The sequence below is a fragment of the Indicator indicator genome, chromosome 12 (assembly GCF_027791375.1).
Source record: "Indicator indicator isolate 239-I01 chromosome 12, UM_Iind_1.1, whole genome shotgun sequence".
NCBI lineage: Eukaryota > Metazoa > Chordata > Aves > Piciformes > Indicatoridae > Indicator > Indicator indicator.
Window position 1 is genome coordinate 29220102 of NC_072021.1, and position 144179 is coordinate 29364280.

The window sequence follows — 144179 nt, forward strand, 5'->3', positions numbered from 1 at the left end:
AAGCTAGGCTACTTAATGATAGGTTAATTGTTGCAGCTCATCTTCTCTGCAATATATTAGGGATGGATCCTTCAGCTCAGTGGTCTGATCTGAGGGAAGTTTACCCTTTGTAACTACTTGTGAGACAGAAGTGCTGTAACTGATCTAGCAGGAGCTGAAAGGGGAAATTCCTGATTTCTCACTGCTGGTCTGTATTTCTGCCCTGACATGCGTGAGTCCTTGTACAATGAATATGTTGCTGTTATTCTAGACATAACCCAGGTAAAGCATGATGATTAGTAATAACCGACTGCCTTAAATTGCCTTTAGATTAAAGAAAAAGTCCCAGTCGGTGGATATTAGTGGGCCAGGATGCAACCCAGTGGCAGCTGAAGCTCAGACACCTCAGCCCAGTACACCTTTGCCTGCCACTAAGACAGCTGCTGCTGAGGAGGAGCAGAACAACACTGCAAACACCCAAAGGCGCAATCCCCGGAGGAGTGAGTTGAAGAGATACTACACCATTGGTGAGTTTTCTGTCACAGCAAAAAGCAAATATCCTCACTAAAAAGGCAAGGTCTTCCTCTTTACTTGTGGTTTATTTCTTTTGCTTAATTGCAGTTGCCTGCTAAGATTATAAATGCCAACAGTGAGCATTAAGGTGTTGTGTGTTAATGCTGATGTCGAGCTACCCTGAAGAATTAACCTGCTTTATTTATTTTTCGCTGTTTACAGAAATTCTTTCCTCCTTGCCTATTTTTTTCCCTTAAAAGCAAATACTGAAGACAGTATAAAAGCAATACTGGCAGGAATGCTGTAGGAAGAATGTAATTGCCTTTGACAGTGGATTGCATCAGAGGTTTAGCAGGAATTGCTCAGAAGGCTTCTAGTTAGAAAGAATTTCCAGTTTGGAGAGGGAGGAGGCCTGCTGAGTGTGAAGGATTAATTAGGGAGGTTTCTGGGTATCTTTCAGAACCTACATCATTCTTACAAGATGAGCCTAGGCACCTTAGAAGATGCTTCATAACTTGCTTCCCCATAAATCATTTTGGGACTGAGCCTGACTAGATTCCTGTGGCAGCATTTTGCTTCTTACCTGGCTAAGACTGCATGGAGAGTGGCCTTGCAGTGTTTGTGCCAGGTTCATTAGCGCTTGTGAGAGGCAAATGTGCTAATGGGAGTGATACAAACAAGAGGAATGGATGCTAATGCTGTGCTTTGAAGAGACAAATTGTCAATACATTTAAGAAAATGAAATTAAATATTTTAACTGCGGGTCTGTGTGCTCTTGACCTGTTGCAGTATAATGTGATGATTTCTTGTGTTCCGAGGTAACCCTTTGCGTGTCTTTATTTTGTCTGAAAGGCAAGGAAAAATGTGTTGCCTTAAGCATCTTTTACTGAATTGTGTCTGCTCCCTTGAAGCTGGCTGTCATCAGAAGTTCCTTTGTTTCTAAAGAGGGGAAACTATGTTAGCAGTCTACACATTTCCATAGAGGGCTGTATTCTAAGTGGTAAATGGTTGTATGCATTCACAAACTGGGTGGCACCATTGCCTTCTGATCACTCATAGAAGTTTCCGTTATCATTTAATCCTTTCTACCCCCAAATAAAGATGGAGCAAAGTGAAGGCATTGATGGCTTCATTAGCATCTTTGACAATAGGTCTAAAACTGTACTTTAAAAATTCCAAATTGCATAATCTTTCTTTAAAGAAGATTCTTTTGTGCCATGTGTGCGAGTAGCATCCTAAAATAAATACTTTATAGTCAAGTGTCGGATGTGTTTTCTGACAAAGGATATTAAATCAGCACATTTGAGTGGCTCTTTGCATTTAAATACTCCTCTGTGGCTTTTTTTTTTTTCCTCCTTCTTCCTCTGAATAACCTTAAAAGAATATCAAAGATAAGCCAAGATTAATTCATATCTAAAGCGGGGGATGGAGTGAGGGAGTTTTGCATAAGAATAATAATGAACCTAGAAATTCATGAAAATGTATTCTTTATCTAACTCAGGATTAAAAATTAGTATTGGTAAATTGAGCACAGCTGATTGTCTTCCATGATCACCCAAAATATCATCTGCATGTGGAAACACAGACTCAGGTCTGCATTCATCTATTTGTTAAATTCGACTCACCTGCATTTTCTTTTGGGGACCTTTACAAAACCGTTACAATGTGAATCCATCAGTGTTAGAAACCTAGATGTGCTTGTAGTGACCACACTGTCTTAGCCCTAGCTGCTCACCTCAGAAGGTTGTTCAGACCTGTCATCACTTTGCTTGAATATTGGGCAGCACTTATCTGCCAGACTTACTGACTGGAAAATATTTCTGAAGGTTATGTAGTCTAGTGTCCAGTGTGAAGTAGGGCTTTAAATGACACTAGATCAGAACAGCCAAAGCTTTGCCTTGCTGAATCTTGATTATCTCCAGGGGGGACAGTCCACAGCCTTTCTGCATATCTTGCTGGAACAGGGACAGTATGTCCATAGCCAACAGCAATCATGAGCAGCTTCCACATAAACAAGATGCTCACATCCCTGAACAGAAGTTACAGACCCTGGAGAAGTATGAGGGGAGCAGACCACAGAAAGCGACCAAGCTCACAGGTCATCTTGTACAGAGTATGAGTGACTCCATATGGAAGATACGTTGGTTTTATGTTCTTATGCACACAGCCTCGTCTATGTGAGTTACCTACATCAGGAGTAAGTTGCTTGTGCCAATATTACTGCACACTTCATAATGTTTGAATTTTGATGCCAGGCAAATTGGGAAATTATTTTCTCTTATCTTCACAAATGTTTAATGGCACAGGTTCCTAAAGGGATGGAAAACAAAATGTTTAATCTTGGAACAGCACAGTAGTGGTAGAAAATGAGCATTTATTCTGCTGGCTGAGTCGTTGTGATAGTTGGTCTGTGGATGGGATAACCTGAGAAAAACAATAAATATCTTCTTAGAGCTCACATCAACTTCAGCATACATTAAGTTATGATCTATATTTTCCCCTTGATTTAAAAGTCATTTTCTGTGACTTGTCTCAAAAAATTATTTCTAATAGTCAAAGTCTAATCAAATACTTTGTTACTTTCTGAGGATGAATGTACCCATACCATTGGCACACCTGTAATGGGCTGAGATCTAAACTAGAAAAAGATCAGATTCTACTGATGTTTTGTGTGCAGTTGGCTGTTAAATAGCTTAAGTAAGCACATTATACCTGTTGCTGACCCATACAATTAGAGAGTGATTTACTTTGTTTTGCCCTTGTTTCACATTGTTCTCTTCTAAAAGCAATCTATGTCCAAGATTGAACAGCAGGAACTAATCATTGCTGTGATAAATGGATTAAAAAATGTGTTAGAAAACTAATGCACCATGCATCGGTACAGATGAGGGGTTGACCTGCTGGAAAGCAGCTCTGTGGAGAGGGATCTTGGAGTGCTGGTGGACAATATGTTACCCAGGAGCCAGCAGCAACGTGCCCTTGTGGCCAAGAAGGCCATTGGTCTCTGGGGGTCCATTCAGAAGACTGTGGCCAGCAGGTCAAGGGAGGTTCTCCTCTCCCTCTACTCTGTCCTTGTGACACTACACCTGGAGTACTGTCTCCAGTTCTGGGCTCCCCAGTTCAAGAGGAACTCCTGGAGAGAGTCCAACAGAGGCTATGAGGACGGTGAAGGGACTGGAACAGCTGTGTGATGAAGAAAGGCTGAGAACCCTGGGACTGTTTAGCCTGGAGAAGAGAAGGCTGAGAGGGGATCTTACTAATGTTTACAAATACCTGAAGAGTGGGTGTCAAGAAGGGGCCAGGCTCTTTTCAGTGGTGTCCTGTGATAGGACAAGAGGCAGTGGATACAAACTGGAACCCAGGAAGTTCCACCTCAACGTGAGAAGGAACTTTGGTGTGAGGATGCTGGAGCCATGGAGCAGGCTGGCCAGAGATGGTGTAGCGTCTCCTTCTGTGGAACCATTCACACAAGATGCCTACTTTGCATTTCATCTTTTCTCACAGGCTGTTATGTCTATGAGACTGATGCATCCCAAACTTAATGAGGGCACTTGAACTTTTTTAAAGTGGAGGGGAAAGTAGGTAAGAAAAAAAATGTGAAAGTAAAAGGCAATGGAGAACAAGTTGTGTGCTTGGCTGAAATGAAACAAAAAATGGAAAGTCAGTGAGGGGGAGAAATAACTCTTCCATATGGCAGGCTGAGCAGGCAGGAAGGCTCCTGATCCTCCAGTGCCAAAATGGTGTGAAGAAATTGAGTGGGAACTCCTAGATTAATAAGGCAAGTGTAGGAAAAACAGTCTGCATGGTGGGTTGGATGAAGTTTTTTGGAGGACTGTAGAAACAGCACCCAAGATGTTTAAAAATAAAAACCTAAAATTAGTCTTTTTAGATGCCTCAAGCACTTAAAAATTCAGGCCACTTATTTCTGAAGTGCTTATTGTTGAGCAGCTGCCTCAAAAGAGAAAAAGAAGGTATCTGGGTCTTCAGCACTGTGGAAGTGGGCTGGGATATTATACAATAGAGAAGTATGTGGGTAACCTGAATTCACAGCAGGAAGGCTCCATCAGCTCACTGCTGTGTCCAGGCTACAACTGGCACTTCTTAGCCCAAGTGCAGCACCACAGCTGTGCTGCTTGCAGGACCCAGCTGAAGGGTTGTAGGACTCTACTTTATGGTGGGATGCCTCAGGATATATGTTTAGTAATTTGTTAAGCTGCTGGTGTTCTCCTATAAATGCATGAACTCTGATTCTCATGAAGCCATGCAAGCCTGGTGAATAGTGCCTAGGTACCTCTAAGAGGACATTCCCAGTAGACTATCTACCTAGTAGCTCTGGGTTTGTAGATGCAAAAGGCCTGCTTTTGTTCTGTGTGCCATGAAAATTTTAAAAAAATGGTGGCTATTTCTTTTTTACTGGTGAAATTCCTTCTTGCTCTGCAAGACTTTATTTGGGGTACTCTTTTATGATACATTATCCGATAATAATTAGTGTATTTACTGTAGGGAGGTATTTCTTGCCAAGAATACCCCACTTTCTTTCCAGACATGTCTCTGAAAGTTTCTTCTTATCATTTTGCAGTTAAATATATCTGTTGCTTCTCCCCTGCAAAATTGAATGTGGTCCTTTTTGTAGCAGTTCCAAAATAATCCAACTGTTCTCCCATTTGCACAATTGTCTCTCTTGTTAATTGCTCATTCTAGCAAAGCATGAAGCATAGGTAAGTACAGTAGAAATTGCTAGATAAGTGGTGGAGTTTGGTGCAGTAGATGCTGCAAATTTGGGCTGCATCTTCTCCCTTTTATAGGACAGATGGAAGATGAAGCTGCCAATTCTCTCTCAGAGGATCCAGATGCTATTCTCATACATTCACAGAATCTGACTCTGCAAATCTGACCCAATGCACTTACAGTTTTCTTATTGAACACTCACTGCTCTTTGAGGAACATCATTCTCACTGCTACCTTTCAAATATGACCTCAGAAAGTTTTAAAGGTGCAGGCCATTTTCCTAGCACCTCATTACCTGTTTGTGGGTGATAAGGAATGGGAAATAATTTATGGAAGTTGTGGATAATAATGAAGGAGGCTTTCATAGCAACAGTAACTATGCAAAGTTCTTGTTCGTTCACCTTTCCAGAACATTTTCTGTTAGTGATTCAGATCACATAGCTACTCTGGATGAGCAAGCAAGCATTTGCTCATGTCTTTGTTTCTCTTTTTTAGGGAATTTAAAACTTGGAGCCATTAAAAGCCAGTTTTTAATGTTGTATCCTTCTTTTGTCCTTTACAGATACTCTGTGTATCCTTTGAATGTAAATGAGTTCAGAGCTATAGAGACAGCATCCACCAGAAGAGTGATGCTCATTAATGTCCTTTCATCTCAGCATGCCCTTTTTTTCCGTAGCATCTGGTTTTGGTTTTAATCATATAGATTGTTATCATGTCATCTGCAGAGTCATTATGGGCAAGAAGTATTTCAGGATTTTATCATTTCCTTGCTTTGCATCAGGACAAGCTTAAATACTTTACAGTTCTACAGGCAAACCACTCAGCTTGCAAGATTAGTTAATAATGTGTAATCATGGCATACTACAATGTAAATCTCTGGAGGAGAAAAACAGAGAAACTGATTGGACCTAGGCTGATAGAGTGGGTTGCCATCAGCCTCTCTCTTATTGGAGGCCTTCTGTATAAGGGGAAATGACTGACAAAAAGGACATGATTTCTAACACCTCAGATGTTCTCTGAGCATCAATCTCATGAGTGTTGTGAAACAATGGAGTCTTCCTTTTAACGCTAAAAGAACAAATAAGGGAAATGTGGATTCCCTGTGGAACTAACTGGGTGATGTAATGATAACAGATGCAGATGAGGCTGAAGGCTTTGAGCCTGGAGACAGAGTTCAAGGGGGACAGTAATCACAGGTAGTAGGGAAGGGCTAACTTGGAGATTGCTTGAGAAAAATCTTGATCCTTAGAAGTTCAGGGGCCTCAATAGGATACATATGAAGAAGGCTGAAGGAGTTGGCTGAGATCATCTTTGAATGGTCATAGAATCATGGGAGGTGTGTGATGAGAGGCAAATGCTGCACCCCTTTTCAAAACAAGCACTTACAGGGAATTATAGGCTCTTCAGCCTCACTGTTAGTCCCTTTCTGAACAAGTGAAAGAGAAGATGATTTTTAGCAGCCAATGTGGCTTAACCCTGGGTAAATAACCCAATGCAATCTGTGTGAATCTGTGAAAACCTCCAACCCTACCCAATGCCTGGTGCAAGAGGCATGGCCAGTCTCTGTCATCGTGGGCACTGTTTTGAATACCACAGTTGTGTCGAGGCAAGGGGGGCTATGCTGATGGGGTGGGACTGTCTCCCTCTGCTGCAAGCAGGTTGCTTGCCTGAGAGTCTGGCAACAATCTGATTGAAGCACTCTTACTGCCCTGGGGCAGACCCAACCCACTGTTCAGCATTTCTCAGTCCTGAACATGAGCGGCTACCAAATAGCTCCTGGCACATACTGGGCTACAAAGAAGCTGTTTGGAAAGCTTCCTCCTCTGCTGTTCTGCTGACAATTTACCCCCCCCCCCCTTTTTTTTTTTCCAACTAATGTCTACCTTTTCCTGTATTCAACCTTTTTCTTTATATTGCTAGATAAATAAGAATGAGATGCAGTTTTCAAGGGATAGAGTTGCTAGGTTAGGTTCACTGCTAGGGCAGCTCGCTTTGAAGCTCCTTTTGAATTTTAACAAACTGGCTTGTTGTGCTATTCCCCTCCAAAACCTATGGGAACTGAGTGTTGTTGCTAATCCCTGATTTATCTTGGACTGGGAAGAACAATTGTATTCTATCATGGAGTTGTTGTTCTGTTGAGCATTCTACAATTAGAGAGCATTAGTATGCACATAGGAGTATGCAAAGACTTCACAGGCATAAAATATTCAACACTTATGAAAGAAGCCTTTTTATAAATGTAGATACTAATTGGCTGGATACATTCATGAGAACTAAATAGTAGCAGCATGCCACTATTTTTTGCAATGATTCTCACTAATTTGTATGCTTGAGAGATTCTTCTATTCTTTCAATGTGCAGAAGATATAGAAGGACAGTCTCTTTCCTGTGCCAGAGGACATGTGGTGAGCATGATTTGTTGTAAGAGCTGTTGACTTGCAGTTTCTCAGACACCTTAGCCATACATTTCAGAACACGTGTGAGCCCTTGGGTAAATAATTAGGAGCCTTTGTGGTCTACCTACAGTTTAAATTATGTTGTTCTCTGTTCACTTGCATGTAGCATAGTGCTGAGATTTGTTGTTTGATAGTTTGCCAAGATTCTGGTATTCTTGCTCTGGGTGACAGAGCACTGGAACAGGTTGTGGAGTGTCCTTCTCTGGAGACTTTCAAAGCCAACTTGCTTGTGTTCCTGTGTGGCCTGCCCTAGGTGATCCTGCTTTGGCAGGGAGTCTTGGACTAGATGATCTCCAGAGGTCCCTTCTAGCCCTCAACATTCTGTGATTCTGTGAGTAAGTCTGAAAGAAAATAGGTCCTCCATATAGTAATTTTTGAAAACATACAACTATAATGTACTAATAAATAGTGTTTAGAGAGATTGCCTTACATTCATCCTAACAATAATACAGGAGATGCTGATGGGTCACGAGTCAAGACTTCCCAAGACATCTGGGTACTGAAAATGGCTGGCATCTTGGAGAGAAACTGCTGTGAATGCTGAGAAACACGTGTGAACACTGAGAAAGTGCTGGGCACCACCAAAAAGAGCCTGGCACCCTCATCTTGACACCCACCCCTCAGCTATTTATAGATGTTGGTAAGATCACCTCACAGCCTTCTCTTCTCCAGACGAAACATCCCCAGGGCTCTCAGCCTCTCTTCACAGGAGAGATGTTCAAGTCCCCCAGTCATCCTCATAGCTTTTCATTGAACCTTCTCCAGCAGATCCCTGTGCCTCCTGAACTGGGAAGCCCAGAACTGGACACAGTATTCCAGGTGTGCTCTCAGCAGGGCACAGCAGAGGTCCTTAGACCTGCTGGACACACTGCTGGATGCCATTGGCCCTCTTGGCCACAAGGGCACATTGCTGTCTACTAGGGCTCCAAGGTCTTTCTCCATGGAGCTGCTTTCCAGCAGGATGAGCCCTAGTCCATACTGGTGCCTGGTGTTGTTCCTCTCCAGAGAAGAGTAGAGTCCATACTTGCCCTTATTGAACCTCATGAAGTTTGCTTTCACCCAGCTCTCCAGCCTGCCCAGATCTGGTTGGATGGCAGCATGAACTAAATTTCTCTTTAAGGGTTACAGATGGGATTGTAACTCATCACAATTAAAAAGTATGAGAGGCTAGATTGGTAGATTGAGAAGTAAATGGTTCACTTCAAACCCTACAGCAGCATCTTGCAAGAGAGGAGGAATCTGTTTTTCCATGGCATGGCTGTTCTCAAGGATCAGCTCTTTTAATGAGAATACATCTGGTGGCATAACACCTTCTTAGGAACAGCATGTCCTTACACTTGACTGTAACTAACCTGCCAGAAAGCACTTTTCCCAATAAGCTCCATTAATAAAGGTGGATTGGGTTCAGCTCTGCCTCTCAATATTCGCTGAACAGGGCATTTGATGGCAATTTAGAAGCCCCATCTCCTTCACTATTTTTTTTTTTTGCCATAAACACAATTAAATTGATTTTGGTATTTCATTTCCCAGAGTCAGAAAAATCATAACTTCATTTTCTTTTGGATGGTTTGCCAATTTCTTCTTCAGGGCCATAAAAATTTTTCTCTGGACTGACAAGAACAACATGCTACAAGTACATTGTTTTGTGATGATTTCATTTTTGTGTTTTTTTCTAGGAGGGAGATGCTGTTAAATTGCAGGGACAACTTGAAAACGGGATGTTTAATTTTGTTTTTTAAACATGAATAATGAAGCTGTCTTACACTGGGAGAGAACAAAAATGGTTTATTACAGCTTGTATGTATATTACTTAGCATGTAATTAGGCTGAGACATGATTTCATGTGGTTGAAATTGTATGTCTAAAGGGTGTAGAAGTCATCTGAATAAACCACCAAGTGTAATAAGCTCTGCTTGAGTACAGGAAGAGCTACCTGATCACAGAGGTAAAGGTATGGAGACAAGGAGGGGGCAGCACTGTAGTATGAAGAGGGAAGGGTCAGTGAAATACTCGAGCAAGAAGGCAGCAAAAAAGTAGAAGTGCAAGCAAATGAGAAAGGAGCCCAGTGAGTGGGGAAGAGAGCAGCTACCAAAAGGTTGACCTGAGAAGAGCTTGAATAATGATGCAGTATGTCAGAAAAGCCCTGTCTCATGCCATAAGTCAATGTTCTGTTAGTAGAAGCAGCCAATGTACTTCTGATCCTTGTTCTGCTTACGACATTCCTGTCTTTCACATTTAGTATTAAGACATTTTTAATTCTAAAGAACAGGGAGAGAATCTCTAGCTAATTTGTTAGTAAAAATATAGACATCTAATTTCAAATGCACTGATAAGAAGTGTTCTCCTTCAGTTGTATTCATGTTGGAGGGGAAAAGGTGAAAACATTTAACATATTTTAGGTACCCACCCACTCATAGATTTGATACATACCCCTGTGCTGCTGTCAGATGACTTCTGTGGGAATACGATATAAAAATAGTGGGGGGGGAACAACTAAATGTAATTTGATTTTTAGTTGCTAGAGATTTCAGTGGGCAATGCACATAGTATGTATGAATACAACACTATGTATAGTGGTATACAACCTTATACCTGTTGCTTATCAGCACAGCTGGTGTTTCAGCTTTGAGTGCTTATAAGCTACCTGTAAATTTGTTTACTGTCTCTGTGCTCCGGAAGATGGGAGATACACAGTATGGTGGGTTTGTGTTGGGCATGGTTTTTAGCACAATGTATATAGATTATTCTGTCTTTGATAAAAGAAATGGTGAGAAGATTCTATTTCTACAGAGAGGACAGATTGTTAGCATTTGCAATCATTCTTATTTTCTTGGGGCTATATTCCATGATCTTCATGTTCATCTGCTCAATGAAACGAGTTCTCTTCAAACCATCTGCAATGATACCACAGCTTTCTTCTGGTATTTATGCCATTGAAACTGCCCAGGTCTTCCATTAGTTGCTATTTTTATTCCTTAAGGCAGAAATATCAGAGACATGAAATGTGTGAGTGAATTACTACTGTTTATACCAACACCACCCTTGAGATGGAATCTAGATATGTGTTCTTCCCAAATGTCAAGCCAGCAACAGATCTGTTTGGGGAGGGCAGCAGTATTTTTAAGTCCAAAGCAAAAAAACAACCTCCAGGCCAAGTCCTGCAGAGGCCTTGTGTACCCCCAGGGTAACAAAAGCACTTTGTGCCTTCCTGGGAGCCCAGCGTTGAAAACAGATTTTTAGAAGGCTGTGTAACAGTGCCACCAGGTGATAGCATAAAATGTGGAGTTTGCTGCCAGAGTGAATCAGTTGAACAGCTACTTGCAGATCACGTCTGTTGTAAAGCATAAAGCAGCATTTTCCTTCCCAGGGTAGCATATGAAAATCTTCAGACAAATGTAACCTTTGCTTCGAGACCCATCACTAAGTCAGTGTCTGTGATGGGGAGTTTGCTGGGGGGGCGGTTCTGGAGGGAGAGTGGCTTGCTTTGGGCAGTCTGCAGTTCTGGTGGGATTCAGGAAGCAATGCTCTGGTTACAGCAGAAGGATCCATCTCTCTGTGATGGGGAGTTTGCTGGGGGGGTTTCTGGAGGGAGAGTGGCTTGCTTTGGGCACTCTTTGCAGTTCTGGTGGGTTTCAGGAAGCAATGCTCTGGTTACAGCAGAAGGATCCATCTCTCTGAGATTGTTTACACAGACAGGAGAAGAATCTTAACGCTAACAAACATAAGTCTCCTGTTACTCATGGGAAACCCCCAGGCATACAGGGATCAATGCATTAATTGTTATTGATGACAGTCTGAATCTAGGTTATTTAGCATTAAGTAATGTTATTTGAAAGCAAATTTAATTTACGTAGGACATCTGTGATGATCCTGCTGGAGTGATTTATGGTGAAAAGTTGCTAGGAATGCGATCCCATCCTATGGGGAAATTCCTATTAATAAAAGAAGATATTTGTAGCTCTGAGGAGTTTCTTAGTTAGCTAGTGTTAATTGTTTGCTAACACTCTAGACAGATTAGCATAATGGGAAAGCTGTTGTCACGCAGTCCGCTATCAGAGGGAGAGAAATGAAACAACTAGGAGTCCCTTACAGCACAGTACCTTCAGGAAGCAGTGATCAAAATACAGAGAATGACTAAAGGTTTAAAGGATCTTTGCTATTAGGTATGTTCTTGCTTGTTAATAAAAACAGGGCCTTCAATTGCAAAGTTCAGTTGGATTTCCTTGTTTGAAGGAACCTGCCTGCAATGCATATCCTGCTCAGCCAAATGTTACAAGGTGCTGAATTAATGAGTGGTTGGAGAACCAATGTGTTTCCAGTTTAGTATTTGAATGTCCTCTACCAGAGCTTGTTCTTTCCTAGGGTGTGAGGATGTGAAGAAACAGAGAATATGTTTTCCCACTTTTGGAAGTTACATTTATTGTTCCAGGAGAGAGAGAGAAGATGACGTTTGCCTTTTTTGTTGTATTGTTTTGTTTTGTTGTGGGTTGTTTTTTTTTCCATCAGCTGTAAATTCTCAGCAAACAGCTGGTAGAGAATTACACTTTCATTTGGTAATGAAATATATATATATATAAACTCTGTCATTTGTGCTACATGTCTTAAAGTTTCTGAGAGCCCTTACCTGGCATTTTGTTATTTTCTGTGATTTTGAAGTGGATCCTTTTTCACTTGAAGAAATGGGATTGTGTGCAGGATAGAGATATTCAAAAGCTTCTTCTTTTCTTTAGTAAGCACTACTTGATAAAAGCATACTTTGTAAACAGCTCAATATTTGTGATGGGTAGAGATTTTAAATGTAATTCTATCTTGTGTGTTTACTCAAAGCCACCTTCATGAGAACGGTTTTGGTCTGAGATGTAATCCAGCAAACAATTGAAATCCTGCTGCCATCAATGCTGCATGAACAGGTTCTGCACAAACTATTCAATACAGATAATTTCTATTCATCCTGGTATGCTGTAAAATTTTGTTTCAGAAGATTTTGTTTCACAGGTGCAAGCAGGATCAAGCAATTTACCACCACCTTTTTTTTTTTTTGTAGCAGAACCCTACCAAACCCACTGTTGAAATCAATGAGATAATTTCATTTCTTTAGAAACCAAGCATCTGTCTTCCAGTTCTGCAATGCTCTTAAGTTTTCTGTTGAAACAAGTTCCTGTTCAAGTGAACTGAACTACTCCCATGGAATTCACAGTCACTGTGACCAGCTTCCCTCTGTCACAGACATTCCAATACCCTTCACTTTCATAATGCTGACAGTACCTGCAGGTAAATTAGTTTCTTTGCGAGGCAGATTATCTGCTCTGCTGTTTTATAAGATTACTCGTTCCTGATTCTGGCTCATTTCTGATTATTACCTGTGAACAACTGTACAGTTGTGTGGTGACAGACTGTCCTAATCAGAGAAGTGACATTTCCTGCTAAATGGCAGTGCTGGAAGCCTGGTAGATTTACAAAGTGGAAATCCTAGCAGAAGCCACTGAAGATGAGTAGAAACCCCAGCAGTTTTAGAGATGACAGACATGCTCTCACCCAGGTTACAGCAGTCTCTTCAAAATAAATGATGTGCAACACCAATCAAGTCATTAGAGTTTCTTAATGATTAGTGATTTAAGAGTTTCCTGGGTATTTGTATGTGGGGTGCTCCCCACCTTCCAGGCGGGACATGTGTGTGTGTAGTGCGCTCTCAAGCAGAGGTTTGCAGAAGAGAAGGGGATGCAACTTACTTGTTTCTTCCTCCACTTCTTGTCCTAACAGATTTGCACCGATGGTGGAATAGTAAATTAGCCCCACTGAGTTCACAGCTTCAGTCCAAGAACTGCAATTCCTCTTACAATCTGAATCATTTGCTAACTTAAGCGGAAATGTTTCCTTCTGCTTCTCTAGCTGTTTACCACTGTGGTGCCCAAACAATATTCACATCTGCTTTTGGGCCCTCTAAATGATGATGATTTTTAGCACACAGGTGCTTTTTAATAATTATTTACTTTGTGTATTGTGTTAATTTTTCCTTTAAAACCCATTAACCTGGAATGACACTCAGGAAAGAATTCAGCCAAAGTACTTTGCAGGATTAAAGATGGTCTTGGTAGGAGGAGTTACTAGTGTCTTTAAGAGCTAAAATATGGTTCTACTGGAGATTACCAGCCTCCTTTCAACTAAAAATGTCCAGTGAAATCACCATGTGTGTGTGAAGTTCTAATAGCTTTCTGAATGAGGATCTATCACTGAAGTAAAACTTTTTGAGGTACAAACTGTGAAAATTAGGCGTGGAAATTAGGTTCTGGTTGCTGTGCTAAGCAGCAGCAGCAGCAGCAATAAAGGAAACAAACCACTTCCTTCCAGGTCATTCTTGCATATGGTTGCACACGTGTTACAATCTCAAGCCATCCACCCAAAACCATCTGTAGACATCTACCCTGTGCCTATATGTAACTAAATCAAAGAGTTTTTAACTTCTGCTGTAACATTAATGTGGCAGCAAAAATACATTTTCAAGATGTAGGTCTTCTGTTACAGCTCCTGCTTTAGGTTGTCAGTATGAAAGTCTGAGAAACGAGATTAGAAAAGGGATGAAAATGTGGGAAAATGGCTCATTCCATGAATTAAAAATACTTCTGTATGTTCTGTTCTCAATCCTTAGAACATTTTGATTAAGAACATTTTTATGTCTGAACACTTTCCTAATGAGCACAGAATGAATTAATTGCTTCCTTCATCATGCAAAGTTTCTCAACACTTTGAGACACTTACTGAAATTTGGTAGTGGGGGCACCCTGACACCCTTAAAGCACGTGATTTAAATCTTGAGGTAAAAGTTATGATTAAAAATAATTATAAGATTACTTTATTAAGCAATGACAGTATCTTGAATAAACAGTGTCTTCCCAATAGCTATCTCATTTACTAGTTGATGAGTCATAGGAAGTGATCAAACTCTCAATTCCTGTGACATCCGGGAGCCCCATTTGTGAACCTCTGGTGCTTGGTGCAGTGCAAACAGTGCAAAAGACATAGTCCTTGCTTCAGAGGATTTCCAGTCTGAGAGGGTGCTGGGGAAGGCATGGGGACAAGCCCATGCATTGCTGGAGCTGGCCCTTTGGGAGCAACAACAGCCTGCGCCCATCGGTAGATAGCTAGGTTTGTGCAGAAGGTGATAAACTGAGCCGAGGGCATCCAACCATAGACTGCTAGGTGCAAATTGTGCCTGTGCAGAACTATGTCTCCTCAGCTTCTGCATCACCCTTTGCTCCTCTGCACAGAGCTTTGCTGTAGCATAGACATTTGTACCAAACCACATTGCCACCAGCTTGCAGACCAGGGCACAGAGCTGCCTTACCCGCTAGGCAAGTGACAACCACAGCTTCTCTTACTGCTTTCAGTGTTGTTGTAGGCAGTACCACAAGAGACCTAAGCAGCAGCTTGGTGGAGACTTGGAAGTGTTCTTAAGAAAGTCCTTCCAAAGAGTAGTCTTGGAAGATGATCAGAAGTACTGGGGAATTAAAAGCAGTGAACTGAAGCTGGCCTAATTGGCATAACCAGAGCAGAAGCCAGTTTCTTCCGTTATGGCCATATGAGAGTCAGGAGAAAATAACTTTAAGGTATTATACTGTATTCAGGACTAAGAGGAATGGCCTGTAACAGATGGGTACAAGTTTTTTAGGATGTCATTTTTCTCATTTCAGTTTATTGATGTTCTTAAATGTCCATTAAATAAACAGAACAGATTTTGTCTACTTAAAATATGAACTTATGAAGCACAGAGGGCATTGCTAAATAGGCTCCTTGGATAAGACAAGAGCTTGAACTGCCATTTTTTTATGTTCTGAAGTTGTAGATGTTCTTAGTGTTTGTTTATTATACATTTAATTATTTGTACTTGTCAGAAGAGTATTGAAAAATCTGCTGTTTGTGTTTTATGTTCTATACAACAGTATTATATTTTATAAGAGGTCACCTTACTGGCACAGCCAAGGGACTATAATAGGAAAATGTTCCAGGTCTCTCCTCCCTTGTGACAACACGAGCAGCAACCCACCTTACAATCTTATATATTATCAACATGCATGTTCTTTAGCAAAACTCTTCCTCTTCTGAAATATTAAGCTGCAGGACCCTCATGTTATGATATTTTGTGTCTACAGAAGTACTTCTTGTTTATTCTTGATAGGTCAGATATTTTCCCGTGATCCTATAGAGATTATAAGGAAGCTTTTCGTTCTGGTTTTGCCCTGTGAATGAGATCATTTCTATTAGTCTGTGGAGTTCATGTAGGACAGGCAATTGCAGTAATGAAGTGTGGAGCCAACTTGTGTGGTAACTGATTCTTCCTGGAATAGCATTTTTAAGGGCACAATGTGTTCAGTAAGCTTCGTACTTGACATACTATGTGGGTGACTTTCTCAGACGTAGGTCAGACACAAATCCTTCTTTTTTGATGTGGCACAGCTCCCAAATAGCATTAATGTCATGTCTGCAAATACAATGGGGCCAATTAGCTAATAAAAATTGAAAGCAACATCTACTGACTTGATTGGATTAATTAGATCATTGCCACTGTAGCAGAGAATCTAATTGCTCCTTGATGTGAACTCTGGACCTCCAGTTACACAACCAAGTGGCACTTTCCCACCCAGATGTCTTCAGATGGCATTTGCACACCTACATCCCTAGCACTGCCTCATTTCCCTCCTTCCTTAGCAGGGCTGCATGAATTGTGTGTCAAGTGTAGTTTTGGCACTTCCAGTATATTTTGGGGAGAGTTCATAAATACCATGTTGTGCCTAAAATATAATGTTGTGGCAGAGCATTTCTTTTGCTAAGTAAGTTTAGTTTACCAGGTTAATCATTCAGGTTTATGAGACATCAGCTGTATAATAATTCTGAGGAAACAATCATGTTACAGTGTATGTTGAATAAATCTATGCCTTAGGCTCCTAGAAAAATAATAAATAACATATTGCCTCTTTTTTTTCTTTTAAAATCTGTCTACAGTAGTAGCCTTTTACAATATAAAATGAATTGCTGGTGATACTTGTACGGCTTGAGACTCTCACAGTTTCACTATGTAGAACTAGAATTATTTAATTTTTTAAAAATTTTTGACAGGGAAACAGACAATCAGGAAGAAATATGACTTTATTTGATTTCTCTCAATAGCTATTTTTGTGTGTGTAGGTTTTTTGTTGTTGTTTGTTGATGTATCTTCTCTTGCATGTATAGACAGGGATGATTTTGAGCTTTCAGAGGACTGGTGAGTATTTTACTGCTTCATGTTAGTGTCCTTCTGATATTTTGTTTATGAAATAGTATTAACAAAAACAGCAGGCCCTGAAAGAACAAGGAGAAAAACCTAACTGGACCTCACAAAAAAACCAAGCAGCCAGTTCTGTCCATGGCCAAGAGGCTGCTTGAAGAGTTGGCTCCAGCAGCCTACTTCTATCTCCTGGGGAATGGGAGGGGAAAGAGAGGGATCTGTGGCTAGTGGATAAAGGAAGAGTTGAATGGAAACTATGATGTTTCTGATAAGACCTCACCTGGAGTACTGTGTCCAGCTCTGGAGCCCTCAACACAGGAAGGATGTGGACCTGATGGAACAGGTACAGTGGAGGGCCATGAAGATGACTGGGAGCTGGAGCACCTCTGCTATGAGGACAGGCTGAGGGAGCTTGGGGTGTTCAGCTTGGAAGAGCCTAATAGCAGCCTGCCAGTACCTGAATGGGGCCACTAAGAAGGGTGCAGAGGGACTGTTTACAAAGGCCTGTAGTGATAGGATGAGGGGCAATGGCTTGGAATTAGAGAACAGGAGATTTAGATTGGATGCTGTGCACCATGAGGGTGGTGGAACATTGGAACAGGATTCCCAAGGAGGTATTCAAGGCCCCATCCCTGGAGATATTCAAGGTCAGGTTCAACAAAGCCCTGAGCAACCTGATCTAGTGGAGGATGTCCCTGCTCACTGCAGAAGGTTGGACTGGATGACCTTTGAAGGTCCCTTGCAACCCAAACCATTCTATGATTCTGTGTAAAGGCATAAGAGCAGCATTGAGTGGAGCTGCTTACGCTGCAGCAGGATCTGCCTGCCATGCATGCCAAGGACAGCTGGCTCAGACCCAGCAAGAGAAGGCTGATGAAGCCATGTATGCTAAGAAAATTGGTGCAAAACAGCAATTCTGCTAGGCGTAGCAGAGCTGAGAAAATCCCACTGGATTTAGCTGACTGTGCAGAGCCATTTTTATGTCCATGTTAAACAGTTGCCTGGTGCCTGTGAGCTGCTTTGGGTTTGCAGGATGCTAAGTGGCTATGTTGTGCACAGCTTCTGGAGGCAAGAGAAGCAGCATTGCCTTCGAGTTAAAAAGCTGTGCTGGCGCTTCTGGGACTTTTTTTTTCCTAGGCAATTTCAGATACAGTAGAAGCTAATGGATATGCTGACTGCCATTCTTTCTGGATAAATGGAGAACAAATTAAGCATTTTTTCAAATAAGATACCTGAGGATATTAAAAGCATTGCCTTACTTAGGTTTTATCGTGTGCAGGATTGCCTTGGGCAGTAGCTTCTGTTGTCTCCTTATCTCAGTCCATTGAAGTATTCAGTGAAAGCTGCAGCTTTCAGGTAACATCAATGAAGGCTGTTAGCATGGCCATTAAACATAGCCTAGAGACAAGATCTAATCTTGTCTAGAGATCACAGTCTTGATTGATGACAGCCATTAACACCATCTGTGTTAAGATATCTTCCTGTCCACCTAGTCCATCCAGAACAACAGGTTTCCTGTCTTTTTGGTTAACCTGTGTGATGCTGCCTCTGCTCAGGGGGACAGCTGCACTGTTTCCCCAGGCTGCTGACAGGCTTACACCAGGACCCTCACCTGGGGCTTCCCCAGCTGTGCCAATGCACTTGAGTAGACTGCACTATCCAGGGGCTAAGATGTCTGGCATGAACTGAACTCCACAACTTAGTGCCAGAGCAGGTTTGTATCTATTCATACTCACAGTTCTGGGCGTGCTTGGCCAAATAAGAGCCTAAGTGCTTTGTTGTGCATACACAGGGGCATGTCTTAAACGTCCGGTCCATAAGGACAAGGCCTTGATGACAGTCCCTTCAGGAGAGAAGCAGGTTTTGCCAGTGGGGCTGGAGAGGAGGAGGAGTGCTGAGGGAGGCCAGGTCATGCAGCTCAGAGAGGTTTCTGAGGACTGGAACAAGTGTCACTCCCACCCTCAGGAAGGAGGATGGAGGCCAGTCAGACTTGTCTTAGTCCTTGGGATGGAGGAGATACAAACCATGTGCAGGCCCACAAACGCCAAGGTAATGACTGGGAACATTTAGCGTGGATTTACCAAGGGCAAAGAGTGTCTGAGGAAATGGAATTCGTGCTCTGCCAGGATGACTGACTTGCTAGATGGACAGCAGGGAATGTTTTGGAGTGACCTCCAGAGGCTAGATCTGACCTAAATTACTCTGTTTTTCAGCTTGTTGTGGATCCAATAGGGGGTAGGGGGTATGGATCCACAATCCATACAGGAGTAAAAGCTTAAACTGTATACAACCTGAGACTTCCCCGTGAGGGTGGTGAGACACTGGAACAGGTTGCCCAGGGAGGAAGTGGAAACCTCAGGCCAGGCTGGATGTGGCTCTGAGCAACCTGATCTAGTGTGAGGTGTCCCTGGAACTAGATGATTCTTGAGGTCCCTTCCAACCCTAACAATTCTATGATTCTATGACTTGATCTTCACACAGATAATTGACCCTGGTGCACAAACCCCACAACAACTATTGTGCTTTGTTTTCAGTTAAAAAGAAACAAAATTTGCTGTGAACTGGCGATTTCTAACACCTCACTCTTTTGTTATGTTCCCATGCCACTGCTGTGGCTAGGGAAAACCTTGTTGTGAAAAAGCTATTTGAGTCACCCTGCATACTGCTGGTGAAGATGTAAAATTGCATTGAGTCTGCTGAACTCAAGGGTAGGGAATGCAGGGTGCTGTGGCTTGTGAACTGAGGATCCCCACATCTCTTGTCCTTAAGGGTGACTGCTCATGGGAGACATATGTAAAGCAGCTTGAAGTCCTTCTGGCCACGTAGCTGGCCACCATGAAGCCTGATGCCTGCAGGAAAGCACGGCCAAGAGGCCACTGATGCTGCTGGGCCTCTGCAAAGGAGTTAGTAACTTCTGCTCTCTGCAAAGCTTCAGGTTGACTTTCTGAACTCAGTTAAATTGATAGAAGAGTTCTGTTGATTTCAGGAAATTAGGATTTTAACTTAAGAGTTTCATCTTGTGCCTGTCAAAGTGAATGAGTAATGCCATTGATTAGGGTGAGATCAGGAATGAGTCACTAACCCTCTGTAGTCACTAACGGGAAAATATAGATCTCCTTTTAGGACATTTTAGGACCTCTTTCACATGAACTTCAAAGAAATTATAAAGGTCTGCATAAATAACCTTAGTAACATCAGAAGAGAACAGTTTTCTGTCCTTTGGAAATTCCAGTCTGTGGCAGATACAACAGATCTATTGCTAAGCAGGGAATAATATACTTTGGGGAACTGTTTGTTTTTGTTGTTTCTTGGTTTTGTTTTTCTCTTTTTTTTAATGAGGCATCAGCTGGTTACTAATTAGAAGAAATTTGTCAGCATTTGTGGATTTGTTCCTTTCATGATTCAAGAGATAAGCCCTCTTTGTTCTTTGTCTTTTCCACTCTAATGAAGTACTTCTTACTAAAGTACTAATTAAAATTTTCTGCACCCATATTTGATGACAGTTAATTTGGGACAGAGAGCCCTTCTTGCTGTATCTGTTTTCCATCTTGAGTCCCTCTTGCAAACAGATTTGCCCAAAAGTATGTTTAGATCCGAAGTGTGTCTTTGCACACCAATGCACATGTGGGTACCAGGTCAGGCTGAAACAAAAGGTCAGTGCCCAACAGCCGGGAGGCTCCTGATGCTTGCAGCCTCGGGAGGTTCTCCACACTGTCGTGATCCTCAAGAGTCTGAAAGTCCCTGCTCCAGGAGTTGAGACCCTGTTGGCCTGACAGTTAAGTGCAGAAAGGTATTTATATGATCACACCAGTGCTTGGAGTTGCCTCAGTGTATTTGCACTGCCACTGGAATAATGTATTTCTGCAAGGACAAACAAGTAAGGGAGGGAGCAGCACTGGATCTTGTTTTGGTATCCAGTTCCTGTGGCTGGGTTTCCTTACAGCCAGTGTGACTTACACTTAGATATTCAAAGACAAATAATGTGTTTAATATAGAAAAAAAAAATTCTAGGCTTGATTTCATGAGGTGAACCATTACTTGGATTTGGAGTGTTTACTTGTTGAAGATCTTGGGTTTTCATTACTCCTGACTTCATCCAGGACTAAACCCAGTAGTGTCAGAGAGATATGGCTCAATTAAACAACTGAGCCTGCAGGGCATGACTTACACACACATGCTGATCACCCCGAAGTGTTCGTATCACAGGCAGAGCGTGTGCCCATGACAAGCCCTGTACTTGAAGGCACATCAAGTTTCCCCTGTTTTGTGCTGGAAGGCCTGATGCAGTGCTGGCAGTGCAGGAGACCACAGGGGTTGTCCACCCTTTGGTCACTGCTCAGATGAAAGGTGAGAGGAGCCTGCCCTTCACGCTGGATGTGGATACGCTGTGGCTGCCAACCCAAAGGCAGGAGGGGAGGTGCCTTCTCTACATTTTCTTTTGTCTCCGCTCCCAGAGTCTCCGGTCTTGTTCTGGTCCCTCCTCAGGGCAAACAAGTGAGTCAGCCTGGTACAGCTTTCCTGCCAGGTGCCTTTCTGTGTGGCTTAAGTTGATCACTGTTTATAAATATTACTCAGAGTGTCATGAGGGTTGTCTTCAGTACAGATTTAACTTTAGGGAAGTGTGACTGGAAGGAAAAAGTTTGGTGTCCACCAGCTGAGTGCAGACAAAATACTGTGATTGCTATAAAAATATAACACTATTCCCTGTAAAACCAGGGAAACTTCCTTCTGCAGAGGGCACCTTAGGAAAGCAGGAAGAAATATGCTGGGCTGCTCAGCTGTAAACCCCACTGCTTTCAGGCATGCTGATTTCTACAAACCTTGTATGGATGAGTTTGGGATTTGCCTTTGGTGGCAGGTGGATGTATTAGTGATGGCTTGTGACATTTCAGTGGTTTAATGGAAGAAAAGCTGGGAAAGTCTGCGTTAGTGTCATGCTGATCTTCTCTGCCTCCTCAGCTTACAGAGGGTAGATATTTCTACAGCAAGTTGTCTGTAAATACAGTTGGCAATCGGGTGGAGTCCTGGCAGGCAGAATATGTGGCTCTTGGAGGTGCAAGGCGGCACTCAGAGCAGGGTAACACCACCAGGGGATCTGCTTCAACCAGGGTGCTGGTTGCCATCAGCTGTAGCTGTTCCCTGTTACAAGTCACCAATGGGGATAGACTTCTGCCTTGTGTAGATGATACCAGCTCATTTTAAAATTATGTTTGCAGTTGTTCTTTTGTTAATAATTGACTTAGATTAGACTGTTTTGATTTCTCCCCCTAAATTGTTGTAGAAACAGCAGTAGAATTGATTGCTGTGGTTCAAACCCAGAGGTGAATGCTGAGTAAGAATGACTTCCCTTCAGAATTGCAGGGGTTGAAGTATCTGCCCACTCACAGCATGCTTGCTTCGGTGGAACACTGGAACAGGTTTCCCAGGCAGGTAGTTGAGGCCCCATCCCTGGAGATATTCGAGGTCAGGTTGGGGATGTCCCTGCTCATTCCAGAGGGTTTGGACTAGATGATCTTTGGAGGTCCCTTCCAAGCTAAACCAAACCATTCTATGATTTTGCTCCATTTCAGCATGTGAAAGATTCCTTTAAAATGAGTGTGAGATATTGTGTACGTTATGGTTATCGGACATTTTCAATCTGCGATCATCTTGGACAGATGATCTAAGAATGACAGAATTATAGAATAGTTTGGGTTGGAAGAGATCTTCAAAGATTATCTAGTACAACCCCTTTCATCTAGGGGCATTTGGGATCTCTTTGGCATTTGACACCAGGTCTGAGTTTGGTACCATCTATTAGAAAGAATCTTTGCAACAGCAGCGCTTTCAAATGTGAAATCTATCTGTATGGAAGTATTGTCTTAAAACTCTCTTAGCAAGATAGCAAGAGCAAAAAAAAAAAAATAACCTAATTCTAAGAGTTCAGGCAGGTCCAGCTTTCTAACATACAGTTTCAACTGGAATTTTCTGCTTCTCATTCCTCTCCACATCAAGGTAATAAATTTTCACTGCAGAATTATTCAATTTAGCTTCAAAGGATTAAAATATATCTTAAGATTTATTGAGATAGTTTTTATTAAAAAAAAAAAAACCAAACAAACAACCAAAAAAACCCCAAACCACTTTTGCAGCCTACTCAATCCCCAGGAATGAGGATGTAAGGATGTCAGGTTTATAAATATGAATTAAGTATTCCATTGCTACTGGTAATGCCAAAAATAGCTGCAAGCATATAATTTCTTCAGAAAATGTAGCTTTATTGCAATGTATAATTAGAAAAATAGTATTTGTGGCTATGAATTCCTCACCTCTATACAGATACATTCCTAAAAGTCTTTTTTTTTTTTATAATTTGCGTTTTACATTCCTAGAAGGTTTGGGTTGAATCAGAAGGTCAGCAGTGTCACAGGCTGCCACAGAAGGAAGACTGGAGTTGAGTTTTAATATTGGACACTTGAATCGTGAATGAAATTGATGTTTGCTGGAACATACACTTGAGAGTCCCTTGAAAGTGAGCCCAGATATAAAATTTCCAAGAGAAGTTGTGGTACTTTCAGCCAGAAGACCAAACCTGCCACCTGTGAAGCTGAAATGTAGTTTTGCTGTGGTTTGCAATCAACAGACCAAGGTCATGTGAAATATCTGCATGTTGGCAAAAGTCTGATGAGAGGCATCTGAGGCTGAGGATGATGCTGCTCTCCTCAGTGATGGGAGATGCTCATGCAGTTCCTTCCTCCATTGCCTGCAGCTTTTGGTTTGTATCTTCATATAGCTTCAAGGTCTGAACACCTTAGGAGATTAAAATGTGCTTTGCTTCACCTGGCTTTGTCCTTATGGGCATCTCTTCTAGCATCAATATAAAGTCCAAAGATGGAGCTTTCACCCAGAGTATTCAGAAGTCACCATTAGAACCAAAGTTACACAAGCATCACAGTCAGGCTGTTCTGGCTGCTTGAGTAACTGTATAGAGCAGAGATGATCTTCAGTTCTGTGGCATTATAGGAGAAGGATTCAATTGCCTTTGAATTACCTCTAACAAAAAGTCAGTTAAAATGAATGCAGTATTTTCCTTCAATCCTAACTTAAATTCAGGGATTTGAAAGTTATCAGAAATGTTGCTGTTGCTTTTATTTAAGTTCATAATTGATAGAGAGGAACCTATTTTTAAATGTGCTTTCCTCATGTAGGCCTTTCTTATTGCTAGGAAATATTTGGTTATCTAATATTTTAAGGGAAAAGAGAGTTTTGTCATAGAGAAAGAAACTGCATTCTGTTAAACATCCTTCCTGAGAACTCAGTTTATTAAGTGCTTTTCATCCTGGCAATGCAATTTAGCCAAGATTTGAAAAACTCCAAGTGAAGAGCAGCTCTGGACAGTTTCCATGGTCTCCTGAATGTCATTTTCAGCTACTGGCAAATGCAGCCCCTCTGTAGCCATAGCTGTGCAATGCAGAAACTGAAGGGAAATAACAACAGAATGATCATCTGCAAGATTCAAAATGCACTGAAGACTCTCTGAAAGGTAAAAGGGACTGGAGGAGAGCAGGACAAAATTGCTGTTCTTGTCCAAAGCCCCTTTGACAGCTTGTCTTTACTTCCCGACTAAGCCTTTGCAGAGCAGGTGTAGCTTGTGATTCCTGTGTCTTTACACACATCTGTAATTGTCATGGGATACAGCTTGGAAGACTCTCAAGTTCTCAGTGCAGTGTCTTCCCTGGAGGCTCTGCCTCTGCTGCACCGATAATTTCTACAGGAACAGAAAGAAGCCAGAATTTTTAGGGTTCAGAGTGTTGAATCCAAGTTGAGCCAGAGATGATCTTCAGCCTGCCTGCCTGTTGTCAGGAATATTTATCTGCACCCTTTTTGAAGGAAATTACAGAGCACTCTTTCAGAAGCATAGTAAATGAGAACATTATGTCCCTAGAATACACTTACACTGTGATAAGTGATTGCTACCTTAAAGCCAAGTGGAGAACAAATACACAACTCCTGCTTTACAAGATGTGTTGCTTTGTTGTTTGGCTGGTTTTGTTTTTCTTTTCTAAGATATTGCTGTCATATACAAACAGCTTTCATGTTTTACCCTCATTTATGTCTGATTTTGGGACAGACAGCTCATGTAGGGCTTTAGCTTTCGTTTTCTCATTTTCTTCAGAAGATAGGAGATATAAATCTAAAGATTTTCTTCTTTTTGAAGTTCATTGCAAGCAATATAATTTACGAGTCTTTGAGGAGGAAAAAAAGAGAAAAAAACAAAATCAAAGGAGGAAAAGAGGGACCAGTGGGGAATGCATATTGAAGAAAACTGAGAGGACACTGTGTAGGCCTGCATTGCATATGTGTCCTTGAATAAAATCATAAACATTCAAAGTCTTTGTGAGCCATGCAGTAGGACAGGGAGTGGACCTATCTCCAGAAAAATGGGATTTGTTTCACTTTGCCTGTTATGCAGCCCAACATGAGCAAAAACCTACTGCAAAGAATATGTAGCTTTAAAAGTAGATCAGAAAACAGAGAGGGGGGAAAATGAAGTATTTTCTAGGTACTCAGATGAGGCACAATAAATGTCTGTGGTCAAAGAGGAGGAGTGAAAGGTTGAACTTGGAGTAAAGTATGAAAAATCACACTTAGGCTTCCTGCAGTAGGTGGTGTTGTTTATGAGGAGATCCTGACCTGCTTGTTCTCCCTGCCTGCAGTTTCCCAGAGGTCACCTTCTGCTCAGAGAACTCCATCAAAAACAGAAGTAGGAGAGAGAATGAAAGGCTGTCTGTGACTCCTTCATTTGCACTATGAAAAACCTTTCAAGAGAGCAATAAAAAGGGAATGGACATGCTTTCTCCTTCTCTTCCAGCAAGTGTGCCCATGCCTCTGCTAGCCCCTCACAGGATTATGCATGAAATGTGCTGTCGTGCTGCAATGTCATGTCTAATGAAGGAACTCCAATGCTGGAAGCAGAGGTGGCTGGAGAAAGGAGGCATTTTACTAGGTCTACTCTTTTCCCTTAAAACTCTTTGTCTCTGATGTTTGTGATTTCAGTGCTGTGTGGATTTTCAGATACTGCCTCAAAGACTTGTTATAGTCTCCTTATTTTTGCCTGCTCACTGCTGGTTTTTCCTTAGTCCATATAAACAAAAATTTGTGAGCTATGGCGTCGAATCCATCGTGGAAAGAAACGCTCTGGAAATAAAGCAGCTAACTATGTTGTTTATACCTTCCAGGCACATAGTTTTTTATGTGACAGAGCAGACGAATCAGTGAATGAACAAAAAGGAAGAATCAAAAAATTAAGACCTCTTGCACTCCTGACTATGGCAAAGTTAAATGTGAACCTAAGGTACATCATATGGGCTGAACACTTGCCAAAACAATCAGCCCCTTCTATGGCCACATACTGGTATGAATCCCCACTAAGAAGGGGGTTTGCCTAGGAACCAATAGCAAGGAACATTCTTTTAAACAAAGTTTGACAAAATGTACTATATTTAGACTTGTACTTTTCCACTGTCAAAACGTGGCATCTCAAAACTCTGCAGAATGCCCTCCGGGAGACACACATTCTGTATTCAGTAAGGAGGCAAGAAAAGGTGTGTCTGGCATGAGCAAATCTTTCTCAGATGCTTTAATTCCTCTACTGCATGCTGGGTTTACTCTGAAAATCATTAACAAGTCGAGAATGTTCCCCGTTCACTTTCCTCTCGATTAACCCTCTTCTGCCCAGGGTACTAGGCATTTTATTAACATTTGGAAATCAGATTTTGTAGTGGAATAACAGAAGCAAAGTGCAGGACTTGCAGCAACACCACAGGAGTTCTTTTGAAAACTCTTATAGATCCCTAGTCTGTATTCCTCAACTAGCTTCCCTCTTGACCCAAAACCAAAGCTGAGCTGAGTGTTACCCAAGAAGCCAGGAGCAGCATTCTTGACTGTGTCCATTCACTAGATTCGGGTGCCTTGGAGCTAAGCCATGACACCAGGGCCATCCCCAGTCAAGTACTTCTGCAGCAGAGGAATATACCAGGCATGAGACCACCCTTGGAATATGATTTGTAAAGCTAGCACCAGAGATTGTAGCTTCCTAGAGGTCAGCAATGCAAGATTTATTCCTGTAGGAGCAAAGGAATTCATTCAGAGTATGTGAATCATGATACTGTGTCCTTTCTCTGGAAAATCAGATCAGTTGTGGTCAATAATTGCTTTCTTCACTTTTACATCCTGTCTTGGAGAACAGTAGCCATGGCTTGTAGTGGAAGATATGACCTTAAATGTTCACAGTCTTTGGCAAACCTTCTTAACAGTAAAAATAAAAATTAAAAAAAAAGAAAGGAAAAAAAGCCACGGAACTCCTTTTTTTATGACCAAAACTGTTCTTAGCTTCTTCCCCCCGAGTATTCCCACTGACCAGTCTAGTACACACTCTACACACTCCATCATATTAAGAGGGATGGAGTGACGCCAGGTGTTTAAGAAAAGCAGCCTTTAAAGGTGCTATTTGATATTAAGCTAATATATTCTTTGGTATCTCCTCAATGAAGCTTCAGGCACTTTATTTGTATCTATAGCATCAGCTACATAAAACTATTATTATTAGTTCAGTGGTTATGTGGAAAACAGACTGTTCTCAGCAACACAGATATCAAAGACAAGGGAAAGGGAAAAAATTGAAGCATTAAGCATTGTAACTGTGCACAACAGCTGCACTGTGTTCATGGCAGGTAACATGATGTCTCCTTGAGAAAACTAGGATTTAGGTAGTTTATTTCATTCAAGCTGTTTTAATTGGCAGCAGGATTTTGAATGGGAAAATGTGTTCTTTTGGCCTTGTACACTTTCTTTGTAATAGTTAACTGGTTATGTAAAGAATAAGATTGCTAAGTAGGCACTCTGCAATTTGTTTATTGTCATATGTGAAAACACTTTGACACTTAGAGTTTTCTGCTGACTCCGTGCTGTGGTAGTTTGATCACCTATCAGAGAAATCAAGTGTTCCCTCCCCAGCACTGCAACAGCTCATTCTCAACTTGCATAATGCTCTCTTTTCACTGAAAGCTCCATTACAGAGTCAGCCCATTGAACATCTGAAAGCTTAATTTAGAGAGGTACAATGACATTAGTTAAAATATTTCATGTTAGATAAAAGTGAAACCGTGAAAGAGGGAAAAAACCCAGACTTGTGAGGAATGTAAATTACAAAAGTACAACAGAATCAATTGCTTGCTACTTTGCTTAAGTAATGAAGTGGCTCACAGGATCATTCAGCTGTTCACTAATGGATGGAGATTTTATTTAACTTACTAATAACTGTTTGCTGAAGTTCACTTCTTCTCCTACTACAAACATTATTACTACCTGTAGCAGGGAGCAAATGTAAATGGCTGAATCTCAGGTAAATTTGGGTGTGGTTTAGTGTCTGACAATATGAAAGAGAGGAAGAGCAGCATTATCTGAAAATGATTTGGAGATCATCCCTATGGATCCATTTGTTCTTAACCTTAGACTAATATTTTGTTTTTCCTTCTTGAGGCATGGAAAACAAAAGGCATAAGATCTTTCAGTCTGGAGAAGAGAGGGTTCTGAGGAGAGCTTACTCTGGCCTTCCAGTATCTGAAGCTCCTGATGTCATGTAGGGATAGGACCAGGGAAAATGGATCCAAGCTGGAAGAGGGAAGATTTAGATTAGATGTCAGGAATAAATTCTTCACCATGAGGGTGGTGAGAAACTGGCATAGGTTGCCCAGGGAGGTGGTGGAAGCCTCATCCCTGGAATTCTTTAAGGCCAGGCTGGATGTGGCTCTGAGCAACCTGATCTAGTGTGAGATGTCCCTGCCCATGACAGGGGGGTTGGAACCAGATGATCCTTGAGGTCCCTTCCAACTCTGACAGTTCTCTGATTCCTATGCGCTTACAAACAAAGGAGCTTCAAACACGGGAGATCGTTCTGAAGATGATGATGTTAAAGAAATCCAACTCTCCGCATTATAAATGTAGATAGGAATATTTTTTTTATGGACTGCTTTTTGACTCCCAGCAGGACTGACTAGCCAGCACAATTATATCTTTATTGCCTTGAAACTTCTGCAAGTTTCTGCTTGACAGTAAGTCTAAAGTGTTAGACAATCAGTTAATGTAAAGGGAAGTTACAGCAAATTATAGTGGTACTACCATCTGCTTGTTTGAATGTTTTTCTTAAGAAAAGGGGAAATTAATTTTGAGGGAGGAAAGGACAATAGTGCTTTGCAGTAAAACAAACTATAGCTGCTTTCTAATATCTCTGGGAATTTTTACCCTCAAATGATGCAAAATGTCCTTGTAAAATGCAAGAGGCATGGCAGACCACAAAATTGAGCAAGATTTTCTTCTCTGCAATATGCCAAGGCAATCTGCCCTCTGAAGTCTAATTACCTCTTTCAAAAGGCTTGTGTGATTGTGCAAGCTGCATGCAATTTCTCTTCCCAATCATTTTTATTTAGTAATAATGCTGCTACTTGAAGAAATACTTTGCTACCAAAACAAAGGTGAAAAAAAAAAAGTTGAGGAGTGAAAGCACTGCTGTGGCTATCAGATGTAATAAACGGTGTTTCCTGGCCCAGAACATCCTCTAGGCTAGCCACCCAGTGATGCTGGTTTGTTGACTGAGACACCATTATCCCGAGTCAGAACACCTTACAAAATGGAAACATAGTTTCCACGTCCAGACTGTTTTGGCCATAGTGTGTCATGCTAGCACTTAGTTATGCTGAACACAGATCATTACACTGCTCCTCAAATCCCTGTTTATATCACCACTAGAGGCTTACACCCCTCTGCTGTTTCATTCAGCAAAAATCCCTCCTGTGCATCTGCCAAACCACTCATCCAGTGCTGGGCAGCACTTGCAAGTTTGTTTTGCAGGCTTACATGCAGGTCATGTAGGAGGAGTACCAGCAAGTCCTTGTGTGACCCAGTCTGAATCACATTGAAAAGTGAATGGCATATCTTGTGCTCCCTGTCATCACACTTATTAAAAGTAATATTAAATGTTAAGTTTGCTGAGAAATAGTGAATTGTAATGTGCTGTCCATAGGTTCTAACTGACCTCACCAGATATTTGCCGTAAGATTTGGTTCCCAAAACAATCTTTGCTCTCTCTTCTCGCTTCCTCGGGCTGGGAGATACTAACTTGCTTCTGCTGGCTTCTGCTTGACCTTGGCTGCATTGTTTTGGTTGGTATTAACTTCTCTGCTTCTGTCTCTTGTCCCTTGTGTACAGGGGGGTAGGGGAGGAGGCAGGGAATGGAGAAGCTGTTAGCTTCCCCTGGTCTTTGGCCAGAGGGGGCCTTGTGCTGTTTATAAATTGTAAATATCTATAAATATTTTAAGTACTGTATATTTGTACATAGTCATTGCATTCCATTGTAGATTGTAGTTTTGGCTGTAAATACAGCTTTCATTTGCTTCCAACTGAGCTGATCTGGCAAAATTAATGTTGGGGGGGGGAATTTTCAACCCACCACAGTCAGTCAGATAAGGAAGTACATAGAAAACAAAATAGTCATATAGAATATTCTTAATCCAGAGGAAATGGGAAGCATGGAGGATACTAAACATTTAAAATATTGGTAGGTGAGTGGATGTTATGTATCTACTAAATCACACCTACAATGTCGTGGTTGAAGCAAAATAATTTCATCAGAAAGGATTTCAGCATCAGGAAGCCAGAATGACTTCAGTTTGCAGGAATCTGTTTAGATTATGAATTGTTTGGGTCACTGGTTTGGTTTAGATCTGTGCGTTTGAAAGAGCTGAGTACAAGCTCACTGAGAAACAAATCCAAATTCTCTGCCACCATTCACTTTTCCTGGAAGTGCTGAAAAGAGAAATCAGAATAATTATTTAAATATTTAAATAAGAGGGGTGAGGCATTGGAACAGGCTGCCCAGGGAAGTGGTGGAGTCACCACCCCTGGAGATGTGAAAAAAACAAGTAGATGAGGCACTTCAGGACATGGTCCAGAGGTCAAGGAGGTGTCTGGTACGAGGTTGGACTTGATGATCTTAGAGGTCTTTTCCAACCTTAAGGATTCTATGATTTCATTCTGATAATTCAGTATCCGATTCCTGTGGCCTCCTGTAGGATCTGCAAGGGCCGTTCCTGTGCTGCTGCTCCAGCTGCACTATGCTGCTATTAGAAAGATGCTCTAAAAGCACAGCCATGCTCTCCACATTACTATATGCTGTTCCATCACCAGCAGGTGTGTCAAGAGAGAACCTGCAGTAGCAGTAAGAGAGGTGGGGTAAAATGTAGCCTTCTACACACAATCACACAGAATCACAGAATGTTAGGGTTTGGAAGGAACCTTGAAAGATTATCCAGTCCAACCCCCCTGCCAGAGCAGGATCACCTAGAGTAGGTCTCACAGGAATGCATCCAGGTGGGCTTTGAATGTCTGCAGTGAAGGAGACTCCATAACCTCTCTGGGCAGCCCCTTCCACTGCTCTGTCACCCTCACAGTGAAAACCTTTTCCTTCTGTCCACAGGGAACCTTCTCTGCTCCAGCTTGCAGCCGTTGCCCCCTTGTGCTGTCACTGGACACCACTGAGCAGAACCTGGCAATGTTGAGCAATCAGAATACAGGAATGTTGGAAGCTTAAGTCAGAAGTGATTATAGCTGTTTGGCACAGTCCTCATCTTTCTCCTCATTTGGGCACAGAACACAGTTTTTGAGGAAAAATATTGTGGTCATGCTCTGTGTTTGGCCAAAAAAAGCAAAGTAACAGCTCCTAGTTTGTGCTGTGCATCAACAGTAAGAGTATCTTCCCTGTGGTTTACAACTATGTTAGCAGTTTTGTACTAGGTTTTGCTAAAATTCCTAACTTTTCAATTAGGAATTTTGTAGTGTCCTTATTAGAGGACTGACTGTGACGCAATTGTAAGACTTTGGTGAGCAAATCTTTGGTATTGCTGCTGCTGTCTTTTGGTAAAGTATCATATTCTGTTTGCTAAGTCATACCTGAGTAGACTTTTATACTTAATGATAGACTGTTTTCAGGTTCAGTTTTTTGAACAGATGAAATATTCAAACTGAGTTACAGACTGTTCTCAGTACCACTCTCTTCTAGGCCACCTAGTCTCTCAGTTGTAAGGGTCCTTCCATTCCTGACAACAGTTTTGCATGGCAGTGAAGTATTATTTAGGATTACAAAAAAAAAATTACAATATTATCTCTTTTCATAGAAGTCCTGAGTTCTAAAGAGTCCCTTCTTTTCTGAAAACTAAAGAATCACTTATCTTATGTTTGCACGTGGAGGAACAGTGCTGTGAAACTCCTGTGCCAACTATTTGTATTAGAGTGTGAAGCAGCATCTGTGGAGTCAGGGTATGCACAGGCTCCTCTCCCTGCCTGCCAGCAAGCTTGGCATGCAGCTGTGCCAGCACAGAGGGATGTTTGTTGTGCTAAAGCTAAAGCTGCTGTAGGATACATTCTCTGCCCTTTTGGAGTCACCATTTGCTTCTCAGGCCAGTCTACAGCCTAAAAAGTCCCTCTCCAGCTTTCTTGTAGGCCCCCTTCAGATACTGGAAGGCCACAATAAGGTCTCCTCATAGACTTCTCTTTCTCCAGACTGAACAATCCCAACTTTCTCAGCCTGTCCTCATAGGAGAGGTGCTCCATCCCTCTTAGCCTAATAATCCAGTAAACTGAAAGGCATTGATCTGTGTTGGGGTGCACCAATGAATTTTATTCCTCTCTTGTGAAATCCTACCTCTTGCTTGCTGTACTTTATATTACATGATGAGTCCTCTCATCTGACAACAACTTCATTCCCTTGGTGAGGGACTTGGTAAAAATCTTTCTGAAAATATAAGTACACTGCTCTCAGCTGATTATTCTTCCACATGCTTATTTAGTCCTTCAAAGAAAAACTCTAGATTTACAGACAAACAATTTGGTTGATACTTCACTGTTCTACTTATCCAGATGTCTCCTTATTCTATTATTACAATTTAATTTCTTCCTGAGGTCTTGAATTACACTGGAGGTCCTTTACTACCACAGAGTCAATCAAAGCTTTCTATGAAAAAAAAAAAAAAAGAGAGAGAGAGAGAAAGAAAAAGAAGTTACTGGGGATCTAAAACAAGACAAAAATATTAAAGTTTTGGTTCTTCTTCAGAATTGCTTTCAGGCTGTTAATACAGATGATACTTAATTACAGCCATTAAAAATCTGTCAGCACTACTGAACTTCAAAATTAACAGATGTAATTTTGGTGCTTGAAGAGACAAAGCCCACAACAGCATATTTAGGGAGAACTGAGGCAGTATTATGGAGGGTTAGTAATGACAATGAAGCAAGTGCATTGTATGGAGCGTGTTTTATTTGTGTGTCCCTGGTCTCCTGAAATAGCATCAACATCTCAGCACTCAGCATCAACATCTCAGCACTCAGCACCACTACCATAGAGCTGCACCAGTGCATTGTGCCCCAGCCTAGCTGATGAGCTGGACTAGTCCTTCAGACTTGAGGAACAGAAGTGAGAGAGTTGCCTTGCACTCCAGTGAGGGTGCTGTGCTACTAGAGAGCACAGCTCTCGTCAGTAACCTCCAGCTGTGAGCCATACCCATTGCAGGACTTCAACATCAGATTCACAGGAACCTGAGAGCCAGGTTCCATCATTATCCCAGTATCTGATTTTTGCTTTTATATTTATTAAGACAACAGATCAGGGCTAGAAAGTATTTGTTCTTATCACTTCTATTCTCAGTATCACCTTTCCACCTTTCACTGAGGTCTGTTGACCTTATTAAGGTTCCCAGAATGCTCTAGAAGTTTCCAACTGGGAATGTTCATTAACATAATTCATTAACATTAGGAGCTATAGTTGGGAGAAATAAGCTTTTGATTCTTCAAAACACAGCAACCTGTTTTCTTGATGAGAAGCATGTTACTAGTGCTTTACACAACCACTGCCAGCCAAATCAGCCTGGAGGAGAGAATGGTCCAGGAAGACCTTATTGCAGCCTTTCAGCACTTTGAAAGGGGCCTGTAAGAAAGGTAGGTCAGTCTTTGTAGCAGGGCCTATTGCAACAGGACAAAAGGTAATGGCTTTAAACTAAGAGACTAGATTCAGACGAGATATGAGGAGGAAGCTTTTACAATGAGGGTGGTGAAACACTGGAACAGGTCTACCAGAGAGGTGGTAGAAGCACCATCCCTGGAAACATTCAAAGTCTGGTTGGATGGGGCTCCAAGGAACCTGATCTAGTTAAAGATGTCCCCACTCACTGAAGAGGGAGTTGGATTAGATGACCTTCAAAGGTCCCTTCCAATGCAAAGCATTCTATGGTTCTATGAAATCATTTACCAATACTGAGTCTTGATCCTGAGGCACTGGCAGATAATCATTAGTAACCTATCAAAAAAAATTGTGTTTCTTGGGGATTTTGTACACTATATATGTACACAATATTTCATCCTCAGATGAGGAACACAGTGAGATATGCCATTAGGCATTCTAAATGAAGCTTACAGAGAGACCATCTAAACAAATGGAAAGAAATTAATCAGAGGCAAAGAGGACCTGTAAAGCTCTGTGCATGCATAGGCTCTCAATTGTGCGCACAGCATTGCAGCTAAATGCAGCTGAATACAAGAGAGACCACATGCTACAAATAATTTCTGGGGAAAGCTGTGACAGTAATACAAGACAAGATACGAAAAGGGCAGTTCAGCTGCTAAATCTTAGAAAAACTAGAGTATATATAGAATACAATCTCTTAATTCTGAGATAATAAAGTAATGGATAGCCTTCAAATTATTTAGCTAGCTAGAAGCCCTGAATTTTATTTTTGAGGATAAATTGTAGTAATTATCCCTAAAAGGACAGAATGAGTAACCATCCACAGGCTTTCTACATGGGAGCAAATGAAGCAGGCATGTGCTTGTGATGTGGTACCAGTGGGGGAGGGAAGGAGAGAGAGACACCAGATGTTACTTAAGAAGCAAGATTTAACAAGGGACAAAAAAAAAGCAGAACTTCCCCCTAATAAGATCAACATACTCCTCCTTGGTTTTCATTCAAAAGAAAATTTCAGGAATGTCCTGCACAGATGTAGATGGATCTGGAAAAGGTATGTACAAAAGGCTTTCATGACCTTACTCTGCATAAGGAAAATGACCACAAAAACAATTAGGAGAGAATGAAACAGAATTCAACTCTTTTTTAAAAGTAATCCTTAATCCTAGAATGCACTGCCTAAGCTGGAGCAAGTAAAATAGAAAAGCAGTAATTCTTATTACAAGAATAAAATCACAACTGTAAGGCTCAGCTGTTGCCATTACCCTTTGCGGGCTTCCAGTAAATCCAAGGGTATTTTTGCCCCATTGTCTAAAAAATACCACTTCAGACAGCATTCCTATTTAGAACTGGCATTATGTGGCTGCTCTTCAGCTCTCCTTTAATCTTCTTTTTTTGCCAGGTGTCTGAGAAGAATAATTTTGTTCAGATCCATTAAAAGGATCCTTGTATCTTAGATGTGTTCTTGTCTAAAGGTTGCAACTAAAACTGATAACCTGTAACTAAAAGAGTTGATGTTTTCTGAATTGGAAACTGGTTCTGGTGCCAAGTGAATATAATGGGAGCATGTGACAAGCAGTCAATTATCTCTTCAAACAGACAGAACCTGTTGGTTATATAAAGTCACTTTGGTGATTATTAAGACAAGCTTTTCACCCCAAGGCAGGACTATGGCATTCTGAAGTATGTGGATCTTGGTATAAATATGAGGAATACAGATGGTTGTGAAGTGGCAAGATACTGATCACAAAGCAGACTTTTTTGTGTTAATTACACCAATCAAAGTTTTTATTTGAATCTCAGCTTTATTGCTCAGTCTTCAGAAATGGTGTACAACAGAACTGAACTTTAATAACTCTCTCTTACCTGAGGTATTTTCCACGTTATTATTACCTGTCAGTGTAAAAATGTCTATTGTGAGTTGGAATGTGGTTCTCTTGTTTCTAAACAACTATCAGCAGCCTTCTTACATGGGCATAGTACATTAACAACATGATAAGCATTTCATGAGTGCTAAGGAAAGAATAGTTACAGTTCCACAAAAAAAAATGAAAACAAAGGATTAAGTCAAGATTGCCTAAGATTCAATTACTTGATGAATAATCAATTTTCTGATCACCTTTTGTAAGCGAATATTCATCATTTGCATAATGTATGCCTCCATGGAGGATGGGATTAGCTAGTAAATACTAGGGAGTCCCCAGTTATATTCTCAGTATTTTCCACGTTCAGTTTCAAAACACATGATGAAAGAACAAACTGTCAGTGAGATGATCGCATGTAGACAGGGAGACATCTGTGTCTACTGAAAATTAACTGTGTTCAGGTGGTGTTATACCTAGTGACAATCCTTAAACTGCATGGGTGTCTGTGCATGCACATGCATTCATACCCCCCAGGGGTCAAATGAATTCTCATAAAATTCCCTGAACACAACAGAATGTGCTGTTTTATAAGCCACTATTGACCAAATAAGTATGAACTGAAGATCTGGAGGTAATTTCTTGTTTATTTGATCAGATAAGTCTATATATAGAGCTGTGTAACTGCAGCTGAAAGTCAAGTTCTGCCATAAACACGGACAAGTCCCACTATGGTATGCATTTGTCATCAAGGCCACATTTGAAAAGTTCTGGGTTGATATCCTTGATATTCAAACAAATCACAGAATGTTAGGTCTTGGAAGGGACCTTGAAAGATCATCCAGACCAACCCCCCTGCCAGAGTAGGACCACTAAGAGTAGATCACAGAGGAACACATCCAGGCAGGTTTTGAATGTCTCCATTGAAAGAGACTCCACAACTTCTAGGCAGCCTGTTCTGGCACCCTCACAGTGAATTTTTTTTTTTTGTTATGTTCACATGGAACCTCCTCTGCTCCAGCTTGCACCCATTGTTCCTTGTGCTATCATTGGACATCACTGAGCAGAGCCTGGCTCCATCCTCCTAAAACTTGCCCTTCACATATTTATAAACATGAATGAAGTCATACCTCGGTTTCCTCTTCTCCAAGCTGAAGAGCCCCAGCTCCCTCAGCCTTTCCTCATAAGGGAGGTGTTTCATTCCATTTATCATCTTTGTGGCTCTGCACTGGACTCTTTCAAGCAGTTCCCTGAAGTCTTTCTTGAACTGAAGGGCCCAGAACTGGACACAATATTCCAGATGTGGCCTTAGCAGGATCCTGATGTGTTACTGTAGAATGGACGATTCAGATATCTGAGCATAAATATTATACTTTAGGGAAATAAGAAAAACACACAGAAGATACGTTTTTGTCATGCTAATTCTGCCGCTGCTTTTTGAGAGAAACTTCTAACATTGGTGAGAGCTGGATAGTTACTGTGACAGAATTTTTTCAGAGAAGCTATGTAGCTGCAGGCAACAAAGGTTGTTATTTAGCTGAATCACTGAAAATCCAGACTACATGCAGATGAAATTTGATGCTTCCACAAGTGTCAAAAAATTCTGGCATGCTTTTGAAAGCTGATAAATTATTTTGCCAGAGGAAGTTAAACCTATTTTATGGAGTAAAATATATTTAACTCACTCACTTTACACTTATTTCCATTGAGTTTCATATGCTTAATACCCATTTTTGTAACTCTGCTATGTATGCCAATACAGCACAGTCCTGCATCAATTAACCTTGCTTTTGTTTCAGTAATGTCCTAGCTTTGATTGTATGTTTTATTTGTACAGTGTTTCTACCTCTACTATCTATTTTAAATTATGGCTAGAAAAGCAGAAATTGCTTTTTCCTGAAAAGGACTTGTTGAGCTGCTATAACTGTAAACAGTCTGACTTTGATGAGGGTAGATACCAGCCTGACAAACCAACCCCATCACATTGATGTGATTACAACCTGTGTCAGAACAGAGAGAGCACGGGCAGGTCAGAGCTGGCATCTGGAGGAAAGACTTGAAACGTTTGAGATCTGAAAGGGCAAAAACTATAGCCAGCAAATGTTATGGTACTTAAATATTCTTAAATTAAACCTAAGGAGCAGTGCTTAAGACTACATGGTTTGATGCTTAAATGCATTGTAGAGAGAGACTGCAGTGCCCAAAGCCCATATGTTCTCCTTCAGTGTCCCAGACTAGAATCAAGGACTACCGAATTCCCTTTTTGCCTGTGTTTACTCTGCTTTGCCCTTCCATTGTCACACTTCCTGCTGAACAGTGAACAGCATCAATGGTCAAGGTGGAAACTGGCCCCCATTTCATTCTAATCTTACAGAGAGCTGGTTAGTAAAACCAGAACTTTATTCCTACCTCCCGAAGTCTGAAATTCCAGGTGTGCCATTTCTGAGGGCAGTATGCAGATGGTAGCTTCCTTCTGGCTGAGTGTCTAAGGTGAAAACAGGATGTGGTACTATGAAACCTCACTCGTCTCTGTAAAGAACCTCTTTGAAACACACCCACCTGCTGTTTGTCTCTCTTCAACTTCTCCCAAATGTATAGTGACATTTAATTGCTGAATTGCCCTTTGGAACTATCTGGACCTTCTTAACCATAAAAAAAATAGACTTGTGCAACCATTCTTGCATTTAGAACTGTGTGCTTCTGTGCTTCATCATTCAAATTAGTGGATAAACAGGGAACGATTCCTGAGAATGTGGGAGTTTTGCATGCCTCAGTTCTGGTCCCTCCTTCAGGTACTGCACTGTATTTAAATTTTGCTGAAAGAGCATAGGAAACAGATTGCAGTCTGTTTTTCTGTATCTTAAGAGTTTAGCTTTTTCACTAGGAAAAAAACCACAAAACCCACAAAACAATTCCTGAATTATTTCACATTGCTAAATGCAGGTTTCATTCAAAATTAAGAGAGAGGTTAGGCTTTTATGCATGTTCTAGTTAAAATCCCTATTTTAGCCACTCATTATAGGTTTTGAAACATAAATGGTAGGGTCTTGACCAAAGATGGTAATTTAGAATACTTAACAAAGGCATGAAGCATCCTCATAGCATCATGTGAGAGTCAGTGCCTCCAGAATACATAAGGAAGCTTAAATGAGGCATTTGGTTGAGGCTGTCACAATTATACACTTGTGTATATGTTGCTTATATACAAATGAACACTGACCAATTGCCAAATGACATTGGTATTTTCACCTCAGGAGGCATGTGCAAGCCTTGTTTCTCACAAAGTAAAAGAGGGGCTGTGTGTTAGTGCCTGCAGTTACTTTGCCTGCAGCTTGCTAGCACTGGAAGTTTGGCAAGATGACTTGCAGGAGGTCCATGGCCTGTACACCAGGCATGTGAACTGGCCATGACCTAAGGCAGCTTCCACAGCATCTACTGCTGTTTTGCCTGGATTAGTTGCTGCAATTTCTGCTTATTTTCACAACCAATAAATCTGTCCCCAAACAAATCATAGGTCACTACCACTTGCTTTGGTTTTGTATATTTTTTTCCCCTTTGAAATACTTGCATACATAATTCTATATTCAGACCTTGGAAATATCCTTTCCTTATTGCGTCCTTTGCTATTTGACCAAAACTGACCCATGTCCACACTTCCCTCTATCACCAGTTCTTTTAGGATGCAGCCCAAGCAGCAGTCTGTTTGTTCTGATTTGGGACTTTGGGATCTAGCTGTGTGAGCAGGTTGTGCCCTTATTTACAGCCACGGATTAGCATAATGTGTTATTAATTGTTGCATGTGCACAAATGCAAACATACTCTGTCAGCCATTTCTGTAGCTACCGAAGGTGTTTTGTGTGTAACACTGATATGAAGGAATCTCCACCTGAGCCTCAGTTTCACAATCACACTTTGAGCTAACACACAGTGGCACTGAAGACAAAGAGGTTGGCCTGTAACTTCCTCTTTCGCTCCCAACCACTTCTACCCTTCGGTCGCTTTTCAACTTGTGCCTCCACAAGTGTTTGCACACAACTTGACCAGGTCTGGAGATCTAAGTGGGGATACTATAACTCCACAGAAAGAGAAGTGTGTCTAGTTAGTTCTGACTAAACTAAAAGATACTTTAAATGGATCAGCTTTACTGCACAGTTCATACACCTGCTAAATGAATGCTCATGCTCACACTGGTAACACAAGCAACTAAGAGCTGGTGGAACCAGCTCCTTCTTTTGGAGGACCAGTTTTAAGTGATTGGGTTACAGATGACACAGGTTCTGCACTGATACCACAGGCCAGAAAGTAAACCCAGAAGAGATCCTTGTTGAATTCAGAGATCAAACACAAACTTATTAGCCTCCTTGTTGTTTCTAGACACTGAAGATGTAAAGGCAGTATGATCAAGTTTCTGTAAGGGTGTTCAAGATCAATGTAAGTGTAAAAAATCAGTATATACATTACAGAACATATTTTGTTTTCAGTTATTGTCAAAAGGGACACACATTGGTTATGTCATAGTGTTTATATTGTTCCTACCAATTAAAAAGTCCAGGAATGCTGCAAAGCTTTTCAGATGGACATGGCTGTAATCTTAAGTCCCTCTATGTTAGATTTTATAAATACAGACTGGAGATGTTTGTCAAAAATCTTGCTGTCAGAGTAGGAACAGCATCTTAAAGCTCATGTTAGTAGTGCTGGATGCTTGGGTTGCAGATGCCTACTGAAGTAGTATAGTTCTGACTATATTCTTCACAATGTAATAATAATACTTGCATTTCCTAATGCCTTAAAAATTTTATCAGTAGTCAATGAGTGTCATGTACCTCAGAGTACCTTTTACAAGCACAGATACCTAAATCTTGGTTATATATATTTAAGAGGGTTTAACTCAAGAATTTGTTGTTCCTAAGTAAAAATATTGCTAAAAAGATGCTTTTGAGTAAGGGCAGTGATTTTCAGTATTATGAAAACAGCATTGCAGTAATAGGTGATCATTTTATACTTCAGTCAGACTGTGTGTGAACAAAGCAGATGAAAGCAGCTAAAATGTAACAAATTCATAGTTATCAAAACATTTACCTTGAATACTTCATTAAAATGTTGGCTGAAACTGAATCTGCAGTCTCTGTCACTGCAATATAATGATAAACACTGCAAAATATGGGCTTGAAAGAGAAAAAAAAAAAAAAAAGCCACACAACTATTTCAAACTACCTAAGAAATACATGCAGTCAATACAATAAGACGTACTTGTGTGGCTAGACTACTCGTGGACAAACCAGCTCAAAGTTTCAGAAGTGTTTAGCACCACAGTGATAAACTCGTGGCTGGTGCAAAGCTGTAGGTAAATTTTTCCTAAAATAGAATCAACAGGGCAAAGGACCAACCATAACTTCTTCACAACAGAAACACTGTATTGAAATGAAAACTAATTACAGTGTTTAGGGTAAGACAGTTTTGGTAGGCAGAATAGTTTATATACTAAACATCTAGTGGTGCTTAGCCCATGCAGTGACTCTGCAGTTCCTGATTTATTCATGAGTCCTGGAGCAGACAGATTACACACCCATTTCTACTGGCAGGTTTGGGGGAGAGGAAGGGAAAGCCTATTCTGCTGAAAATTTCTTGTTCTGTTTCAGTAAAAAGGTTTTATTTGAAAAAAAAAAAGTCCTGAACATCATTATCTCCTGAACAAGAACTGATTTAAAGTAGTAAAAGGTTGATTTGAGTGTACTGTTTACATCAAGTAACCCTCAGGAATCAGCACTCCAAAATGCTGACGTTAAACTCTGATTTAATTGAGCAGCTGCTACAAGTGAATACGAGTTGAGATAGCTCAGCACTTTGCTCCTCTGTTCTGCATGTACACAATAGATTTGGCTCAACAAAAGCATTTTTTTATCAAATAATGTGTTCATTTGCAGCTAGATGCAGCATATAATTACATCATATCCAGATTAGAATATAAGCATGCACATTAGTTGACAGTTCTACGTTCTTAAGGCCTGTGGCACAGGTAGTAAATGGCTGTTCTTCCAGTCTCAGTATGTGCAGAATGCACATTGTAAGGCAGACATTAAATCATGAGATTCAAAGCCTTAGACATTTCTTTCCCTGTTAAAATGTTGGGCCATCTTCTAACTGGTTTTATTTCTTCAAACCTTACAAGTTCCAAGTATTGTGAGGACAAAGAATGCAAGGATAGAAATTAACACCACGGATCAAACACCTTGTCAAAAAAGAAGCATTTGTATATGCAGTAAGTTCTGTTGGAAGACTGAAGTGATGTAGTTCGCTGGGAGGTTGACACTCAAAGGAGGACAGGTGGACATGGCTGGGCTAGTACAGCCAGGACAGTGGTGTCCTAGTCAGCAAGAAAGTCTTGAGAGTTCAAGGGATCAAAAGCCACAGTGTCCCAGATGATCTCGTTTTACTGTTACAGTGGGAAAACATCTTAATATCCACAACGTGGTATTAGACGACGTTGCCTTGATTCTTGCTTTTCATGCTGCTAAGTAAAGGGAAGCTAAGGCACAACAACTAAAAGTTAATCGAAGACTTTGCAGCTCACTGTTGTAAAGCAGTGAGCTTTCACAAAACATAACTAAACCCCCAAACTGCAGGTAAGTTCATAAAGATGTACAGGTGGCTCTGAGCCAGCCTGACACTAAAAGGAAGCGATGTCATGGTTACAGATATGGTGAGGGGTACAGCGCTACTGTTCATGGCTGTCATGAAGTCTGCACCCCGAAAAGCCTGTCCGGCAGCAGATGGGCCACCCTCTTGGAGCAGCTGGGAGGCCTGCCGCCCCCGCTCCCGGCACCGTCTTGAAACCAGGAGCCTCTGACGGCTGCGGGCGCTGGGGCAGCTGCGGGGGGAGCGAGCCTCCGAGAAGACGCTTCCCCTCCGCCGGAGGGTGGCCGCGGCCTGCGCGCCCGCACTGCCCCGCGTCGCGCCGGTGCCAGGCACGCCTGTGGGGGTGGTGGCGGCCGCGGACCCCGTGGTGCCGCGGCTCCGGCTGTCACGTTGCGCTTCTCGCACGGCTCCCGTGCCGCGCCCAGGCCCGGCGGCGGCGCTGCGGCCACTTTAAGGGGAGGCGGGGCTGAGTCCCAAAGTTTGTACAAGTTGTGGAGTGGAGCCGATGCCCTCACGGAGCTGTGTGTCCGGTCTGGATATGGGCACCCCTGGCCGTTAGGAGCCCCTCGCTCCGTCCCGCCGCCATGGACTACCTCACCACCTTTACCGGCAAGGGCGGTCGCCTCTTGCGCGGCACCGCCAGCCGCCTCTGGGGGGCCGTGCCAGGCGGCCTCCGCCAGGTGCGCTGCCAGGACAGTCGGAGCCGCGGGGCACCGGGCCCCGCCGAGCCGGCTCCAGGTACCAGCGGGGAAGAAGCTAGTGGATGCGGGGGGCGGCACGGGCAGCGCACGGTCAAGGGCATCCCCGGGCACCGGGTTCGGCTTCTCGTCCCTTTTGAGCCTCCCGGAAGGGGAGCGAGCTCCAGGGGAAGCGAGAGGATGCAGGAGCAGGAGCGGAAGAGGGTCGCTCCCCAGCGGGGACCAGCCCCCGGCTTCCCCGCCGTGCCACTCTGGCGCTCAGCCATGCCGAGCCGTGGCAGGGAGACCTACGGTGGGCTGCCCTCTGCTCCCCGGGCCGGCTCTGAGCGGGAGCTGAGAGAGGAGGCGGCCGTGGAAGACTGCGAAGGGACGGCGTGGGAGGGCTGGCACATGGGCCACGGCCTGCCCCGCCGCGGCTGCCCTGTTGCCGGCGCCCTCCTGACTGGAGGTTGCGCCTGGAAGGCATTTGCACCATCAGACGGGTCTAATAACAAAAATTAGCTTTGCTCTCGCAGGGTCTTCCCGATTTCAGTAGCAGTGCTACTACATTTACTGTCATTTCTCCTCCTCACCTCCTGCTTTTATTGACCAGGGTAAGGAAAAGCGACTGGAGCACAAAGTCATTGCTTTGAGAGCTCCTTTGTGTACCAGGTGGGTTCTGCCTTTCCCGTAATCCTGAAGAACAGGCAGTAGTACTTTGAAAGTAGGTTTGGTGACGGTGAGGACAGAAGTGTACATCTCACTGTCAGCGGTCAAACAGGCTAGTCAGGAGACAGTGACTTTGTTCTTTGCCTGGGAGTAAGGGGGCTGATTTTGTCACCCCCTTCCTTGAGAAGGTCTTTGGGCTTTAAATACGGATGGTGTTACTGAGGTGAAGTCAGCACCCTGGTTGGAAAGCATTACCATGAAAACTGGAGAGGTGGGCAGCAAATGCATACAGGCTATGCAGAAGAGGACAGAGCATTAAGGACTCTACCAGGCAGTGCTATTGATTAAAGCTTAAAAAAGATCTATGGCATAACTAGTAAAAGCAGCATGGTCAAAGGACTGCTTGGAAAGAAGACATCTGAAGTTAAGATTGGAAATTTTTTATAAAAATCTGAATAGTGATTGTTTTCCGGTGTCAAGAAGATCTATTTTAAATGATGGTTGCATGTTTGTCGTAGCCTGTAGGTAAGGTTGAAGTCGTGTCTCTGCTGAAAGAAGATCATGAAGCTTCTTTGTTCCTTTAGGTTATTTTGGAAGAATAGGATCGTTGTATCATGAGAAAGAAGATCTGTTACTTATGAGAGCAGGAAAGACAATATGAATGTCTATGCAGATGTAGTTGATGTCTCCTTGTGTCTCTTGACTCATGCTCCTTACACAGAAAGGAAAATAGGTAACCAGCTGTATTTACAGTGACACTTTCCTCATTCTGTCCCTCTCCTCAAAGACATATAAGGAGAGAAAGAGATGGTAACTTCTTTTTCAGCAGCGAAATGAAGTACCTTGAGTAAGGTGTCTACAAACTTAAAGTCTTGTTGACAAACGTAGTCTTTTTCAGGGGCAAAATGTCAGTGAAACTCCTTAGCATCTTCTAGTCTTTAAATCAGTTGCAAGGTCATGCATGCAAGCTGTTAGTCTAAAGTGTCTCCTGTAATACAAATCTTTTCTTGGAGGGAAAAGCTCTCCATGACTTTATTTAACCCCTCTTTCTCACAGACAAAGGATTAACTTAAACGACATTATGATGTTTTGATTATTCTCTAGGTTTGAGCAGGAAATCTATCTCCTGAGATGCTTTCATAATGTAATTCTTAAAATTTATATTAATAAAAAGTGACTTGATTCTAGATTTCAAAGTGGGTTACTGTATGTATAGAATTTGATGTGGATTTTTGACAGAACCAGAGGGGTTTTTTTCCTCACCTAGGCAAAAAAAAACTGCCTGTGTGAGGCAGTTAGATCATAGAATCATAGAATGGTCCAGGCTGGAAGGGACCACCAAAGGTCATCTAGTCCAGCCTCCCTGCAGTCAGCAGGGACATCCTTAACTGGACCAGGCTGCCCAGGGCCTCATCAAGCCTTACCTTGAATATCTCCAGGGAAGGGGCCTCAACCACCTTGGGCCTTGCGTGTTGTCGTCTTTTCCTTCATAGGATTTCTGTTAGGTATGGGCAGAAAGAGATTCTTATGACGAGAATTCTTCTGCAAGCATTTTGCTGGCTTTCACAAACCACCTCTGCCCTGGCAGTGGGAGCTGTGGAAGCTGTAACAATGATTATAATACTTTGACCTCTGTTTTCATTAGAGATGGGTCCCCTAACATTAAGTTAAATCTTAATGGCAAATGGTGACTACTCCAAATGTTCAGTCTCTGTAAGTGGTGTTCTGGAGCCAAACCTACCTATTATTCTACCTTTTTCCCACCACTTAGGGCTTTCAGAAGGTTCTTTTCAGTATTCATTTTCTTTACATGGTTCAGTTGTAAACTGAACATTGCTTCGTAAGGAGTAGTTCTTTGTAAATACCTTAAGACCTGGTATCCATGTTTCTGAAACAAACCCAAACCTTGTTCTTAATTATTTTAAATTCTGCTTTGGAAGTATCTCAATCTCACTAATGTAATTTTAGTACATTTGCATTTGTAAGGTTTCCACATTTTTCAGGGTGGCAGGTATGTTCAAATACTGTACCTTAAATCAGTGCTGAGCCAGTCTTTGAGTACATGCAGAACATTTTACAGTATCTCTTAGTAGGAAGAAAAGAGACACTGGGAGACTGAGTAGTGCCATAGGAAGCTATAAACCTGTTTAACCAGTTTACATTGTTTGTGTCAGCAGCTAAGTCAGTGAAAGAACTTCAGAAAGTAAGACAAAAATGCAAGGAGAACCAAAAATTCTATAGAAGCATCTGGCTTTAGTAAAGGTGCTACCAATCATTTCAAAGTGTAAGAAATAAAAGTCTTGTGGGTTTGAAATAAAACTTCTAAAGATGGTCTATTGATAACTTCTAGAACGACCTGGTATGTCTGTGTTAAAAGCCTGGGTTTACCTAGAAACTTCAACTAGGACAGAATGTATCTTTCCTGTTTACTGGTATATATTGTAGATGGTAGCATGTTGTAGTTGCATGCATTTTTATTTGTTTTAAAATGCAGCTCGAGGCTTTAGGGAATATGTGTTTAAGGGTTATCTTTACTGCAGAACTAACTTGAGCATTTAGTTAAATTTGAGTCTTAGCTATACAAAGCTCTTACTTAAATGAGCCAACAGCATGCCTTGTAGTTGTGTGCTGTGTAAGAGGAAGGATGGCCAGCAGTGAGTTGCATGGGTTTGCTGCTTTCCTGGAGCACTGGGTAGGGGATGTGCTCTTTGATTTGTTGCACCACTCTTAAGGCTGCTGAAAATTGTAGAGGGTCCAGCCAGAACGTTTAGGGGCATAGTGCATGTAATCTGTGAGAAGGGATGGAGAGAGCTAGGCTTTAGTTTTGTGAAGAGGAGACCAGGACAGTTTAGAGGCAGTGTGATTGTGACCTACATCTGCCTGAAGGGGACTGGTCTTCTCAGTAGCAAGAGATGATAGAAGAAGAGGCAACAATTGTGATTTTTAGCTTGGGAGGTTCAGTTTGGACAAGAAATTTCCCAAGGAAGAGTGGTCCATCACTGGTACAGGTTACAGTTTTAAGCTGACATAATTTGATGTCCTGCTTCAAACTGGAGGCTGGAGTAGATGTACTCAAGAGGTTTCTGCAATATATTGCTTTGATTCTGTGAGGATATGCTTCCATACTTGGAGTCTGGTTCTTATTCCTTCCTAGACATTTTCACCATGTTTCTGTCTGTGGGCACTTCATGGAGGGAGAAGGTACACTGCATAGGCAGTCCTGGCTTCCTACAGTACGTCTTTACTTAGTTACAGAACTTAAAGAAATTAAAATCAGTCACTCAGAACTCTTTCTTCAGAGAATCCTCTTAACCATTCTGTAAGGGAAAGTTTTTGATCTGCCTTCTATTTAAAGAATTATTTCTGTTTGTTTTTTCTCCATCAGGTTCAGCTTGGTTGTTCAGTTCTGAACCATGTGGCCTGTGGGTTTATTTACATAACTTTTTTTCTCATCAGCTTTTGAGTATATCCAGTAAGCCATGTGGCCTGTCAGTCCTCTGTACTGTGATGAAGGTAGCAGCAGTGCATGAGATAAATATGCAGGGCCAGGTTAAAGTACATTTGTCAAGTCCTGCTGTAAAAGTTAGTATCTTCCTTTCTAAAAATCCATCTCAGTTTAAAACAAACATAAGAATAAGGTAGTTTATTTCCTCACTTAATCCTTATTCAGTACTTTGAAGAAATTAACAAGTATATGATAAAGCATGAGAGCCTTGCAGGTTTTCTTGTACAGGCTGTTCCGGATGAAGCACATATGAAATGTACCAGCACCCTTTACAAAGACTCTGATGCTTCACTTTCCTGTCTGAAAATACTTCACTTGGTACAGGCATAAGAAGCAAATGTGATCTTGGAATGTGTAAGGCTGCTGGTGACTCAGTCATCTTGTGACATGTTAATGTATGCACAATCTCCTCTTCTGGCTTGTGCACTACTAGTGTATAGAAATCCTTGGCTGTTCCCTCAGTGTATGTGGTGTATAATGATCCTTTACTCCATGTTATGCTTTGTGCTACTACATCTCAGCCTGTATTTTTTTTCTCCAAGCTTTGGGGTACAGAATTTGTTGTGTATCCTGTTTTGCCCAGCCTTTCCTGTTGATTGTGCTTCACTGTTGGTTTCTAATGTGCAATTGAACTGTTCTAAAAACCAGCCTGTTGAGAACTGATTACTATGTCACTCCATTCTGATAGTTTCTGATAGTCTTCCCTGTAGTGAAATTTGGACGTAGTTTACAATTCAGTCCTTCTTTAACTGTTCAGTAGGATTTTGATCTGTTGGCTGTAGTACTGAAGCTTGACTTGTGACCTAATTACAGTTTATCCTAGTAGTCTGGTGTCCTTTGTGTTGCATTTTTCTTTTCATGTGTCATGTTGCATTTTTATCTTAATTTTTTTGGTTAGTTCCCTTTTTCTCAAACTAAGACAGTCTTGAAGCTGATATTTTATTGAGAACCTGTGTGTTTATGGTTGCCTTTCAACTTACTATGTGTAAGAATAATACCTTTCTGTTCTTCAGTATGCAGCACACCTTGCCTATATGTGTGGATATACAAGGGGACCTTGTACATCTGCATTGCTTGCCAGAAAAATGTGGGAGGAATCACAGTTCCAGATAATTCAAATTGCAAGCAAGACTGTTTAGGCCTGCTTGAAGTAGGGAAGACCATGACTTCAGGCTGGGTTTCTCAGTGCCTTATCCATCTGGGCCTTGAAAATGTCCACTACGCTTGGCAATTAGATTTTTACCTTTTTTACAGTCAGAAGCTCTCCTGTTTATCCATTATGTCTGTTGTCTTTTGTTTTCCCATTGTACATCATTGAAGACCCTGGTTCTGTCGTCTTAGCACCTTTGGGGAAGTTATCTAGAAGGTACAGGAAGACTGCTGTTACAGTACTTCAAAATCATCTCTTCAGGCTGGAGAAGCTCTCTTAGCTGCTCCTTACAGTCCCCAGCTACTGTGGTAGCCCTTCACCAGTTTTTGTTTAGGAATGCCCTCCTTATATTGAAAAGGAGCTGGGGGGAGGGAGGTGGGGACACTAGAGCCAATGTTTCAGAAGCAGTCTGAGTGCCAAGCTAAGGAAAGTAGTTGCTTCTCTCTGACACTCTTGGTCTGCTTGCTATGCTTCTGTTAATACAGCTGAGGATGTTGTTGGCCCTATTTATTGGCAGGGCATACTGCTGGCTTGTCTTAAACTTGCTGCCTACCCAGACCCCAAATTTTTTCAGCTGAGCTACTCCCTGGCTGGGCAGTGCCAGCCTGTACAACACAAAGGGATCTTCCTTCCCATGCAGAGGACTGTTGTCCTGTTGAATTTCCTAAGGTTCCTGTCAGCTGGTTCCTCCAGCCTGTCCAGATCCCTTGGAATGGCAGCCCTGCCCTCAAGTGTCTGGTCTGGTCCCTCCAGTTCAATGTCATCTGCAAACCTAATGCAATAAATTTGTACAGGAAGATGGTTACTGAAGCAAAAAGTAAAATCTTAAAAGATATCTAAGAATAACTGATATTGCTGCTTAATTGCTAACTGCTTCTGTGTGGTATTGTGAGATGTACAACTATATAGGCTTGAAATTCTGAGAGGTGGGCAATATTTATTGGTTGTAAAAGTTTACTTCCTTTCTGTCTCAGCAGAACAGCCATTGTTTTTGGAAGTTTTCATTAATACACTTGTTCTGCAGGGAGGTTGTACAGTAGGTGGAGCTCACGGTTAGGTAGTCTCTGATGTATTTGACTGTAGACATACATGTTTCAGATGGAACAGTGAAGGAAGCTTACTTTTGCTAATATACTCTGGCATAATCTGAAGCATTTCTGTTTATCCTGAATGAGAAATTTTATTTTAGAAGAAAGCTCATGAGATGCACATACTGGGAATGTCATCCATGGAGAGCTGTCTTTGTCTCTAGCCATTTCATCCTGAAATGATGCTTTAATTCTTTCTGCCTACATGCTGTCAGCTGACTAGATGGTAGAAAAGAGGGTCCTGTGTTAGGGGGACTTGTGAACTTAGATCAGTCTGTCGCAGGACAAAAAAAAAATGATGGATTTGAAGAGCTAATGCAGTATTAACAAGGTCTGGGATGCATTTAGTTTGGAGTTTTGATTAAGAAAAATGAACAAAAGAATCATGTGTAGAGCAGTGATAAAGATCAAGAGTTTTGAGAGCACGACGTGCTTGGAAAGATTGAATTGCAGAATAAGTAGCAGTTCTTAGCATGAGGAGACCAAGGGGAGCGTTTTGACAGTGCTTGATCTGAAAACTTACCATTTGGGCTAGAAAACTGCAGGCTACTAGCATCTTGTAGGCTACTTTTAGAGGCTCTCTAGTTTCTGATTCCTGAGACACTGGAAGATAACTGAAAATAATATTCCAGTAATTAACTATATTTAAATGCAAGAGGGGAAGAAGGGTCAGTGAGACAGTCACCAAGCCTTATGAAATATGAAGACTTCCTACTTGAATCTTTTTTTTTTCCTCTATCAACAGATCATAAAGATTTAATTGTTATTGAGCAGCACTAATCTAATTTAACTTCAGTTGTCTTTAAATTTCAGTTGAATAATGCCACTTACTGTCGCATATTTTAAGGTCAAAGCTGCCTCACTTAAAACTGTATGTTCCTAAAACCCCTCTGTCTTGTATAATATGTTGGAACATGAGTCCCTCTCTGGTTAGGTTGTTGAACATAACCATTCTTATGCTGCAGTCATTTGATCTTAACTTTCTGTATGCATGTATTCAGACTAAATACTGGTCTGCTGTCATTTTGAACACTGCCTTCTGCATCTTTCTAGTTTTAGTCTTTTGAATTCCAGACAGTTGAAATGTTTGTTTGTGGATCTGACGTGTACTTTTTCACTTTAAAGATGTTGTGGAGGCACAGTCCTGTAACAGGATAGTTCAGACTTAAAACATCCCCTGATAATATGAAAGGTTTCTTGTTTCTGTCTCTAACAGCATGGCTAAAGATCTGGTAACCTAGGAGCACAGATCCCCTTGTTGAGCATGTTGCTGTTGATTACTGAGATTGTGCAGAGCGTGGTCAGTAGCATTAGGTTATTCTTACACCTGTGATCTGAGAACATCAGCCTTTGGTAGTTTCTGGCTTACTGTGGGCAGGTTAGGTGATGACTGTGTGTGACCTAACAAGATGAGCTCATGTGCAACAGAATTATTACCAGGAAAATAAATAAAACAAAAGGATGAGACTGGTTCTTATTGGTGCTGAGGTCTTTTTAGACCACCACATCCTGTGCTGGTAGTTGCTTCTGTTTTCACTTGCTGCCTAGAATTTTAGGGGCACAAGGATGGCTGAAAGATGCATTTACTTTATTCTCAAAAATAAACCTACTCATTCAGCAGAAAATAGTTGCAGTATGCCACCACAGAGGCTGAGTTCATGTGTCTGCTACCCTGACCTGTTTTCACCATTGAAATGCCTGATAGTTTTGTTTCTGAGAAGTGTTTGAAATGGGTGGGTTGTGTATGAACAGGCAGCTCAAGCACTCAGGCTGTGGGGCAGAGGTCTGGTGTTTGATAGCTCTGTTCAGTGTTTCACCTGCTGGGTAGTCAGTGCACAGGTAGCTCAGCTCTGCCTGCCTCACAGCAGGTTCTGAAGCACTTGAGTTCAGTGGCCATGTTGAGTGGGGGAAAAATAATGCTATCACAGCTGGAAGGTGTGAAGGTGGGCACTGATGGGAAGGATAAAAATTACTGCATTAGGTATGGACATTAAAACAAACAAATCCTCCAAAACCCCCCACCCATAGGTTGTGAGATCCTGGGAGAGATCCTTCTGCCCTGAACAGACAGCTTTTTAATTTTTGTGTTTATATTTTTAATTATTATTTATGGCATAAAGACAAAAAGTGGTTATTTGTGCAGGACATTATTCTGCTGCTCAGTTAGCAGAGAGGGAGAAGACAACTTATCTTGACCTTTTCAGTGGCATCTGCCCACAACTTTCAGAGACATATATGAAATAGTTTAAAAAGAAAAAAAAAAGGTTAGGAAAAACCTCACAAACAACACTGTGCTATATACAAATAAGTGTGGATATGTATTTTTAGTATGGTGCTTCTTTATGTAATAGTGTGGGGCAGATGAGGCAGGGGAAAGAAGATCCCAATAGGGCTCCTCCATGTACAGGTTACTAAAGTACTTATGGGATCTCAGATGAGATTGGTCTTCAGCTGCATCTTTTGACTTTTGTTTAGGAGTATTTGAACCAGACTGCTTTTGAAATAAAATTATTAGACTGCTGTTTGATGTTGGCTGAAGATCTTGGAATGGCTGCAGTCAAGCGGCTATTGCAGTTTTTCAGTAGTTTGCTGAGACGGCACCTGTTATGTTGCAAGGTCAGGTAGGAACTTGGGTAACCAAATACTTGTCCTGGAAGAGGAGAATGTTGGCTACTGTTAAGTCTACACACATCTTTCTAGTATTTTTTTTTTCTTTCTGAGTTGGCTTAATTTCCCCTAGAATATTTGCAGTGTCTTTAAAAACTGTTAATATAATCTGAAGTAAAAGCTTTTGTAAAGCTGCAATTAGTAAATATGGGGAAAAAATACCTTTTGTGTTGAATGAAGATAGCAGGATGCAGAATTAATGTCTAAATCGTTCAGCATTTCTAAAAACCTTTTAAAAGTAGGCTTAAAATCTTGACCGTCATTCATAGCTATAAAAAACTTTAATCTTGTAGGTATGGAAACATTCTCTCCTGGAACTTTTTTGCAATATATAAAAAAGTAGAATTAGTCTAGTGTTTATTTCCTTGTTATATAAAGAACACCCAGGAGAGTACTTATGTTGAATCTGCTGGAAGTCATTTTTATTGTCCTTTGGAGCTTGTCCTATATAGCAAATATAAAATATTTGATGAGGGTTTTTCAATTATTATTATGGTTGGGGGGGACTGTTGATGTGTTTTTTGGTTTGGGTTTTCTGGGAGAGGAGGGGGGGTGTTTAATATTCTGTTTGTTTGTTTGCTTGGGGGGCTTATTTGTTTGTTTGCTTGCTGTGGGTTTTTTGTTGCTGGGGGCTTGGTGTTTGTAGGATTTTTTTGTATGTGTTGTTTTTTGTTTTGCTTTTGGCACTGCAGAACTTCTCATTTATGTTGAGGTTTTCTTTCCATTCCGTATTTTGATATTCTCAACTATCTATATAGAAATTTGGGAAGTGATATATGAAATTTGTGCCAATATTTGTCTAGTCTCTTTTCCAGTGTTGCAGTCAGGATACTAATTAAAAATGATGATGTACAGAATTTTTCATTAATATGTAGAAAGCTTACCTATAGTACCTCGGTTGAGGCTTAAATAGATGTACAATATATTATCTATTTTCTAACTAGTCATGCTAAAATAGTTGAGGCTTAAATAGATGTACAATATATTATCTATTTTCTAACTAGTCATGCTAAAATAGTTTTTTTTTTAATGCATTTTGTAATGTTAGTTTGTTTATTCAGTTTGGCTTGAAACAATATTTAGCTAAATAGATTTGGTTATGGTAACAGAAATTTGCATACATTAAAATGGGAGTATAAATAACCCCATTGCAGTATGAAAATTTAACATGTCTCCTTTGGGCTCCTGAAGAGCAGATACTTAGCTGTTGAGTGTGGAAGCCTTGTGACAAAGACCTAATGTCTTAAGAGATTCTATCTCTAATAAAAATGCATATGTGTATGTAAATGGGTATGTTAAAAACCACTTTTGTAGAGCTGTGGAATGAAATGCTTTGCTGAATCATGGAAGCACACTGTTGCATTGTGCTTATCATAAATATCAAGGCAATTAGCATAAAGAAGTAGTGTCCTTCAGGTACAAATTGTTGATTTGGCCTATGAAATGGAGATCATAAAAATGCAATGCTCCAATTTAAAAAAAAAGAAGTTCTTAACTTGTACTTATCTATTCAGAATGTGTTTGTTACAGGCAAGGTAATTGCAGTGTTAAACAGTAATGCTCTTTGGTTTGCAGAAAAGCTTTAAATGCTCTGTACTATATCCAACAGCAACAAAAAAATCCCAGCTGATTAGATGGAACATACGGGAACTCTAGATCATCTTCCGTCTAGATGAAAGCAGACTGGGTATGATATAAAGCCAATTAAGCACAGTAGTTCCAGAAATACTGCTTGCCTGATAGTGTCCTGTTCAGTCTTACTTCATTAATAATTTCCTGGATAGCAGCAAGTACTTCTGCAGTTGATGCCCAGTTACCAGTGGTTTATCTTGGTCAAATTCTTCAAGCATTGCAGAGAAATGAAGTCCCTGTTCTAGCAGCTGGTTGTCAGTTAGGCAGAGTCACCAGGAGCAAGCTGTGTAACTGGTGAATTAGATGTCTGCCCACGGGGCTGTAGTCAGCAGCCTGTGACAGTGCTGGATGAGGAAGATGAATTTAACACACGCATTGCCTCAATTTTTTTCAGACACTGGCCAGAAGAAGACCTCAGACAAGAAAGATGGGCGACGAATGTCTTTTCAAAAGCCCAGAGGAACTCTTGAATATTCTGTAAGTTACTGCTTTATTCTTAGAATGGCACTTGCACAGCAAGTGCAGACTTCAAGTTTCGTTGCAAATATAAGCAAGAGAGTAGTGTGCATTACCTTTAATCCTAGGATTTTGTGTATCTGATAGCTTATTTGGAATTATGTTGGGAATTAGCTACTAGTACTTGAGTAGTGTTTGGGGGTTGGGGTTTTGTTTGTTTAGGGGTGTTTTGTGTGTCTTTTTTTCTTGAAAAAACCCCAAGGTAATCAATCAGACTGGCTCACTTTTAGGTAACTAGTTAGAAACAGCAAATAACATTAATTGTAAAATCATCTGCAAGTTCCCTGCTTTCAGCATTATTAATAATCTGTTGACTTCAGGAGGAATAATAGAGTGAAGCTGGGGGAGTAAGGGGGAAGCTGTATATTGATACTGATCTTCTGGCGTTCTCATAATTTTCATAGATCTGTACCTTTTACTGTACATATCTGTTTCTGCAGCAGTGTCTGAAAATGGAGCCTTTCTCTGCCTGTTCTGTTCTTGAAATGACCCTCAAACTGTGCTGCAGTCAGCTTTTCACATTTGTGGTTACTAAGGGAAACTGAAGTGAGAAGTATCTGTCTTGTATTATATACTGGAAATATAATTAAACTATAAATAACACAGAGTGGTTTATACTAAAACAGGGAAGTCTGTCACAGTTACCTTTGAATGCTTTTGAATCTAGATAGGATAAAATAAAAAAAACCTTTTTATAAAAAGTCTTTACTTGACCTCTTGGTGTTTTCTTATTCTAGAAATAAGAGATATGGGGGAGAGTTAACTCTTAGTGTTACATTAAGCCAAGCCATGGCTTAACTACTGAGAAGGCTGTGAGAGTGGTTAGGAGAGAGGCAGAGGATGTGTGTATTGGAGCAAGGACTTCATTAGTGTGGCTTTTATTGGTAGACTGAATATAGTTCTAGCCTAGGCTGAAGACTTCCTTTAAGTTAAAATGAAAAAATTTCTGCTGCTTAGGTTCCAGCAGCTGAAGAATGTTGAAATAACTGTGAGTGTTGTTTCTGTTGCACTGACTTCATTTTGTCTGAAATCCTTGGAGCTTCAAATGCTCAGGTGTAGCTCTTCTGTCAGTGAATGTCTTGTCTCTTGCCACCACATGAATGCATTTCCTTTGCTGTGCAGGATTCCAAGTACAGCTAAAGCACCCAGCTTTGCTATTCTAAATCAGCACGTTTGTGTCGAGTTGTCCCCTACTTCCGCAGAGTTTGGTTTCCAGTAGGTGGGGTTTTAGTTGCAAAAATAACTTGCTTAATACACACTGGAGCATGCATCACTTCCTTGGGAGTCAAAAACATGAGTCCCAAGAACCAAAGACTTTTTGTCTTTAAAGTTAATCTAGCTTCCAAGGGAGCCTGTTGCATGTGTGTCAGCTTCCCAATGCCATGTTCTGTCTGCTCGTCCTATGTGCTTCACTTGCAAAGTGGACATCATGTTTTTGGAGCTTTTGGTTGTGTTGTGCACATTTATTAGTAAAATACACAGACCTAACCTTTAGAAACTGTACATGTAAGAGAAGTCTGGGAACTACTGTGATTAATTTGCCACTGTTACTACTTACGGCTTTATTCCATGTAGAGAGATGAACTTCTGTCTGGTTTCTGCCTTCATCCTACTGCCTCTCAAAGCATCAACATGCATACAGGTGTTTATCTGCATGTGCTGCTGCTTTCACAGAATCACAGAATGTTAGAGGTTGGATGGGGCCTCCAGGGATCAAGTGCCAAAGCAGGATCACCTAGGGCACGCTGCACAGGAATGCATCCAGCTGGGTTTTGAAAGTCTCTGGAGAAGGAAACTCCACAACTTCTCTGGGCAGCCTGCTACTTTGAGAAGTAGTAAAAGGATGAAGGCAGAAACCAGACTTTCCCCTCAAGTGTTGTTGAAAAGTTAGTGGTTTTTGTGTTGCTTTTCATTTGTTTGCTTGTTTTGTTTTGCTTTTTCAATAAAGGGTTTAATGTGATAGTTTTTCCAGTGGCTACAGAGTTTTGGGAGAGAAGGGCTTATTTGTGTTCTTGAGCTTTGGAGTGAGATGGAATCTCAGTGATGCAAGCTGTGGGGATTTATGATGAAATATACTTCCCACCAGAACTTTTTTTTTTAAGAAAGGAAATTATTACTTTGGAGACAAATAAAAAATACTTTTTTTTCTTTAAAACTGAAGCTGAAAAGCAATTATTGTTAAAGATTTTAATCTGAAGTTACCAAAACATAAAACCTTGGATGTTGTCTACAGATGTGGTATTAGTGAAGGAAGCAAGTCCTAAGCTATCTCTAAAGGGTACAGAAGACTGGTTTATTTCCACTGTTATCTGTTTACTGTCTGTCAAAGCAATATTTTTTTTTTTTAAGTTAGTACAGTTACTTTTTTTTGGAATATCACTCCACGGATTAGATGCAAATTGGTATTATTCATTGTTTCAGAATTCATGGTTGGTGATCCAAGTCAATTGTTTACCCCTCTTGCATGATGATGGCATGTGAACAGGGTCTAAAAACCAACAGAGTAAGCAGTTTAGATGAATTATCATTATTAGATAGAAAACTTCCTTTAGTCCTTTTTTGCTTTGTGAAAATGGCATTTTTACATTGCTACCTGAAAGGACAATATAGAGAGGTAGGTGCTCCTTCCTGAAAAAGCAGATAAGCACCTAATATAGAGAGGGTGTTGTCCAGACCATGAGAAGAGCCTCATACCAATTACTGAAGGTCAAAGAAGCCTACAGCAGATCAGAGTTTTAAGACTGAGTTTTAAGCCAGAGTCCTCAGTGTTGAACTACCACTTTTCCATGCATGTGATCTTTTCCTACTTACAGTGGTAAATCCAACATCCAGAAACTGGGTCTGGACTAATTTGTTTGTTTGTTTACTTTAGTTATAAACCAGTTAGATGTATATACTGAAAACAAAGCCTTCTGAAGTCGGCTTTTTCAGATAAAACAAGGGGGATTTTTTGACCCTTTCTTAGCACAGCGGATGTGGTGGCAAGTGTTTTTTGTGCTGACCAAAGAGATGAAAGTTCACTAGACTTCAAACCCACACAAATACTTGAAATTTCTTCTTGTAATGACTTGCTGAACATGTTTATTTTGAGGGTAAAAAAATGGTGAGTATCTACCAATATACTTCTAGAATAAGTGTGGATTTTGCTTTCAGTCCCAAGGTAGCTTGGGTAGAGCTGTTTTCTGGTACAGCTAGTTTTATTGCCCTTGTAAGCCTTTACATGCTGTTTAGACTACTAAACACTTGGGAGTTTTTGCCTTTTTCCTTGGTGTTCCTACTTCAAAGCCAAGGATTGTGTTCTAGCCTGACTGTCACTTTTCTTTGAGCATGCCACTGTCATGGTATTTTTCCTGATTTGGGGGGAATTTAAGAAAATAGGGATAATAATGATGACACACTAATTTGTGTTGCATCTTTTACCTAATGCAAAACTGTTTCTGAAATTACTTCTATGCTATTTACAAGTTCTGTTTTTCCTGATGTTGCATTGTGTGGAAATTAAACCCATTAACACTAGTTAAGATAGCCATAATCTGATCTTTCTGAAGGCTTGGGTACAACGCTAAAATTATTGCTGTGTCATTTGCTTGCCTTTGTCCTCACCCTTCCTCCTAGTCTTTCCATCTCTCTAATTTTGTTAGTTCCTTTTAATACCTTTAAACTATTATTTTGTTGGTTTCTGGTTCTTGGACAACTAGTCTTGAAATAATTAAATAAATTAATTGTTCAGTCTGATTCATATATATTCCCTGTAAAATTTTTAATGGAAGAATGAATGAGCTCCAGTTGTTGAGATGCAATGACAGTAAAGTTCATTAAAATATCAGTAGATAATTTGGTTTTAAATAAGGTTTTTAAATAACTTTGTCGGCTTCTAACGTGGCAGCAAATTAAGGCAGTCAGTGATGACCCTGAAGCTATTTGTATGCTAGTGCCCACAAGCATACCTAACAAGCATGAGTATTTAAGTAGTGCACTGTAAATGGAAAAGGGATAATGAGATCTACCTCTGCTCAAATGCGGACATAATGACTTGAAGAGAGTGTCTGATTTGGGATTTTATTGGAAAAGGAGAATGTAAGGTGTGGATCTCTGTGTCTAGTCATATCTGGAAAACTGATTTTAGCTAACAGAATTTTAGACTGACTTCTCTGTATGTGAGTACGTAAGATGGAACTATGTAGGTAATAATGTCTTGTGTATCTTACCTCTACATTATTAACAGTTGGTGACTAGAAGCTCTTTCTACTAAGGAAAGCTACTTTAAGAAACTTTGTTTCAGCAGAAGTTACTGTACAAAGTGGTTTGTATGTGTTAAGGCAGTCCTGAATAGGTGATTTTTGTTTTCTTTTTATGTTTTCGTTAATCAATACTTACTCCAGTCAGTATACTGTAGGAATGGTGATGATTCTATTGACAGCAAAACTTGCAATATTTTAGTTACATGAAATACACAGATTCAACTGGAACAGTCCACAGCCAGAGTATGACTGGCAGCAGCCTAGCCCAATGTATGTTTTATTGCTTACCTCCACTGCAGTTCGGTTGTGGAACAGGAGTGGTCTATTCAGCTCCAATACAGTGATTTATTTAGTTCCAAATGCTGCCACCTTCTGTCTGACTTGTAAGGTCAAGGTCTACTCTCACAGCAAGCTGTACCAAGGCTGCTCTGAGACTTTTCCTTCCCTCCCTTTATCTTACCCTCAGTTCTTTTTTCTGCCCCAGATAATCATTCAAGCAGAAGCAAAGGATATTTACATTTAAGTCTAGCAACAGTTGGCATACAAGGCATGGTACTCCCACTTTTCTGTTAAGGAAATAAGTGAGGAACAGAAGATATCTAGTGGGTGTACAGCTAGCTACTGATGTCCACTGGCTTTCTCAAAACAGTTATGCAAAGAACCTACACCATGTGGAATCAAAATGCAGTTCTGTCTTTCACTTTTTCCCTCTTTCTACTTTTCTCTTGAAAATGAAGCAAAGCAAAGGGAATTCAGAAAAGAAAGCATTATTTAATTGTCAAGAAAGATTAAGGTGAATAGCCTTGAACATAGAAGAAAAATTAAACCTATGAATAATCAGCCTAATCCTATTTGTAGAGAGTGGAATATGTCTAAGTTCTGCAGATATGGTAAGAGGGACAAATGATAAGACATTTTAGACAGGAGTCAGTGGATTATTATTTTTCTAGCAGTGCTCCGTGTTTAGCAACACCAACGTAGCTTTACTTATATTGCTTCATCTTCTCTTTACTGGTAAGATTTCTTTTTCCTGTCGTTCTGCAATACCCTCTTTTTGTTGTTGTATGCTCCCATATCATCTTCATTGTTCTTAAATGCTTGCTGTGAATTTTTTATTCTGAAATAGTCTCATTGAATAACATTTATTTCCCTTTGCTTTCTTCTGCTGGTTCATATTGAATATATTTTGGGAGATGGGGCTGAAAAAAAAGATCTTACTTGAGAATCACCTACTCAAAATGCTCTGTGTTCCATCTGCTGTCATATTGGTTGCCCTGTTTTGCTTCAGTATTTTTGCTTTTTATCTCAGTGATGGATTTTACTTTAAAGTCAGGTTAACAAGCTTATTCTAGTAAAAAGGGAGTGTGTTTGTGCTTGCAGAGATTGCTTCAGCTTTGCTGTTAAGTGTAGAACGGAGAAGAGTAGTTGAAGAGGGAGAAAGAAGGGTTCTGTGAAACCAGTCTTGTATTAGTTCAGTGCTACGCCGCAGTGAATTTGGAGGCCAGAAGTTCTGGTGCTGTAGCTGAGCCCATAGCTCAGTGTGTGATGCTTTTGGCCACCTGGAAAGGTAGTGGGAAGGCAGTGTTTTTCCATGGAGTTGCAATAAACTTAGTATTTACAGGGTTAGGTGTGCTTTGTGTGGTGGGTTGGTTGGGCTTTCTTTGGGCAATTATAAGGTATGAAGATCTAAAGTTCATAAAAAATCTTGATAAATCTACATATGATAAAATTTGTAAGCCACTATTTAAACTAACTGCTTACAGGTTTGCTTTTTTTCTTTTTTTTTTTTTTTTTCCTCGATTGATACAGGTGGAATCAAGAGATACTTTAAACAGCATTGCCTTGAAATTTGATACAACACCCAATGAACTGGTTCAGATAAATAAGCTTTTCTCCAGAGCAGTCGTTCCTGGACAGGTATTACTACACCATATATGTTACTTACCCAACAAAGACTTTTTCCCTGCATTTCTTATCTCTACCAGTGAAAGTGTTAAACTACTTCTCTTACTGGTTTTCCTGTTGGCTTTGTAAAAGCTTTTCATTTTTCTTTAGCTTGTGAATTTCTTGTGTGTATTAAATAACGGCATAAAAAGGGAACATGTCATGAAGCTACTTGTCTCTCTTAAGTAAAATCACAGAAGACTTTTAAAACTAAATATACTTAGCTTGTACCCAGATGTTACTATTCCATTAAATTGTTACTTTCCAAATATGGCAGGCTTTTTTACCAATTCTAGCTCAGAAGACAAATTCAGGGTGCAGCTTACAAGCAACATCCTGACTGCATACTGCTGCTTGCACGTCTATTTTAATAAATTAATAGTGTTCCTATTCCACTCTGAAGATTTGCTGTCTTTTCTGGCAGTGTATGAGCTATCATTTAGCCATCTATTAGAAGTACTGCTTACATCTTTTTCTTTCCGTAATTTTTGCCTTCCCTTTTCTCTTTGAAAACCAGGCCTGGAAACAAGGGATAAGTCAGTTTGTGGTATTAACCATTGGCCATTTGCTATTAGCCCTTTGTTTGAAAAAATACTGTGTGTTTCTGATTGCTGCAAAACTTTGTCTAGGTAGCTTGAATGCCTGACATGGTCAAAATAATGTATTCAGTGAGTAAATTTCAGTTTGTGTTTGGTTTGGTTTGGTTTGGGTTTTTTTTTTTACTTTTTTTTGGTTTTGGGTTTTTTTTTTTTTTTTATTTCAGTACTAAGATCTGTGTCTAATAAACTTGTTCCCCAGCCTGTTTCTTAGAGGCTGCTTAAATAGCACAGCGAAATGTTTTGACAGGTCTTCCTTGGACACTGTGTGGGGGATTTATGGCATACTATATGCTTTTAATGAACTTTTCCCTCAATTAAGACAAACAATCTTAAGATAGCATTTAGAAACCTTAAATGCTAAAATGTAGAAGTACTTTGCATGTTTATCTCCTCACCTCATAAGTTATGTTAAAATTAATGGGAGCAGGAATGATTTTGTATAGTTCATTTTGAGAAAGCATAGCAAGTGTACCTGAACTAGTGAGAAGTCTAAAGTAAGCTTGAAAGCATAACTTCTAACTGCATTATATCTTCTTTATAGATTTTGTATGTTCCTGACCCAGACTACATTTCTAGTGTGGACAGCTCCCCCTCTCTAAGTCCTATAAGTCCCCTATCACCTACATCTTCCGAAGCAGAGCTTGACAAGGCTACAGTAAATGTAGGTATACCTATTGTCCTTGAAATTAATCTTCCCATATAAAATTAATATTGCAGATGCTAAGCTTTCTTCTTAAACTGTCTTTTCATTTTGGGGAGAAAGTACTTTACAGCATTTGGTGTTTGAAAGTAAAATAGTAAAAAAAGTAAATACAAGTTTTTTATCTTTGTAAATGAGTTTTCTATGTGAAAATTGATTTCTTGCAAGTTATTTCTAGCAACATATTGTCCTTGCAGACTGAAATGCTGGTTCCTGTTGCATTTCTGTATTTGCTTTTCAGAACTAGTTAAATATTTTTTTCTAATTTTATTGATAATTTTTGCAGCAATGATACTTCGTCAAGAATGCTCAAGTAGCTGAAAGGTGAGGGCTCACCCTGCTCTGTAAAGGTGCAGGAGAGGTTTCTCTAGTTTCTCTTAGCAAAAGGAAATGAAGGGGGGCAGAACCTAACAAAGTAAAACACTCCCAAAACACCACCCCGCAACACTGCACCCTGCTGCCTATGCTGCCCTTTGTTATCCCACATCACCTGTCCTGCCCCACCGTGACATCTCCTGCCCCACCCACGCTGTACCAGCCCACACTGCCCACTCCACACCACCACATCACCCACCCCACGTCACCCACATCAGCTACCACACTGTGCATGCCCAGCACCTCATCACCCACACCACCACCTACCAAAAAAATCCCAAAACATAAAACCCCCAAACAACCCAAACCAAAACTGTCTTAGTGAAGGGCTGATTAGAGTGGACTTCTCAGTAGTTCTACCATTGTGGATTGTAAATTCTAGAATTGTTTATCCATCAAAGCTGCTGTGTGATTCAGCTCAAAGGCACGTTTTTGGCTGGGAACTAGCTTCATAACACCATGGCTGTCCAGGAACATTGGTCTGCAGGCCACAGAACTCCATGAGGAAAGCTCCAACCAGAAATATCCATTATCAGAGCCTGAGTTTCTCATAATTTGTGCAATTATGACCTTATTTAGATGTTCTTTATATGTCATTATTACTCTTTTCCCAGCTACCATAATAACTCAAATAACAAGTTTTCCCCATAGCACTCAGTTAAGCTGCTGAATGTCTGCTTCAAAATTGTGTGCTCAAAGTTCAAGAAAGTTTAAGACTTAAAGCATGCATTTATTTGTTTGTTTGCTTGTATGACTTGGTTCAGAGAAGTTTAAATATAAAGGTCTTGCTTTGTTGCTGAATAAATAGGTTCCCAAGCTGCCTTACAAAGGCTAAGTAGACCCTTTTGTAGAAAATTGCTGTTTAGCTCCTATACCTTCACTCTGACCTAGCTGGCCTGTTCTTGTAAGATGGCTGTTGTCATCTGTGCTGGATAATTTCTTTTATGTTTTATGCTAAGCTAAAGCTGTTGTCACAGAATGTATAGACTGCTCTAGAAGAATGGTCTTCTGTATCAGTCTCGGAATGACCCTAAATGTCAGAAAAAGCCTACCCATGTAGCATATGTTGTGAGATGTTGCTCAGTGTAACTCATTGTTAGTTTTACTGCTAGAAATTGGAGTTCTTACCACAATGCAGGTCAGAAAAATATCCAGTTCTTGCCTTTTTCCATTATGGTGCTGGTGCAGTGGTGGCCTGGCAGTGCTAATAATTGAACTTGATCATAGAGGCCTTTTCCAGCCAAAATAATTCTATGATTTTGTGATTCTATGTTGTACATGCTTATTTGCTTATAATAGGTAAGGCTAGATAAGTGTAGAAGAAAAAAAAGCAGATTAAAACACTTTGAGTCAAAATCCTCTTTTCAAATGGTCATTTTGTTTAGTGTAAGCAGTTGAAGGTTAGCAACAACTGATGCTTCCTCTGTCATTGCAGAACTATGTTGTGCATCTCTTTACACGTGGGTCACTACAAGCAGTTCCTAAGTGCTTTGACGAATGCCAAATAAATGAGCAATGTGCAATATATAATCAAATATTTGTGGAAGCTTTCTGATGGTCCAAATACATGTAAGGAGGGATGGGATGTTCCTAGACACAGTTTGCAAAAGCAAGCAAAGAACAGAAAACACTTGTCCTTGTCAGTATAGGCTTTGTGTTTGGTTTTGTTTTAAGCAGAATCTCCAGCAACATAAAAAGCACTCAGCATCTATTCCAGCAGTTAAGGCTGCAGGATTTTGTTCATCATAGCACCTCTTATAGATGTTTCTTTCTCTCTTTGCTGATTGCTCTGCTTGAGAGAAATGGCTGATACACCTTCTCTAATGCTCTGCATGGATGTTTGTCGTCTTTGACTCCACATGTGCTGTTCAGATATACCCTCTTTCCCTTGGCATGTTCTTATGTTACTCTGCCTGTGTAGTGTAAAGGAGTCTTCTCTCTGTTCTGTGGTCATTGAATAGATGAGTTCTTGCTATAAAGTGAGTTAAATATCTAACGTGTGAACCTCTTGAGGAAAAACACAAGCTATGATGTCCTTTGTTCTGTTTCTCATCTATCAAGTCTTAGAATAGCTTAACACAACCATGTGGCTAAATGCAAACCAGATGATATTTGGGGCTGGAGCACCTGCCCTGTGAGGACAGGCTGAGAAAGTTTGGGTTGTAGAAGAGAAGGCTGCAGGAAGACCTTACAGTACTTAAAGGAAGCCTACAGGAAGATGGAGAGGGACTCTCTCTTTTTTAAGGGACTGTAGGGGTTAGATGAGAGGTAATAATTTTGAATGAAAAGATGATAGATTTAGATTAGATATTAAAAAGAAGTTCTTCACTGTGGGGCTGGTGAGACACTGAGACAGGATGCTGAGAGCAGTTGTATGTTGTATATGTCCCCTCCCTGGAAGTGTTCATGACTAAGCTGGATGGAGCTTTGAGCAGCCTGATCTAGTGGAACATGTTTTACTCCATGGCAGGGAGGTTCAAACTAGATGATCTTTAAGGTCCCTCCCAACCTAACCCCTTCTATGTGGCTAGTACAAGACCTGCATACCCCTGTTAAGTATTGTTACATTGCTCTTACTTAAGCTAATATTTCAATGTGTACTCACTATGGATGTGAGAACTCAACTTAGATTTTTAAGCTGGCTTGGTTTTGTATGCTGCTGGGATTTATGAAGGGCTTCAGCAGGCTGATGCATGTATTTGAGAAGATCTGAAAACTTTACTACCTACCAAACTTAAAATCCACTTCAGAATAATATGTAGTGACAAGGGTGTTGCCATGAAATGTGAAAGTTTCTGACCCTTATTATTCCTGCTTCTATGTCACGTGGCGATAGGAATGTGAAATAGTTGACTTGTTGACAGTGGATTAGGGTATCATCAGGGGACTCTTCCATCACAAAGGTGACAATGTAATTTTTATGAGGAAGGTATATGTGGAAGGAGACCTTATATCCAAGAAGCTTTCTTGCTAATTGTATCTTCATTAGCTTTTTCAGCAAAACTCAGTTCACTGTTCTAGAAGGTGTTTTGGTTTTTTGTTTGTTTGCTTTTGTGCTGGTTTGAGGCCAGCCAGAACATCTCTTGCCCCGAAAGGGACAAAAGAATGAGACTCACACAAATGGATTGGAGAGTGATAGAAAGTTTAAATGGAAAAGCAATTGGTGAAGCTACAGAGAACTACAAGCTACAAAGCATAGTGACAAAGAGTATCCCAAAGCCTACAGAACCCCTCACAGAATTCCGAAAGCTTCCCAATCTTTCCCTTCTTCCCACCTGAGGGTAAACCCAAACCCCCCAGGGCTCTTTCTTCCCCCTCCCACTGCTAGGCAAGTCTCAGGCTGGCCAGGTCTGAGACTGCCCCCCCCTCCATTCTCCTCCTGGCATTAGGCCTAGTCAGGCCTAAGAGGCCTTGAGGATACTCCCCCGGCATTACCCGATAAGAGAGGACATCTCCCATGGGAGCAGAGGGAAGAAAGAGGAAGAGAATGACTTTGCAGATGGCCTTATAGGGTGCAGGATTTATGGGTAGAAATACGTCGTTTCCTGTGTCCACCCCTGTGGGTGGGCACCCAGGACACCAGAGGTGTATCTCATGCGGCAGTGGCAGGGGGCACCCAGCCTAAACTGCCACATTCCACCCCTTATTTCATACCCATAATTCCTGCACTCAAAACATATCATCAAATCAGAACAGTCCTTAGATGACGTCTGGCAAAGTCCAGGTCCTCATCTGGGCGTCCTTCCGAAGAGTCTCTCGGGCTCAGGTAACACTTCAGTCCAGCTCTTCTCCCTCATTGGTGGAACCTCCCAGCGACGCAGAGTTCATTCTTCTGCACGGTGAACTCTTCATGGGTCCGACGGACATCCTGGCCACCTGGAAACAACCTCACAACTTCTCAGTCACGGACCTTTCCCAACGCAAGTGCTGATCGCTTCCAGGCGCAGGCACGCCGCCGCGCGCAGGCACGCCGCCGCGCGCAGGCACGCCGCCGCGCGCAGGCACGCCGCCGCGCGCAGGCACGCCGCCGCGCGCAGGCACGCCGCCGCGCGCAGGCACGCCGCCGCGCGCAGGCACGCCGCCGCGCGCAGGCACGCCGCCGCGCGCAGGCACGCTGCCGCACCTCCTGAGCGATAAGCGCACCGAGGCGTGGAGGCATCCGGCTACACAGCCCTCCCCCGGAGAGGGAGTGGCTGCACTGCAACCCGCCGAGAAGAGAGGCGGAGCCAGGTGCTTAGGCGCCATTTTCGGAACGCGTCCGAAAGTCAAGGGAGAGATAACAGCGAGAGCCGCCGTCACCTTTGCAGCCGCGGTACAGATCCAAACCGCCGCCACCCCTCGGGTCACACGAGCGGCTTTTCCAGCCAAAGCTATACTCGCTCCCTGGGCCCTCGGAAGCAGCCTTTGAACTGGAGCCACCGCTCGCCCTCTTGATTACGGGAGCCATCGCTCACCTCCCGCTGCGGCTAGCCCCCACCGCCGCGGGACAAGCCGACCCTGGTCTGCTTCCGACTGTCCCTCCCCCTTCCTCGGCTCCGCGCCGCTCTGCTCGCCGCTGGCGCCGCGGGGAACAAAAGGGAAAGGGACAGGCACCGCATTCTTAAGCTTTTCCCCCGAAGCAAATGGCTACAAAATCACCGCTGCCGCTTGGAAGGGCAGACGGGATTCTACGCCACCGCTATGCACCAGGGCGTCCCCTCGGAACCCATAAAACGCTCACACGATCGCGCCAGCACAAAGCCTTGAGCCCAGCCACCAGAAACAACAACGCCCAGATACCATTTTAACTTTTCCACCCCTGCACCTCTCCAAACCAACCTGCAGAGCCCCGCAGGAACCATCCTCTGCTACCAAAAATCTGTGCTGGTTTGAGGCCAGCCAGAACATCTCTTGCCCCGAAAGGGACAAAAGAATGAGACTCACACAAATGGATTGGAGAGTGATAGAAAGTTTAAATGGAAAAGCAATTGGTGAAGCTACAGAGAACTACAAGCTACAAAGCATAGTGACAAAGAGTATCCCAAAGCCTACAGAACCCCTCACAGAATTCCGAAAGCTTCCCAATCTTTCCCTTCTTCCCACCTGAGGGTAAACCCAAACCCCCCAGGGCTCTTTCTTCCCCCTCCCACTGCTAGGCAAGTCTCAGGCTGGCCAGGTCTGAGACTGCCCCCCCCTCCATTCTCCTCCTGGCATTAGGCCTAGTCAGGCCTAAGAGGCCTTGAGGATACTCCCCCGGCATTACCCGATAAGAGAGGACATCTCCCATGGGAGCAGAGGGAAGAAAGAGGAAGAGAATGACTTTGCAGATGGCCTTATAGGGTGCAGGATTTATGGGTAGAAATACGTCGTTTCCTGTGTCCACCCCTGTGGGTGGGCACCCAGGACACCAGAGGTGTATCTCATGCGGCAGTGGCAGGGGGCACCCAGCCTAAACTGCCACAGCTTTCTAAGAAAAATGGAAAGATGCAGGCAGAGACTAAAGTAGCTCCAGAAAGATGAACTGAAAACAGTTGTTCATGGTGTTCCTGGATCTGATTAAAGGCATTGAGCTGCAATCTGCACCAGTGACTAGAATTGAACAGAAAGCAGAAAAACAAAGGAAACATAGAAGTATTTTATTAGTAAGTAAAAGTATCAATGACACATTAAATTGAAGTCATAAATTCTGGTTAAGTTCTGAAACAGGATCGCTCCAGCTATAAAATAGACTTTGGCACAGTCTGTTTACTATATCTGTAGCTTTTATTTGAAACCAAGTTTTCAGTCTGTCCTGTCCCTGGTAGGGTCACATGCTCACTGGTTTGTTGGGTATACTGGTAGAAAGCAAGCAGGATAACTCTTCCTGATACCTGCCCAGCAGGGTCATGAAGAAGATCTGCTGGAATTTATATCTAGGCATGGGAAAGACAAAGCTGGTTGGAAACAGCCAGAGTGAATTTATGAAGGGCATGTTGATTGCTGTATGTGTTAAAATGACTGGCTCAGCAGAGAAGGCAAGAGCAGTACATGCTGCCTTCACTAGAACAAGGCTCTTGACACTGTCTCAAAGGAGCCTTGCTACAATGATGGGAAAATATGAACTGAATGGGTGGACTATGAGATGGGCTGGAAAAATTGGCAGGCTCTTTGGGCTCAGTGTGATTGTATGTGTGGTTGCTTTCTGTGATGTTGAACAGTTAGGAATCCTTGAAGGTTCCTGTTTGGGGCTTATATTGTTTATAACCTGCTCATCGGTGACCTGAGTGGTGGGACAGGACACAATACACTGCCAGCAAGCTTAGGGGTGGGGGGCAACAAAAATGAAGGAAAGTGGTCAGTACACTGGAAGGAAGGGCATTAGAGAGATACCAAGAGTCCGGAGACACAGAAACCTCGTGAAGAAAGAGCCCCATGTGGCAGGACAGGAAGGGCTGTCTGCACAGCAGTTTTTCAGAAATGCCTGAGAGCCAAGGAGAGGTTAAGGCAAGTGTCCTGGCAGCCGTATTGAACAATGTCCACTTGTGATGCTAGGTTGTAGATGATAGAGTACCACCAACAGGTTAAGGAAATTGATTATTCTGCTGTGGAGGGCCATTAAGATGATCAAGGGAAGCAAACATATGAGGTACCAGGATTGTCTGGATTTGTTTACTCTGGAGAAGAAAATACTAAGGGACAACCTGATTACTGTGTTGTACTATCTAGCAGGCACATTAGAGAGAGGAGAAGGAGAGTCAGGGTCCTCAGAGGTCTGTAGTAAACTGATGGGCAGCAACAGTTGCAAGTTACTGCACAAGAGGTCCTCGTTAAATCAGAAAAAAAGTTCACAATGAAGGTGGTTAAACGGTGGAACAGGTTTCCTGGAGAGACTGGAATCTCCACCCATGAAAACTTGAACTCAACTGGCAAGGCCATGAGCAACATGGTCTAATGTAGGCTTAGACCTGCTTTGAACAGAGGGTTGGACTAGCTGACTTTCAGAGGGTCCTTCCAAAACAAAGTAGTCCTTTATACTGTAGTGGATTTGGAATCCTAATTTTGCAGTTGTTTCTATGTCAACAAAAATTACACTGCAGAGGAACTCTTCAAGTTAATACTGAAAAGGGGAGGTTGCTAAGATCTTTTTTTGTATTCCTTTTTAGGATCCAGATGGAATCCCTCAGAAGGATTCAGCTGCTTCACCAGCACACATGTGTGTTCGTCCTACAAGAGTGGTATCATCCACCTCGGAAGAGGAGGAAGCATTCACAGAGAAGTTCCTAAAAATTAATTGCAAGTACATCACTAATGGCAAGGTACTTAAACATTCAGCTTTTACTGTTACTGCATGGGATGTAAAAGTGAAGCACCATTAAACCATTAACAGGAGGATTTAGTTGCTGACAGGTAGGTGGATCAGCTTACATACATATTCATATATATATATATATTTGTGTGTGTATATTTATTTTCTTCATTCAATTTCCTTTGTATTCCCAGAGCACTTGTTTCTTAGATGTGATGCAAGGAGCCTGTGGCAGACTTAGAGCATCCCATAAGTAATTCTCTTTACAGTGGAGAATTAACATGCCTTAAACTGTAAGGAAGTAGATGGGTAGCTTCACCTTCATTTTCCTAAAGCAATGCAAGCAGAATTAAGCCCCGATCCGTAAACAAACACTTCTGTATTGGCTAGAGTGTGCTAGAAATCTTGATGATTTTCTTTGAAGCAGTGTTTACCATTCTCTCTGTCATTACATAAACACCTCTAAGTCAGTGGCAATTAATGAACCTCCATTCAGCTCATAGGTGTACAAATCTTGTGCAGATCTTTACGGACTGAGATTGTGTCAAAAGACTTTGACTTGAGAAAGCTTTAGGAGAAAACCAAAATGTATTGCTTTCCCATACCACACAAAAATTGCTATTAGATACTTTAATCCTGAAAAATCATGCCTTCACTAAAGCTGAATAAATGCAGACATTTGAAACACTTGTATTACTCCCTCCTTTACCTGAAGCTTGGGTGTGGATAGACAAATATTGCTGATTTGGTGTTGCTCAGCAATAGGTTTGAAGTTAAGTTAATCTATGGACAAACAGATTAATGAGAATCTCTTAAAACTCCTTTTTTTGTATGTGTGCTGGTGGAAACAATTGCACATCTACGCATGCCTAGACTCGAAGCCTTTTGACAGCACCTGTATGTCAGCAAAAGCAGTGTGCTTGGAGTTGATAAAGGAAGTATGGGAAAAGCTTTGCTTTATTGCTTTATTACTTTGTTCTCCATTCCAGTTAATTTCCTTCACTCCTTGCATTCTGTCCCTAGGCTGAGCCTAGACAAGTCATTGCTTCTCAGTTTTAAGTGCTCTTATGCTGAGGAATTGAGAATTGTGAGCCTCTTAAAAGTTGGCTGCATTGGAAGAATATAATCTAGAGTTAAAACTTAATAGCGTGTAATTTAGCCTTTGTGCCACAAGTGGTAGGAATGTCCTCTGGCATGTTGTCTTATCCTCTCCTTAGTTATGTTTCCTGATGATGCAGATGATAAATTGAGGGATTCTTTTTTTCAAGCGTGCTTTTAACTACTTTATATGACTTAAGATGTGAAGTCTGTCATCACTGTGACTGGTGGTGGTAAATTAAAATAAAATAAAAGCTTCTTTTTCAAAGTGTTTCATCTATGTGAAAGTGTTTAAATTAGAAGAAGAATGTCTCCTTTCTCACTTTTTGAGGCTGCTTATTCCCTATGTGTTTGGAGTTAGTTTTAGTCCCACTTGTGGCTTCCTGGACAAGCACTCAGGAATTCTGAGATGTGGTGGCCGGAACCTGCAAACATTTGCTTCTGTGACAGTGCTTGCTCTCTGTTACATGGTTATTGCTACTGTCAGAGACAGTGTTGTGCAAGAGTGAGAAACAGGATGGTGTGAATGTCCTGCGTCCTTCTCAGGCAATAAATCAGTGTGAGCAGCATGCTGCAGAGTCACACCATAACTCACTGTTTATGGTGTGTGTAGATGTGCCCGCCCTTGCAGCCACAATATTTGCCTCTGTTCTGAAAATGTGGCCTGCTCTGCTTTTTCACTCTTTGCACTGTTTTTTGAGGCAGAAAAGGTATCTTAAAAAGTCTGCTTGATTGGAATAGAAACCAAACCTGCCAGCTTGGAAATGTGAGGAAAAAGGCACAGACACGTTAATAAAGAAGTGAAGGGGCTAACGAGGCTTAAAACTTCTACAAGAAACAAAGAATAAAACTAAGTTATCTTTATGATAAAAACTTCATAAAGCATGAATTTGACTATTTATTCTACCTTGTGTGTTCAAGAACACAATGGAATTATTTAGAGAGAACTTCTGTTTGAAAACCACTTGTCAGAAGTCCTCTCAAACCTTCTTAAAAATGTGCTTTACTGAACTGCCTGATTGTAATGTTTGGGCTCATAAAGTTTGGCTTTAATCCTCCCTTTATAATGACTGTTGAAATTCCCATCTTGGATGTTGTATAACATGCTGCTCCCACTTCCAGAGCTTAAGGAATTTTAATGGAAAGAAGTTAAAACTGATGCAAAATTGAACATCTGCATGCAGGTGGACTTTAATCTACTTTCAGTATGTGTGGGTTTGTTTATCTGGATTAATATTTTTCTGGAGCCCCTTTAAGACAGAAGGGATCTATTTTTAATAACCTAGTGTATCCACATGGTTTTCAGTAATGAAGTGGCTTGGCAGTTATTTCTCCTTCAGACTGTTAGATCCAAACTTCACCTGAATAGAAGTTGTGGCAGTTTAGGCTGGGTGCCCCCTGCCACTGCCGCATGAGATACACCTCTGGTGTCCTGGGTGCCCACCCACAGGGGTGGACACAGGAAACGACGTATTTCTACCCATAAATCCTGCACCCTATAAGGCCATCTGCAAAGTCATTTCTCTTGGTCTTTCTTCCCTCTCTGCTCCCACGGGAGATGTCCTCTCTTATCGGGTAATGCTGGGGGAGTATCCTCAAGGCCTCTTAGGCCTGTCTAGGCCTAATGCCAGGAGGAGAATGGAGGGGGGGGCAGTCTCAGACCTGGCCAGCCTGAGACTTGCCTAGCAGCGGGAGGGGGAAGAAAGAGCCCTGGGGGGTTTGGGTTTACCCTCAGGTGGGAAGAAGGGAAGGATTGGGAAGCTTTTGGGAATTCTGTGAGGGGTTCTGTACGCTTTGGGATACTCTTTGTCACTATGCTTTGTGGTTTGTAGTTCTCTGTAGCTTCACCAATTGCTTTTCCATTTAAACTTTCCATCACTCTCCAATCCGTTTGTGTGAGTCTCATTCTTTTGTCCCTTTCGGGGCAAGAGACGATCTGTCTGGCCCCAAACCAGCACAGAAGTTTACTTCATTTCTTCAGAATCTAGCTTACATACAGGAAACTTGATTTCTGCAAGTGCTATTTTGGGGAGTTTTCTTTAAGAACCAGAACTTCCTGTGACAGCAACATGTTGAGCTACTTGGTAGCCATGCAAAAAGTCTAATTTCTACTTCAATTTCATCTGCAATGTTATTGATACTGTTTTCCTCAACAACTAGTCAGAAGTATAGTCCAAGAATCATGGAATCATTTTGGTTATAAAAGACCTTTAAGTTCATCAAGCCCAACCATCACCTAACTCTACCCAGCGTGGTGCTAAACCATGTCTCTTGGCCCCACATCTATGCATTGTCTAAACACCTGCAGAGGTGGTGATTCAGCCATCCCTGGGGAGCCTATTGCAGTGTTTGAGTGAAGAACTTATTTCTAATATCCAATCTGAATCTCCCCTGCTGCAACTTGTGGCCATTTCCTCTCATCCTGTTACTTGTTAGTAGGGAGAAGTGGGTGGACTGAATGATTTTTGAGGTCTCTTCCAACCAGGTATGTTCTGTGCAAGAAGAGATTCACATTTGCCTTGCTCCAACCTCCTTTCAGATAGTTGTAAACAGCAATAAGGTCTCCCCTCAGCTTCATTTTCTCCAGACAACCCCAGTTCACTTAGCTGCTGTTCATAAGACTTGATCTCCAGAGTGTTTGCCAGCTTTGTTACCTTCTCTGTACCTTTGCAGCACCTCAGTGTGTTTCTTACAGTGACAGCCTCAATACTGAACCCAGTACTCAAGATGTGACACCATTAGTACTGGAGATCTATTAACACAATCCAATACTGAGAAAGAAATGCCAGTGACAGTTTTGTTTCAGTGTTTTAAACACCTTGGAATTACATAAATATGTTCTGCTGTCTTAAAGTCTTTGTCATGTGGTTTGTACTCTGAAAGGCACATTCAAAACCTGACTAGGAACTGAACACTTAAGAGGGCTTAAGTACAGATACTTCAGCTGCTTTTGAGATTGTTTGCATTTTCCTGTGATAGTGATATTGCTGGTCTTTGCTGTGGTGCTGTCACGGGTTTGGTGGTGGTGGGGGGTTTTGTTTGTGTTTATGACTTGCAAATTTCTGCTCACTATGTGGCATCTTTTTTTCTACTGTGAAGGTCATCAGCCATCACAATGCTGGGAACAAATTTATGGAATTGGGAAGGATTATAGTTGTGTTTCATGCTATGCAGATACATCTTACTAAAACTGAAACCAAACCAGTCCTTCACAATCCAGAATGTTTGCAATCACTATGAGCATTTTATCAGTGAACTGGAAATTTATTCAATTCCTCATAAGCTTTAGCAGCACAAGAAGCAGCTCTGGTGATTCTTCCACAAAAGTTTTGAATGTTTTTCTAATATGTAAAATCTTTAGGATTCAAGATCTATAACTGAGGGATGACTGTCATCCTGCTTAAAGCTAAATGTCCTCTAGCTCACAGGTTTTGTTCAAACTCTGCCTTTCTAATAGTTTAACTAATTTCCTTAGCACTAGCACATGTGTGCTTGTGCTTCTAATGCTCAGAAAACCCAAATGCAAGTATATTTTCATGTTTTTTAGTATGAACAAGAAACTAAAGAGTTACTACTTGCGCTGCAAGGGTTTGTACACAATACAGCTGCCAAGCTGATTTATAATACATTGAACCTTTTTTTTTGGTACTGCAGCACTGTTGTGATTAAATCCGTCCCAAGCTGCATCTTGATGCAGCTGCACCTTTAAAAAATTTTGGTGTTTTTAATCTAGTTTCGTTCTGTAAATGTATTCCTCTAATCAGTCAATAGATCTGTTAAGTCAGAATGCCTTGTGTCTGATACTGCTGTTGCTTCTGTGTCAAGAAAATGCAAATAGATGACAGTTCTGGAAGACTTTCTCATTTTGTTCTGTAAATAGTAGAAAGCAAGAACAGTTAAGAGTCGGGTTTCAGGCAATGCTTGATGTTCCTTGCAAAACTAGCATTAAGTCCTCTGGTTGTCTGAGAAGCATGTATCTTTATATATCAGGCTGTAAGGGTTTTTCTTTGATTTTTGTTTGGTTTTGATTTTGTTCTACTTAACAGCTAGGTTAAGTAATTATGAGGAACAAAAGTGTTTTCTTTTAGGAAAGTAGATGATATAATTTGCTTTCCCAGAAAGATGGTTTCTAGATAACTGCAAAGAACACAAGAAACTGTATAAAGGTCCTTGAATATAAAGGTGCTTTAAAAACAGATTGGAAAACACCTTTTTGTTTCCTACAAAAAATGGAGAATATGCTGAGCTATAAAGGACAAAATTCACCACTTCTTTTCCCTCTCATTTTAGGGTGCGGTCAATGGTGTGCTGCTAGTGACACCAAATAATATCATGTTTGATCCTCACAAGATGGATCCTCTGGTCCAGGAGAATGGCTGTGAAGAGTATGGCATCATGTGTCCAATGGAAGAGGTGATGTCAGCTGCTCTGTATAAGGAAATCGTGGACAGCAAAATCAAGGATTCATTAATAATGTAAGTTACAGAATAGTATCTGTAAAGCTTTGAGTAAATATGAACTCTAGTTGTATTGCTGACCATTCAAAACTAGCAAAACCATATTTTCTTCTGGTGCTTTCCTTTTTAAGAAAGAAATCAAAAGTTGGCTTTGAAAGACCCTTGATAAAACTTGCTTTGCCTTAACTTCTCATATCCTGTATGCTGTATAGAGTAAATCTTACTCTTCTACATCCATGGATTCTAATTGCCTCCAACAGTCTCTTATAAATAATTAGTATATCACAAGAGGTACCACACCACTTCCTCTGCAACTTCCCCACTATGAAAACAGTAACAGATGTGTTTGATTCTTTGGTAATTTAAAACGTGATGTACAGAAAAGTCCACCTGAAACAGCTTTAGGTACAAGTCTTTATTGTTTACCGTGATCCACTTCTCCAATTCTTGTTGCTCTGATAAATGGTCATAAGATCTGTTGTGAGAGGGGAATTTTGCCTAGTTGCCTTTAGGTGTTAGCCCTGTTTGGGGTGAACAGAGTAAATTTGGATTAGTGAGCCTTAATCATTTGGAGCATTTTAAAGCTGACTTCAAACAGCGTTATCAAAAATCCTTTTTCTGTTCTGTCACCTAATTTTTATACTATCCTCAGAAAAAGGGTAAATTCTGACACTAAAGCCAAGAAAAAAGAATCATGCCAAATTTACCTTTCACAGTCCATAAAACATAAACATTTGCAGGCTACCTTGACCATCTAAATGCAGGGAAGCAGACTTCTTTAACCAAGGTACACTTGTCTATATGGGAGAGTAAAGCTCTTTGCTTGATGCATACCTCTTAATGCAACTGTTTTGAGTACTCAGTAGCTCTGTAAAATGACCTTTCACAGTTCTTGCAGGCTGTATGTTAAGCAAATCTTCCTTGATAACCTGATATATCTGAATACCCAGGAGGAATAATTTATCTCACACCATTTTTAAGCTTGGTTTCAGCAGAGACCTGGTAGTAAACTGGTGTCTTGGTGTGGTCTTGTTTGCTGCCTCAAGTTGTGTGCTTCTTGAAAGCTAATGTCTGTATTACTGTAGTAGTTTGTTGGGGCTTTTGATGTAGAATGATGATGCCTTCAGCACAGTTGCTTTCTGGAAGTTTTATTTTGCAGACTGAATTTTAAGAAGTTGCTCAACTTCAGTTGTTGTTCAGTGCAAGTAATGAGATTGTGAAAATCAGATGACCCTATAATTCAGTGGCTTGAACCATCATATTGCAGTTGCAAAACAAGTCTTTTTCCTAGCATGTTTATTCTCCTAATGACTCAGTGTTGACTTAAATTTACCATGCATTTTGTTTTGTTTACAATATTAATGAATATGGAATGAAAACATGTCTAACAATAAAAAGGTCACACTGTGTTCAGAGACCTGGATGTCCGATTTGATTTGTCTTTCTTGTCAACTGCATAAATCATTACTGGCTTACAATGTTTTTGTCAGTCTCAGCACACTTGTGCCTTAACCACATCAAAATTGAGGTGTGTTTGTAAATTTTGGGGAAAATAAAATTCAAATTTCTTAAGTCTGTAACCAGGACTCCCAACAGCTAGAGCTAGATTTGACATGACAAATACCTTCAGTTAGCTGAGACTTTTTTTTTTTTTCCCTAACTATTCCACTGTGATAATTAATTCTCTCCCAATTATGTCAAACATGTTTAAACTTTGAAAAACAACCTGAATACTGAAACAAATATTATTGATAAAATGGAAAGTGATCACAGAACTAAAGGATTCTTTGGTTCTTAAAACTACTGTTTCCACTTGTATGGTTTCTGTATGTGAGCCACAATCTATGCTGAACTGGGAAGAACAGATCTGAGAGCATACAGATCTTTGACTGGTTGCCGAATCTTAGGTTGTACTTGTCCACCAGCACCTATTACCAGCAAAACTGAACAATTAAGGAAAAGGCCCAGCCTCATATGTGATACATTCTTAACTAATCCCCATGCTTTGTAAGCAAAGTTGCTGTGTTAGCCGGAGCTCAGTGTCAGTTCCATGTTAACACTTGGATAAGAGGGTGTGTGTGCTTTGCAAGTGCCCTGAGTTTTAGCAGTTTCAGTAATGTCAGGAATGTGATGTGACTGAATAAGAAGTTTTGTGGAAATGTGCAGTGGATTTGTCCTTCTTCAAGATGGGAGAGTAAGATAGAGCTTTTTAAAAGCATGTGATACTAGGTAATGTGAGATGTAATGTACTGGAGTTGGCAAGGGAGTTGACCTTGAGAATTGGAGTCATATGGGAACAGGAGAACTTTTTCTGAAGGTTATGTACTACTCGCGTCCCCTTGTAGCTGTCCTCTTCTAAAGCTCACAGAATTTCTGGTTAGTTTCTTTTGAAGGGCAGGTTTGAATAAGATTGTGTCCTTTGAGGAAATTATATTGTTCTTTTATGCTTGGTGGTTTGTTTAGTTGGTTGGTTGTTGTTGTGGGGGGTTTTGTTAAACTCTTTATGAACATTTGATGTCTCACCTTGAAATTGTTCAGTTGTACCAAGTAGTTTGGGCTTGCTTTGCCAAACAGCAGTATCCTCAACATTAGGTACCTGTCTGGTGAAGCCACTAATCACTGTTAGATATTTCCCATGAGCAGAGTGCTAAGATCTACCTTGAGGGTTCCTGTTGATCCACATTGACTAGCTTGGATTATTAAGGTTAGGCCAAATAATTTCTACCACTCACTTCTTACCAGTGAATTAGGTGTCACCTTGTAATAGGGTGGGATAGGTCTAAACAATTGTACTGGCCTCTGGTAGACAAAGCTTAAAAGATTTTGAAGGACTTCTACTTCTAGAGCTTATGTTGTATGTAGCTTTTTGTTGTTTTCCCCTTGGTTTTTTATTTTATTTACACTTTAAACATCTTAAAACAATCTTGTTGATTTTGTAGGAGAGCTTCTACTTGTGAAAGTAATGTCTTCAAGTTGGGAAGTCTCATCTATGTCATGTTGGCAAAAGGTCTGCCATAAGCTTGCTGTTACAAGAACATAATTAATGCTTGTTTCTTACTACTGATCCTCAGAATATAAGGGGGGTTTAGCTTGTTTCTTTTTGAGGGTTTGTGTTTTGGTTTTTGTTAGTGGGGTTTTCTTTGGTTGGTGTTGTGTTTGGTTTTAGTTTTGGTTGGGGTTTTTGTTGTTTTGGGTTTTTTTTAAGAGCACTCAACAATTTTTCAGCATTAAACAAAACTTGGTAAACAAAAGAGCTTGATGGAAAAGACACTTGCTATAATTCCATTCTTATTTATTCAACAGAGATGTGGAACAGTTGTCTGTAGGGGAACTTTGCCATTCCAAGAAAGCTGCAAAGAGCAATACAGAGGAAATGGATTCCAGGACTCGGGATACAGGCAATGACAGTGCCAGTACTGCCCCAAAGAGCACAGAGGAGTCTCTTTCAGAAGATGTCTTCACAGAATCGGAACTCTCTCCAATCCGTGAGGAGCTTGTCTCCTCAGATGAACTTAGACAAGACAAGTCTTCTGGAGCATCATCAGAATCTGTCCAAACAATAAACCAGACTAGTTCTGAATGTTTAACAATCATTTCAGACTCAAATGAAGCTGCTAGTGACTTAAAACCCAATACTGAAATGCTTGCAAATGTCAAACAGTTTGGTACCCACAGCTTAGGTTCAGAAAGTTCTGGATTGTCTATGAAGGGGGGAGAAGACCCTAATGAAAATACTAGAGATGTCCTCCAGGAGTCTTCACAGGGATCACGTGGTAGTGAAGAGCATGACAAAGAGGCAGAAGTGGGCAACAATCAAGATTCTTCACTGGGAAAAAAAACGAAAGAAGACAGTAAGATGGGAGAGAAATGTCTGCATTGTGAAGAGGGCACAGAATCTCAAAAGAAAGAGCTAACTCGAGAAGGAAAAGGACCGAGAGAGCCAACACAAGACTCAGAGACAGAAGTTGAGGAACTCCGTAAACTCTGGAAGAGCCACACTATGCAACAAACCAAACAGCAAAGAGAAAACATGCAGCAGAACTCACAAAAAGAAGTTAGTCAGAAAACTGTGACTGTGGGAGATGGACAATTAGAAGGTGAGTCAGTGTTCATGGGTTAGCCGTGAGTTGTACAATGCATCTTCTCCACAGCTCATCAGGAGTTTCTTTGGTTTTCATTCTCTAGAACACATCTGCCCATATGTTGTTTACATTTCTCATTGGCTTGAAGATGTACTGAAGCTATACCTTAGATAAACCACTGCTCAGGAAACTGAAAACGTGGAAACTTCTTTTAGTTAAAATCCTATATCTTTGTAAGGGAGTTTTAAATGAGCCTATAAAAGTAGATCCACGATGCAGTGGTCAGCTTAGAGCTCAAAATTAAACATGTTCCTTAGCTGTCGGTTAAATGCTTATCTCAGTGCACATGTGTATGGATGAATTTCAGGGAATTAATTCCATCGTGCTTACAGTGTGTCCACCTTGTGGTTAAGGTTTGTGATGTGAACAGGAAACACTGGAAGGTTAACAATGTTGGATACTTCCAGAAACTCATTTTGCTTGAGTCTTGTCATTCTTTCATGCCGAGTAGAACAAAGCTGAGCATACAAAAAAGCATGATTCAGGACAAAAAAAAAAATACATAGTAAGAAACAAATGGTGTGAGTATGGGGAACAGCTAGGTTTATTTCTTGAGTACCCTCACTCTTCTGCAAAGGTCAGGCCCTGGGATTGTTAGATGGAAGTTATCTTGAAAGTCTGTTCAAGTTACTTGATTCATATATATATATATATATATATATATATATATCCATCTTTAATGGAGATAAACTAGTTCTAATTGTGCAGTAGTTTGGAGTCTGGGAAGAAAATTTACCTCTAATCCCTGTCACGAACTAACAGATTATGTGACATGCATTTGAAGGTCAAATTGTTAATAATTAAAAGGTGAGATTGTATTAAATAGAAAGGTCTATTTGTCATCATACACTTCAGAAATGGATCTGATACGATAGTTTGGAGGGAGGGGTGGTGGTGCTTCTGCTTCTGTTAAGGAAGTAACTGAACTTTGAAACTTGAAGCAGGTGAACAGTTGCCTCATGCTGTGATAATGTTGCCTTTTGTGCCTTGAATATTAGAAACAATCCTCTGGCAAACACATCAGCTAGTAGCAGTTGCTGCTTGTGACTTAAATGCAAGCACAAGTGTTTATTCACAATTACTGCTTTTCTTACAATTGAATATTACTGCTAATTCGGTTGTATCAGATGCTTTAGTTTTGTTGGAGCTGGGGGTGTTCAGCTTGGAGAAGAGAAGGCTCTGGGGAGACCTAATAGCAGCCTGCCAGTACCTGAAAGGGGCTACAAGAAAGCTGGAGAGGGACTGTTTCCAAAGGCCTGCAATGATAGGATGAGAGGCAATGGTTTGTAATCAGAGGAGAGTAGATTGAGACTGAATGTTAGGAACAAGCTCTTTACAGTGAGGGTGGTGGAACACTAAAACAGGTTGCCCAGGGAGGTGGTTGGGGCCCCATCCCTGGAAATGTTCAAGGTCAGGCTCAACAAGGCCCTAAGCAATCTGCTGTAGTGGAGGATGTCCCTGCTCACCGCAGGAGGGTGGGACTGGGTGACCTTTAAAGGTCCATTCCAACCCAAACCATTCTATGAATCTACAATTCTATGATTAAATATTTACTGAAAAAGAAGAATTACTTTGTGAACCAATGCTATTCTAAACTTTATGTTGAAAATCCAACTGAGAAAACATATAGTAGAGGAGATTATGGACCAAGAAGGAGATGTTTTATGTCCTTAGTGTACCTGTAGTCTGCATAGACGCGGAAGAAGGAGTTCAGCTGTAAAGAAGAGATGTGTCCCAGAAAACTGGTACAGATCTGTATGTATATGTAATACAAGAGGTAGACTACATCTTACGTTGTCATAGTTGGCCATAAGAGCTCTTAAATTTAGATCATCCTTCCTTGCTTTAAAAAGTCTCTTGTGGCTGGAGCTCATGTTGTAGGATTTGGGCAATTAATCTAGCAAAGAAACAGTTTTGAAAAGTCCTCATCCTTTACCTTTTGCTGACTTGAGGATAATTGTATAATTCTATGAGTTCAATTAAATACACTATTGGGACTTTTCCCTCCGTCTTGCAACATCCAGTGTATTTTATCCTGAAGTAGTGCTCATACCATTGATCTGTTTGATAGAGCTAGCAAATTAAAAATCCAGAGCTTTCCTTTTTTTAAATTAAAAGCAACTAATGAACAGCTTTGACTTATGTGAATCGGGCCTCAAGTAGTTATTTAACGCTGTATCTTTTGCATATATGTGGAATATCTTTTTGACAGTGGGAGGGATGTTTGATGCAGTGTTGAAAGTACCTTCTGAAATATGTTCAAGCCTAAATGAAAGACTGTCATAATGTGATCTGAGGCTGGAAGCAGAAATGAATGTTGGAATTATTCAACTGTGTTACATTCTGCTGCTGCAATTTATGTAACAAAGAAAAAAAAAAGGACTTGCCTTACCTCATCTCCTATATTACTTATGTGCATATACATCCTCTATGCCTGTATTGCATAATACGAAGCTAGCTAATACACAGTCTCTCTTGTATGTTGTGGATAACTTATTTTACCTTCACTAACAGGGTCTTCTCTTACAAAAGAAAAGAGGCGGCATCGCTCTCACAAGTATCTGCGTCTCCGGGTTGGGAAACCCATGAGGAAAACATTTGTTTCACAAGCAAGTGCAACAATGCAACAGTATGCACAGAGGGATAAAAAACATGAGTATTGGTTTGCTGTGCCCCAGGAAAGGTAAGAAGGAAGAGGACTGTAAAATCGAACACTTTCCAACAGATCTCCTAGCTGCATTTTTTTTTTCCTGTACCATGCAAAATTTTTTGGTGGCAATACCTAAAGCAACAAAAAAGTTCAACAACTGAAGCTACTGATGATTGGCTTGCACTTGGCACTGCAGTACCTCATTACCATACTGAAGTTTTAGTGATTTACTTGAGTTGCAGGTTCAGGCAATAGTTTCTTATGGTATTATTTAGGTTTGTGTCTGTGACAAGCGAGTAATGAAGGCAGGATTCAAGTGGTATCTGGTGAAGGAAGTGAGTTCAGCAACAAAGTTTTGGCATTGCTTCCTGTGATTCCTGTTATTTGGAACCTTTCTGTAAAATCTCTCTGCTCCTTAATGCTCTGAGTTCAGAAGAGGTAGCTGAGGTTCTTTTGTCTTTATATATGCAACACAAAACTTTTCCAGGAGACAAACATATCTACTAGGAAAATATCTCAAATTTGTTACAGTAGTTCAAAGACGTGAGATGTTCCTGCTCACTCACTGGTGAAGTCTTGAATTCTTAAATGATCTTTACTGCTAGGAAACTGTGGCTTATTTTCAAGTTGAATGTGATTCTTTGGGATATTGCAGGTGGTTATATCCTTGCCAGAAGTGGTGGGGGGAGGGGGTAAAAATAATTAACAAACTTCTCAGCTGTCATCTTGTATAAATACCTACACACAATGATCAAGTCACTTTTCCATCTTTTCTTTTGAGCTGAATGGCATAGAATATACAGTTGGGGCACTGCAGTTGAGGACAGATATGGATCAATTGTTGAGAATCCAGAGGAAAGTAACAAGACTAATTAATGCCTAGAAAAAGTGTAATATATAAAGGAAAATTAGAAGTAAGTGGGGTTCTTTAATCTAAAGGAGAAAAAGTGGATTACAAGCTTAAAGTCATTTCATACTTAACAGTTGGCTGCAACAAGAAAAGCAGTAGCCTTTTTTTCATGTCCACTGTGAATGGAGGTGTGTAATGGACTGAAGTTACAGCAAAATATTTGAGTTTTTCAACAGGAAGAATTGAGTCTATGCTAGCGCATTACTAACCCCCACGACCTCTAAGTGGTAGAGATCTTGTAATTTCTTGAGTAAAATCTGTCCCACTGATTCCAGTATAGCTAATTCTGTCTGGTCCAGGTGACCTCTTGTGGTTATAGTCAACTCAAATTTTCTTGTTCTGTTCATATCATACTTCATTTGAAAACTAAGTGTGGCAGTTATATGGCAACAATACCTAAGTCAGCTGATTAAAATGTTTACTGTTGCTTTGGTTCAGCATAAAGCAGAATTTATCACCTATTTCAGAAGTAGTTCTTAATACGCAGTTTATGACTAATCTCCTTGGAATATGCTCCATCTATGAAGGGTTTCTCTAACAGCATTTTGAGAGACTTTGATGCTCTGTATCTCTTGCTGTTCTTTCACTATTCAATTTTGCAGGGATTTAGAGAGGAAAAAAATCCAAATACTGGTCTTCATGCTGATCCAGTAGGCAGATTCACTGTAGCAAATACCTCTGAAGAGGGCTGTAAGGAATATTCAGACTCTTGGTAACCAGAGCCATAAAGCTCTAGCTCTGAAGCTGTCTCTTCCATGATGAAGAGGTTCTAGCAGATTCATTGCATGTCCTTTTTCTAAGCACTTCATCTGTCCGCCTACAGCAAATGCTTAAAGAGTCTAAATTGACATCTGTTAGGGTTGTAAATAACTTTCTTCTGGGAATTTGTGCATTTTGTTCTTCCAGACTGGAGAACTGTGGCAGATAAAAGGAGACAACTTTGACTCTTGATACTTCTGGCAGTATTGCAGTTACAGTAGGCCATAATTTATGAGCTAGCTCTCTATATGCACACTTTCAGCATTATTTCCTTCTATCTGTAGTAATTCTCACAGTCTGTATAATTCTGGTTGCATGGCTTGGGAGTGTCCACCTATTCTTCAGGGGTAGGGAAATAAGACATACAGACACATTTTAATTCCAGGTTTGTTTGTGTTCTTATATAACTCTTTTTATAAAACAAACAAAAAAATCTTAGTATTTTGTTTTGGAAGTTATTTCAGTTGCAAGTTTCCCACAGGACAGAAGTAGTTGAAGGAATACATTTCTATATGAAAACACAGCTAATCAATTACCAACTAGTTACCTGTTTTCCACCAGTGTTGGCTTCATATAACTCAAAGGGAAAAAAAAGCTAACTAATTTTGTTTCAGATGCATCGCTAGTATCTAGCAAAACATGAAATAGTAAACGTTGTCATTTTAACCTTAAATACTTCGTAATTATTAGACATGACCCAAGAGATCACAAACTTACCTTATTTTTCTTCTCTGTGTCATTGCTTGACTTCTAGGACAGATCACTTGTATGTCTTCTTTATCCAGTGGAGTCCAGAGATATATGCAGAAGATACTGGGGAGTCTCTTCAGGAACCTGGATTTATAGTGGTAAAAAAGAAGGAAGAGCCTGAAACCAGTGAAGAATCTACTACTGATACTAACACTGCTGAAGATACTGCTAAAGAGTGGGAGGTAAGGAAGGGCAGTATCTCTTTTTAAAAAATTAATATTTAATTTGATAGCTAAAATAGAGTTAAATACTTTCCAATTAAAAAAAATTATTTTATTAGTCTGCTGCTTATGATCATCACTGTTTAATTTATGCCATCCTAGTGCTTTGCTCTAGCATCAGGGTGACATTTCACAATTACAAGTCATTTTTGTATGGAGCAACTTTTAACTTAAAAGAAGATGTAGCTTTGATGAAGCAGTTTTCAGTCAAGTAAACTGACAAGTTTCCTATATTTATTATTCCTGTATCTAGATTGTTGGATGCTTATTGGTATAAGTCTCAAAAGGATGAGACAACAAAAAAGCATAATTAATTTATTAAAGGCATGTTTTTTCCAGTAATCAACTTCTCCATACATTAAGATGCTCGTGCATGGGTTTTAGTGATACACTGTAACTTTCTCTGCTTTTTATAACCAGTACATTTCTTCCATGTGAATCTGTGTCCACTGTGTTTCTATGGACACATCTTTACATGTTTACATGGGTTTGTTTTGTAGTGTGCATACAGTTAAAGCACCTGTAGTCCTGTGCATTCAAATGTCAGTCAAAAGTTTGATGATTCTTGTCATATATATTGAAGTATCCCATCAGCTCTGTTTAACTTGAGTCTCAGGACAGGAGTTGCAATCTCTTGACTTGAAAGACTTTTTTTTTTTTTTTTTTCCCTCCCACTCTTGCCCCATCCTGCAGTAGAGCAAGTTGGGAAAAAAACAACACACAAGTATAGACTTCCTTAATATAAAGTGTGAAAGAAATTTTTAAAGCCTGCCAATAGTATTAACTGTAGGTAATAGTTTTCTTCTTAGCTCCAGACAGCAGAACTCTGACTTCAAACTTCTTGTTATTAGGCCATGCTACAAAACTCTGTTTCTGTAGCATAGTGATTTTGCATGGAGCATTTTTGCTCTGAGGCATTGAAATGAGTATCACAAAAGCATATCTCTTGAATCTTCATATTTTCAGTATAGATATTGCTCAAGTATTTTTACCAGCGATGGATTTTGGTGTTGACTTTTGCTCAAAGCCTTTATAAATATTTGGTGTTTTACAACTTGGCCTTTTGGAATACAGGGATGAATGGCGTGATCAGTCTTACTGTTTAAGGCACAGTATGTCTCTCTTTTAATGAATTCTTCAGTTGCTTTGCACCTTAATGAAAAATTTCCATAGAAAATCATGTACATTTTTGTTCAGGATTGAATGGTGTAACTTTTTGGGAGTTATTTCTGAAGATATTGAAGGCAGTCCTTGCAGCCCTTTCCTTACATATAGTAAAATCTGTAAGTTAGTTACTATGGAATGAGTTTCATGCCTTAAGCCTTTGTTTCAGTCTCCTCTGGAAAAAAATGTAGAAGACATATTAAAAAAAAATACTGTTACTTCCAGATGTGTTATGTGAGCACTGTCAATTTGGTTCTCTAAAGAATATCAAATAGTAAGGTAGATAACTTTTTTTTTCAGGTTATGCAAGTAAAAGCAATATGGTAATGTGGTCTTCTGTGCATTTTAACTTGGGTAATGTAACTTCTTATGACTGACTCCTAGCACAAATCTAAAAGCTGTGAAAAACTAACTTTGATCAGAAATGTCTTGACAGTACCAGATGGTTCAACCTGTCATCACATACAGTTGCATTTTAGGGGCTTTTAACATATGTGCTGGAAAGGATCAGTACATACAGGGAACTGTAGCTGTTGTCATACCCATTATTCCCATTGAATTCCAGTCATCATTTTCAGTCAATATATTTCCTTCCTTTAACACAACAAGCTTTTTCTGTCAGCTCTTGATCTTAAATAGCAGGTGAGCAGGATTGTTGATACCTTTTTGTGGGTATTGGGATGAAGAGCAGGCTGTCTTCCTCAGAACACAGCGACGGGGTGGAAAGGAAACAGAAAGCAAACTATTGGTGTACAAATGCAATAGGAAGTGCTGTTGATTTAGCTGAAAGTGGAAGCTAGTGGAGTAGATTTCTTTATGTTCAAAGTGGGGAAATGGGGAAGAGGATTAATGGGTAATCCAGGTGGGTTGCTCTGAGACATCTTTGATAATGCTACATTAACACATTCAGCTGCAGCTTTTTGTCAAGAGATTTAAGGAGGTACTGTGCTTTTTTATTTTATTGGGAAAGGAATTAAGTGTTGTTATCATGCAGTATGGGAAGCATGGAATTTATGGTGACTGATCAAGTCTCTGATCATCAGAGAGTATTGAGGCAAAAGAAAATGTAATTACTGAATGTGTCCACAGCTAAATCACAGAATTATAGAACGTTTTGGGGTTGGAAGGAACCTTTAAATGTCATCTAGTCCAAGCCTGCTGCATTGAGCCAGGCTGCCTTTTAATAGATCACTCAGAGCCCTGTCAAAGAGGTGGTTTACAAAAAAACCTAAAAATTCATCTTGGGCACTTGAAAATAAATTGGTTAAGGACACCAGTTCCTTTTTAAAACTGAAATCTACTAAGGAAACAGAAGAATTGCTCTGTAATAGTATAATTCTTAATTATTTTAAGTGTTGATTCTTCCCCACTTACTTACTGCTGTTATTCTGGTTTGAGTCATGCTTCAGGTCCACGTAAATCTAAAGACTTGTCCACAGGATACTTGAAAATAGGAAATTTCTTGTCTCAGGACCTGCAAAATGGTCTCAAAGTAATTGGAAGCTCATCTGTTGTATTGTTTCCATTAGCATATTGATTGCTCAGGAAAATAATTTGATTTAAAGCTGTCTAGAAGTTAAATTCCAAAACAAAATATGAGTTGATGCAATGACTTTTCCCAGATTCACTGAGTTATATTCTGGACTTGCATTTCATAATCCTTACCTTTTGGGTCTGCATATTCAATTTCTGTAGAAAATACGGGTACAACACTTCTGGAAAGTAGTACTTCACTCACAACTGTAGTAACTCACTCACAAGCTGAATTTCAGTTGGTTTGAAAATGTTGGCTAGATCAAGCTGTTAGTTACAGATCAAATTCTGCCTCCTTGAAATGATACTTTAGTTAGATACACAATCCTTCAATATTAAGAAAACTCACTTCTGGGGTATCTTGAAAATCTATTTCTCTGTATTTGTAGAAACATGAATGTCACAAATGGTGATTATGTCCTGTTCAGATAAAGAAGGTGTTTCAAATTTGGACTATTGGACGTAGGATGTTGAAGTTCATTATTGGATCTGGGCTGTAACCTACAACATTTCTGTATTAAAACAGACATTTCAGTTTCTGTATCTGCTGTCTTTAAATTTTTGTATTCTTAATCGTGGTTTTTCTATAAACTCACACTCCACACTTCAGTGGTCAGATGCTAGTGAAACAGCTGCTTGGTGTGTGTGGTATAATCATAATGCTGTGTGACAGGCTGGATAATACTGGATTAGCTGAAAGAGAGGAAGCCTGAAGTTGTAGGTTTCTTGAATGAAACTTGTGCACAGTGTGTGAAGACAGCAGACCTCAAAATATTTTTTGAGGTATAAAATGGTTCTTGAAAGGTGGTCTCCTTAGAACATTATATTTGGTGTCAAGCTAGGTGGTCAGTGTTTCTTACATCGTCTGTTAAGAAATCGGATGTGTCACTATTTGCGTTGCTGTACGTTAACAAGCACGTGCAGTAGGCTTTGCCTTTGTACTGGAGAGGAGTCTCTTGAACTGTAGCAGTTGTGTGCAATACTAGAAATGTTTCTGCAGGTTTGTTGTGATTGAATAAAAATTTTGGTGCCTGTTAACCTAATGCAATGCCTTTTGTAGAGACTGGCAACCTTTGTCCTTCCTTTTGCAATTAAGAAAATAGTGTACTCTCCACTTCATGGATGGGGTATTTTTTGCTTTGTCCTTTTCAATTTCTCTAATTTATTTGGAATTTAGTTGTAAAGAAATCTGACACTTTCACTACTTGGTGCTGTCCCATATTTGGAATCATGACTGGAATTTTGATTAATGGCTATTTCATGTATCTTTAGTAAGAACAAAAGCAGTGGCTCTGCTAAGAGTTGGAGAAGAATTGTTCAGCTAAAAGTCTTGTGGTTTTAAGACCCTCTAATTCCTTTAAGTGTACCTTTTGAAAATCCTGAGGGACATTGTGTGAAGGGAAAAATGCTGTTTCTTTCTTCTTCCTTTTTTTTTTTAATTTTATTCCCATAGCTGTTGAAAGGAAACATAGAATGACTTCTCAAATTAGACTTCCTTTCTTTATGCAAACATGATCAGCCAACTATGAAGCTGTGCCAGTCCATGTTGTACTGCATACAACAGGAGGTGGCTTTTGTACTGTCAGTAAAGGGGGAAGGAATCAGACCTCAGTTAACTGTAATCTCATGTTAGCTTCACCTGCAACATCTTCTACAAAGGTCCAGTGCTTTTAGGCAAAATAATAGTTTTGCATAGGAGCTAGTACCTGATTTTAATATTTATTTATTTTTAACTGCCTTTCTTTCACCTAGCAGGACTCCTTCCAAAGACAACAATTTAGGTGGACTGAGCATCTAATTTAGAGGTGTCTTCCTAATTTTTAAGTTCTTGGCAACATACATCCTAAAACTATACTATAAGAAATAAATATACAGGATACATATCTCAGAGCTGTAAAATGCTGTTCTAAATTTAAAAACACTGGAAGGCTATACCAGTTTATAATGCTGCCACATTATACTGCTGGGTATTGAAACCTCACCGTTTCAAAATAAACACTGCTTGAGGCAGCGTTTAGTTTTTAGTTCTTTGGTGACAGGGACTTTTATCATAAACTGTGAAGCATACCTGTAAGATGTAATTACATAGCAATCTCATCTCTCTAAAAATACAATCTAAACAAGGAGATCAGCTACTGGAAGTGAAACTAATGTCATTGCTTAGCGCAGGCAAATCAATACAACAGCGTACAAACAACCTTTCCTCTTGTCAGTGAGAAATGCAAATTACTTTATGGATTGCACTGAGGCACACAAGTTACACAGTCTGGTTCTTGGGATTTGTTTCTCAATTTTCAGGACTGCTTCTGAAATTGGAATATTAAATGATGAGAATAATCTTACACATATATTTCATATATAATCTTCTCAGGTGATGCTTAGGGATGCTTATCTTCAGTGCAACACATTTGTGCTTTTTCATCACAAAACCTGGTCACCTGCATGACTGCTTCATGTGGAGTCAACAGCAAGCTCTAAATAAGCTGAGTACTTGCACCCCTGCCCCCAGTATCGCTCTGGACTAACTTCCTCCCTTAAGAAGGAAGGAGCAGGGGAAATAAATCACTCTTTACTAACATAATCTCAATCAAAAAGCATACATATTACATACAGGGATTGTAGAGTTGACCATCACAATTTTTCTGTTGCTGTGGTACCAGGACATTGTGTTAGTCACTGGGTTGAAACAGAATAATGCCATCTAATCAAACTGCAAAGATGATCTTTCACACCCAGCATCCAGTCTTCCTACTTAAGTTCAGAAAGTTCCTGTACTCACTATCCTGTTTCAGTGTAACAAGATCTTGTCAGCTGACAACTTTAAATCTGGTATGGAGTGCCGTGTAGAACAGATAAATGATTTGGAGTGGAAATAAGACATTTCACAAACTGTACCTGTTTCTCTGCTGCTGCTTCAATATGTTTTGATCGATTAGTTTAAACAACATCGTAACAGTTACAGAAATAACTGTCTGCTTCTGCCTTAAGCATCGACTGCACAGAGATTTGACTTGTTACAAACCAACAATACAAATAAGATTATCGTTCCTTGTAGTTAGATACAATTCCGGTTTGCTCTGTTGCCTGTCTAGTAAATAGGTGGATGCTCCAAAGTGTGTGCTGCTGTTCTGCACATGTCAGGACTGAGCTGGTACTCCCTTTGTGCTCTTTTTAATTAAGAGCTTTTAAGGCAAGGCATGTATTAATTTGCAACAAGATATGAGGTTCTGATTCAAGTGAACCGATCAGTATAACCCACAATTACATAAAAGAATAAAAGAGCAGTTTATTTTATTTACCTTTAATTAAGGGATGCTCCTAGGATCAGTCTTCTTGTGTTGTCTTTTTTGCTAACTAACAGAAATGTATTTTTCACCAGTTAGGAAACAAGACTATTAAAGGACTGTGCAAGTCAGACAGGAGAGAAAGCTTTTGCCACTTTTACAACTGCATTGTTCCATGATGATGCTCAGGCTCTTGTGACCCTCCTTCTACCACCCTCCTCTTCCAGCTCCCAGCTGCAGGCAGCAACCCGCTGGTGGAAGACTGAACATCAGAACAGACTGGCAGGAGGTCTGATAGTTGCTCATGTGCTTATTAAACTAGAGAACTGTAATTAAGTAGTGCAAAAGAGTTGTCAGATCTAACGAAGAAGTTGATTGCTCTCTTTGAGCAAGTTTTTTAAATCTTTTTGAGAAGCTCTGGGAGGAGCAGTTTTATTTAAGCTAAATATTCCCAAGTAAGTTTTTTGAATTGTTAAAGACTTTGTATTCCAGAATAAAAAAAGTCATGCAGTGGTTGTTCTTTGCTTCCTGGCCCAGTTTTGCAGAAACAGTGTGTTGGCTGGTGTTAGGGAGGAATTTGGTTTTCCTGTGAGGGGAAAACATGGGGGAGGAAGACTCAGAATAGGCTGTGGAGAAGTTAGCTGTGTGGCTGGCCTTTGTTTTTAGCTTAGATTTTGCATAGCCAGAGATAGTTTGAAATGTTTTTGCAGCGTGTTCTCCATTCCTTTGTCAGACTTCGGTGAGGGGAAGACAGTAGCTTGTATTTTTGTTTGGTTTTTTTTTTTTTTAATTATTATTTTTCTTTATTTATTTTTTACCTGTTGTAGTTGTCTCAGTTTTAAGATTATCCATTTTTTCTTGGTGTTCTTGTTTTACCTTACTATTACCTCACTATTTTTTCCCCTTTTCAAAAGGGCATGTGGTTTGTTGTTTGAAACTTTAATTTTCTTTTTGCTGTGTTGCTACTGTATTATTATATATTTGAGGCTCTCACTTATCCTGGTGATAAAAATGTTCCTCCAATGTTAATATGTGTTGTAAGTTGGAATAAATTGATTTTTAGAGTTATGGGCTCCTGAGAAAAAGTGCTTTCCTTTGCAGTAAAACATATGCATGTGAATTACATTGGTTTAGATACTAATGCAGGTTGGGATGTTCCAATACAGTCTGCAGTGTAGTTAAGTGCAAGTTCTGGCACTGTTTTTGTGTGTGCTGGCTGTGAGATCACAGTGCAACAGCCCGAGTAAACAGTTTTTAATGTGATTGTGATCCTGCCTGCAGCTGCCCTGGCTTGTTAATACTTCTACTCAGGTCTCAGAGCACTGGGTGGTTTTCAAGGACAGAGGGGAGGAAAGAAAATGCCTTCCAAGTACTATTACATGGAAGTTCTCAAAGATTTGCTGTACAGATTGCTGTTGTACACACCTGTTCAAACATCCTTCCTTTAAGGAAAAAAAAATTAATTTCAAAAATACTATATTGCTGGGATTAGCATTTAACCCATATAGCAAGTTTAGGTTACAGCAGGTTACAGCAAAAAGGACTCATTTTAATTCTTGTAGTTTACAGAACTGAAAATACTGTGAGGTTAATGCTTTAAAACTTTTTTTTTAAACTATTTAAAAAAAGCATTCACTGACCACTCGTTTAACTAGTTCTGCACACTGTGACAATGGTGTATAAAATCGGTTAACGCAAGGTAAACTATTGCTTTAAAACTGAGTGCCAATTTGTTGCCACTGGAATGTGATAATAGACAGAATATTGCAAGCAGTTCTTAAGGATATCCTTTTCATATTCTTAAGGATTGTGTAAGAAAAATTAAATTGTTCTGTACCTTTAAATATCCCAGCCCTTTTCACAAAGTGCAGCTCTGCAACCACACATGACTACAGGAAACCTTTCTTCTTCTGTATCGTCATCACTTGCGATACATCCCCCTCCTGTGCACTGGTTCATTTGTTCCCTGCCGTGTCAGTCAAATGTGTGCTCCTAGCAGACTATCCTGTCACCGCCTGTGCCTGCCGCTGACAGCAGGTACAGAGAATGCTTTCAAACAGCCTGCCATGATTTAATTCTTTTTTTTATTATTTGATTTCTTCTTTGAGTCTCATTTTATTTTTAGATGGGAAATGTCTCGTTTCTGGTATGAGAAGAAGGGAAGAAAGCACCAGCCAGTTAATCATAAATACGCCCTGGTAATTTTCAGTGTAGTGTGTTCATTTCTGTTCTTTGCAGTCTTGTAACGTTGTGATGCAGGCACAGTTTCTGGAAGTTTAAATTTAGAGTGTGTAAGCAGGGTGCTAAGGCATAAATTTACGTTCCTTTTAGATGTGTAACCTAATTGCTGGTATTCCGTTGGCATTAGAGAAGAGAAAATACTCTCAGCATTAACAGGGCTCAGCAGTTTTAGGTTGAGTTGTTGTTGTGTGGTTCCTCGCCCCAGAAGTTTTTGTCAACAAAAATGTGGTTTGTAGCAAAGTACCATGATCTGTAGTTTGTTTTTGTTTGTAGCATTGGCGTTTAATTAGTGTAAATCCCCTGAGGTACCATTGTTTATACCTTCTCAGAAGGCATTTAGCCATGTGAAAGGCTGATAGTGCTTCTAAAGTGACAGAGTATGCTGTAGTCCTAGTCTCACATTTAAAGGGGGGAAAGGGGGCAATACCACTGTTTTTATACTTTATGAGATTTATAGAAGTAACCATGGTGGTGTTTTCCCCCCAAAGGCATCCATTTGTAGTAGTATGTAAAGGAAATGGTTTTCAGTGAGGCTTGCCAAACAATAATGTTGTGTGGATAGGGAGGAAGTGATCTTAATAATACACTTGTGCTGGTACCAACTGGTAGATCTGGAAAGTATTTTTCATTTGGAGGCTGCCTGCAACAGAATTCTTGCCACCCTGAGAGTTACAGATCTCTGGGGTTTGCTTTAAGCTGACTTTGGGTATTTTTTAATTACTATTTGTAGCTACATTACTTGCAGAATATGCATCTGTCATGTGGGAACAACTATTTCAGTAATGTTTATTCCTAACTAAGTATTTTTGAAGTAATAGTATTTTAATTTTCCTCTGTGGCAATGAAATGTAGAATGGAGATGTAATTCCTAAATTAACTCAAATGTAATTTGAGGGTAGTCTGCTGCCAGTGTAAAAGGCAACTGAGTTTTACCCAGAATGTGTTCTTTAATGTATATCTATATATAGATGTCTTTTGCCCACCTAATTAAAGTAGTAGTATCCCTCACTAGAATTACTTCCTGTAGGAGCAACACTTCATTTTACCTGGAGTCCAGCTATGCTACTTAAAGCATTAATTGCCAGCTCTTAAGGTGGAGTTGAACTGAAGAAAACTTTGAGAATCCTCTTTGCTGTGAGTGATGTAGAGATCAGGTTATTTGACGTATCCAACAAGGGCAGATGAGAAAATGGGAATATTTTTAAATGTTGCTATGTTAACATGACATGGTCTGTTCTTGAAGTTAAGGTTTTTGTGGGGTTTTTTGTGTGTTTTTTTTTTTCTGTCAATGGATGAGCATAAAGCTAACATGCAGAAAAGAGGGAAAGGAGTGTTGGTACCATTTAGTCTGTGTTACACAAGACACAGTGGAAAGTGTTTTAAAGTCTGGTAGCACATTTGAAACATTTCTGACTAAATGTTTCATTAGTGGTTCTGAAAGTTTGGATGAAAACCCATCTGTCATGAATTAACAAAACTGCTAGACCCAATGGAGTGCTAAATTAAAAAAAGAATGCTTGCTTGAAGCCGCTGAGTTGTCCTGGATTGTTCACCTGAAAGGCTGTTGTTGTTTTGGTGATGATAGAGTAAATTTGGGCTGAGCATTGTTCAGGGTTCCTGGTTTCCTCAGGGTAAGAGATCAAAGATTTGGTGAATATCCAATGCCTTGTGCTCCCCCTTCAAAAAGCCAGTCACGTTGGCTTCCAACTCTTTTTCAGTAAATCCGTTTGGCATTTATTGTGTCTATTGTACTGCAGCAGGAGAGACGGCAGTTAAGTTTCTAGAATGTCAGAAATGCAGGCACCCATTCTTTCTGCCGAAGCACTTTAGACAAAAGTCATCAGACAATGCAAGTGAACAAGAGGTGGATTGCCACCTTTGGCAACACTTGTAGGAATGCTTTGCAGAGCTCTGTTAGGCAGCATAGCTGAAGGGGCCAAAATCAATGAAAACTTCCCTTTAGCTTAAGATATTATGCAAAGGAAATTACAGTGATGTTGGTTTTAATAGGTCGGTTTGGGACTTACACAGCTTCTGAGGGTCTTGATCTATGCATCAACGGGAGTTGGTAATCTGACAGCTGTAGCTCTTTAGCTATTAAAGGGATATAATAAGGGTTTATGTGAAAGGTGAGAATTTAGTACTTCATCCCTGTGCATGTCAGAACTGCAAGGTTGCATCAATGCAATAATCTTTTTAAAGTCAGCTTTCTATAGTAATAGAGTGAACTCATGTTCTGAGTGCCTTTAAAAATAAAGCAGAGTGCAGTGCAGCACTAAGCCTAGGGCTTCTCCTTGATGACAGATATTTGCCATACCCACTATTGTAAGTAAAGACAGGGTAGATGCATTGCATCTTGACTAGATCTTCTGCTTAGTTATTAGGTGTTGTATTGTTTATGTTTTTAATGATTGTGAAATAGGAGTTCTCACTACAAATGCAGTCAATGTACAGTGGCAGATGGACATTTGAAAAGGTTGATTATAAGTCAAAACAAATGACTTGTAGAGGCTTATATAATTTTTTTCTGTATGTTTGTAATGGTCTGTGCAATCTGAAGTTGATCCTTAATTGATCCTTTTTTCTGATTAAACAAGAGACAAACATTTCTCTATTGGGTTGTGATTCAGGTACTGCTTCTAGGCACTTACAGCACTTCCTTGTCATACCTGAGAGAATCTCTGCATGGCACTATCAGAACTGTAGCTGAAGGTCAGGCACCAGGTGTGGTTGCAGAGCTGAACCTTTGGTTTCTCTGCTTACTGGTGCAGAAACTTCTTTAAATCGTTTGCAAGAGGGCTGGGTTTTATTGGTAACACTGCTATAGATCATCTTTTTTTTTGTTTCCCCCCCTACTCCCTACGTGAACAAAATGAGTCAAGTTGCCTGACCTGCCTCTCTTAAAGTAGTCTTCATAAGTGTTATTCCTAGTTCTTGCACAAACATCCTAGACTTTGTTTAATGTTTCCCCATGTTAAACTTGGTTCTTTAGCTGGCATTATCACATTTTTTAAATTGGTAATTTCTCATATCTTTGCAAAGTAGCATGTCACAAAGGTTCCCAGACTCAGTGACACTGTGTGCTGCAGGCTTAGACTGCGTTCTTCTAAAGTTCATTTATTAATTCTGGTCATTGCAGATATTTAAATTTATCTTCAGTACTTGCTCATTGGTACTGTTGCTTTGGGATTGGAGCACTTTGAGGCAGATACTTGAACAGTCCCTCTTGCAAAGCTGTGGGGCCAATACAGATCTCAGGGACAATGTTGCTGCCAGGTAACTACTTGTGCATGCTCTGGAAAACACCATGGTGTGCAGAACATTTGCAAGACTGACAGATGTAAAGGTACCTAAAAAGAGAAACCCACAGTCAGTTTCGGGGGACTGTTGTGATTCTCCAGTCCATCTGGTTAAAATGGCTACCTCCAGTACCTGCTCTTCCTTGCCACAGTGGAGTGACTGGGAGCTGAATTGGCTGAAAACCCCACAGGACAGAAAAGGATTAACTTTGCAGCCACACTGATTAAAAATTAATCAGATTCAATTACTTCTATTTTTTTTTTCAGAATGTTACCTTATAACTAGTTACCTGATGTAGTAAGCCCCATGTATGAATGCATTATTTAATGTAGTCACTGTGTCCTGAGTAATATTTATGATGCATAAGACTGCTTCTTCAATATTACTTTCTCAAGTCTGGGAGGAAACTAAATTTGTCTGAAAAATAAAGCTAGTATTTTCTTCTAAAATACTCATGACTGCATTCAACTCATAAGTTCACCTTCCATTTTCATTGGAAGATATTTACGGCCTCTAGAACGGGTTTGATCTTTTCTTCCCCTTCCCCATTTACTGATGAATTTACAAAGTTACATTTGGCATTTCTTTTTTTAAATTAAATATCCTAGAACTTGAAACTTTTGACTGTCAAGAAAAGTTTTCATGAAGCTTGCAGTTCACCTGATTTTACACAGGTGCATTAAGATTCGGAGTAAAAATTATTCAGCTTTCATTCTCTTCCCTAATATTTGGAGGTTGTTTCGCATTCACAGATAAAAAGAAGTTTCTATACCCTTGTGGTTAAGAGGACCGCTTAGGCCGTTAGGTTTTCTCCATTGTTATCGTTCAGAAGCACTGTTCAGCTCTGATAAGACCCTCCCTTTCTCTAAGGTGACGGTTGCAGCTACTGGTGAAGTGAAAGTTTCGGGGTTTTGTTTGAAGGCAGCAATTACAGTGTCCTGTTAGCAAACATGCGTTAGGGGTGTGGTGATCATTTGTTAACCTGGCAGGGGAAGGAGTGCCTCACTGGTGAAAGCAGTTTGCATGTCCACAGCTGTGTGTTAGCAGATTGATGTCACTGGTGGCTGAAAGGGCTGATATGTCACCAGCTGCATGGCAAACTGTGCTTCATGGACTTTGAGGCTAACTGTAACACTGTTCTCATGTGTGTTGGTGAAGGACAAAAAAGTTCCATAGGAACAGAGCAGGTAGTATTAGATCTCCATCCTATGCCATTTTAAACTTGAACTGCCCTGTGATAGGCTGTTCAGAGTCCCTAAGGAGAGTAATTTTTGCCCTGAAGCACACTAACCAGTGCTCAGATTTAGTTTTCTTCCCTTGCAATCTTTTTGAAGCAGAAAATGACCAGAGAATAGAGTGTCCTTAAGGAATGGTTCCTGTTCCTCATAAAGTACCTTTGGGTATCAAGGAAACTGGAAGCTGATATGGCATAGTGAAGAGAGTGCAGGGCTTTTTGTTTGGTTGGGGTTTTTTTTGTTGTTTTTTTTTTTTTTTTTGTAAGAATCTCCTTAAGTAACCACACATTTTATGACCCCTTTTAAGTTAACTACTGCATGTTACAACTACATGTGATACAGAGTGAGTTTAGAAGCAACAAGGCTAAAGGGTCCTCACATTACAGATTTTTAGGATTACATTCAGGAGGTGCTGGTGTGAAGTTTGTAATTTGCAATGAATTATCATAGCTAATAAAAGGATAAAACTACACTTGTCACTCATGTGCTTGAGTGGAGGAATGTTAAACCTTTGCATATCTCTATTTGACTCAGAATGCACTCAATACAATTCACAACAATTTTCTTGATGTTTATTAAGAGAACAGTAAAAAATGGTGGAAATAAATTAAGTGCTACTAATTACTGATTACTCAGTAATAAAACTGGATGTCACAAGTATTCCTTTTTCCTTGCCTTGCAGTTGCATGGGGTAGAGAGAAGCATCGCTGCTCAAGAGCCAGTCATGCGTGACTGTGGGCTCTGTACTCAGGACAGTGGCGAGTGCCTGGCCAAACGCCTTGTAGTAGGGGCAGGTAGATGGGGAGCTGCTGGACTTGTGGTTATCTCCTTTGCACTGTGGTAGGCTCTAGAAGTTTTTAATACACTTTACTACATGGGACATCCATTTAATCTCTCCACCAGCTATTTTAAGATGCTTTCATACAAATGATGATTTTGAGTCGTTCTCAAAATCACATCGTTTGCTATAGTTACATCAAAATGACTGTTGTAGTCCTTTAGCCATCTTGTTGCAGCAGAGCAGCATGTGTTAGAGCTTTATGACTAAAGGCTTTCTGGCTGTACACCTCCTGCCAAAGTGCAGGTGCCATTTGGAGTGAATGTGTTGACAGATGAGCAACTGCTGAAGCTTTGGAGGTGAATAGAAAGTCAAGATAAAGATACCGTGAGGTGGTATTGGGGCGTTACTAAACTTGAGTTCTACTATCTTGTCTTTAACTGTACTTCACTGCCAGATAGAGTCATAACCTATTGAGAAGCCTGAGGTTTGCTTCTAGTCTTAATCCAGGAAAGCAAACCAGGTTCACAGGATTCATTAATCTGAGCATAAAGTGTTTGAGAAGACTTCAGGCTGAAGAGTTTTGGTTGAGGCACACTACTCAGATTGACTTCTAATTTAGCATCCTGATACTGGTAACTCTGTGCGCTCCTATATCAGTTCTATATTCATCCTCAAGCAGTGAGATCTGACTGCTGGTGCCATTAGTGTTTAATTTGTGACTTTGCTGTGTCTACTCATGTCTGAAGTCACCACATGTGCATTGTCTGTGCAGAAACAAACATCTCCTGGCACTTCTTGTTTGTTTGTCATTGCACATTTCCCCTTCATTACTCTCCTTCACTTTTTCTTTCTTACCTTTTTTTACTTTTCTTCAACTGTCAGTGGAATTATTGTCTTCCTGTCTCCATATTCAGGTAGTGTCAGTGGCTGAGTATCACCGCAGGATCGATGCTCTAAATAGCGAAGAACTGCGCACACTCTGCAGACGTCTCCAGGTGCCCTCTTCAGTAGTTTAAACCCCATCTCAAGATACTAAACCATCTTTCTTTGTAGTGTCTTTGATCAGGGCAAGTCCCACACTCAGTGGGTTTGTCTTGTCTACAGCACTACAAGGATCCAGCAGAAAATTCCTTTGCTTTGAATGTATTTAACTGTCCGATGCTCTGATGGAGTCAGAGCATTTTATTATGGAATGATTGCTTCCAATTTTATCAAACAGGAATTTTCTGTCAGAATTTCAAAGTTTACTCTCAGTACTGCTTGACTTGGAGTGATGTGTTTTAACTTCCACTTTAGACTGGTGTGTTGTGTTAGATAGAAGCTTTTCTAAAAAGAATGCAAATCAAGTGAAGAATCCAAACCCTTATATGGGTTAATTTTATATAGGAAGCTCTCATCAAGAGTCTTACAATACTTGGCAAGTATGAAGCTTCACAATTTCTGTGGAATAGGTAAGTATTTTTCCCTACTACTTAAGCAGGTAACTGAGGATGTTCAACACAGCAAAGATTATGCACATGGACCCAGTAATGGAACTGTCTGTTCCAAAACCACAACTCTGAAAGCACTATTTCAGTTTGGATTTTTCAGGGTTTATTGATACAGACTGAAACTTATATTTGCATTCTCTTTAGGTGTTTCTTAGTTAGTTCATTGACAATTAGTTAGCTACAGTGTACATTGTACATAACTTGGATGATGGAAATCAGAACACCTTAGAAGCCTTGAGATTTGTTTTCCTGTAGTAACTGGCTGCTGAAACTGTAAAAAGTTTCAGTTCTTGTTTTTGACTTGGATCTTGCTTTTTTTCACCTATTACATAATTACACATAAGAAAGTATTTTCTTACCACTTTGATTTCTGTTTATTTAATAATCAGTAATTAACTCTGTTAAAATGGTTAAAATGGTTTTAAGTTACATAATCAATCATGAGCAGGAACCCAAAAGCTACAGTTCTATGGGAAAGTCAGAAACTTAGCAGAAAAAAATTCATTCCCACTTGAAAGTGTCAGGTCGTAGAGAATCCTTGGAAGTGCAAGAACTCTTTCCAAATACTTTTCACCTGTAATACCCAAACTCAGGGTTTAGGCTGACTGAAATCTGATGCAATGGGCAAGAGCCTATGAACTCTCCACTCTGAGGCCATTCCAGTGTTTGTGGTGTAGACTTTGTGGTGGTTACTAACTCTGAAGCCCCTGGAATCTTGACTACAGGTCTGTTCTGTCAAAAATAAAGATAATTAAAAACCAAACAAACAAACCACCAACCTCTGCCTGCCCTGCTCCACTTCAACCCAAATTATTCATGCTTTACATGGTGCACTATAATCTGAATTAAAGAAGAGCAAAAGCAGAAAGCATTCTGCTGTTTGCGTGAACCACGCTGCGTTTCTGCAGAGTTGAAGCAGTGACATGTAATGGATGAAAAGCATTTGAGGTGGAAAAGAGTCAGATTACCAAATCATGGCTAACACTTTATAATGCAGTCCATAGGTCATACTTTGTACCTGAAGCTCTATGGATAAATACACAGACTTTTTATTGTTGTAATATGGAAATTAGGGCATAGTTTACATTGGGAAAGCTTGGTACCTTCTACTGAAAAAGGCTTGAGGTTTTTGCTTGCTTGATGCTTTCAGTAAGCACACCTGAAGGTTTAATATTGTCATTAAGTTATTGTTCGAATATACTTTGATACTTTCACTTTATAAGCATGAGTTTGTGGTAGTAACTTTTTTCACAGCCTTCCAGGGAGAGGAAAGAGCTATAACTTTTTTTTTTTTTTTTTTTGGCTCAGGTGGCTGTATTTGTTTAGTCTTATCTGTATTTCAGAGTTCTCTTTGATTTGGCTTTTTGTCTTTTTTTGTTTTGACTAAGAAAGCTCTCTTCACAAAAGCTTGGCAAAGTTTATCCTGGTGATATGTGCAGTACCATAGTAACCTGTAACATTTAGAGTAAAAGGTATGTGGCAAGCACTGATTATTTTTCTGGAGTTGTCAGATATTTTTGGCAAATACTTACTTGAAATTCTCAAGATTGAGGCTTTCAGTAATTTGGAGAGTCTGACTTCCAGTGAAACTTCATTCAGGCTCAGGATGCAGTCATTGCTAAGAGGTTTGGTTTTTTTTCTTTATCAAATCTCTCAACATTTTAATAAATCTTACTGCAGTGGCTTAAGTTACTAACTTCCTTTACTTTGTCCTACACCTGTCAAATTTCACTATCCTCATAGCAAGTTTTAGCTATTACTGCAGCAAGATTTATAGAAGGAAACCCATTTGGGTGTTAGCTAGTCCAGTTCTTAATGTGTGACACTTCAGTTTGAAAGTGCCAGTGAGTGTAGTCTGGGATAAGAAGCTGTCATGTGCTGTAGTATCTGATAAGCAGGTCTGTGGCCTTCTGCTGCCTCCACTAAATGGTGATCTCCAACAATTCAATGGAATTAGATGTATGGAGTAGTTACTTAAACTAGGACAGTGCATGCATAGTGCATCCTTGCCAGACTCCCAAAGATCACTGTACAGCGTAAGTATTACTGCTGCTTTTCCTTCCCCACTCTCAACTCTTCCTTCTTTGATTCCCTCGAGTACTCAGACTGCTGAGAAATGTGTCATGCTGAAGTTCATTTTCTGTCTGAGTTTGATTACATTTAATGTAAATGCTGTGTTAGTACTAAAATGCAAGTACTGTGTAAGCTGACCTCTGAAAAGCATTTGAAGTCCCTCAGCTGTGTGTGAGGACTTTTTTTAGTACAAAACCAGGTTTCTTATGGGTAGGTGTCTGTATACACAGTTACTGTTAGTATGTAGTTGAGTGCCAGCTTGCTATCGGAAGCAGTGGAGTTCTTGGCCAGATCAAATCTAACGGACTTCTTAACGTTTGAAGGAGTTGTGTAACTGTAAATCAGTAACTGCACGATTTCTAAACCTGCAAAGTCTGTCTTCCCTGCTGATGGAATTGTGAATACTTATTTTCTTAATGTGCTTTTTGTAGATAACAACAAGAGAAGACATCAATTCAAAACAGGCAACAGATACCAAACCAGACCTGGAGCCTGAGGCATTCCGGCCAAACCTTAGTGATCCCAGTGAATTATTACAGCCAGATCAAATTGAAAAGGTATTAACTTTTGATTTTTGAATGCTCTATATTGGTGTTTCACACATGTTAAGAACACATGAAAGGGTGAAACACACCAGTAGGAAGACTTTATATGGTATTAATTGCATAAGCATTACAAAATTCATATCTAAAATGTTGTGGGGTTTTTTCTTATCATAACTTTCAATGCTCCATGACAACTCCAGTCTGTGGGTTTTGTCCTTGAAAACAGCTTGGCTTTCACTGGAGCTCTTACTGTCTAGTCCAAGATCACTGCATAAATGTATTTATTGAAGGTTTGGATCAAAGCTGGCGGTGTTCAAAAGCACAGGAACAGGAGAGCAAGCATACTTTACCCTTCAGCTTCTTACATGTTGACTTAAGTGATGTAATCCCCCAGTACTGGGATGTCATATGCAAGAATAACTGTGTGGTTTTACTTTAGATAAAGCTTTTAGAGACCTATGTGTTCTTCAGCTGGTAGATCATTCTTCTCCTGCAGGTCACTGCTAGAGCTAGGAGAAGAAAACTGCTGGAGAGCACAGGGATAGAAAATATACACGTGAATCTTCAGCATTGATCTGAAATGTTAAACTAGCTTTTAAACCCACTTAGTAGTAGTTCAAAAGAACATAATAGTTTTCATTTTATTTGTAGTATATTCTTTAAACTAGTACTAAAGCTTATTTAATAAGAGGGCTGCTGTTATCATTTAACAGCTCACAAAATCTCTTCCACCACGGACCATCGGCTATCCATGGACACTTGTCTACAGTACTGCAAAGCATGGCATGAGCTTGAAGACCTTGTATCGAACGATGCTAGGGTTAGACACACCTGTGCTGTTGGTTATCAAGGACAGTGATGGACAGGTAGGAAAATGCTTGTCTGGAGGTACAGGACCAATCAACAAAAATGTTTGAGGAGTGTAAAGGAGTAGCTGATACTCCAGTCCCTCATGAGAGCTAAAATTGTATGTGTCAAGCTGGTTTTCTTCTCAGTAGTTAAGCAGAGGCTTTTAAAAACATGCTCCCCTGTCAAGCATATCCTCTGGCATGCCACATTTCCAGGAAATAATTTATGATACAAGTTTACCATCACAATGCATGAGTCTCCTAATACTGAACTGCTGAATTTACTTTTAATATTCTTTCTAATGCACTTAAAGCACAAGAAATAGTCTCTAACATTTTTGGATTCTGGAAGATCCGCTTGACTTGGGATGTCATTGCCAGCTATGGCCAATGCTTCTTGGTACGTTCTGTGGCTGCAGCCAGCATCCCTCTCCTGTTCAAAGGCTGTGGGATTTTTGCTGCATAATGAATTTCTGTTCCTTGGATCACTGCAGCTGTGCTCAGTTGTCCTTTGGCAGGGGTATAAATTCCAGAAAGTGGATCACATCTCACCACTGGAATAGTGACTGTCCTTTCTTGAGTGCTCTAATGGCAAGCAAACATTACAGGCAGCATGAGACCCTGATCCTTTCTTTCTGAAACTTCTGTGCTCTTTCATGGAAGCAAGTTTCCTGCTCTGGCAAGGGGGTTGGACCTGATGATCTCTTGAGGTCCCTTCCAACCTCTGATATACTGTGATACTGTGAAGTTACTGCCCTAAGAACCACACACTGGGGTGGGGGTAAGGCAAACCAAAAAAAAACTCTTCTGGAAAGTAAGAGGAAAACAAACATTTCTTCTTCTATAAAGAATTTCTTCAGTTTGGTTGAATTTTGTCTTACTTCTCCAGAAATCAAAACATAAATGCCAGTTTCTTTCTCTCTTAAGCCTGTTCTTGTCATTTAGACTGTGGAATAACAGAGAAATGTCTTGCCAGTGTTTGGATCTTATACATTGATTGAAGTAAATGTATGTGCAAAGAATAGTTTGGGCTAGTTTTCCTGTGAGCTTGCATTAAAACAGAGCTATGGAAACCTGCATCTTCAAACTTTTAGGCTGAATTTGCTGTCTGATATTGCATCTAAAACTCAGACTTGTGCTTATCCTGTAGTGAATTCCAAATCTGGTAAAATGTACAACCTTCATCATAGATTCTCTAGCAGCAGTTTTTCTGAAGTATTTTCTCTTGAATATTTTTGCTTACAGGTTTTTGGTGCACTAGCATCTGAACCATTTAAAGTGAGTGATGGCTTTTACGGCACTGGGGAGACTTTTATGTTCACTTTTTCTCCAGATTTTGAGGTAAGTAGGAATAACTTTGGACACTTTTGGGGGTTTGTTGTTTTGTTTTATTTTTTTTTCTCCATATGTGTTATCTTTCTTTACCATTAGGTTTATTCAGTGAATATTTTGTCTGAAAAATTCCAGGAGTTGGCCAAAAAATGGTCATCATACTAATTTCTTCATGGAATCTGTATCCGTAGTGTTTGCACAAGTGAAAAAAATACCCACTCTGATTCTTTCATTGTACTGAAGAATTTTCTACTATTATAAACTCTGCCAGGTGTCTGAAAATTCATAAACTACATCCTTTTAAAGGGTATATCATCTCACCTAAGCATATTTTCTTGATATTTTTCATTGTGTAGAGGTTTCAGTGCTGAAAGAAGGCCTCTTTTGCAGTGCTCTTACTTTAAACAGTATAAAATGTAAGAGTTTTTATCTGCATGTACCTGTTCCCTGAAATTTTCTGTATGAACTAGGTAACTTCATTGAATTAGCCTGTAGCCACCCATCAGCTGTCTGTACTGATGTTTGATTTCCCTTCCACCCAAACACAAAGTTCAGCTATTTTAACTTCCTAGTCTGCTTTGGGTTTTTTCGTTAGGTTTTCAAATGGACAGGAGACAACATGTTTTTCATCAAAGGAGACATGGACTCCCTTGCTTTTGGTGGAGGAGGGTAAGTTACAATTTTTGTCACTGGAGTCTGTGAAAAGTATGTTATGTCTGCACACTTTGAAAATAAATACTGGAATAGGCTTCAGCTTGGTAGCTAAGGACTCAGCAGTTACCAGCCAAGAAAGACTTCACGTGTCAGATACTTAGTTTGAGGAAACTTAAACAGGAGGTTTGTCTTCAGCGTAGTGCAGCATCAAGTTTCAGCCCTGCAAGGTTCTGATGCCTTGCATGCTCTATTTCTGTGTATGCCTTGGTATATTCAGAATGAACACAGGGTTCTGAAGGTACATCTGTGGGAAAATTGGTCTGTAACTTAGAAGAGGCTCGAATTGAAACTGTACCATACCCAGTCATGCAGAAATGAGGTGGTTTCACCCCTTTTCCCCACCCATGCAAGTTCATAAGCTTGCAGGATATTTCCCTTGTTTATCAACATTCTCTTCATATATAAGAGCACTGTTATGCCTTTTTCTTAAAACAGGTGGGAAGGGCTGAAAACTGAAGAATTCTGTTAGCCTTTTATTTCAGAATATCCAAAAGGATAGTCTCAAATTAAGAGTTTAAAAAAAAAGTTTTTGCAGCTACAAGTTTATCAATAGCTATGGGGTACTTGTGTTGGAAAAAAAATTTGTTAATTCCTCCTTGTTCCTGAATTCTGAAAGAAAATGCATGCCTAAGGTTACTACTTAATCCCTCAGTCTCTTGCTTTAATATATTGTCTGTCTTGCAGAGGGGAGTTTGCTCTTTGGCTCGATGGTGATCTCTACCATGGAAGAAGTCATTCATGTAAAACATTTGGGAATCATACACTTTCTAAGAGAGAAGACTTCATTATTCAAGACATAGAAATATGGGCTTTTGAATGAGTATTTAACTATTTCTGCAGGGTGTTGTCCCAAACCTGACATGAATCAGTGCAGCTCAAAAATCCCTAGGAGCAATATAATGCATCATTTTACCATTCTTTTTTTTTTTTTTAAGTAGTCTTCAGTGTGGCCATCTAATTATTTTTTAAATTGCAGACTTCTTTTTATGCTTTCACATCTGTAATATACTGTCCTACCTTTTCTAAGCTGTAGACCCTTCTACAAAATACAGACCATGTGGACTGAAAATGAACATTATTTACTTGGAGCCTTGCAGCCTGGAAAGCTTTCTTATCCTTATTACAGTTGCCTCCCAGGTTTCCCACACACACCTTTCTGCTCTCTTGCAAGGGGGCTGCTTCATTGAATATAGGTTATTATTTTTGTATTCAGATTGTCTATGAATGAAGTTGCCCTCTGTGAACCCACAGAAGAAGCAAGCTGTGTGTGTGGGTATTTCAGCAGTACTGCAGAGATTGGTCTGGAGCACTGATGGGTTCATTCCTAAGGAGCCACAAGGAGATGAGAAGCCCTAGCATTCCTGCTGAGCACATAGTAGTACACACATGGTGAAGCCAGAAGATCTCCAGAGTCAGCAGTGCCACTTGTCTTGTTCATTGTTGCTGTTTAAGCCAGTCATTTCAGTTGTAGCTGCACACTGGTGGTGTTAAAGAGTGCTTTGCATGTGCTGTTCAGCATCTGCAGGTTTAGGACACCTACTGGGACAGTACTGAGCTACATGGCAAGCACTTACAAAACAGCAAGGGGATGTAGAGATTACAGTGGTTCCACAAAACGAAAAGGCTAAAGCAAGTACAACTTGGTGAACAATTTCTGTCTGTATTAGGGCATTAAAAGTACAGAACCAGATGCATCCTTCTTCAACATAAAGTGTCAGATATATGCTGTTATACTGTTGTAGCTGTGTAGCACATCAACTTCAAGAGTATAGCTTATTTCTGTCCAAAGAACAAAAAAACCTAGTTGTGATGTTTTTGAGTGGGTCTATGTTGTAAATATACAGTTAGCACCAGCTCTGATTCCAATGAGATAATGTACTATAGGTAGACCATATTGTAATCCAGTAGACTCGTGGAATATGCAAACTCCCTGTCATGTGACCTCACACCAAAATGACAGCTAGAGTCCAGTTCTAGTAGCTCTTGGTCACTTTTGTAGGAGAACTGATATCAGCGCCATTGTGGCAATAACAGCTCAATAAAACTCTTTGTTTCAAAGCTTTTATTCCATGTTCCGCAAAAAAAATACAAAAAAATTAATTGCTGTTAAGTGTGACAGTGACTGACTTTGTGCTGAAATTTCAGCTATTTCAGATGAACATTGTATATTACCTTGTAAATTAATGTTTAAAGTAGTTTTGTTATTCTAGGAGAGTGTTGGTTAATGGGTTGCTTATAGCACTTTAAATTATTCTAGAAATGGAATAAAAGCCCAATGGGTTGGCTTCAGTAGATGTAGTTATATAATATTTCCCAAAATATTGACATCTCTGGAAAGATTTTAAAAAATATTGAAGACAGCTTACTGCTATGGGAATGAGAAAAAGGGCAGATGTTCCATCTATATATGCTAATGCTCAATATGAATAGGAATACAGGGCACTGTCTCCTGTTTCTTTGTATAGCTCTTTATCCTTATTAGAACTTAGTACAACGTCTAGACTAAATGTTTACAGAATAAGGAAACTGTAAATAAATTGAAATGGCTTTTCTCCCCTTTGGTCTTCCACAGCAGTATTATTGTCTTTGTGGAGTTCAGACTGATTATTACAACAACAAAATCCTGTAATGGATTTTAAGTACTATAAGGTCACAGTGTATAGCAAATAAATCTAAATATATGTAAAAATAAACTTGAGTTGGAGTTTATTGAGAAGTTGGAGTTAGAAGCACAAATGCAGATTATTGTTACTCAGTTTTACTGAATATATAGGGTGCATTTGTTCATCCTTCTGAGGCTTTTTGGGTTTTGAAAGCCCAGTGGTGCTGAGAGTGCAATATGCTGTCTTCAGCCTTTTTTTTTTTAAAGAAACAAATAAAAGCATCTCCTGTTATGAGGGCTGGACTGGATGACCTTCGGAGCTCCCTTCCAGCCCCATTCATTCAAGTGCTATGTCTTTTTTCTAAGCTCATACTGCAAATATAGCCTATTCTTGGGTTTTGTTTTTTTTTTTTTTAATGCTAATGTGGGGAATTTTACAAAGAATTAATACTTCAAATAATTATATAAAAGCACAGAAAAAAAATTTCAGTAGCTGAATGTCTCAGAGTATTGGATCAGTCCTGGAAAGGCACATAGGAAAAGATGTGGAAATCAAGAACAATTACAGTTCCCTGGAGGCTCATCTCTAGTGAGCTTGGTTTTATCCTCTTCCCCCTCTGAACCTAGTTTAAAGCCATATCAATTAGCTTTGCCAACTCAGGTGTAAGACTCCTTCTCCCTTCTTGAGACAGCTGAACTCTGCCTATGCCCAGCAGGCCTGGTGCCATGTAAATGGTACCCATGGGCAGAGAAACCAAAATTCTGCTTGTGGCACCAGCCCCTGGGCCCACGTTCATCAGCTGTGTTTTCCTATTCCTTTCAGTGTTCAGTGTAGTATTCCCTGCCACTGAAGGTACTGAAGAAAACTTCAGTCCCTGTGCTCCTGATCCTTCAACCAGTCTCCCTAGTGCCTTGAAGTCCTGATTAACAGCTTTTGCATATCTGTACTCAGCCTCATCAGTTCATTGGCCCTCCACTTCCAGAGCCCCACACTGTTGTGTACACTTGAAACAATTTACTTCACAGCATATGCAGATGTATTTCTTCTCTATTGAGTGGGAGGAATAACCCAAAAATAATTAATAATTTTATTCATGGTTCGTATATTCCTTTGACAACAAAATTTGCTCAAGACAATGTAGACAACTGTAAAGGTTGTAAGTATAAGGTAAGAATATGCAGGTAAGTATTATGATACTTAAGCATTACAGCTGAGTTTTGCAGGTCAGCTTCAGTAGCCTGAGAGAGCTCAAGAAAATGTTGTTTAATAACTTCCATTGAATCCATCTTACAAATTACTTGTTTCCTTCCTTAGATTCACAATATAGAACTGTGCCTGAATTATTAATGGTTCCTGTAGCCTTACAATACATAATAATCAGTTCTTATGTCACTAGCTTGATTTGTTTGTTCATTGGAGCTTCCGCCTGTACTCTCAGAATAAAAAAGCAGAGACAAGATATTTGTACACCTTTTCTGCTGTGAGAGGATATTTGCTCTTTCAAAGAAATTTAGGGGGGGGAACCCCCAATCATTTATTTCTCTTGGTGCAAATTGCTTGCCCGAGCCTCTTGCTGTGAAACAAATGCTTTTCACACAAAGCACGTTTTTAGCAGGATAGCTGATTCTGCAATAGTAGTTTAGAGAAACAGTCATCTATGGAACCAGTGATCACTACAGACCTTCCAGAAGTCTCAGGTGTGTGCATAATACAAACAGCTTTAAGCCGTATGAGTTTTAGTTCGTTAGCTTTTACTCCTCTTCAGCCTCACTTGGACTGAAAGATACTGTTTCAGGATCACAGGACGTTAGGGGTTGGAAGGGACCTCTGGAGATCCAACCCCCTGTCAGAGCAGGACCATTGAATCCAGCTCAGGTCACACAGGAACACATCCAGACAGGGCTGGAAAGTCTCCAGAGAAGGAGACTGCACAACCTTTCTGGGCAGCCTGTTCCAGTGCTCTTTGACCCTCATTCTGAAGAAGTTCTTCCTCATGTTGAGGTGGAATTTCCTGTGCTGTACCCCAGGATCCGCTTGGCCACAAAGGCACTTGCTGTCTCATGTAGAACTTGTCCACCAGCACTCCCAGGTCCTTCTCCACAGGGCTGCTCTCCAGCAGTGCTGATCACCTCCTAACCTGTACTGGTGCGGTTTACTCTTCCTTCCCAGGTTACTCTTTGCCTAGCTCTCCAGTTTTTTGTTTTGGTTGACTGTTTTTTTGGTTGGTTGTTTTTGTGTTTTGGTGGTTTTGTTTTTGTTGTTGTTTTTTTTATTATTACTATTTGTTTCTGTTTTTCCCTGACAACAGAATGGTTCTTACAGCAAATGCTGTCAAGTTAGGCCAGTGTTTCTCAGCAATATGAAACACCTTAAAGTTGATTTTAGTTGTGAACACAACATTGCAAAGGAGATATTTTCTATGGCTATCCATTCAGAACCGTGTTGTGTTTTACATTCTACTATTTTCTCTCCATAGTACTAAATATGAAACTAATAAATTAATTACAGAAATACATTAAGTATAAAATCTCATTTATAAAAAGAAGGATTTTTGCTTTGTGTGTGATACGTAAGAAAAAGCCATGCCAACAGTGAGTGTAAGATAATACTGCAGGATTAGTTGCATATCCTGCAGCTGACATGGTTGGTTCTGTGTTCCAATCAAAATATTAGCACACGCACTATAATTAATTGGGAAATATCTACACGAGGTCATTTTCACAGATCAAACACTTGGTCTGAGTTTATGCTGTCATTCAGCTTCTGCTTTGGCATGATTTTTGTTTCTGGTATGTCAGTTTAAATAGCTTGGAAGATCTTAAAGGGTAAGAACAAGTAAAAATTGGAATTGTACTTATTGCTGTGGATTTTTATAAACATCTGCCTATATTCAACATAGTTTTTTTTTTTTAATGTAGTAATTAACTGAATATCCTGCAAGCCTCCTGCTACAGAGGAAAATCCATTTGGATGCTTGTACTATCAAGCAGTAATTCTAAGACACATTTAGAAAAGTAGTCGCTGTCTTTTCTATGGAGGTGACTGAGGGGAGTCTTGCATTCAGAGCATGCAGACGCCAATAGCAAGGGAGAGGTGGAGGACGTTTTTTCCAGAGCAAGTTCTGTTTGCAGCATGCTTATTTTAACAAAGTAATTACGACATGATCATCCCTTCCCTGCCATAGCATTTCTCCTTCGAAGTCTACCAGCCCGTGCTTCCTGGCCCTCAGGAGGATCCCGACCACCTTGTCTGAGATGCGAACGTATCTCTCGAAGAGCTCCCCAAAGGTGACTTGGATCTTGCCGTCGGGCCGCGGCCTGGCCATGGACTCGATGATGAAGCACATGTCCCTGATCTCCCGGTGGATGTGGGCCTCGGCTCTCCTGGCCCTCTCGGCAGTCTTGGTTCCCTCTTTGGGGCGGCCGTAGCCTTCGTCCCCTTTGTGCAGGCGCGTGGCCATGGCCAGCTCGTGGTCGAACTCCTCGCTGAAGGGGTTCAGCTTCTGCGTCGCGATGTGCTGCTCGGCCCACTCTTGCCACCTGTCCTTCAGGCTGCTCACGGCGCTGCTTCTCCTGTGGGCTTGGCTGCGTGCTTCCTCACTGACCCTGCTTGAGCTGCGCAAGACAAAACAGCCATTGGGGCCTCGTACGCCGCTGTTTCATTACACGGTCCTGCCGCTGCCCCCTGCCGCTGCCCTGTTTTCCGGATGAGAGGGTAACCACCAGGTGGCATGAGCTCACTACTGCTAAATGGCTTCTTCCGAGGCTTGAAGTCCATGTTTTGGACTTAAGGCGAATTGCTGCTCACAGCTTGATCTCACCTATGCTACCACCCTCCAGCCTAGATTTGGGCCCATTTTCACGAACAGGTTGACCGAATTCGGTATGGGAGCTAAGCAGTGCATTGCTGGTTACCTGTACTTTATATACTCTTGGTCAGTCACACAGCTCCCCATTTCTTCCTGCCTACAGAATCACAGAATTACTGAGGCTGGAACAGACCTTTCAGATCCTCAGGTCCAGCCTATGACCTAACACCACCACATCCACCAGACCGTGTCACTAAGTGCCACATCCAATCTTCCCTTAAACACCTCCAGGGACAGCAACAGAGCCTGAAATCTGGCTGTCCTGGTGTTGCAGGTGATTAACTGCACTGTCTGGATCCTCAGATACTCTTGACTGAAAAACAGAGGGTAATGGCTAGAAAAATCTCTCCCCTGTAATAGTTGTTGATGCTTAAAGCCACCACAAAAAGCTAAATGAAGTGCAGTCGCTGTGGCTATGATTATGTATTTTAAGTATGGTTTAAATTTTGAAGTCAAAAATTCACCTTCCCACTGTCAGGGTATAAGCCTGAAAGCCAGGGCAACCTATTAGTGTCAAGGTCAAAGGATGACAAAAGACCCTCAGAGGCTTTATTGGTTACTGTATGTGTGTGTCTGTGCTTGTAGCAACATCGTATTGTTGGATGACTCCAGACAGACAAATTGTTGATACTCTTTCCACTAGTGGCCAATCTCACGTGTTGTGGAGGAGCTATAGGTAGTCTTTGTGATGCTCACATCCTGTCATTATGTCTGTACAGAGCTTGGCTGGGGACTATGCTGTGCTGTGGCTGTGCTGTGTCAATGTAATTTGTTTTCTAAGATTTTTACTTCCCAGAAGGCTTCTCTGAAGCCTCCCCAGCAATGTCAGCTAAATATTAACAGTAACACTGGAGAACCAAAATGCAGTTAGCAAAACAGTACAGAGCACTGCAAGTCTGCGGAAAATTTTGTTTCCCTGCTATTGGGCTGTTCCTTAGTTTTTTACTAAGCCTGTTGAAAGAGAGAATAGAAGTGAGAGTTGCCCCAGCTCAGGTCTGTGCAGAAGGATGCCAGTACTGGGCAGCAGTACAGTGCTAGAACAAGAAGTACAGACACTTAGTGCCACGGAGAGAGGAAGGAGTAGGAGAGAAGGACCACACTTTAGCTGTGAAGGTGCCATTAGCTTAGCTTAGCTGTATTGAGAAATGGTATTTTAAAATGAATGCTCAGTGTGGTGAAAAGCATCTGCAGCACTAAAATTAGACAGGAGGAAAAGATACATGAAGCTTAACAGAAAGATTGCTCCTTTGTTTCTACTCTAGCATTTGTTAAGTGAGCAATTTGTTTTAATCATCAAGATTGTTTGAAAGTGGATCCCCTTTTCCCCATAGATGTCCTAGCTCCTGCCACAGTAGCTGCACATTGTGTCTCCCAAAAGCACAGGCCACAAGCTTTCAAGCTCTGGGTTGAGGGAGAAATTTGGGTTTTTTTGCCGTGCCTAGTAAGTCTTTGCTCCTTGTGGGAGATGAGTGGCCAGCTGTACAGCAGGCACTATTCTCGTCCCCAACTTGAACAGTGAAAGCTCTATGTGTTCCCACAGTTGTGTTTAACAGTACCATATGGTTGAAATGTGTGGCTAGTCTGATGCTGCTCATCAAGTGCAGGGTCCTGTACCTAGGTCAGAACAATCCTCACTATCAGTACACCCTCAGCATCTGCAGGATGCTTTCTGATGTATGTTTGAGATCCAAACTCCTGTGAAAGTTTCTCTGCTTTGCATCCATGAGTTCCAAATCCATGGAAAACTTCCAAAAAGAAGCAGGGAACCCAGTTTTTGCTAAGAGGTACTTAAAAGTGTCTGTTTTGGACATTCTCTGCAAATTATTCCTGAGAATGTTTACAATTTGGTATTTGAAAGTATTATCGGTCAACTGTATTGATTTAGACTTAATATTTGCTGAAATAAATGAATAGCTGTGGGCTCTTGAGATGAAAATGGTTATTCTGTAATGTAGACTAAAGTATTAAGAAGTGATAGTGATTCTGATGAACCAGTAAATCCAGTGTGAAAATTAAATATAATTAACATTTTCCAAATAGAACTTCCTGTGTCTGTTATACAGCTACAGCACATAAAGCCCAAGGCTGTAGTCAGGTGCTGTTGGCTAGTGCTTAAGCACAGAGAGAGATGTGAAGGATTTCCTGGAGGATGACGGTATTTATCATCATTTTTCTGCCAGGGTCTGCTGCCTGTTTGTGCTAATGTAATGGAGATGTCTTACTTACAGAGCTGGCACAGGTCGCTTGATCCTCACAGCTGTCACCTCTTGCTCACTCTCTTCTTGCTCAAGTTTGTCCTCTGCTTCCCCATAGCCACTGTCCTCTGCATCCAGGCTGTCGTTGTGACACTTAAGCAGCAGTTCTCCCCTAGCCCCCTCTTTGTCCTCTTGTTCCATCTGTTTCCAGCCCTTGGTCAGCTCTGATACCATGTTTGAACATTTCCTCCTTATGGTTGGAGACAATCTGCTGCTAAGGATTCTGTCGACAGCACTTGGTTCTTTGGGCTTGGCCATCTCTGAGCTGCTGCTGTTCTTCTCATATCTTTCACTGAGGAGGCTGACATCACCTCCTCGCTCGTAGGCTTTGCTTACAACTGTCTTGGTCACCTCTTTGCTTTTAATGCTGAACTTCTTGAGGGCTTCATCTGATTCCCTTGCGTTCTTTTCAGCATCTCTTGTCATCACTAATTCCTTTGCTAGGGATTTTTCCTCTTTGTTTCCTTGGTCCCTCTTGACAGATGGAATTGGCCATTTTTCAAAGGATCTTTCTTCTACAGCCTGAGCTGATGAGTCTTCTGCAGTAGGGACCCACCCAGAGGGCTCTTGGGCTTGCTTTGTGTGGTGGTCAGATGCCCACTGTTGCCAGCCTTGTGCCACGCTGACGACTAGGCTGGCCATCCGGATCTTGTGGACAGCCCTTTTCACAGGAGCAGTGCTTGTCTTTTCTTCAGAAGCTGTGCTGCTGTCTGCTGCCATGCTGGCTTCCCCACTTCTTCTGCTAGACACCTTCTGAATGAACTTCCTGAAGGGAAGAACGTCCCCGAAAGAGAGCTACGGAGATTTAAATAGAAGCAGGAGCAGGTTGTGCCCATGGAAAATATGTGAAACACTTCTCACAAGGATAGAGTATCCTGGCTGTCACAGAGGGCTTTTTTTAAAACCCAGGGTTGCATTTCATCACAGCAGATGAATGATGTATGATGTAAACAGGATGACACAGACCTGCACTGCAAATGGTAGGAAATTAACAGCTCCTTTAGTGCCCTTTCCATGGGACTGCTCAGCTCTCAGTTTGTTGGAAAGAGTCTCGTTCTTCTGGATGTGCACAGCTCAGGTCATAAGTGCTCAACAGACTGTCTGAAACTGCTAAATGGCAAATGCTGCCAGCTGCTGACAACTTGGGCCAGAGTAGAGACCCCTCATCAGCACAAGTGAAGAGTGTCCCCTGCCGTGGCGTGTACAGGCAGGAGCAGGCTCTGAATAAGAACTTTTTAGCTGCAGTTTCTAAAGAAAGTTGCTAGGTGATTTCTCCTTAATGCTCACCTGTATAAGGCAATCCAGGTTGGTTATTTTTTTACAAGGCATTTATGTGCTCTCTTCCCAGTCACTCATTATCTATTAATGTCCATCTATTTAAAACGTACCTTCAGGGGGGTCTGCAGCACTATCATGTTTGCTGTCAGCACTAAGCATGAGGAATCACTGCCTCCAGTGTGGGGAATGTTATAATAAGTCTCACCTGGTCAGGTGGATTCGTGATCTGGTTTTAGGCCTTTGAAAAACGTTCAGAGCAGCCTAGTTCGTGACTGCTTTTCAAGCAAGCTGCATGAAAAGCTTTGTGTTTGCTTGTGTATTACTTACAGCATAATGAAGTTTACTATGTAAGGTATAGAAACATTGAATTTCCTAGGAAACTGGTTTCCTCATTCCAGAGAACTACCTGGGTGATCTTCATATATGAATTTGTAATATTGTTTCATTTAATTACTTTTTTGTTGTTGTTACATAACAATAAACAGACATTTTCTGAGACAGGGTCCTATGGTAGCTCATTTCTTAGTGTAATGTTTCCTAAATAGGAACAGAAAATGGCATTGCTTTTTCTGTCCATCATACCTTGGAGCTTACAGGATGAGCTGTGGCCCTTGCCATGTGATGCTCTGGGACATCCTGAACTTCAAGGAATTCTGTTGGCTTCGTTGGTATTACCCCAGAGATAAATATGGACTCTTGGTACACTGTCTTTTTCTCTGCTGTCTCTCAAAGGCTGGGCTGTTTGAAGTAGGTTAGATCATATCTAGCTCTTGTCTAATAATGTAAGACTATATCATACCTATGACTTCTAGGCAGAATTCCTCATTAATCTGTGGGGTCATTTCCTCTTCAAAACTGAAGACATAATGGAGGTCAGGGTTGCTGTTAGATATTTACTCATACTTTTATTTTAGAAAGCAATGTGTCACCTCTGTGTAGTGTACAATCCCAGCTATTACAGACTGCAGCATAACTGAGATGGCATTGCAAGGTGTACTCATGCAACGTGATTAGGAGGCAAGTGTTACCAAGCATTTATTTTGGTAGCATTTTAAGGCAAATCAGGAATGGGAGCTTTTGGTGTTTAAGAAGTTTGGTAGTCTCTGTTCTCTAACACAGAAGGAAGATGCAAGTGAAAGAAGAGAATAACACCCAGAACTGTACTATGCTACCACCTGATTGTATCACCCTGTGTGATTTCTTGAGGTGGCCAAGGCTTTAGAAATGAGCTGAAAGCTAAATACAGAAGTGAAGATCAGGAAAGGAGTGCAGTGAAACTGAAGTGACTGTGGAAAGGCAATCATGGAGTGTAAGACTGATAGGGACCCTTGTAAGGTAGGACCAGGTCCAGCTGCATGTGTTCAGGTTCCTGTTTTACCTGTTCTTGAAGCCTACCAGCAGCAGATGCTCCCTGTTTTGCCTGGTCGATCTGTTCCTGTGATTAAGTGTCTTAAATGAAACCTTTCTTGAGGTCTAGCATTCACCTCTGTCACAGCACTTTAAGCCTCTCTCTCTCACTGCCAAGGACAGACAACTCCAACATTTTCTGAGGCAGCTTTTCTCTTTGAAGAGTGCTGCATTCCTCCTCAATCTCCTAACTGATCCACCTTCTTCCCAGTTTTTATTGTGTTTTCATGATCCCTGATCACTCTTTCCCAGCTTCTGAATTCCCTACACCAGGTCCACAGCTTTCTTCAAGTATGGTGCTCAGAATAGGCATGGTATTCTGTTCTGAGCTTGGCCATGGAGAGAAAGCATGGAGATGGAGCAAGTATCTTGTGTGGTGTGCTCCTGGTTCTCATACTCTACTTGTCATTTGTCAAACCAAAACTGCTTGCAGCTGACCTGGTCACAAAGGCCTCTGGTAAGGTTTACTGCTGTAATTACTGTTGAGGTTTTTGTCCACTTTTGCTCTCATAGAGTCTTTGCAAGTAGTTGTACTGAAATCCATGGCACTAAAACAAAACAGAATTACATTTCTGATGACTACAGCACTTTTCAAAAAGCATCTTAATCAAGAGACTTTTCCTCTAATGGGCTTGGCCTTGGTGTAGTGGTCATGGTCCCACAGACATAATGCTGAAATGGGGATGAAAAGTTACAGACTAATAACACCCACCAAGACTACAGACCTAAACTACTATTAATCCATGCTGCATGACAGTATCTTAAACAAATGTACAAATGTTTAAAGTAGTCATTATTTTAACTTATTTGAAGTTATAAGACTTGTCTAAAGTGGCAGTGAAGCTCTCATATAATTATTCTGAGGATAACTAAATTTAGGATGCATAATTTTAGGGTATACAATAATGTTGCCTTGAAAGGGTTGATGGTGATGTTACCAGCAAGAAGTTATTAATAAGAAAAGTATAAATAATGTCTGAGTCATTCAGTTAGATTCATACTTGGAGGGTTTCTTGCTTTACAAATCCTTTACTGCAGTAAAAGTAGAATTTACTAGTTGATGGTTTTTAATGTTTACCCTCATCAGAAGAACAGGCCACAGCTACACACACATTTCTGTGCCTCATCCCCCCACTGATCCTTCTAAAAGCCATTAGCCAGCCCTTAGGGCACAGGTATGTTTTAGGCTGGCTGAGCCTGGACCACGTTTGCTCTGCATCTTCCATCCCTGCCAAGGTCACAAGATACACTCCAGTGAACAGCAAGGCAAGAGTGACTGTGTCACAGGCTCTCAGAAGTTCAAAACCTGTGCTTGAAGTCAGAGTTGAGGGACCATTTCTTGCAGAGGGTATAGAGGAGAGACAGCAGCTGGAGAAAGTAAATATATAAGCAGGCTTGACACTTACATTGAAAGTTGTGAACTCCTTGTCCTTGCTCCTGGCTGCCTACAGCTCTGGGATTTAATCTCTCTGACACCTTAAGACAAGTCTGCAGACATTCCTAGAACCTTGCTGCTGCTTTTGGCTTGCAGCTTTTCACTTAGTATCTCTGATTTCCTGAGAGTTATGAAGTACCAGCTGAGAGATTACCAATGTCCATGTCCAAAGCTGGGATGTTTTGGTGTCACCTCTAACAATAGTCAGGAGCAACTGTGTCTCATTCAGTGTGCAGCTCTGGGTACAAGCCAGGTGTCTGAGATGTAGGAATTGGACCACTCCTAAGCCTTGGGGCTGGGTTCTCTCAAGCAATTTACAGAAAGCAATCTACACCTTTGTTGGTGCAGCTTCTTGTGGTTGTGTCCTATATAGCCATAGTCTTTTTGTCTGCTGAAATGTTGTTGTACCAGAAAAGCTATCCCAGTGCAGTGAACAGGGAATCTGGAACCTGCACCTGATTGGATGTCATTTCAGGATTCAGCTGTGTGACAGATCACCAGGGACTTATCCATATCCCATCATGGCAGCTGCCTTGTGAAGAAAACAGAACCAATGAAGTGCCAAGAAAATGCTGCTCAGAACCAGAGTTGAAATTCTCTTAGTTGTGCAAGAGTGATGAGGCAGGAGGGAAGATCCACAGTGTCCAGTAGCAGCAGCTACTGCTGAAGAATTGTGGAACAGAGTCCCAGAGCTCCTTTCGCTTTGAGATGAACTTGAATGCAAGGCAGGCAAGTAATAAACCCCAGCCCTGTGGAGTCTGGACTGGCTGAAGCTGGGAATTGAGCATGGCTTTTCAACACAGTCTGGTGGAGAGGCCTGGCTGCTAGAGCTGAGAGAAACCCAACTCAGGGCACAGAGATGCATCCACATGTCTTCAAGTTCCTATGTGAGCCCTGCTGCTGAAGTGACAAAACACTGTGCTGTTGTGAATATCTTGCTCCTCTGAAGTTGTCTTCACTTTACAGAAGAAGAAAACTAAGATTAGGATACAGAGCCTCAAAGTACATTGGCACTGTTCCTACTTTTCCATATAGTGCCTACTGCTTTCTGTGGGGGCCGGATGCCTACAAGGAATTCAAACAGTTTGATCAAAATCAGGCAGGTAAAGAAAGCAGAAGCAAGCTCAGATGATTTTATTCCTGTTGTACCTTCAAGCATAAACACATCTTACATCTGAATATCTGTAGGGATTGCAAAGAAACAAGTAGCAAGCAGTAAGAAATCAATATTTAATTTAAAAGTGTAAGCAGACATTTGGAGGAAATCATTTGCACTGGGCATGCAGTTCAGCTTGCATTATGATTGAAAGATCATGGAAACAGGACAGCCTTTGAAAGAGACCTACGGATCTCTTGCTGTTTGGGGTTATATTGATCACATCTCTTTGCCAATGAATGGTTATCTTTTTCTGACAGGAAAATTAGTTACAATTATGAGCAATTTAATTTGACTATTCCAATTTACTGACTTGACTTAGTTTAATTTACCAAGAAATCATTTTATGGCTTTGAGAATATGACCTTTTTGGCTGCTACTGAAACTTGTCCCTGAGCAGGACGTTGGATACGAGGAATTCAAAGTCTTCACATAACTGCAATATGAGACAGGAGCCATACCAGAACAGGAGGACCTGAAATTAGACACCTAAATGTAATGTGATAGATGATGAATGCATTTTAAACATCTACATGAAAGACAGAGAAAACAGGGAGCAATAACCACAGAAATCCCAACAGTCCTATACAGACACAAAACCCAGGGAACAACCACCACACAAATCCCCACAGCTCCATACAGACACAAAACCCAGGGAACAACCACCACACAAATCCCCACAGCTCCATACAGACAAAAGATGTTAGAGAGCCAGAGACAAGAGGTATAATCAGATCTCCATCTTGCAGGTATTCATAGTAAGATGTTCATATTCTTGCAGGGCAAGGCTAATTGAGAGCAGAACTCAACCAATAATTTGGTAACTTTTCCCTTATCATTGGTCTGTATAAAGTGCATTTACTGCCAGGTATTCCTGGGTGTTCATCACTTTGTTCTCCCGTAATGTGCTCTCCTGGCCAAGAAGGCCAATGACATCCTGGGGTGGATTAGAAGGGCTGTGGTTAGTAGGTCTGGAGAGGTTCTCCTCCCTCTGTACTCTGCCCTGCTGACGCCACATCTGGAATATCGTGTCCAGTTCTGGGCCCCACAGTTCAAGAAGGACCTCAGGGAACTGCTTGAGAGAGTCCAGCAGAAAACCATAAAAGTGATGGAGTGGAACATCTTCCTTATGAGGAGAGCTTGAAGGAGCTGAGGGCTCTGTAGCTTGGAGAGGAGGAGCCTGAGGGATGACCTCATTCATGTTGATAAAGATGAGCAGGGTGAGTGCCAAGAGGATGGAGCCAGGCTCTGCTGGGTGATGCCCAATGCCAGCACAAGGGGCTGTGATGGAAGCTGAGGCATAGGAACTTCCATAGAAACATGAAGAAAATTTTTTTCAGTGTGAGGGTGACAGAACACTGGAGCAGGCTGCCCAGGGGGGTTGTGGAGTCTCCCTCTCTGGAGTTATGCAAAACTCAGCTGGACGTGTCCCTGTGTGATCTGCTCTGGGTGCTCCTGCTCTGGCAGGAGGGTTGGACTGGATGAGCTTTGGAAGTCCCTTCCAGCCCCTCACACTCTGTGATTATCTTTACAGTCTACCAGTTTGGATTCAGATCTGACAATATAGAGTATAAAACATTCAGAATTGTGCCATTGATGTATGCAGTCGACCTACCACAGGCTTTTGAAGGATTGTTGACAATTTTCGTTTGATTTCTAACAACGTTGCTACTTACTGTCATCATATTGCAAGTCTTGCACCTGGTTGGCTGGTTGGTTTGGTTTCAGTCTTTTTGTTTGGTGTTTTTGTTGGGTTTGGTTGGTTTGCTTGTTGTTTTTTGGAGGGCTTTTTTGAATTTGGGGGGGGGCTTTTTTGGTGCTTTGGTGCTTTTTGGGTTTTGGAGCTTTTCTTTATTGTTGATGTTGTTATTTTAGTATTTTTTTTGTTTGTTGTGTGGTTTTTTTGTTTGTTTTGGGTTTCTGGGGGGGTTTTGTGTTTTGGAGGAGTTTTCTGGTTGTGTTTTGTTGTTGTTTGTTTTGTGGTTTGGGGCTTTTGGTTGTTTTGTTTGTTTGTTTGTGGTTTGGTTTTTTTTAAATCCAAGTTTCCAAAATCATAATATGAGGGAGGAGCAGAAAACAGCCTGGATGTTTTGGGAAACATGTTCCAAGCTCTTCAATCACAGAAAAACCTACAATGAAAATGAAAATAAATAAATAAATAAGGCAGTTTGTATATAAAACAAATGCAGTATTTGATGATTTGAAGTGTTGTAATTCAGGGTGAGGCACAGAGCTGAGGCAACAGCCCTGTCTCAGGCTTTGCAGTATTTTCTTGTGAGGTTTGAAAATATTCACTGAGGGAAATACTTTGAATCAGGCAAATACTGCAATTATTTATTTTTTTAATCTGTCAATTAGCTAAAGCAATTAGCATAGTTGCAATGTCTGCCTCAATCAAAATCATACTCAGCTCTGTTGCTCTTCTACATCCTTAAAGGTCCTGACAGAAAGGATTATTTGAAACAAGTGATACTGTGGCCCAGATTTGGAGCTACCTGTGGCTGGAAGGAGAAACCCTCCTGACTAGCTCCTCGTGGTGTTCCCCATGGTACAGGGGACCTCGGTTTAAAATTGATACTGGTACGCTGAAACTGTAAACTGGGGCCGTGATTCTTGACCTTTGGGTAATCCAAGTGAAGCCTCCTGAGTGCTGTCAGCTCTGCCCACTGCCCCTGCTGTCACATTCCACTGCAGCAGGCAGGACACAGCAGTATTTATCAGCTCTCACTTCCCCGCCGACTGCTCTGAGAGCATGCAGCTGTGATATTGTAGGCAGAGGCGGACCCCTCACTTTGCCCGGCTTGCAGTGAAAGCCTCGTGGGCAGTCTGTGAGAGGAGCACTGCCCTGTGGCATTCTTACACGGGCCTGGATGACATTCCCTGTCAAGCAGTGGTGATGGGAATCGCCAGGAGACCAGGTGGTATTGACACTGGGCATTCCGTGTGGGCATTTCGGTGGCTCATGGCTCGGTTTCAGTTGCCAGCGAAGTTAAAACTGAGATTCCTAAGGATTCCTCTGGGATCACTTTTGATCAAAACCATGTTAGATCAAGCTACATGGCTACCTCGTTTGTTAAGCTACCCCGCAGATACCTGCCTGATATAAAATTCTTTGGGAGAAAGAGATGAGAGCAGAGGAGTGGGATCTTGAGGTCTATACCTCACAGGCATTATTTAAAGCTGCTCGTCGTTTGATCTGCAGTGTGGGAGCAAGCTGTGCTTTTCTCTGGGATGCAAAGATGCCAGATTTCTGGTAGCAGCACCCAAACTGCAATGGATTGTTTTAGGAGCAGGTCACAGGTATATCAGATCAATTTGGAGGGGATAAAAGGGAGGGAGACCTTCTTCGGTTGATTATTAGTGAGAATTTTTTATTCTGATCTGGTTGCCAGTAATAATATATAATAGAAAATTAAGTAGGTTAACAATACAGGAGATCTTCTAAAGGGAGGTTTGGTTTCTATGACTGGGCATAATTTTATCTGATTTTACCTAATGTTCAGTAAACAATAGTACTATAACTGGCACTGAAATGAGAGGAACATCAATGTATCATGTTATTTTGGAAATACCTCTGGAGGTTACATGAGTTAGCTCCTGCTCACTTTAGCAAGGACTTTAATTTGTCTGTCTTTACTGTCAGGAATGATCCCTAGCATTTGCCCTAGTATATTTAAATACATGCCTAACTCTCAAAGGTCTTTAATCTTTCATCAAAATGAAGCTCTTGATCCAAGCTTGCTCAGGTATCTCTGTGGTAGCAAAGCAGTGTCTTCATCTGAACAGAGTTTGCAAGAAGCATGTGAAGCTTTTAAGCAATAGCAAGTACACTTCTCTGACAATCCCCCCTGATTTTGCTTTAGAAGCTTTGCATCCTCTGTGACCCTAGGACAGAGCAAGCAGCAAGGGCCCTTGCATCTGTTTTCACTCTAACCATGACACCAGGGGATGCAGAAGAAATGATGTCAGGATTAAGAATCAGCATTGATCCAGAGCACTTTTACTGGACAAAGCCATCTAGAAATGTTCTTCCAGTAATGAGTGGTGCTGGTAACTTCTGTGTCAGCATGGAACTACGACCTGCCTCTCTCTTCACGCCAGTGTTACCGATTTACTTTTGCCATGTTCCCAGCACAGCTTAGCTCTTCTCTGAGCTTCCTCTGCCTTCTGAACTGGAGGATTTTCATAGCCTAGTCAGGACTAGTTCATGTAATTTCATGACTGCAGTAGGTCTCAGGAGTCACTTTCAACACATCTTATCATTTTCAGTTTTCTACTGGAATTCTGGACTGCAAATGCCAGGTTAAATGCCTTTGTCTGACACTCTGTTTCACAACTGTATTATTAGGCCATTACAGCATCTCAAAAGTGTAGATAATCCCTGCTGGGTGAGACGGTCTTTAAAAAAAGATGCTGAAGTCCAAGCCAAAGTAAACAGATCATTTATGGAAATAAATAAATTACTGTTGGGGTCAGACTTGTCCCAAATTCTTCTGTGAGTGTAGAGTTGGACCTAACCAAGAGATCAGGAGTCAGGAGGTTAATGAGGTCATACTGCCAGGGTCCAGGCTGGGTTTACTATGACACAGAGGACTCAGCTCTGGTCCTGACTGGCATGTTCACTGAGCAGTGAGACCATCACACCACCAATCTGTTTGGAAACCTGAAACTGCTTTCCATGAGTCCCCATCTTGCTGCATGACACTGTTGGCAGACGTGTTCCTCTGCACGTGAAACTACTTAGACCATAACCCTCTGGGCTTTTGCAAACCTGTTGGATAAGGAGAGAGATTCACTCATGGAGCTTCCCCTTTCAAAAATGATTATCAGAACTGCAGCAAAGTCTGCTTGATAACTAAATTTCCACTAAATTTCCAATCACCACTGTCTGAACTACATATAACAATTTATTTGACACTACTCCTTAGACAGAGCTCTTACAATCAATAACTCTTGCCTGAAGGAGAGTGGGAACACTGTGCTTGCTGCTGCTGCTGCTGCATGTGGTGTAAGCACTGAACAGTACCTGTGTGAGTGGCTGCCCTGAATGTTCCTTTGTTGACGTCATTCTCAGGATGGTGTGACAACAAACCTCAGGAGGAAAACAAAGCTCAAGGAGGCACTGCAAAACACTCTGCCCTGTGCATTGACTGAGGACAGCTTTCTGGGGAAGGTGAATAGAATTACTGGATGGAGATAGGTGCCTTGGGCAAAGAGGGAGAGAGGCTCTTTTGCTTTTGTAAAGTAGTATTCTTAGTACTGTGTTTGACTGTGCCACTTCAACAGGGGCAGCATTTTGTGTGCCACAAGACACTTTCTGAAGTTTACTAGAAGGTGTTCTATGGAGCACTTTCTCCATGGGAGTATGAAGTTATATGGACATGAAATGTGGCTCCAAAGAAGCTGGATTGCAACAAAATTCTGATTGAACAGTAGCTATTTTCCAAACTGCATTTTCTTGCTGCCATGTGAGAAAGACTCTGCCCTTCACCCCCAAAGCCAAAAGTTTTGGTTTGTTGGTTTGTTTGTTTGTTTGTTTTTAAAGGAAGAACTGAAAACACAACTTGTAAAAATTCCAAACATGTCACTTTCAGAGCTTGAAAAAAAGAGAAACATTCCATTTCATGTTCTCAGTCTTTTGTTTCAGAATTGACTAGATGTATTATTAAATATACCTCACACCACAAAACTTACTTCTGCAGTGGAAAAAACCCAAACAACCAGGACCTTTTTTTTTTTTTTTTTTTTAAATTAATTAATTCTGCTTCTGCCATTTTTGGAATTAAAACTGAAGATGATTATTTGCTAAATCTAAAAAGGGAAATAATTAACTTATGCCTTCCTTGTATCTCCCAGTGTCTCACAGGTGTGCTCTGTGAGCACTGCCAGCTGCTGAGCTGAGTTCCTGCAGTGCCTGTCAGACTTGCTGCCCTCTCCTGACTGTCATTGCCACACTGACTTTATCTTGCCAAAATATAACTGATGAGAACTGCACTACCTTCAGCCAGTACCTTTTCCTTTTGAGGTCTCAGCAGGTATGGAGCCTCCCAGAAATGGTGGCAATAACCTATCAATATGTTTCTATGATGTCACACAGTGGAAGGTCCTTTCCAGGTAAGCTCTCTGGCCTTTGCATTTTTTCATTCTGGCTCGGGCAGATGCAGATGTATGAACTCGAAAGTTTGTAGCACTGAAATTAGGCCTCCCAGCAGACTAAGAGCTGTTTTGCCTTGGCTCACTGGCTCACAGGATGATCTTTTTGCCAGATCTGAGTAAGCCTTGGAGTAAGTTAAGCTTAGTAATGCAGTATGTATTAGCACTGCAATAATTGATTTGCATTTTACAAAGTGCTTTGTGTTGATTTGTAATCGTTCTGTTTCACTTCACTGGCTTCCTCCTTGCTGTTCATTGCCATTTCCATTTGATACTGTGTTTCTCTGGGTGCTTCAGCATTAGTCCTTTGAACACGGCTGACAGCCAAAGAAGTTTATAAACAGAACCAGCACCAAAAATTTATCTTTGTTTGGTTTCAATAGAGCCTTGGGCATAAATTTTCCCATCAAATAATTCAAAGTAGATTACAGCTGCTGAGCATCAGCACATTTCTTCATTGCATTCTACTCTATGAAGAAGCTGATCCTGAAGTCCTGCAATTGCACAAAGCATTAAAAAAAAAAAGAACCTGGTGTGTGTGATGTGATGGAAGATTATCTTAATGGCACCTGGACCCAAACTTTGTGACTGCTCCATGATCTTCTAACTAGCGTGAGAATCACGGAGCACTTGATTAGAATAAGCATCACATTGTTCAGGGAGAGCTTTCCGGCTCCTCTTGCTAATACACCACAGCAAAGCCAATACTGGGGGAATGACACCCAGCACAGCTATGGAGTATGAAAGCTTCCATTCCCAGCAGCCACAACAGAAATGCTGTGATTGTTACAAGTTTCTCTAATGGAAGGTAACACTTTAGATCAGTCACAGCACGGATGCAGGTCATGACAAGGAATGGAAATAATTTTAGAGTCAGTGATGGATGGTCCCCTGTTGGTAACAGATGCTGGGCAGGAACTGATCCTCAGTTCTTAGACCTCTCTGCAGACCACACAAAAAAAAAAATAAAAACAAGTAAAGTCTTGAGAAGTGTTCTAAAATCTGATAGATTCTTCTTGGAGGTCCCCAAAAGGTTAAGAAAGGAATGTCTGCCACTGGACCTCATCTTCTTCCTACTGCCATGTTTGGTAAATCTCTCTCTCTCTCTTTTTTTTTTTTTTCCCTCCACAAGTCTATCAAAACTTGTATGAAGCAGCAACCTTGTGCTGTGCTCATTTCTCCCTACTTGCTTCTCCTAAAGGTACTCAAAAAGAGCTTGGCAATAAAATGTCACATCCACAGACTACTGCATAGGAGGTATTAGCTGCCCCCCCCCCCTTTAACATCATCATCAACACAGAGCCACTTGTTCCTTGATGGGGCAGTTTACCTTTCTGCTTCTCTGCATTTTGTCAAGTAGTAGTGGCAGAGGAGGTAATTAACCAGAAATCTGACAACTGATGTTGTCAGCTGTCCACAGGCTAGTGGAGGATGCCCTGCAGACAGGAAAAGGCTCCCATGGCCAGGGGGGATGGCTGACACTGAGTGTAATCTAGTTCACATTAAGTCCATTCACAGTTCCTTCAGGAAAGGGACAGTAAGTGTGCTTAGCTTAGTCTAAAATCACTCTTAATGTCACATGAAGTTAGAAAAGAAGTTTAATTTACAAAAGGTGGAGAGGAGCTCCTATTCTTGTTTTCCTTCTCTCTGCAAATTCTTTTAACTAACTTTCTGGAGTAATTTTCCATTCCCATTTATTTTCTTTCCTAGACACACTGCACAGCTTAATATCCTGAGCTGTTGCCAGGGGAACCAAATTTTGAACCTGGTTTGTCAAGTAAATGAAGGATTTTTGAGGCTTTTCTATAAACTTGGATCAAAGATGATTATGCATTTTTAAGGTAGTGTTGGTAGCACTTTTTTTGGGTAAGATGACAGAATTAACCAGGTTGGAAAAGAGCTTTAAGATCACCAAGTCCAACCTATCACCCAACACCATCTGATCAGCTAACCCGTGGCACTAAGTGCCTCATCCAGGCTGTTTCTAAACACTTCCAGGGATGGGGACTCCACCACCTCCTGGGCAGCACATCCCAATGGCCAATCTCTTTCTGTGAAGAATTTCTTCCTAACATCCAGCCCAAACCTCCCCTGGTGCAGCTTGAGACTGTGTCCTCTCCTTCTGTCCCTGGGTGCCTGGGAGAAGAGACCAACCCCACCTGGCTACAGCCTCCCATTAGGCAGTTGTAGAGAGCAATGAGGTCTGCCCTGAGTATCCTCTTCTCCAGGCTAAACACCCCCAGCTCCCTCAACCTCTCCTCACAGGGCTGTGCTCCAGCCCTCTCCCCAGCCTTGTTGCCCTTCTCTGGACACTGGCTTGATGGCCGCACCCAAAGAATGGCTGTCAATGGCTCCATGTCCCAGTGGAGGCCGGTGACAAGCGGAGTCCCTCAGGGATCAGTCCTGGGACCAGTCTTGTTCAACATCTTTGTCAGTGACATGGACAGTGGCATTGAGTGCACCCTCAGCAAGTTTGCTGATGACACCAAGCTGTGTGGTGCAGCAGACACGCTGGAGGGAAGGGATGCCATCCAGAGGGACCTGGAGAGGTGGGCACAAGCCAACCTCAGGAGGTTCAACAAGACCAAGTGCAAGGTCCTGCATCTGGGTCGAGGCAATCCCAAGCACAAATACAGGCTGGGCAGTGACTGGCTAGAAAGCAGCCGTGAGGAGAGGGACTTGGGGCTGCTGGTGGATGAGAAGATCAACATGAGCTGTCAATGTGCACTTGCAGCCCAGAAAGCCAACCAGAGCCTGGGCTGCATCAGGAGAAGTGTGGCCAGCAGGTCAAGGGAGGTGATTCTCCCCCTCTGCTTGGATCTGGTGAGACCCCACCTGGAGTACTGTGTCCAGTTCTGGAGCTCCTGTTACAAGAGGGATCTGGACATGCTGAAAGGTGTCCAGAGGAGGGCCACCAGGATGATCAGAGGGCTGGAGCACCTCTCCTATGAGGAGAGACTGAGAGAGTTGGGGCTGTTCAGTCTGGAGAAGAGAAGGCTCCGAGGTGACCTTATTGTGGCTTTTCAATATCTGAAGGGGACTACAAGAAAGCTGGGGAGGGACTTTTTAGGCTGTCAGGTAGTGATAGGACTAGGGGGAATGGAATAAAGCTGGAAGTGGGGAGATTCAAACTGGATGTGAGGAAGAATTTCTTCCCCATGAGAGTGGTGAGAACCTGAAATGGGTTGTCCAGGGAGGTGGTTGGGGCCCCATCCCTGAAGGTGTATAAGGCCAGGCTGGATGAGGCTCTGGCCAGCCTGATCTAGTGTGAGGTGTTCCTGCCCATGGCAGGGAGGTTGGAACTGGATGATCCTTGTGGTCCCTTCCAACCCTGACTGATTCTATGATTCTGACACATCCCAGCATCTCAACATCTTTCTTGAACTGAGGGGCCCAGAACTGGTCACAGCATTCAAGGTGTAGCCTAACCAGTGCTGAGCACAGGGCAGGATGACTTCCCTGCTCCTGCTGTCCAAACTCTTCCTGATGCAGGCCAGGATGCCATTGGCCTTCTTGGCCCCCTGGGCACACTGCTGGCTCATGTTCAGATTACTCAACACTTCCAGAGGCAACCCCCTGCATAGTAGCTGCTGCTGTTTGTTTCCTTTGGGTGCTCTGTTTGGGAAGCCCCAACAAGTCTAACCCAGCTGTTTCCAAGCAGAGAGAGGACAAAATGTTTTAGACATGTTAAACTAATTTTTACAGCTGTCTCCTCTGTGTGTGTAGAGCTGCCACTCTAGCAAAGCAAAGTGAAACTTTACAGGGAAGAAACACCCTGAGGTAGAAACTTGGAGCAAGGGGAAAGAGAATTTCCTCTCCTGGAACCTGGGCCTGTATTCAGGCTAGCATCTTTTCCAGCTATGCCTTTAGGTGGTTTCCTTCCTTCTGCTGCTCATTGGAAGGGGTGTGGAAGTGCAGTCAGGCATCAGGGCTCACTGGTGCTGGGCTACAGGTGTGCACAGAGAGATGAGCTGTGCCCCAAGTCCTCTCCCCCATCCTCTGATGCCCATGTGAGCACACAGCTTCACCCTGCTAAGTTTGGTGTCAAGTCAAATCGTCTTAGAGTTCAGGAAGACTCAAATGAGGTAGCTGCAGAGGGAAATGGAGAACTTGGCTTACTAGGCTGCCATCAAGGTCACCTGCAGCCTGTGTGACGTCTCAGGGCTGTTCCCAAGGCTGCTGGAAAGTGCAACTCCCCTGATGTCAGTGAGTATTTTCAGTTTGTGGCTGTCAGCCTGTACTGACCACATAGCCTTGCCCAGGAGCAGCAGGTTGTTTCCACTTGGTCATGTTGCTATCTATAGAGCCTTCCACTCCAGCATTTAGAAAAGAAATTAAAATCAATATTACCTTAAACTTCACAGAGCTGTGCCAGGGAAAGGATCCTAACACATCCTGAGACAGACCCTCAGATGAGCACTGCCTGCACTGTTTTCTCAGAGAACCTTTTGTACTGTATGGTATTCAGGTTAATTTCAGAAGGAACTGTTTTGTCACTTGTTTGTTGTTGTGGGGTTTGTTTTGGTTTGGTTTTGGCTTTTGTTTGTTTGTTTTTCCTTTTAATCAGGACACTGTCGATGAAAATTATTACACACTCAACTTCATCCTGTTTTTCAAGAGATGAAAAATTGATTTCCACCGTAGCTGAGAAGTAAGTCACTTCCAATTAATTTGCTACCATTTGCCATGAGGTACACAGGCATGGATTGACTGTGGAGGGAAAGAGGAGAGCTGGGCAGTTTCAGAGCTCATTCAAGCGGCACCTGCATCCCTCTGCCCTTGCTGTGGCAGCCACTGCCCCTTGGAACCCCCATCACCTACAGGCTGACTGGATCTGGCCTTGGGTTAAAGGCATTTTTACAGGCAGTTTGCAAGCCCACAGCACCCAGTATGTCCACCAAAACCCTATTGCTTCCTGTGAGTTCCCCTGGGTAGAGCTGGGGCAGCCTGGACCATCTCCTGTGCCAGCAGGGGGAAGAGGAGCTGTGCTCCAGCAGCCTTTGCTCCACTCCTTTCTGATGTCAGCCAGAGGAAAGGGCTCTTAAATTCTTTTAGGCTATCCACCCACTTGAAAAGGTGTGGGTTGTTTGGGGTTTGTTTGCTTTTGCGCAGTAAGAAAGTAGGGTTTTTTGGGTCAGTGATCAGGTTCTGCCTCTCCTGGAACCCTGGGGGTGTCCATTTCATTACCAAGCTCTTGCTGACACCTGCTGGCTTGCTGCTCACACAGAGCTCAGGGTGCCGGGGGAGAGTTGTGGAAGTGAGCTAACCCTGTTCTTCTGCTGCTCCTGCCTCTTAGTCTCTGTATCCTTGGTTGTCGAACATTTAGAGGGCATTCTCTTTGGAACAGATATTCATTGGGCTAAGCTTACACCACATCCATGCAGTGGCATAAGGGTACAGTTTAATTCTTCTCAGCACAGGGAACAGCCCTCAGGGTCATTCCTTAGGTGGTTAACATTGCTGCTAGGTTCTTCTCAAAAGGGACAGACCATGCTGGTGATGAGGGAACAGAGTGAAAAGGACATCCAAAGGGCTGTCTCACTGTGGAGTGAGGCATCCCACAACACACTCAAGGAGGCAAGAACTTCAGCAGAGCAGAAGCTGTAGAGTTTCAGTTGGTTTATCACTTGTTTGGAAATGAAACAGTCAAGAGTGCTGGCACTTTGGCATCATCTATGGCAATCAAGCCCCAGTAATTCTTCAGTGTTTCTGACGTGACAGAGGCACTCAGTGCAGTGCTGGGAACAGACATTGGGCTTGATAAAATTCAGTATTTGTTTCCTAGCAAGTCTGAGTTATGCCAAGACCTGGTTCTCTGTTGCCTTGTTGAGCGTGCTGAAGCAAATGAGAAATGCACAAACCTTTACACTTCTCTGACAGCACAGCCAGGGTAGCAGGAGGAATGGGGTTACATGTCCTTATCTGCACTTGAGTGCCCTCAACCTGAACTGAAGCAAGTGTCCTCTTTTTCTCTTTCTGTGGTAATTTTAAACTTTAAGATCTGTGTCATGCAATATCAGTCAGTTACTTGCTGGAATTAAAGAGAGTATTCAGTGAAACAGTGCTGCTCTTCACAAAACGTGCTGTAGTGTCTGAGATGCTGTTTTGGGAACGAGTAATGACAAGAGTGGCAGGTCTGGTCCCTAGCTGGTTATTCTCCTGCTGCAGGAGCACCTGCAGCGTCCTGGGGAAGGAAAAATGCATCTCAGTGTGCTGAGGAACAGCTGAGCAGCATAGAAGAGCTGCCATCTTGTGTGGTGAACAGAGGCTGCACTAAAGAGGCTAAATTTACAAGACATTAAAAATGATTATACCTTTGAAACCTCCATAAGTAAAGATAATTTCCTTTGTAAGTAATTCTGTATTTTTTGTTTGTTTGGGCTTTTGTTTGTTTAATTATTATTTAACACAAATTAATCACTTTGTCCACAAACTCCGGGTTTTTTCTAGCATCAGCAGTACTTGCAAATGCACTGAGAGGATGCTGAGGCAGTGTAAAATATGATGTACTTGTTACAAGGAAACTTGAAGTTCCTAGATAGCCAACAGTCCACTGGAAAAGGACTCAGGCTCTCTGCTTTACAAAGGCTCTGTGCAGTCTCAGGTAAAATCTATTCATCCTTTCCATCAAGACTTTCAGGCTTCCAGGCTCCTGTCAGATACAGCTGCCCTCAAGTGTCCCTTCATATCTCAGCAGTACCTTGTGGAATGGTACTGACACATCCTCAGTGGGAGATAGTTGCCTGTCTGCACTGTAGGTTCACATCAGGGCTATGATATTTAAGAACACTTTAGCCATTTTGTGATTGCCTCACAGTGCCTCTCGTTTTACACTGTAAGCCCATCCCTGCTCATGCCTGAAATTCTTACTGGCCTTTTTGTACATGGACATGCCCCTGGAACTTCATCTTGTTGCTAGTTCTGCTCCTTATGTCCATCTAGTGCCAGGATCACCAGTTCTTCTTGTATGCTATTCTGATCTCCCTCTGGTGTTGCTTTCCAGCAGTGTGTCATCAGCAGCAAGCCTCACATACTTGCTCCTTTTTGTGACAAAATCTCTAATCAAACTGCTCCCCAAACCCAGCCTTGCAGGGCTGTACTGCAGCTCCCTTTTTAATTTTTTTTTTACCTCTCAGCCTGATACTTCACCTTTCAACAGTAGCCACAGCTGTTTTCAGCCCTTTGTAATTCTTTCATTGGTTTTTTTTTTTTTTATAGTGTGTCTATCAATGTCTCAGGCAATGGTCTGTCATATTCACTGAAGCCCAGATAGATCAGGTAGCCAATAAAGTCAGCAAAGACAGGCATGGGCTCAAGTTGGCACAGCCTGCCCCTGAAGAACCCATCCACATTAACCCCTTTAATGGGTACCTCTGTTCCTTTGAATATTCAGCCTGTCAAATGTGGTTTTGGGGTAAGAGATCACATTCAGACACAAATACAGGGGAAGGGAAATGAGATCTGCAGTTGTGTAGTAGGGTTTTTGTGGGTTTTTTTCCTTTCTAAGTGTATGTATTAGACTTGCCCTTCTGCACAATCATACATAAAACCCCTTGTTAGGCTGTGGTTTCATATTCCCTTCAGTGCTACATGACTGAAGCTTAGGTCTCAGTTTGAAGACAAAGACCATATTACCCTGAATGTGGGTGTTAAAGAACTATTTCAGGCTAGAACTAAGACCAGTATCCACTGTGCCGTTAGGAAATTTTCATTACCCTGCTCAGCCATGAACCTGTTCTTAAAACCACAGAGAAGCTCTCAGCACACAGGCAAACGCAAATCTGAATTATATCTGCACAGGATCCCATTTGCTACTGTGCTAATGCATGAATCAAGGAACCTTTTAATTGCAATCCTAAGCACATACCAGAAGCTTGCTTTCAAATGTAAGGCACATGTAATCAAGTTTCAGCTATTTAAAGTCAGTTCTGGAAGCAGATGTAGCCAGTCTATTTTGGTTTATGGAAGACCATTAACCAGTCAAGATAAATTCACTTTCATGTCTGAAAGAGCATAAAGGAAATTTACTTCAACTCACCTAAATGTTTGCATCTTTTGATGAAGTTCCCTGCCTGGATCAGGGATTCTGAAATTCAAGTTGCTGTAGCCTGTGTCAAGTTTCCACCTTCTTTGTTTTCATATTATGTCCCATTTGGAAAAAAAAATGAGATAGGATAAGAAAGAACCAGTTTGTTGTGCTGCAGAAACCATTATGAATAGAAATACATAGAAGAGTGACAGCTTAAGGAGTTCACCTCCCTGAGATAAAAGCTGTGCATCGTTATCAAACAGTGACTTGCTTAGGAGTTCCTTGTATTTACCTGCTGGGAAGGTGAACCTTTCATACCTAATCCAGTTTAATTCTCTCCTCGGGATTCCAGGTTCTGCTCAAGTAATTAAACACAGTAAGACTGTGCCCTATCTTGCAGTATATCAAGATATTTTTCAGGCAATTTGGTAAAAAATGTAACAAAGAATAAGCTGTATATTAACTATCAAAAGAGAAACTTTCACTCTGATAAGTTTGGAATTCTGCTTTCAAGTATATGTTGGACATGAGATGTACAGGCTTTTCAGCAGATATTAAGGCCACCTTATCATGCTGGCTTTATTTTCAAAGGACTTAAGCATTTAAGATATGTTTGAGCAGCTCAGTTGGTAGACACAGAGTACTTTCAAGTACTCTCTCCATTCACTCCCCGTCATGCTCTGCTAGAGTGGAGCCAATTGCTGTGTGGTTCTGTGCACTAGGGAAGCCTGAGCACTATTGGGCTTTTTTGGACAGAGGCTCTGATGTCAAATGACTACACTGAGGGTGAGGTACAATGGAAAGATGAAATCTGCTGTATTTCTCTTTGTTTTAGTGTTGGGTTCACATACATAGGTTGGACTGGTGTTGCATGGGGCTTCTTGGACTGGCTTGCCACACTTTCTGCAAAACAACTACTGCTACCTTTGTGAGCTCATAACATTGCTGTGGTGTAAACGGAGGTTACTCATTCATACCCTGGATTGTGTTACCTATCTTCTGCCAAGCCTGGGACTTGGATGCATGTCCTTGTTTGGCAACACAAGTTCTGTTCTTGGGCTACAGAGCTGGCTGTGTGCAAGCACAGTTTCGAAGATGTAAACGCAGTGGACCTCACTGCCCACAGAACTAAAATAAAGTGCAATCCTCATTTATTGCAGTCAGTGATTAAACAAATACATTCTTCCTTACATATCCAAATTGCCATCCATCTGCTCTTTCAAGACTGGGTCTATAGTACCCTTTTAGATGCCTGGAGGAAAGGCTTTCATTAGTTATCACACACAGTGCTATTGCTGCCTGTACGCTGCTGGCTGAACACAGAATTCTTTGTGTTTCTTTATTGCAACTGCTTCTATCTCGGCAGCAAACACACTCGCTGGAGGCTCAAGAGCCTAACCAGCTCTGCCACCATATAGAGAGCCCTGCACATACCTCAAACCTGTATGAAGGAGATAACAACCCTCTGAGTGAAGCATCTCCTTTAGTGAGAGGAGCAGAGGCTATATTCAGCAGGCAGGAATAAGGAATGTTTCCTTCCATGCTGAGGCTGCTTTGCAAACTGCTCTGGGGTGCTGGAGAACTGAAATCAGGGAACTGTAGAGTCATAGAATGGTTTGGGTTGGCAAGAAGATGACTCTAGGATAATTAAACTCTTTAATTGTAATGTGGAAATGTTTAAAGTTGTTGTTGATTATAAGGATCTCATGGGTACTACGAAATAATGAAAGGTGTTTTGGAGGTATGGTCCACCTGGGCACCCCAGAAGCTTTGCTGGCAGAAAATTGAGGTGAGATGATAATTTCTATTTAAAAGAGCTGCATTTGGGTGTTTTTCATTTTTCCCTTATGGCAAGAAAGCAGGATAATATGAGAAGTTCAGTGATGCTCTTTGATCAAAAATAATAAAAACCTGAGTTGCCTAAGGAAACTGAAGATCTTTCCAGAGGAACACTGTTTAGGACATGTATGTTATCAAAAGGAAAAAGCAAAGAAACAGGGCAGGAGTCTTGGCTTGCCAATAGACTTTTCTGGGATTGCCAGAGGGCTGGAGCTGGCCAAGTTTCTCTGGGCTATTCAGGTGATGGAAAGAAAAGTTGTGTTTCTTAGGGCCTGAGGCTATGGAGATTGTTTACTTAGATTGGTAAGTTTATCTTGAAGGAAGGATGCATTAAAAGCAGGCTTTGAAAAGGAATTCTCCTAATTTCTTTCTTCAAATCCATATGAGAAAGGAAGTGCTTTGAAGGTAGGATTTGGTATCATACACACAGCTATCTGGCTTCTCCAAGCACATCCCTCCAGGGACAGTCCTTGTGCCTTTGCCTTCCAGGTTGGAAGCCCATGGTGAAGGCTGTGGCATTTTTGTGTTGGAACTCTGTTCATCCAGAAAATCAAGCAATCAACCAGATAATTCTTGCTGATGTTTCTTGAAGGAGCTTTTATGGCTTTAGGGGAAGGAGGAATAACCTTCAACAAAGAGCAGTTCACTCTTGGCACACCACCAAATGACACAGTGGGGTTTTTAGGTCTGGAATTATAAATGAGTATGAGTGCCTACCTGAGCAGAGCTTCCCACTTCTGAGGGCTGAATGCCAGTTCATGACACAGGCATTTCTGTAGCTTACTCTGCATCTTCACAGCTAAGCAAAGTCTTTGATTTTCATGTTTTAGCTGAGGCATGTGAACTAGTTTAATAATTCTTTGAAAACATAAACTAGTGACTTTAATTGTGTTACTTTAATGTTTTTTGCTACCTGGTTGTCACCTCTTTCTCCATTCCTACTTGCAGTTCCCCCCAGTATTACTGTTGAATTAATGTAGTCTAGGCCTATAGTAAACAGTCTACTAGACAGATCATGGCACTCTGATGCATTGCTATGGGGAAGCTGAAATCTGTCACAGTGGGAGGTGGACTAGATCTGATTTTAGCTTCCCGCTCAATTTCTTGAGAATGCAAAAAAGAAGAAAATCAACGGGAGCTGGGGCAGACTTTAAATAGAATCCCTGACATTTTGAAATAATGATCATTGGCACTAATGCCAAAAACTTAGAAACCTCTGCTTTATGTGGTTTAAAGAAGTAGAAAGGCCTGCTCCCTCTTATTCAGAGGACTTTGTAGTGCTATCTCAGTATGGGGGATTAAGATGGATTTCAATAGGCTTACATTTCCTAACAAGTCTGTGACCACCAGTGCCCCTTACAGCTCTCACAGTGCACACTGAGCACCTGCAAGGGAGAGGAAAATCATGTTTCTATTTGCAGCCATATCCAACACCTGCAGCTAGAAACATTGCTTTACTCAGGCTCTTATCTACTGAGATAATTTACCATGTGAAGTAAGGTTGGTTGTAACAGAAACAGGGAGCAGTGGTAATACAAATCAAGGTTAGTCTGGAGCTCTTGGCAGTGCAGAGGAACACAGATATGAACAGAATGGCTTCCTTCAGCCTTTCCTGCTCCTTTACTTCAACCTTTAACACATTTTCCTATGCTGTGAGATGTTCCTGAGTGCTGTGAACTCAGGCCCTGGTACAGAGCTCTGCACTGCTCCTGAGCACCTGGTACTGGAGGGACGGTGAACCGAGGTAGGAAACACTGCAAAGAATGAGGTTCTGTGGTGGTCTTGGCAGAGACACTGGGTTAGGAAATCCTTTTCTCCTGCCTCCCTGTTCCTAGCATCAGTCACAGCTGCCATTCCATACCACAGCTCCCTCTTCTGTCACCAGTGATGCTAAAATTGCCCTTGGACAGGCTGCAAACCTGACCTCTATACCAGGGTAACTTCTTTTTTTGGTTTTTTTTTTCTGGTGAGGTTTTGCACTGCCTTGCCAAATGCACTCCCAGGCTGTTTGCACAAGCTAACTTATTAAAGGAAAAGATCTGATCTATGGTATTTTCATCCTCAGTTCACCCCCAGCTGTTAGTCCTGCACCTGGCTGAACTTCCTGCTCCTCCAGCTATGCCTGCTGTAAACCCCATTTCATTAGCAATGTGGCTCACAAACTAGTCAAACCAATGGCATATCATGCTGGCATCTTGGAAGTGGCCTGACAGGAATGAGCATTAAGGGACAGTCTGGAGCCTGGGATGGTTGAACCTGTGCCCAATGCAATGGCTCATGAGGCCACAGTCTGCCATGAGGCCACAGTCTGCAAGGGTAGGTAGAGTCACTTGGCATCCTCTAGAAATTGAGTTTTGGGTTGTTTGGTATTTTTTGTTGAAAGCATGTAAGAGAAGATGATGCAGAAGGAAGATAGCTGGTCCTGCAGAGACAGCTTTTCACCCTGTGAGCATCAGCAAGCAGCAAAGAGGATATCTAGCTGCCAGACCTTCTGCCAGGCTCACCCTCTGGCTCATATCCATGCATGGAAGCATCAAAGCCACGTGCTTTTCTTCACAAGTGAGCTGCTCAAGAGCTCTGCCTATGTAGGGATGACAAAACAAGAGCACTCAGAAACGGAGGAATAAACTGAATTTAGTGCCATCAGCTTTATAGTGTGACCCTTTCTGTATAGTTAATAGTATAAGGTTTTTTGAGCTGGATGGTGAATGATGCAGACCTCTTTTCTACTCCTGTTGCTGAGAGGTTATGGGGACCTTGGAGTTTCTGCTTCATTCCAATGGGAAATACACTTGATTTTTATACAGGCTCACACTGGTAGGTGTGGCTGGGGAGAGCCAGCCAATACAGTAGAAAACAAAAGGAAAGAGAAGTTTGTGTAAAAGCATAATCATACAAAAGGCTCAGACAAGATAATTCCCCAGTCTGGCACAAAGGGGTGACATCAGACCCAGGGCAGCTTGCATCTTGGGACTGTTGCTTTCAAATAGCTCTACCTTTCATGTGCTTTGAAAATGAAGTCACTGTGGTTATGAAAGTCCTGTTCAGTATTAATTTCTTTCCAGCTCTGCTCTCTTCCTAAAGTTAAACAATGAAGTTTCCTAGGTTGGGAGATTTTCAAAGAGATTGGCCTGGGTTCAAAGAACTGGGCATGGAAAAGTGGTCTCCTGTTCTCTGCAACAAAACCTTGAAAAGCTGCACCTGGAGGAACAGGCATTATAATGAAATAGTGATAGACACCTGGCAATCTTCTCTTTGATTTAAGGTACATAAAGCCAGTGAGCTGGCCCAACTGCCAGAGCAATTGGCAGTTCAGTAGGATTATCTGTGCAGTATCAGGCTACACTAGAGCAACAATCGATGTTAGAAGAATAAAACTTCATCTTTTCTGAAGGTGACTCTTGAGAAGCTTCTGTTTACTCTTCCCTTTATTTGACATTTGAACGAAATTTTATTCTTTCACAAGGAAAATGAAATTATCTGGAAAAGCTGAGGGAACTGGGAAAATCAAGAGCCTATTTTTTAAAGCTGAGCAAGAGCAATTTTCTCAGTTTTGCTTTCCAAAAGAGCTTTCTTATAAAGATAGAAAATAACACTCTCAAATAAAGAACATGTTCTTTCTCTTCTTTGAGTTGCCTTTTGGTTGTTTGGTTGTTGTTTTTTTTTTGATCCATAGTGTATCTACAATGCAACCACCAGAGACCATGGTTGAAGTTTAATGAGGAACATAGAAAGAAGCCTTCTACCAGCATCTTCTTATATTGTGATTTCTCTCTCCTATGCTGGTAATAGCCATGTCTTGATGGACAGCTGGAAAAGTAGCATTAGAAGCATCTGTCATGAGTGCACCATATCCTGGCTGAGCAAGTGCACCCTGATCATGCAACCCAGGAGGAATTCTTGAATCCTCGAATCCTCAAGGGACTGTGTTCATGTCAGTGAGTATCTCTGACAACTTGGATGGGAAAACATAATGAAGTTGTTTTGTTACTCTGAGTATCACTGGGAATCTCGCTTAGCAAGCAACAGCACAACAAAGCCCCAAGCCTCCTGACCCAGAAGAGCATTTAGCCACATGCATCTTTTAGACTTGGTGGCTACTGCTGGAGACTTGGAAGTGGATGCCTTGTGGTGCAGCTTTCACAAGGGAGAAACAACTCTCTCTTCTCTCCTGACACAGGGTTAGTGGATGAGTTCAGCTGAGGAGGTTGGGCAATCACCCAAATCAGAGCAGAGATATAAATATTAGCAAAGCATTCTCATGGGAGGTCCATAGAATTTAAAATTGGCTTCCTTGCTTGGACTCAGAGCCTGACAGGGCTTGGCAGACCCATCTATTTTCTCAAGCATTAAGTGAGCATGGCTTGGATTATCTCCTTAAATGCTTTCTTTCTTTTTGGTGAAATATAGAAATTGTGGGATGATTAAATAAATAAATAAAACCAAGATAAAATGGAAAGTTTGTATCCTGAATCCATTTTTATCACAGAGGAGAGGGCTAGCAAAGATCTCAAGAGGTCACCTAGTCCATGTTCTTATCCCAGAGCAGGATTAATGATCCATGAAGCAGAGTTCCCACGCTGTGGTGCACTGGTGATGCATGAACACTTACAGGTGGATGCAGCAATGCTGCACAGAGTTACACCATCCTGGGGCAAAGCTTCAGTGCACAGGGAGTGCTACTTTCAGGAGATCATTCCGGGTAGGCTTTCTGAGCCTGCAGCAAAGGGAGGGAGGCTGGCAGTTGACTGAAGCTGTTCAGCCTTGGAGGACACTGAGTGCAGCTGAGAGAGCTGGATGCAGCAGCATGAATGCCTCTCTCCTGTTGTTTAGCTGGGCTTTGTGCCTGCAACAGCTTGCTTGTAGCAACTAGCTACAGCTAGTGCTGGAACTCCAGTCATCCAGCTGAACTTGTCCATCTCCATTCTCAGGCACTGCCTGGTGTGGAGCAGCCCTTGTTCTCGTTGTTAAACTCTCACTACCTGAGTGACATCCTGACAGAAGAAGGAAAATCAATAAATGGGGGAGGGAGTGGTGTCATAGGCAGGGCTTTGGCTATCTAAGCCATGAAACTTAGCTTTCAGAAATTTGGTCTTCTGGGGGCTGCTGGAGCCCACCTTTCAGAGAAGAGGAAGAAATCTTTGGGCAGAAGCTTTCCAATCTAGTGAGGAGGGCTTTAAACTAGAGTTGCTGGGGGAAGGGATGATCGATACATCCCAAGAAGATTGAGTGTATGAGGCCCTCTGTAAACAGAGAGGAGCAGCTTCATGTGCACAAGCCCTGGTCCTCATGGGAGATTTTAACCACCCAGATATCTCTTGGAAGGACAACACAGCTGGCTACCATCGATCTAAGAGGTTCCTGGAATTTATGGATGATAATTTCCTCTTCCAGGTGGTAAAGGAACTCACAAGCAAAGGTGCCATGATGGATCTTGCCATCACCCACAAGGAGGGACTGGTGAGTATTGTGAAATGTAAGCGCAGCCTTGGCTATAGTGACCATGAAATGATAGAGTTTATGACCATCAAGGCATCCTCTTCAGGGATCTACTTGGCAGAGAGTCCTGAGATAAATCCCTGGACGGAAGAGGCTTCCAGGGACACCTTATAGCAGCCCCTCCAGTATCTGATGGGGGCCAAGTGAAAGCTGGGGACTTTCACTTGTACAAGGATTTCCTTGTACAAGGATTTGTACTGATAGGATGAGAAGGAACTGCTTTAAGCTTGAGGAGGGAGATTTAGACTGGAAATTAGGAAGAAGTTCTTTACAGTGAGAGTGGTGAGGCACTGGAAAAGGTTACCCAGAGAGGTTGTGGCTGTCCCCTCCCTGGAGGTGTTCAAGGGCAGGTTGGATGAGGTCTTGAGCAACGTGGGCTGGTGGGAGGTGTCCCTGCCCATGGCAAGAGGGCTGGAGATAGAAGATCTTTAAGGTCCCTTACAACCTGAAACATTCTATGAATCTGTACTTGGAAAACTGAGTTCTCCTCTAGATTTCCCTGTATGCTTGTCCTTTTAAGAAGACCTTCCTTTGTTAGCCTGGCTTTTTGAAAGCAAGGAAAGCTCTCACCACTACACTGTAAAAGAACATAGCTGGTGCGAACCTCACAGCCATGGTATCAGAGCTCTGTACATGAAATGTTGCTTTGCAAATTAGAGCTTTTGTGGGGTTTCAGGTTTTTTTAATTTGCTAAATGACACCCAGATGGTCAAAAATCTTCAGACATAAGAGCTTCAAATCATTATTTAAAAAATGTTTAGTGCTCTGAGATGAAATCATTTCCTTCCAGCTAATAAGCAGTTCCTGGTAACTGCACATGTGTCATGTGGAAACAAAGATGTGTGGTTTTGAATTTTGGAATGAGGATGCAATTTTTCAGGAGTGGCTGGTTAAAAGGCAAAAGGAAGATAACCTAGGCATGACTGAGACATCCCTGGTTCGCCCAGCAATACATCTCCATTAGCTTTCTGTGGCAGGAATCAGCCTGTAGATGTCCCCCGACACATGTTGAGCTGTGTCCAGTAGTTCAGTTCTGTTGAAAGTAGCTATCAGGTTTATAGATTACCAACAGTTCCAGTTAAAGAGAGACAGAGAGATGAAAAGCTCCTCAGGAATGGCTATTCTGTGGGAGGACAGTGGAGGTAATGACAGAGTGAAGAGCATCTCAGACCAAGAAAAACATGAGCTAACTAAAAGTTGATAAGAGAATACGGAAGAGGCTTACAGCAGGCTGGAGACACCAGGAAAAGGGAGCCAAAAATGACACACTTCATTGTGACTCTTAGATATGGAAATGATAGATTTTCCTCTGGCTTAGTGAACCAGAACTGACCTTAGTGCTGTAATATGTGATGAAAAGAATGCTGCACTTCCATTAAGTGGAAGGTTTGTGAGTGCATAACATCTTCAACAAACCAACCGAGAGAGCGGGACAAGATACAGCGAAGTCTGGAATCCTCCTCATGAGAGGGACTGTGCTGACCTCTACCTGTAAACACAGCTATGTAATTCAGTGCTCAGGGGGGGACTTTGCCCTGCCTGCAGAGCCTGTGGTGGAGCTGGCTGAACCCTGAATATAGTTTATAATAAGCTGTGAAATGCTAAACAGTTGTTTCTTTCACCCATTTTGCAACCCATTCTCTGCCAATAAACAGTTGATTTCTCTTTACATCAGACTTTGATGAATGATTGCTACTTGTATCAATACCCATATTCAAATGCAAATAAGCACATTTGTCAAAGAGTATTCACTGGGCACAATGTATTGTTTGCTCTGTTGTTTGTCCTTTTGATCATTGTCCTTCTCCTTGCAAGAACACCAGTGGAAGACCTGAAAGAATACAGAGGAAGCTTTCCCTCAACACAGCTCATCAAGAGTCAAAGCAAACGGTAATGAGTGACCTCGAGCTGGAAAATTATTCTGTCTACATTTCATAGCACTTATAGTCTACCCTACTGCTTTTCTATCATGGATCATAAGGTGATAAACAATAGAAAGCCAAGTGAGGAATACAGAACTGCAGAATATGGAGCAAATTACTCCCACCATGGTAGATTCAAAGAATCAGAGAATCATTTAAAAGTTGGAGAAGACCTTTAAAATCAAGTCCAAGTGTTAGCACTACTAAATCCACCACTAAACCACGTCCCTAAGCACCATATCTACATAGTTTTTAGATGCCTCCAGGGATGGTGACTCAACCACTTCCCTGGGCAGCCTGTTCCAGTGCTTTAAAACCCTTTTGCTGAAGACATTTTCCCTAATATCCAATCTAATCCTCCCTATGCAACTCTAGAGGTTGGTTCCTTTTGTCCTATCACTTGTTATTTGGCAGAAGTAGGTAGTTTTAGTTGGTGTAGAGAGCAATAAGGTCTCCTTTGAACATCCTTTTCTCCAGGATAAATAACCCCAGTTCCCTCAGCTGCTCCTTGTAGTATTTGATTTCCAGAACCAGCTTCACTGTTCTTTCTTTAGGGAGGGGTCAAAACAGTATTTGAGGTGAGGTCTCATCAGTGCCAAGTGAAAAGGGACAGCTGCCTCCTTAGTCCTGCTGGCCACACTATTTCTGACACAAGACAGGAGACTGTTGGCCTTCTTAGCCACCTGGGCATGCTGCTGGCTCATATTCAGCTGACTGTAAACCCAGACACCCAGGTCATCCTCTGTCAGACATCTTCCCAGCCACTCTGCCCCAAGCCTGTAGCATTTCATGAGACTGTTGTGCCCCGAGTGCAGGACTTGGCCTTATTGAGCTGTACACCACTGGCCTTGGACCATGGATTCAGCCTGTCCAGATTCTTCTGGAGAGCCTTCAGCTCTACGCTCTTATAACCAGCCCTTGAAGTCTCCAGTAATGGACTCACCCAAACCTCCCTCCAGGCAACCTCCTCTGATATTTAATTATAGTAAACATTAGAAAAGCCTTTAAAATAACTTCCTTGATCATCTTTGCTTCATCTTCTTTTCCTGTCTGCTGTGAGCATAGCTAACAGCATGATCTTCCACTAAATGCATGAAACAGTGTTCTGCATCCTGGAACGCTGCTGTGCTCCACTCTGTCCCCAGGCCTCCTTCTCCTCCAGCTGCACCATCATATTTCTTTCAGCCCTTCCTTAGTGAACACTTTTTAAGGATTTTGATCTTCTTTCCCACTTTTCCCTGGAGTGTGTCCAGTGGTTACAGATTTTTCTGGATATTATCATGCAGTGTTCAGCTTGCCATTTGCCATAACATACAGAATTGCTTCTGCAGACCTGTAGGATTACATTTTCATTTTTTTCCTGCACAATTTCTACGTAAATTGAAAGGTTTTGATGAGAAAGCATAATTAACTATATGCTAGATAAAACTGTCAATATTTTTGCACCCAGCTTTTAGTAATTTCCTGCAAATATCTCTTATTCAACCTGTGAAATTGTTGAGTCAATGCAATTTCTCTCTGTAACAGTGGAAAATATCCTCAGCAATAACGAAAATAAGCAAACATGAAGATGTCTTTACTTCAGTAGGATTTTGGACACAGTGAGGAATCTTAGTTGACTGTTACTCAACAGAATGACTTTCCCAAAGTCACACAGCAAGCATTTTGAGGTAACTACTATAGCACCTTGCATCACATGCT

General features: G+C 41.2%; 2 protein-coding genes across 3 annotated transcripts; one reads left to right on the forward strand and one right to left on the reverse strand.

Annotated features, from left to right (window-relative positions):
* Positions 1-54291: 54291 nt before the first annotated feature.
* Positions 54292-105854, forward strand: OXR1 (oxidation resistance 1). 2 transcript variants are annotated; one of them, XM_054385643.1, is made up of 14 exons: positions 54292-54345; positions 60435-60542; positions 61710-61823; positions 69365-69517; positions 74896-75080; positions 78366-79159; positions 81719-81887; positions 84278-84455; positions 98947-99027; positions 102027-102152; positions 102854-103006; positions 104234-104329; positions 104916-104989; positions 105719-105854. In XM_054385643.1, the coding sequence occupies exons 1-14, from the start codon at positions 54307-54309 to the stop codon at positions 105852-105854; spliced, it is 2406 nt and encodes an 801-aa protein (XP_054241618.1). In that variant the 5' UTR covers positions 54292-54306. The 2 variants fall into 2 exon arrangements, with proteins under 2 accessions (XP_054241618.1, XP_054241619.1); XM_054385644.1 differs by lacking the exons at positions 54292-54345; positions 60435-60542; positions 61710-61823; ... (4 more) ...; positions 84278-84455; positions 98947-99027 and adding an exon at positions 92608-92673.
* A 4919-nt stretch (positions 105855-110773) lies between these two features.
* On the reverse strand, positions 110774-114480 carry ABRA (actin binding Rho activating protein). Its single transcript, XM_054385535.1, has 2 exons — positions 113732-114480; positions 110774-111251 (listed from the first exon to the last, which is right to left on the reverse strand). Exons 1-2 carry the CDS (start codon positions 114478-114480, stop codon positions 110774-110776), a joined length of 1227 nt encoding a protein of 408 aa, XP_054241510.1.
* Positions 114481-144179: the final 29699 nt, after the last annotated feature.

Excerpts from the sequence above, each read along its gene's own strand:
- OXR1 (XM_054385643.1), top strand. The coding sequence starts at position 54,307 with ATGTCTTTTCAAAAGCCCAGAGGAACTCTTGAATATTCT. Across the intron at positions 60,543-61,709 it reads GAGCAGTCGTTCCTGGACAG|ATTTTGTATGTTCCTGACCC; the intron begins GTATTACTACAC and ends TCTTCTTTATAG. Across the intron at positions 69,518-74,895 it reads AGTACATCACTAATGGCAAG|GGTGCGGTCAATGGTGTGCT; the intron begins GTACTTAAACAT and ends CTCTCATTTTAG.
- ABRA (XM_054385535.1), bottom strand. The coding sequence starts at position 114,480 with ATGGCAGCAGACAGCAGCACAGCTTCTGAAGAAAAGACAAGCACTGCT. Across the intron at positions 111,252-113,731 it reads AAGCGACCTGTGCCAGCTCT|CTCAAGCAGGGTCAGTGAGG; the intron begins GTAAGTAAGACA and ends TGTCTTGCGCAG.